This window comes from Podarcis tiliguerta, assembly GCF_965153285.1.
Source record: "Podarcis tiliguerta genome assembly, chromosome: 17".
Lineage (NCBI taxonomy): Eukaryota > Metazoa > Chordata > Lepidosauria > Squamata > Lacertidae > Podarcis > Podarcis tiliguerta.
The window spans coordinates 35,418,246-35,562,424 of record NC_139550.1 but is presented as its reverse complement, the minus strand read 5'-3'; the positions used below and the strand labels follow the sequence as shown (position 1 = coordinate 35,562,424).

Here is a 144,179-nt window from a genome sequence, read left to right as displayed (position 1 = left end):
ATTATATCCCCAGCTCCCAAGGGTGAGGGAACCTGGTGGGCCCAGCAGTCACACTCTGCTTCCACAGAAGCAGCTGAGCTTCTCTCCGCTCTCCAAAACCCAACCGGAAGAGTCCACCTTCCCACCACCCTATAAGCAAACTGCAACCCTCCCATTCAAAAGTGGGGAGGTCTCATTTAGGATTGGATCATATATATAGATATATTCAGTAATGAAGGAACGGCTGATGAAGGGGGAAGCCCAGCATGCCCCAGTTTGTGCGTGTTCCAGCTCCTTGCAGAGGAGGTCCAGTCCTTCTCTCGCTTCTCCCCCAAGCGCATTGGAGGTTGGATGCAAAGAGCCAAAAAATGACGGGGCAAAAGGGCAGCCGAAGGAGCTTTGATCAGCAGCAGCAGAGGAGGGGAGGGGTCCCAGTATTATCATCCTTCCTGCCAAAACATGCACCTAAGGGGTGTCAGGCGAACACAGGAGATGCAAACGAGTTATCAACTTTTGTCTGAGCCACTGTCTCTGTGCAGGGCACTCTTCTTCATGCTTTCCAAGTACTCCTGTTGTGACACCGCCAGCACCGAAGCCAAGATCTCGTCGTCATCCCAGTCGCTCAAGCCTGGCAGAAGACAAAGGGGTTGAAGCGGTCACAGGTGGAGTCATGCGTCACTCGGCCCCTGCCTCTAGCCATTCTCCCACCACCTCTCACACACAGCCAACCATGCGCAGTCGACTGCATCATAGTTCCATGTCCACCCCATCCTTTGCCACCACAGCCGCTGATGCTCCAGACTGGATGCTTTCACCTTAATGGCCACAATAAGACTCCACAAGGAGTGGCGAAATAATACTTCATTTCAATGCTCCAAGCATTCCTGTTTCAGAGTTAGCAGTTTTTAGTTTCTGGCACTCAACTTAGTCCATCTGAAAGCTCTCACCCCTTTTCATTTTTGTAAATCAAAATCTGAATTTTACACAATTTTGGAATTGCATTTTTTTTGGTTTTTGCTGTTCTCACAGGGCTCTATTATCCATGATTCTTTTTATAGCACTTATTTTCCTCCTCCCCACCCACCCTACTGCCCACCATTTCCATAGTGTGAAGTCAGGGAAGAATTAGGTGGGAAGACCACAAACGGGGGTATGTGATCTCCTCCTCCCAAAGAAACCAGCTGACTCCCAAGAGATTGTGCAAGGGCCAGGGAAAATGTGAGAGCTAGTTGCAGAATCTTGTGAAAATCCTGGTAGCTTTGCCCTGAATCTTAGGCAATTTCCAGGGTTTTACTTTGTGAAATATGGCAACCCTGCTGAAAACATCAAAATGAAAACAGATCTGAGGTGTGTTCCCAGCAGCCCAGAAATCCTCACTTAAAATAACTGCTCAAGCTGTCTGTCACCTTCCCCCAAGCCTGGCATTTTTAGATTTGCTCAAGCTTAGAACGACAAATTTTGACCTGTCTCCTCTCCATATACACACTAAGCAGTTATATATATATTGTGAAAAGCAGCCACTGAATGCAGGGTTCTGTACTGGAAAACTGAAGGAGTCTTCAGCTATGGCATCAGAACGCCTGAAAATAAGTTAAGGTTCTGAATAGCTAAAGAGCCACATCTCCTTAACGCCTGAATGCCTGGCTCAAGGGAGGGCACTTACCAAATGCTGTTGGTGACATCTGCTGCATTATTGCCCGACACTCCAGGGCTGGATACAACGATACTAAGGGAGGGGTTGCTCGGCCACCGCCTGCAGAAAGCTGGCTGCTTGTACCTGGGTAGGTGTGCAAATTGATGGTAAAATTATTTGCATGCAAAGGGGACATTCATCTCCTAAGGGCCAATTCTCCAACAATGCCCTGCCCCCTGGTATTCCTTTAAAGGCAATTTAAACTTAACAAGTTTGCAGGTGTTTTCCTGTGATGGATAAAAGAGTCTGAACTCTGACATGTATATTAGTCTGACCATATTCTGGCGTAATTTACCTATTCTCAGGTTGCCCCTTGATAGAAACCAGAGTATATATTGTGGGATGGCCAAAATCTCAGTGTTTTTTTATTTTATTTATTTTGTGTGGTTGTTGTTTTTTAAAAATTTATCTCTCCATCAAACTTTTTTGTATACAGCTGTATAGTAAAAATATCAGTGACTTACAATTATTAGCCTAATGAATATTAGACAGACATATGCACACACAGAGCCGAAAGATGAAGAAATCCACAGGCAGAACCTCTTGCATTCTTTATTGGTAACTATCCTGCCCCCTTTTTAGGGCTGTGTGGATTTTGTCTGGTATACTAGACATCAATTCAACACCCTGCAACTCTCTGCAATAAAATGATCCAGGGAGTCACCCGAGGCAGAGGTCATTATCCTGCATTAGTGAGTCCTCTAAGTGACTGTGCCACTATTTGGCCTCCTTTAGGCCTGAGAACAGAGGGGCCTGTGTGAGGACTCAAATCCCTCTCTGCTGTGAGGGAAATATTAATCCAGAATTGCAAGTCATTATGATGGAGGGCTACTAACCCCTTGCTCTGCTGGCCTCACCACTTTTCTGTTCTAATAGACCACCTCCCCATACCTTAAGATCTTCCAAATCCAAAACTGACAGGAGGTGAAATCTGTGGATGAATGAATGGGGACCCCCCCCCCGCATTCTCCTGTGGCACCTCAGCAGTAAAACAGCCTTTCCAGGTGGGCCTGTCTGACTTTCCAAGTTCACTACTAAGTGAAAACTTCCCTCTGCCTCTGGGATATTTAATTCTGTTGTGTTCAGCTGACTTTAAGGATTATCGCTTCCAGCCCTGCAGGCTCATTTATGGCTTCCAACCCATTTACAGCTAGATCTTATCGGTTGGAGAAACACTTTATGCCTGGCTTCTGCTGGATAGGACTGTTATGTATTTTTATTTTACTTACTTCATTTATTTTAAGGGTTGTTTTTAAACACGGTCAGTGTGAACCTTCCTCAAGCAATGCAACTGGAAAGGCGCTCCATTTTTTAAAAAAAATTAAGGTAAGGAAAGATAAATATCTTGTCCTTTCCCTCATTCCCCACTTTGGCTGCTGGATAGCTAATCTCCCCTCTCTCCTATCTCTTCGAAATGGCAGTGAGGAAGCAGCTGTGGAGAAATATACCACAGTAGTGCATAATGGCAACTGCACCACAGCCCTTCTGCTCCCCCTTCTAGACTTACAAAGGAGATGCAGCTTCTACAGGACCACAGTGTTTTGAAGCAGAACAGCACTATGAAGACTGGATCAAGACAGAACAGCACTATGGTGTCTACAGGTGTGGCGGAAGCGGCAAACTGCATGACCTTGTCCTGTCACCTGGACAACCAGAAGGAGCTCAGAGAGACCTATGTGGCTTGCAGGTGTTTCGTGTGCAAGAAGAATGTGCCTGACCCCTGGGGAAAAACTCGTTTGATCTGCACATGTCCCAAGTCACAACCAAGCTTGTCTCCCTGTGACATAGTGGCCACTTCATCCAGCCCCTGCCATAGCTTAAGCCCTCTTGCTCCCCACCCGGAGGAGTCATTCTGCTCCCTGCTCTGACCCATGGGGCACTTACCAGGAGCACACGGCGAGGGGGGCTTTGTAAGTGCTAGAGCTGCGGTGCTCCCAGGGGAAGGTGGCTTGGCAGCATTCAGCTCATTGTGCAAGTCGGGGTGCTCTGGGGAAGACGCCGAACTGCGCTGGCGTGGAGAGCGGCCGCTCCATTCTTCCAAACCGCTGGCTGCAGCCGCCGTGGCGGAGCTGCAGGTAGCGCTGGCTTTGCAGGGCTGTGGAGAAGGGGAAAGGTAGAGATGCTATTCAGGGCCAACCATCTTGTTGATCAGTTTCCCTGAGCCAGGCCAGTATTACAGCCAGTCTCAACAGAAGGAAAGACTCACTTCCCCATCTCTAGTGATCCCCGAGATGCCCCCAAACCCTCATTTCCCCTTCACACATGGAGGAAATAAACCAAACCTGTCTGGCCTGCTTTTCCTGGTCACGCAGCCACTGCAAATAAGACTCCCTGGCAACCTGCTCCTCAATGGCCTCGTTGGTTGCTTCCCAGTCAGTTGCTCGCTTCTTATCTTCTAACATTTGCTGCTCGATCCATGACTCCTCGGATGTCTTGATTGCGTTCTTCATCAAGGACTGCTCAGCATACTACAGAGAGTGGAAGGAGTTCAGCAAGCCCACTGGAGTCCCAGGCTCAAACCCGCTGCCCAAGTTTGGTTGCATGTTTTAAACAGCAAAAGGAGATAAGCCCTCTCCGTCAGGAAAACAACCACAGGGGCAACTATACTTTAGCACAGTGCTAAGTAAGTCGCCTGCCAGCGCAAGGATTTCCGCTTGCACAGCAGGACTCCTTCCACCCTTCCCCATTTGTTTCAGGAGGCACCTCCGAACCTTCCAAGCAGATATGGGAAAGGTGTGGGATACACGCAGGGGAGAAATCCTTGGGCTGACAGGCTGTGCTATGTGGATTCTGCCCACAATTGAAATAAAGAAATCTGGGTGAGAGTGGGAGGAACTTGCCCAAAGATTGTCTTGGAAGAGGACATATCTATTCAATTTTCCCCTAGTAGATAAAGGAAAGGATGAGATTAATTCATCTTAAATGCAGCTGGACAAGCTTTGTCAGATCTGGGGGAGGAAACAGGTGATAGTCTCTTAGCAGCCAGCAGATATCCTTCTCCAGCCTCTTTGACGTTGGCTTGGAAGTGCCTGGGGAAGGCATCCTACCGCTACTATTCTTTACATGCTTCTTCACCCTGCTCTGCCAGAATAGCCACATGGCCACATCAGAAATGCGATGGTGATTGGCAGGCCCAGCACTCTGGACAAAATGCCCCATCCTTCGGAAGGGTGGGTTGATTCAGCCCCACCTCATTCACCAGATGAAGCTGAGCAATATCTGAGGCCTGAGGGAGAGGACCTCTAGCGCCTCCATCTGCCCCATTTGCCAACAGAAAGAGCCACCTGGAGAGGAGAGCAGGAGGAGAAGCTGTGAGACGAGCGAGTGGTTGGTTGGGGGGCTGTACCTCCTGCTGCCTCCCTGCCAGCAGTGGCGCCACCACTCCCTCCCTGCACCATCATGCCTTCCCCCTCCCCACAGGAGAAGCCAGCACCCTTGCTGCCATCTCCTGCCCCTTGTGACTAGTACCCAGCACTAGCCATGACTTGGGCACTCACTGCTGCTGGAGGCTTGCCATTTCCTGTTCCTTGACCCTGGCAGCTGCAGCAGCACACTCCTCTTTGGGGCAACCGAGGGGTGAGTAGAGGGGTGTGCTGCCACAGGGGTTGAGGAGCAGGAGGCAGCAAGCAGCTGGTAATGGCGGACACCCAGCTGTGCTGAGTGCTGGGAACTAGGAGACGGTGAGGGGAAGGAGGTGGGGGGAGCTGCACTGGAGATTTTGTCTCTAGCAGCACAATGTCCTGGGCCACTCCTGGCACCATGGAATTTTCTTTTTTTAATTGATTTTTACATGAAATTTCCAAAAAAACCATCCAACATATTTTCTCATCTTATTCGGCATTTTGGACTTCCATCAACCACATCTGAAGATTTTTCAATCTTTATCAATCTGCATTTCATTAATTTCACTATTACTTTTAATAGTTCTTCACTAATAGTTCTCTTCATACTTTTCTCTGCAATATTTCACAGTTCTCCTTACAAAACCTCCTGCAATCCCACTAGCGTAATCTGTTGATTACAATTGCTTTTCAGATAGTTCACATATTTACTCCAGTCCTCTGAGAATCTCTGATCCCGCAGGTTTCAAATCCTTCCTGTCATCTTGTCTAATTCTGCATAGTCCAGGCACCATGGAATTTTCAAAGGGTAGCAGCTGAAACAGTCATTGTAGTAGCAGCAGCAACTGGGAACTTCTGACTCACTTGCCTGATTTGCTTTGCAAGGGCATTTTTAAAGCCATGCCCTACCTGCTCTACACCTGGCACCAAACATAACATTAGGGGTGGGGCAGGTAAAGATGCAGCTGGGCCAAAAGAGGGCTTGCAGGCAGCACCAACCAGCCAGTTGCCACACCTGAGAACAGCCCTGTGCAAAGCCCCATGCCCAACACATAATATTATTCTATTATGTATTAGTTTTTGCTTGTTCTCAGTAGCGTTGGAGCCCAGTTATTAGGCAGAAAGGCAGGATATAAACACAGGCTGGTCCCACTTTCTGAACACAATGCTTTCCCAGGAAATCATTCGTTAGGCGAGCATTTAAATTATTTCCTATGGGAACATTTCAAATTCATGATTTGTCCAATCTCCCTCCATGGTTTCTTCCTGAAACGGCTGCAACCAATTAACAAAAGCAAGCAAATTCGGAAAGCAAGATTTTCTATTTCAAATTCATGCAACACCACCAAGCTGAGTAGCTGATAACAGCAAGACAAGTTAGAAACCTTTTATAAAAATAAAAATACACAGATCATACTGCAAAGTTACACAATCAGGCACACATCTTAGTCAACTGATTTCTCCCTGCCCTCTCTTTATCCATCAAGCCTTACCTTGCCACATCCCAACTTTTCAACCCCCAGAAGACACCCTGGTAGTGAGGGATACTGAACTCCTCGGCTAAAGAGACCTCCCTTCCCCAGAACCCATCCAGGAAAGACTCACCCCTGGCTTGAAGGAGGGCAGCCCCAGTCCCACACCAATGGTAGCCTTGTTGGGGTTCACCACAGAGTTGTAATGTATGTTGCGGTGATAGCTCACTCGGATGGGCTCATCCTCATTCTGATGGATGCCATGGAAAGTGTTGATGGGCTCTGGAAGGGAAAGATGGCAGCTCAGTGCAGCATAATCCCTGCCCTTTGCCCAAACATGCTGGATGCCATCACCACGCTTTATAGGGGCAGCTGAGAGGCTGGCACCCCCAGCCCAGGGCTGGCATGGGCAAGGGTTAGGGGACAGGAAGTAGAAGCCATGCATACCTGTGCCATACTGGTAAACCTCCACAGGTCGATTGTACATCTCTGCCATGGCCTGCATCTCAATATGGTTGCCGTGACAGTTGTTTTTCCGCTTCCGGTTGATGTAAGTGGTGAAATCTTCTGTTACGTAATTGGAAAAGTAATCGGCATTCTTCATCTGCAATGTGAAAGGGCCTCAAGGTTAGAAGGACGGAGAAAGGCTCCCACTTGGGGCAAGAAACAGCATGGGGAGGTGGGAGAGCTTTTCCAGGAAAGGATTCTTGGCACAAACCCATTAGGAGAGCTGAACCTGCAGAGATCAAGGGGTCCCCATGCTGCATTAGAACTGTTTTGCTCAAGGCGGGTTCCACACATATGGGGCAGTGGTTGAACAACTTAATCATGTTGGGCCATTGGGCATAATGTGTAAAGTGCTCCAACCATGGAATTAGGACATTTAACATTATTACCCCGGTCACATGGAAGCTGTAAACACACGATACACACATGCAGCAGCAGCAGCTTCAGTATAGTTGGGGTAATGCTTAAGAGTCCCCTCAGTGCCAACAGGATTCCACAAGGGAAGGGCCTGCCAAACACCTTTCAAGCAGTTTATGGATGGCTCCCTGAACTGCAATTTTAAGAGACGCTGTGGAGATATACATATATATATGCGTGTGTATTTATCTGTATAATTTAGAGGTGGTCGGGAGAGGAGGAGAAAGAACAGTGGCTGTAGCATCACTTGTACCATTTCAAAGGAGGGAAGGTATAATATTTTCATAGGAAGAATGTCCTTAGTGCCCAGAAGTAACAGATGGAGAAGAAGCGAAAGCCAGGGATTTAGACGTGCAAGACTCGGTTCTTTATTGGCTGCCTGTGTTCACAGAATACAGAATGCCTGCTACACACAGTCCTGAAGGTCAGGCTTAGAGGTGGAGGCAGAAGCCCACCTCCTCTAGATTCCTGCCATCACTCACCAAGTAGTCCATACAGTGCTTCCTGACCACTTCATGCATGTCTTGGTCACCATATACCTGGTCAGCTGCAAAAAGAAATGAGAGATCATCACTGACCCAACCCAACAATCGCTTATCTCATAAGCAGAAAAGAGAGACAGGTTTGGAAGCACCTAGTTTTCCTTGCATGTAGCACAGCTTCATAACTGAAGTTGCTGATTTGCACCAAGTGAACCCCAGATCAGTTTCTTATTCCTCCAGTACTCAAAAACCCTGGGATGGTCCCACTGAGTGCTGTCTTCAGCATTCCAAGGGAGGCGTGTGTGGCTTTCCTCTCGTCTGCAAGCTGTGCATCATGGTTCTCTTCCCCCACAATACAACAAACCGAGCAGATGCAAGTGCTGAAGGTGGCCTTTCCCCCGACCCCCCAGCTCCAAACCCAAAGACAGCAATCAACATTTGGCTCCCAAGCTTGCAGACACTTCTTGGGCACCCTTAAATCTTCTAGCTGGGGTTAGCTTCTTTAGTATTTCTCATTGCCTATTCTGATTTCCAGCCACCAAATGTGCCAGATGTAGAGCTGGCGAGAGCACCCTTTAGTCCTCTTGCTTTGAAAGGCTTTCTTTTGGTCCTCCTTTTTTGTAGCCTTGTACCATTTTGCTTGCTGTTGATTTATGGCAGTTTATTGCACTCTACTGAATAATTTGTTCTTTTAATACTGCTGTTTACTGCTGTTTGGGGCCCTTTGGCTAAAAAGGACCATATAATTAAGAGGGACTTGACTGATCACATATTTAGGGTCAGGAAAGAAAAACCTCCCCACAGGACAGATTTTGGTTAGTAGCTGAGGCTAAGGCTTGTGGCTACAACACACCTACTCAGCCTGCAAGTACACTGTTACCTGAACTATGAGGACCTGTGCTCTTGACACTGAGAGGTCAGATGAGTTCTCAAGCAGAAACCAAAACAAGGACTTCTGCTGGGTCAACAGGGCTATTCACACCCTTGCCTGTTCTTGCACCCATACCCACACCCCTGGGGGCTTAGGAGAACCATCAGAACAGCACACCAGGGGGGGGGGGGAGGTGTATTGTTCCATGTGGGAAGCTGAAATGCTTTTGTTGATGGAACATTTGACATAGTGCTGCCTTAAATTCCTCCCAGAGTCATTTATTCCATTAGAAAAACATTTTAATGCTAGTTTATCTAGTTTACAGCTGGAAAAGTAGTGGGCCTATTTTTTCCTACTTTTTCTCTCTCCCCTGATTTTTTGTTTGGTGCTATTTCTGCACCACACACACACAGCTCGTTTCTGCACAGGCTGGGTCACCAAAAGCTTTAGTTGAGTAATCTAACAATTAAAACCGATTGAAACTGGGAGCCACAGTTCCATTATTTGTCAGCTAATCCACAACAAGGCAGCTAATGAAACTGATCAGAGCCAGTACTGAAACTGACAGATGCGCTGAAAAGTAAGATCTTACAGATTTTTCAACATCACAAAAACTCTTTGCAGATGTGGAACCATTTCCAGGGGCAAGTGTAGAAAAACAACCAGATGCCAGCTCTGGGAGCATCAGAGAAGCAAAGGTTGCAGCAAAGTGGATTACCTTGGAAGGCAAAGTAGCTGAGGGGTGGTCACAGATATCTGCAACCAATTACTGAAAAGTGCCAAAATCCCTTGCTATTTTGAGTTGCCTATATGGTCTCTACTTCAAAATACTGCTGTTAATGGGAAAGACGCTAGGATTCAATATGCAGCACCCACAGGGATCCCGAAGCAATACCATATTCAGACTCTACGAGATTCAAGCCTCAATTCTCATTATGGCATAACAAACGGAAATCAGTTAAGTTGGCTTCGCGTGGTTCAATCTTATCCATGGCTCTGGGGCAGTCAGATCAAAAGAAAATAACGTAAGGGGCAGGAAGAAGAGGAGAGAACAGTCTCCTGAGTTTGGAAAGGACTGGGATGGGCCAGTTCAGGAAGCAGCTGGGAGAGGGGTCACTGTGCAAGAAACGAGAAAACTTAGTGAAAAAGCAGTTTCAACACTATTTGTGGCAAGTATAGAGAATTCCAGTCATAATCAGGGGACTTGGTTTATAAAGCTCAGCAACAAAGAAATCTAAATGACTCTACTAAGCTACATGCCACGTCCTGAATCTCCCACCCAGCCCAATCAACTTACACTGAGGGAGGCGGAGAGAAGAAGCTATCCTGGGATGCTTGTCAGCAGCCCTTACCTGGGAATAGTGTTTTGGGGAGGCACATTCCCGATGTGGAGCCAGTGGTGGCAGAGACAGGAGAATGAGGCTCAGATCATCACCACACTCAAAGGTGAGAGTAGAAGAGAAATGCCAGGAAGAAAAGAGACCTGTGACAACCACACAGGACCACAAGGTCAAGAGATAGCATATGGGAAAAAGTTCCTAGCCCAAGAGTAGCAAGTGCTTTGTACACAGCGAAGCGTCTTGAGATGATGCCTCTGCTGCTTCTCCAAACACAGCAACTTTCTCCTGCTTCTCTTCTCTTCCACTTTCCAGCAATCATTTCACCTCCCTCTTCCCCTTGCTTCCCTTCCCATGCCTGCTTTTTCCCTACTTCTTCTTTCATATTCCGCCCTTTGAACCTTCCCTCCTGCCTCCACAGCCTGTTCGCAACCACTGCTACCACCTATGCTTCAGGAATTGGAAAGACGTTTTTGCACCCTCGGTGCATCAAACACTAGGGCTGCTCTTTTCTGGGCCAAACAGGAGCCACAAAGACTCCACAGGCCACCCATAAAACAAACAGCAACAATACCCCCAAGCCAAACTGGGGTCCGTATGAACTGCAGCCATAAAAGCTCCAGTGTGGGGAGTAATGGTGGCTGTTTTTGCATCACCATATCTTGGTGCCAGAGGTGACAAACTCCAGCAGCACCCTCCAAAACTATAATAAGACAACAGCACAAGCCCCATTCAAATCCTCTTGTGCCACTCCTATTCCTTCTGGGGATTGTGCACAGAGTACATTGTGCTCCAACAGTCAAATCCATTTGACTTGTGCCCAGCTGCCTTTAATGGCATCCCAATGCACCCGCTTCACCTTGCCTTGCAAGACATCCATATGATGGAACGGCAGTGGCCCTTAACCTTCTTAACCTTCCCAGTTAAGTAGTAGATTTGTAATACTGAAAGCCTCCACTGCATGAAGAGAAGATCGATGCCTGCCTCAAGGCACCATGGAATTAGCAGGTAAGAAGAAGGTGGCTTGCCTTGTATGGCAGCCCTTGTATGTGCCCATGAACAGCAGGATGTTGAAAATGGCACATGGGACGGTGTAAGGGTGGGGACCCCAGCATCACTCATCAAACACAAACAGATCACCTTCTAAACAGTGTGCTAGTAATTTCATGGCATTTCCTACAACAGTGCAAGGGGCTGAAGAGACAGTTCCCTATCTGTACGTGATAGCAATAGGACACTACCTTCTGAGGCTAATTTTCTAGGCCCCTCAAGGTAGCAGCAGGAAAGCAAGACAGACAGATGAGGACGGGTCAACAGCTTTTTGGCGGGCTGCGCAATGCATCAAGGGAGTATGTGACTCATCTCTAACCTCTATGTAAACAAGGATGTGGTTTCTGGTGTGGGGAAGTAGAGCTGGCAGTTCCAGCAAGTCACATGGGCATCGGCTTTTCTACGAAACTTCTGTTGTGGTCACCACCCCAAGCCCCATTTTTGTTGATGATCTGTGCACGTGCACAGAGGCCCGCTCAGTAAAGACACAAACAGAAACGAAAGCCCTGGTCCATGCTCCAAAACATGCCCCAGGAAGAATTAGGGCCATGATAAAACTTTGGTAGGAAATGGGAGGCTATAGTTGCATACAGTTTTTTTCTCCGTTGTGGAAGGTTTATGTTGCATGCTTATTGTGCTTGTTTTGTTTTAACTTGCATTTTCAGTTTTTAGTACTATAAAGTGGAACCTCGCGTTACGTACTGCCCTCTTTACGAATGCTTCAAGTTACGAGCTCTGCTAACCTGGAGGTAGATGCCCCTTGTTGCGAACTTTGCCCCGGGCGATGTGAGTGGAAGTTGTGCGCTGCCAGCGCAGCAGAAGCAGGAGGCGCCATTAGCGAAAGCGCACCTCATGTTAAGAACGGTTCCGGGTTACAAATGGACCTCTGGAACGAATTAAGTTTGTAACCGGAGGTACCACTGTACTCTGTTTTGTTTTTTGTGAGACACCTTGAGAATACCTGACTCCCAGCCTGTATTTCAGGCTGATCAATTGTTATTCTTAGAACAAAGCTATAAAACATACGATGGCTTTCCGCAGCCTCCTTCCTCAAGATCTGGAGGGAGGGTAAGGGTGCCAGGAAACTTTTTTTCTTTTTAGTGTAACTTTTCAGGGCCTGATGGTTACATCTTAAAAAGTAGGTAATAGCAAAATTGCTAAAGAGGAGAAACACAGAAACAAAAGCGATTCATTTCATTTCATTGTTCAGCTTTTACATGACTTCTAAGAACACCTACTGAAATTATTCAAAAGCTGACATAAGATTGGGTGTTTGAGGGCAAACTTTCTGAGTTCACATACTATGTGAGGCACAAGTGGAACACAACACCAAGCACAACTACAAAGACAGGCAAACAAGGCTCGCTGTATGTATCTAAAATGTCTCTCTGACCCAGGGACTTGCCAGTAAAGCAAGACATGAGCATTGCTGAAACTCCTGGGTGATTATGCCTCATACAGTTTCAATCTCAAAGCAGTTCAAATTCACAGAATTTCCGAGGTATCGCTGCTGGTTAATAACTCACATAAAAGTGTCAACAATAACCTCAAAGCGTTTCTGTGAAAAGTTCAAAACATGGTGCTTCTTTTCTGCTGCCTTTTTATAGGATGGGAAGTGGTTCTGCTGCAAATGACCCTCCTCACGCTTTTCACCTTTGGCAAGCCTGTAAGCCAGTGAATCTTGAACAGCTTATTCAGGACACCTGGCACCAGCAATGAGTTTTGCATGGTGGGTTTTTGCTCTCATGCAAAATCAGCTGTCTCATAGATAAGCCCTCTGCCATTGGCCTAGCTAACCTGATGTCACAGCCAGTGATAATGAGCAACTGCAAGTCTGGGCAATTTTGCTTCAACCATTGGCCCAAGTTAAATATATTTATGCCAAAAGATTTTGAAAGCTGGCTCACATCAGCGGAATGGTCTCTAAAAACAGCCAGCTTCCGTTTTGGAGGCATTACTACAATCACTTCCTCTGTATCTGCTGTTCAGAGGTGAGTTTCAGTTTTCTTGTAGCCAAAAAAGCACCACCGAGGCACAAGGCGCAGGTATCAGCCGGTCTGGGGAAACCCAAAGGCAAAACAGAATGATTTTACTGCAGGACTTGAATCACATTTGAAGATGGAAAGAGGCTGTAATATTTCCCCACATAATTTTAAAATATTTCCAGTATTTTAAGTGTGAGAGTGCATCTTTTAAATGTACGTAGGTGGGGTAAATCCCATCTAAGGTCCCGTGAACGGGGGGTGGGTGGGTTAAAATCTCATTATCTGAAGAGAAAGCTAAGAACTATGGGTGTATTTTTGCTGCTGCTACTTGGTAGCTTTACTGTTTGAGATTTTTTAAATGATGAATTATATTGTCTATCTGATATTCTTCTTAGTGCAGTGTTGTTACTATATATATACCTTCCTGGTAAAAGGTGGATTTAATAGATAAACACTTAATGAATAAATATATGCCTGGACAAAAAGGAAGCCACTACAGGTTAGGAATAACCTGTAACTATAAAACATTTCAAAACAATGCACATTGCAATGGAGTAGGGGATGCCTATCAGAATTAGAAAAGACCAGGAACTGGTCTGGAATAGTCACAATAAAGGAACGAGGCAATCCAAGCCAAGGTTGCTACTGGATTGTTAACAAGATGGAGATGGCCAAAAACTAAACCAAACCAAATGAGAAAAAGAAAAAGAAGAAAAAAAAGGGAAAGCGGTAGGTAAAGGCTGTGTGTCTGCAGTTTGGCACATAGATGTGCTGGTGGACAAACCCAGGACAGATTACTGAAGCAACTGGCTGCAATCATTCCTTTCCTGAAAATCCAGCTCTCTCTGAATGATTTTCAAAAACTACTTCAAGGACAAAGTTGCACTTTTCCAGATATTTCTGTTTATCCAAGCCCCTGCCAAACCCCCAAGTCAGATGGTCAAGTTCTTCACACATTCACGTATCTCCAGTCAAAGGGACTCAGGAAGCAGAGTTAGCACAGACCTTTGCCCCTGGCAACAAAGACACAGTTCTAGGCTAGATAAGGGGCTCACTCCATATAAAGCATCTTTGTTGCACACACACAAACCCTGGTGAAAACTCTATAATTGCGGCAGGAACCTTGCAATGGCAAAAGTGCTACAGGCTTTGACTGAACTGTCCAGTCATGCTTCCATACCTATCACACCACAGCGCCACCTGCGTCTAAACCACTGAGCCTCCTGGGCTTGCCAATCAGACGGTCGGCGGTTCAAATCTGCACTATAGGGTGAGCTCCTGTTGCTCTGTCCCAGCTCCTGCCAACCTAGCAGTTCGAAAGCACACCAGTGCAAGTAAATAAATAGTTACCACTGCAGTGGGAAGGTAAACAGCATTTCCATGCACTCTGACTTCCATCACGGTGTCCCGTTGCACCAGAAGCAGTTTAGTCATGCTGGCCACACGACCTGGAAAAGCTGTTTGTGGACAAATGCTGGTTCCCTCGGCCTGAAAGTGAGATGAGTACCGAATCCCATAGTCGCCTTTGACTGGACTTAACCGTCCAGGGGTCCTTTACCTTACCTACCTATCATAATCTTAATTAGTTCTTCATTTCCCCCAACCCACTACCCCATTTATCATTATTCCTTCCCTCTACCAAAACCAACACTCAACCCCTTTATCAGACCCAACACACTTACAGTAGCCTAGTAAACGCTTTGGGCATACCTGCAACAATGTTGGGAGCAAATCACTTCTGACATCTACAAGAGCCAGAAGATGCCACCCACACAAAGTAAGAAATTATGATGAAAAGAAAACAAGAGGCGAGTCAGAGCATTTTGAAGAATACTTTTAAAAAGAGTGGTATTAAGGTTAAATGGCAAGTGGGATAAGTCTATGAGCAGCAGTAGACAAGACAAAGGAATGGAAAAGGGAAATAATAAAGGGGAGAAGAAACATTAGGAGATTTAGCAAACTAAGAATATGAAATAGGATGCCAACAGAAGATAAGCTGGGAAGTCTATATAAAACTAAGCTAAGATATGAATGGATGTAATATGTAAAATGTAAAAATAAGAAGAAGATACCACCCCCACAAGTCCAACTCATGCCTTTTCATAACATATCCTCTGGTGTGGTGGTTGTTAATGCAGTGCCAGTGTGCCCTGCCCATCAGTAGGACACCTGCAAAAGGACTCAGTAAATGCACCCTCAAAAATTCACAATGAACAAGTGACTGTTTGCCCTTCTGTTTGGACTGGTTCGGCTTCTCTTATACAGTGGTTAAGTACTCAATTCATTCCGGAGGTCCGTTCTTAACCTGAAACTGTTCTTAACCTGAAGCACCACTTTAGCTAATGGGATCTCCTGCTGCTGCCGCGCCGCCAGGGCACGATTTCTGTTCTCATCCTGAAGCAAAGTTCTTAACCTGAGGTACTATTTCTGGTTCTGTAACCTGAAGCATATGTAACCTGAAGTGTATGTAACCCGAGGTACCACTGTACTGAACAAGTCCCCTTTAACATGCCCACATTTCGCTGGATGCCAGGACTGGATACCTGCCCTCCATTCTGTTCTGAACAAGAAGAGAAGTGCAAAGAGCTTCTTTATGCGAGCAAGGAGGCCCAAAAAGGTTGCCAATGGCAACCCCTGTGGCAGTATGTATCCATGGCTGGGGGAAGCAGCTACCACCTCCATCTGTATTAACCTCAAAACAGCAACAATGCTTTTTAATAAGTCTCCCTAAGGTAGTATATTGTAAGGGGCTGGACTAGACAAGCCTCACGGTCTCTTCCATTTCTGCATTTCTACGTAAGGTAAAGTAAAGGAACCCCTGCCCGTATGGGCCAGTCTTGACAGACTCTAGGGTTGTGCGCTCATCTCACTCTGTAGGCCGGGAGCCAGCGCTGTCCGCAGACACTTCCGGGTCACGTGGCCAGCGTGACAAGCTGCATCTGGCGAGCCAGCGCAGCACACGGAACGCCGTTTACCTTCCCGCTAGTAAGCGGTCCCTATTTGTCTACTTGCACCCGGGGGTGCTTTCGAACTGCTAGGTTGGCAGGCGCTGGGACCGAGCAACGGGCGCACCCTGCCGCGGGGATTCGAACCGCCGACCTTTTGATCGGCAAGTCCTAGGCGCTGAGGCTTTTACCCACAGCGCCACCCGCGTCCCTCATTTCTATGTAGGCATCCCCTTTTTCTTTAGCTCTGAGCTTCTGCGATATGATATAGCAATGTTACGATAGAATGAGGACAGCTAGTGGCAGAATTTGTAGCAAATTTATAGAAAATACGCTGACCATTTCCGTGAAAGTGTATAGAAAGACAACATAAGCGTTAACCACATTTTGTATCTTTTTCACACAGCAGAATTTCGCAATTCCCTTTCCTCCTCCCACAACCTTTACAGACCTATCCCCCCCCCTGTTTTTTGTCTGATTTCAAGGTTACAAATTTTGCAACACCCAGCTAAGAATGATGTCAAATCCAGCAGATTTCTGCCAGTTTGCCTAGCGCAGTGGTTTTCAAAACTTGTTCCAAGGAACCCTGGATTCCTTGGAAGCATATAAGCAGTTCCTCAGTGAGAAGATAGTAAGGGTGGACATGCTCTACAAAACAGCTTCATCACCATTTCAAATCCAATCACCCCTCTTTCAAAGTTTTAGCACCAAAACACTCAAAGCTAAGCAGACTTCAGACTTGCAGGCTCTACCTTGTTTTTTTTACTAGGCCCCCCAGATGGAGCCTGGTACAAAAGAGATGCCCTTAAAACTTAACAATTATGACCCCATGACCCACAGGAATCTTCCTTCTCCTAACCCCTTGCATTATACGTGGCCTAAGACTCAAAGACCTTGGTCATGCCCAATGGGATTTTTTGTTACACATTTTTCCTTGGTCAGCTAACTCCCATGCTATATACCACAATCTGCTTCTCAGAGACCCAACACATTTGTTCAAAAGTGGTTTGCCTTATTGGAGAGGGGGCAGTTTCACTTTGTTTCAAAAAACACAAACTTAAACAGCCTTGGACACACAGAACTCGCTGCATATTTCTTTGCATCCTGGCTCTTGAATTCTGTGCTAAAAACCCACCAAGTTGGACAAATGCAGAAGTCTGAGGGTTCCACACGTATCTTACACTGAAAACCTGAGTTGCAAGGAGTTTGTCAGAAGTTAATACTCAGCAGTAAGGATTTCCTGTTTTTGTCAAAAAGTCATTGATTAAAAAAAAAATCCATCATGCTTTCCACTTGCACCCTGCTCCACCCACCAGTTCTGGCAGCTCCTGTTGCATGTTTTCCTTTGTTCGTGTGTATTCTTAAGCAAAGCCGTGTTTCTGTTCCTCCTACAGCTGAGGAGAAAGGCCCATTCCAGAGAGAGTAAACGAAACCGAATCATGACAAGGAAACTGAAGAGCGGCCTTTGAAAAAAGAAATCAAAGGAAAATCATAGATTGTGCCCATGATCTCTTCCGCTACTGTAATGGTTTCAGGCCCATTTCCAGGACAAGAGGCCAGAGGTCATTATGTATGTGAAAGAAAAGTAGTTCCATGCTCTGGAAGACTCCAATCCATCACAGAAGATGGGGGTGGGAAATGGGGTGTGCATGTTGAGTTATAGCCAATAGTTTTACTCAGAGTAAACCTACTGAACTCTTGCCAACTTAGCAGTTCGAAAGCACGCCAAAGTGCAAGTAGATAAATAGGTACCACTCCAGCGGGAAGGTAAACGGCGTTTCTGTGCGCTGCTCCGGTTCGCCAGAAGCGGCTTACGGTAGTTATGCTGGCTACATGACCCGGAAGCTGTACGCCGGCTCCCCTGGCCAATAAAGCGAGATGAGCGCTGCAACCCCAGAGTCGGTCATGACTGGACCTAATGGTCAGGGGTCCCTTTACCTTTTTAAACCTACTGAAATTAATGGACCTAACTCAGCCATGTTTATTAATTTATTTGGTCTACTCTGAGTAAAAATGTAGTTGACTACCAGCCCCAGACAGCAAGTTTTAAAGTGACAAGGGTTTTGTTGAGATCTTCAGTAGAGCAGTGTCATGCATGAGTTGGGCTGAGCAGCTACAGCTATCCTCCTTCCCCCTCATTTCCCTACCAGCTTTCACCTTACAACTGTTTCCCCCCAGCATTTAGAAACTAACACCTTCTTGAGACTCTCTCTCCTTTTGAAAAACAAAGTGAGTCACCCAATTGAGTACGGAGGTCCTCAGACCCAGTCACGAAACGTTAGAATGGTGCCACACTGAAGAACAGTAGGGGGAAATCTGCACATATTTTGATAGAAACTGAAACTGTAGGTAACTTTTTAAAAAACCCAGTTCTTTAGAAAGTGGAATTCCCGGTGGTATTTCCCACGCTCAACTGCAAAATGGCATTAGCCTCTTATAAAGGACATTTATAAAAGCATTTATAAACCCTTTAATATTAAAAAAAACTATCTCTAAGTAATTCTACCTGTTTAAATGAACCTGCTGTTAGTCACCCTGAGCAACTCTGGAAGGGTGGGGCAGAACATTCTAGTAGGCAATGGGCTACGTTGCAACTAAGACTGGGGGGCAATCACACTCCCCAATGGGCACAGCGTAATGTGAACAGGTGGTCTTCTGCCCCACTACAAGAATTTGGGTAAAGATACAGGTGAGCTTTTACTAACAGTGAGGCGTTGGTGCTACTTTGACTATCATTATTTACAGCTAGTGCTGTGCAGCTTGAACCTCTGAGCTCAGCAGTGTAAGTCACTTTGGGTTGGACAAGATAAAGCCAATAGCAAATGTAATAAGTAACAACAACAACAACAACAACAAACCAACTCCAAAGCACACATACAAGTTGATTCCATGCTCTGGAATCAACCTTTTAAAGTTGTGCAGACTGTTGAATTGACTAAGCAGCTGAGTTATGGTTTTGGGTACATTGGCAATGTTGGCTTGCGTTTTTGCTTGGGGAAAAACCCCCCATGAGGAATATGTAACTAATACATACCTCATCTGTTTTGACAGCATAAATTTGGCCAAGCCCAAGCAGTAACCTTACAGCTCCTCTGTTCCTTGCATAAACCCCACAAACACAAGGAAGATGGGTTGGGATACATGCTAGGCAGCATATAATGGAGAAACAGACAAAGGCAGTAACAGGACAAGGAAAGCTTGCTAGCAGAGCCTGGCATCACCCACTCATGGCAACCGAGTATGAGAGATTGTGCAGATTCACTGAAAGAGAGCCTATACAGTTTAAAATTCCATTTTTCACAGTGGTCTGCCAGATGCCTCTGGGAAATCTGCAAGCAGGACAGGAGGGCAAATAGTCCTCCTCTCCTGCTGTTGTTCCCCTGCGACTGGTATTCAGTGACCAGTCTGAACCTGGAGGCAGAATATGGCCATCATGAATAGTAGCCACTGATAGTCTTAACCTGAAACAGTTCCTTGGCTTTAAACGTTTTCTTAAAGTCCAGAGTAAGTTTCCTGCCCTCGGTGTACCCCATCACTTGTTCCAGACAAGCTACTAAACTTGTTCCACGTATTTAGTATGATGGCTCTTCATACTTTACCTCGGTAAACCCCACAGCAGTCCTGTGACACTTACTGCTCCCACATTACATAGACTGGAGGTGGGGTGAGGGGAGGTGTGTCTAAGGAACCACCACAATTTTGTTACCGTGCCACAAACACAAAGGGTTGCAGTCTATGTGGAACTCTATTCGTGCAACAGGACTTCTCCTCCCCCTCCTGTGCACCCACAAAAAACTGAAGGGTCCCCCAACCCTCTAGGGCTGACTGAGGAGGGAAGAGTTTCATTCTGCAAGCAGAAGTCTCTTGTACGACTGGAACAGACACAGGAGCATACATGATCTCCCTCAACAGTGTCAACAATCTGAAGGACCACCTTGCCATTAGGAGAGTAGAAGAGAAACAGCTTAATGGGCTGCTACCCTTCAGCTGTCAGTGGTGGTCCCTCCTTCTGGGAGGGCCATCCTGCTTTGAGGGGAGTACAGTGGTACCTCGGGTTACATACGCTTCAGGTTACAGACTCCGCTAACCCAGAAATGGTACCTCGGGTTAAGAACTGTGCTTCAGGACGAGAACAGAAATCGTGCTCCGGTGGTGCGGCGGCAACAGGAGGCCCCATTAGCTAAAGTGGTCTTCAGGTTAAGAACAGACTTCCAGAACGAATTAAGTACTTAACCCAAGGTACCATTGTACTTAATTCGTTCCAGAGGTCCATTCTTAACCTGAAACTGTTCTTAACCGGAAGCACCACTTTAGCTAATGAGGCCTCCCGCTGCTGCTGCTGCGCTGCCGCTGCACGATTTTTGTTCTCATCCTGAAGCAAAGTTCCTGAGGTACTATTTCTGGGTTAGCGGAGTCTGTAACCTGAAGCGTATGTAACCCAAGGTACCACTGTAGAAGGGAAGGAAATGGCCTGCTGTTCACCTCCCAGTGGGACTCGCCTCCCTCCTCTCTCACCCCAGGGCTTCTATAGAACCATCTTATGATTACAGCTTTGTCTAAAGAAACATTACGTTTCCCCCCATTTTATTGCAACTTAAAATAACCAAAAAACCAATGAGTTGTAGTCAGCCAAGTCCTACTTAGAGTAGACCTACTGAAATCAATGAACTTGTGTCCATTAACTTCAGTGAATAGGGCGAGCATGGCATACCACCCAAAGCTTACTGGTGTAATCTTATGTAAATCGCTTTGAGGGGGTCTGCTTGAAAAGTGGCATAGAAATACCCTAAATAAATGGCCATAGTGAATCCACAACAGGGGTGAGGCTTCAGAGATCACTCTCTTAAATCACACTCGAACCTAGATCTCCCCAGCTCTCGGTTCTATGCCAGCACATCAACTTCCTCTTTTCATTTAATCTCATTTCCAAAGAAAGGACAAGAGAAACCACAGAGCCCGTTGCGAAGACTTTGCCTCTGGTTGGATGTTCCTTTTCGACAGGAAAAAAAGGCGAGTGCAAGAGAAGGGTGGAAGTGACGGCAAAACTGTCAATGGAAACAGTCAAGTTAAATGAGAACACTTTGTACCGCAGCAATGGATGGATGCAAGAATATGACGGCATGTCCCATCCTGTTACTTGTTTCCTGTTGGAGCATCAAGAATACCTCTAGCATAACACTGGTGGTGCTGGCTTTCCAATTGTCCATCCTACGGGAGACCTGAATGCCAAATGTAGAAGCCTCTCTTGTTATATTGTGAGATGCTCTGAGGACTCTTTAAGCAGGATATTATTTGCTTAATAAAATAAATAAGATTGAGAAGAGATTGTAGGAAGTATGGGGCTCAGGGATCCATCTTGGGACCATTCCACACACTGAATGGAGCCAAAACTGAATGATTTTTTTAAAAGAACATTTATAAACTACTCAGCACGCACACACACGCACAGAGTTTTTTTCTGGGGGAACTCAGGGGTACTCACTGTTGGCACCTTTTGTCCCACAAATATTACAAGTGCGGCACTTACTGTAACAACTCTATGTATGGTGAGTACTGGCACCTTATCTTCCTTAAAAAGCACTGCATATATGTGTGTGTGTGCAATAAATACACAAGGACAATGAACTGCAGCCCATCATGACTTCCCAATGATAGTGCTGGTATGATAAATTATTTTCAGCCATGCCACTGTGATCGTCATACTCTAAAGAGTACACTTAAAACAACTTAGGGTGCAATCCTCTGCACTCTCACATGAGAAGAGTCTCATTGTGCTCAGGTAGACATGTACAGATTTGCATTTCATTTATCCTTATATTTTGATTCTGCTTCTAAATCAGAAGTTTCACAAGACATACAGATATACACCTCAAAAAAATATGATGTGCAAAATGATCATAGGAGCACAGAAGTCCCCAGTTCTGAAGCAGTGTCAAAAACCCATTTGGGCTGCCATGTTTTCAAGCAGACACTGGTAAGTACATATTCCAAGATTTTGCTGAATGCCTAAAGACGAAGCATGCTAGAAAATAAAACCAAGGCCCGATCTAGACAGATCAAAGAAGCAAGTCTGTTAAATGTGTTGTCAACTTCATACAGGGAAATCCCATTGGTGATAAATGGGACTCCACAGTGCCATCTGGTGTCAGTGTTATAATGCATATCAAGCGCTTTATCTTTACGAATGTAGCTTGAGTCCCAAGATTCTCAGAAAGCCAACTACTGCGTCAGAATCCAGAATCTTTGTTAGTGTATGCTGATGATACGTTGAACATGAACAGTACAGAGCACATGAGGAGTAAACAGGCTCTGCCCAGATGAGCAGAGTGGACAGATAAGAAAGGGGAGAAGTAGCAAACACACTGACCTAAGCTATCCACCAGGGTTTTCTCAGAACAAAGTCCTAAACTCCACATCCAGGTTAATTCCTAACACATCCAAAGCAGAATTACATGGGACACAGTGGGAAGGCTAAGGGTGAGGGAAAAGCAAAGTTGAGGGGAACCAGAACTGAGAGTATGGGCATTGGCAAGAGTACAGACTCCAAGATATAGTGGCTAGTAATACAAAACAGATAACACTAATCTGGTGGGGGCAGAAAACACAATGGACTCAGAGGCTTCTGAGAATTCTGAACCCTCCTGTCCTTAGCACTGTGAAGATCGAACCGCACACCATACTAAGGTGGGACAGGGGCCATGAAAGGCTGTTGTTTTACAATACTAATTATGTGGAGTCCAATACAATACAGTGGTACCTCCGTTTAAGAACTTAATTCGTTCTGGAGGTCCATTCTTAACCTGAGGTACCATGTTAGCTAATGGGGCCTCCCGCTGCCGTGCAATTTCTGTTCTCATCCTGAAGTAAAGTTCTTAACCCAAGGTACTATTTCTGGGTTAGCGGAGTCTGTAACCTGAAGCATCTGTAACCCGAAGTACCACTGTACTATTTTTTTGTGGAGTTTACAATACTAATTTTGTGGGCTGAGGTACTACACAAGACACAAAAAACTTCCTTACAAATAAATAAATGAAAATTGCAGGTTCTTTGCAGGCTGAAGTCTCATCCAATATATTACATTTCATCCTCACATGATCCATTGACAGAACTGCAGGACCAAAAATATAGCTATCTCCATACATACAGGGTACAGGGTGCCATCTTTGTGCAAACTGCATTGGTGCAATACAGTCAAGCCCAACAAGTCAGCATGGATTTTCATCCCCAAGGTGAAACTTGTAAAGTGGAGCATAGCTGCCTAGTGCTAAGCTTAATGTGAACGAGTGACTGTGTGGTACACAGTGAGAAAATCACAACCACCTGGCTCTTCCTCTGAGTCACCAGGAGCCAAGCCACAGTCCAAAAATGGGTGTATGGCTTATCTTTCCCAAACAAACCACTAGGACAGTAAGACAGGAACAAACCTGGGCTTCAGCTCATGGGGCATGTTTGGAGAGAATGAGGTCCACTTGCACAATTAGATTTCCCTCCTATCCTCCTCCATGCCCCCTATACCTGTTCTAGGAGGTCCACCAAACACACTGAATAGTTTTAGGGGGTACAGTCATACCTCGGGTTGAAGTAGCTTCGGGATGAGTATTTCCGGTTGCGCGCTGCGGGGACCCTGAAGTAACGGAGTGCGTTACTTCTGCGTTTCGCCGCTCGTACATGCGCACACGGTCAAAATGATGTCACGCGCATGCGTGGAAGTGGCAAATCGCGACCTGCGCAGACACGGGTTGCGTTCACTTCAGGATACGAACGGGGCTCTGGAATGGATCCCGTTCACATCCAGAGGTACCACTGTATGGGGAAGAAGTCCCATTGCTCAGGCAGATCTTGTTCTGTGCATGCAACAACTTAGATGAATCCCACCCATAGCATGTTTGGAATGAGGCAACCCATGAGCCCAGGTTCAGAGGCAATACTAAATCGAAGCCATGGCTTAGTTCATAGTAGCACAGAAGTAGCAGTGGAGAAGTGAAGTGGCAATGCTTTTCTCTCTGTGCACCATCATATTTGCTCATCCACACTAAGTCATAATTTAAGCTCAGAATTACATGCAAAGCAGACCATTATTTATTCAGTATTTCGTAGTAATCAGAAACAAGAAGAGGTAAACAAGGAAGCATTACTGATGCAAATACAGATTTGGAAATTATGTAGAATGAACAGGATGACCTCAAGCACTACAAATAAGGAAACAAAGTTCAGTAGGACCAAGTGCATGGCGGCAGACTCAAGGGACTAAGGGCGAGTATTTTGTCTGGGGACAAAAAAAGGAGGAAGACAGATATTACAGGACCTTTGTAATTCATAAGACAAGGAAGAGCTGCATATAACAGCAAACACAATTCTCAGGTATACTAGGCAAAGTTTCCCTGGTAAATATAAGGTAATATTTAATTATAGTTTATGCCACACACTGGATTTTGCAATAGCATCCAGTATTGGTCATTTTGACTCACAAATTCATTCATTCATTCAAATCAGACCAAGTAGAAGGAAGGACAGCAAGAATGGTTGAAGAAAGAGAGAATTACTCGCACATGACCAGGTGGGAGAAAGCCTGATCTTTTTTAGTAAGAAAAGTAGATGGCAGGTCCCTCACACACCCTGCCCCCCCCATCCTAAATTGGTTTATGGCCAGAGTGCAACAACTCCCCATGTTTGGGATCTGAACGATTTATCATTATGATGCTGTGACTATCCAGGAAAAAATTCGGGTCATGGTGGAAAACTTGCTTAACATTAGCACTGTATGTAAGATCAATGAAAAAGGAAGATTACTATTGAAAATTATTACAAAAAAGATGGGAAGGTTAAACAACAAGTGCCAAGTTATTATAAAAAAATTAATCCTATTATATGCTCTCATTTGACACATTGCAATCCTCTGGTTACACCATTTACAAGACATCACTAGGCCACAGAGGTTACAGAAGATGACAATTAAAATCATTGAGTGAAAGGCGGTGGGTGGCAAAACTTTCCTATGAAGAAAGGCTTAAGAGTTATTTAAGTTTACAAAAGTCAATGACAAAGGCTTTGTAAAATTATGAATTGTGTGAAGAAGGAAGAAAAATAAATTACTTTCTTGATATATCAACATTCCCATGTCCTTGTTGAGAAGGCACTTTGAAGGTTGCTGAACAGCACAAGCCAAAAGGGTCTTATTGTGCTCATTGTCTGGTTTGTGGACTTCCCAGTGGCATCTTGTTGGTCACTGTGATAACAGCATGCTGGATTAGAGGGGCCTTCAGTATGATGTACCAAGGCTTTTATGATGTTCTATGTTCTGGCACAGGCTCTGCTTCATCCAGATGTGATGGGGTTGTGTGTAAATAATAATCACCATCATATTTATTACCTGTCCTTTACCAGAAGGCCCTGGGGCAGGTTACAAAAATCTAAAATACAGCATTAAAAACAATTTAAAACATGTGGCAGATGGGATGGGAAGCTATATGCAGCAGTATTGGCACACATGGATTAATCTGCTTTGGTGAAGACATCGAACTTGATTACTTTCAGATCTATTCCGGTGCTGTGATTCTATGGATATTGCTAAATCAACTGCGGCAAAACCCCACTGGCTTCACTGCAAACTTAGTGTGATGAATCATGGCAAACACCAAGCTCATTTACACCTTTAAAGTGGATGCTAAATGGGATTTATGGGTGTGTACACATTCTTTTTGTCATTATACCACATTATTTTGCACAGCTCTCCCACCACCAACACTCACTTCTTGCACACATACAATACTGTCAAAAGTCAGTGGACTTCAAGCCAGCTCCAGGCCATTTATCACACAGCTCTACTTCTCTTAAAAATGCTGTGTCACAGGACAATTTGCAGAGTCATGTTTTCTCCAAGAGCTGTGGCCTGCTGAGTCAGTAAAGCAGGGTGTGTTAACACAAGGTTTCTGTGCCAAAGAAATGGGGTGTCTTATCTGCATCGGCAGCTGGAGGTGGAAGGTAAACCGCAAAACTTATGCTGACCCCTGCAGGGCATAGCTGAGCATAACTACCTACTTAGAAAGCAAATCCTGAAAGAAAAATAGAAGAAAGTCTGAAGTAGAAACAAACTAGCTTAAAAGGCGTTTAAAAGTTAGAGCTCCTTAGGCTCACACAAAATGGTCTGTGCTATTCCTGACAATTCCCTAATCCCTCATGTTCCATTCACAAGCTTCTTTTAAAACTTCTGCCTTTTTCAAAAGCTACTTGCCATGAAAGCACAAGTGTGGTGGGGTATGGAAGAGATGTGCTGTCCAAACCTTCATTCTCTCTAAAGGCTATACAGGCAGCACAAGAGATACCAGAACAATCCAGGCATATTCAGCAACAATACCCACAATAGCATGATTTACTTCAGTGACCAAACTCGGATGGCTTTCTGGACTCCCAAACTTTTGGTCCAAAGATAATAATTTACTGCAAGTTTAGCTGTTTCTGGAGGAAAAGATGCTTTATATTTCCACCAGAACAGCTGTGCTGAGACACCACATCCCACTTAAGGTGCAGGAAGACATTGTGAAAGGAAGAACTGCAAACATCCGTAAGTTTTAATTTACAAAACAGCAGCAGCAACTGAAAACCTGAATGCACAAATGTAAACTATTTTATCTGTAACAGGAATATTTGTAAGGGAAGAATTCTAAGTAGTGCTAAGGAGACTGCTCTGTCAGTACAAGGATTTATGGTTGACTGATGAAAGGTGGAGACCTTCATGCGGTTCTGGGGGTTCTCTCAAAGTTCAATCCAGCCCCTAATCAGCAAGCTCCCTAGGAATACTTTTTGGATGCAAATCTTTCCCATATGGATTCCCCACTTCATTGTGAGATGGGCAGTTATGACCCTTTTTGTTTCTTGAAATGTCTTTGCTTCCACCTTCACAAATGTTAAGAATGCTTCGGTTTCAATTTGAAAATCAACAGAATACATTTTTTTTAAAAAAAATGCATCAGTTTCAAGATGACTCAAGCTCCTTTTAGACCTCATGTGAGTAGCAGAGGAGGTTTCACAAGTTCAACTGCAGTGCTGTAGTCAATGTGGGAGGGGTCCATTACATAGGACCTTAATGTTCCCACTGTGTTCTCCAGTGCTGGCTGGGTAATGAATATGTGGTCATGACCTGTACAGCCGGTCCTGGATTTTTTGGTTTGGGTCTAGAATTGTAGGGAAGATGGAGGTTCGGACAGTGGACCCTCTTCCCATCATTCCTAACCACTGGCCTTGTCAGCTGGTGACAATGGGAGTTGGGAGTCCCACAAGATCTGGAAGACCATACGCTTTTCATTCCTGTTTTACACATTACGGTAGCATAGTGTGTAAAAAGGGAAAGGACCCCTGGATGGTTAAGTCCAGTCAAATTCAAATACTGGGTGTGGCGCTCATCTCCACTTTCTGGCCGAGGGAGTCGGCGTTTGTCCGCAAGCAGCTTTTCCGGGTCATGTGGCCAGCATGACTAAACCACTTCTGGAGCACTGTGCACATAAACCAGTTTACCTGAGTGCACATAAACACTGTTTACCAGAGTGCCAGAGTGCACATAAACACTGTTTACCTTCCCGACACAGCTGTACCTACTTATCTACTCGCACTGGTATGCTTTCAGACTGCTAGGTTAGCAGGTGCTGGAATAGAGCAACAGGAGCTCACCCCGTTGCACAGATTTTAGCTGCCAACCTTTCGATCAGCAAGCCCAAGAGCTCAGCGGTTTAGACCACAGTGCCACCCACATCCCCTAGCACAGCAGGACAAACTTATGGGAAATGAAGTAGTGCTATAGTATCCACAGCGCACCCAGTAAGTATTATTAATGTTTGAAATATGACTACCCTTAAGACCAAGTAGGAATTAGCTCCCCCTCCCTGTCACACTAGTAATAGCTGGGGTGGTGGTGTTGTTGACCCTTCTTTTGCAATACCCAACTTGGCATACTTGCACAAATCACCTGGAGCTGTTTGGGGTTTTTGTTTTGCAGCCTGTCTCCATAACTCTAGGGCAGAGTGCATGTTCTGAATGGAAAGGTTCCAGGTTCAACCTGTGGCAGCTCCAATTATAAAGGATGTCAGGTAGCCGGAAGACCTCAGCTTGAGACTCTGGGAGCTGATTGACAGAGTAGGCAACACTGGCCAATGCAAACCAAACCAATGGCTTGATAGTAGAGAGTAGGTGGGTGAATGGGTGCCCTGGTCCTGTTTTGCGGCACAGCACTGAATTAATGGCCAGTTGACCCCCTTCTAACACCACAGCTATAATATACAAGTGTATGTCAACTGCCTGAAGGGTGCAACTGGTGTGGAACATGACAACTGACAAGTGCTCCTGAGCACCTGTTGCAGCAGCATCTGTTAAATCTGAATTTTCTAGCCTGGGGGTGGCTAACCTGCAGCCTGCCAGATGTTTTTGGACTACAACTCCCACAATCACTGCCCACAAGCTATGCTGGCTGCGCTGGAGAGCTGCTTCATACACAATACAATTAGGAGGGTGGCATGGAGTGAAATATTCTTGCTAGTTGCTCCCCAGCTTTGGGATTGCACTCCCTATAAAGCAGTCTTCTTCCCCAACATTATGTCCTCCAGAGGTTATGAACATCTTATTATTATGTTCCATAAACCATAAATACACTAATGATGCCATATGTTTTTCGAAAAAATGTAAGGAGCAGGGCTCCAATTACTTGACATATTTCTCCTTGCTATTCATGGCGACAGGCACAATCTCTTCTAGGTACAGATGAGGTTTTACTGAGAACACTCAGATCCATGAGCTGCAAAGTGGTCAGAGCCCTCACCACTGCTATCTAGCAGGAAATGTCTTCTGGAGTCTACTTCTTGTAAGAGAGGCCGGGTCAGCGTCGTTTCTCGAAAGTGCATGTCAGCTGCGGGGAAGACACTGAAGTGTTTCCTTTCCACCAAAGAGGAGTCCCCAGAATAGAAATTTCAAATTTCTGCAAGAGCTGTGCTATGAATTCCAAGAGGGTTGCTTCGGAATCCATTTCAGATCTGTCTTAAGAATAGGAGATTCAATAATCCCCTTTTTGTAAACAACACACTATCTGGGTATATGACCAATTATAGAGTAACACAGAACATGGGACACACTGCTGCCTGGATGAGCTTATTGTTTACATTGTTTACATTACAGTGGAGGGATGGAGAGACCAAAAAGAAAGATGACAAGAACAAAGCTGTTAGCAGAAGAATGTACCGTATTTTTCTGTGTATAAGACAATGTTTATGCTAATTTTTTTTTAGTAAAAAATTGGGGCTTGTCTTATACAGGGATGATTAACGCACAGGGGTTAGGGCGGCCTGGGCTCAGGTTCTGGCATAGATGGCTCGGGCTCAGGCCTGACGCAAGTGGCCCAGACAGCCTGGGCTTGGGGGTGGCAGATTGGAGGGGAAGCTTGTGATCACCGAAAAAAACCTCAACAACTTTGCCCAACTTCCCTGACGGCTGCCGATGTTTAAATATACGGTACAGTGGTACCTTGGGTTACAGATGCTTCAGGTTATGCAATTTTGGGTTGCGCACCGCGCCGAATCTGGAAGTACCGGAATGGGTTACTTCTGGGTTTCGGCGCTCATGCAGAAGCACTAAGACGCAGCACTGCGGGTTGCGAATGCTGCGGGTTGCAAACATGCCTCCTGCACGTATCACATTTGCCACCTGAGGTTCCACTCTACTAAATAAACCAGTTCTTTGAATATTTAAGAAAATACCAAAGTTAGATGGCAGACTATGCAGAACTTGATAGACTGACGGGAAGGACCCGAAATCGACGAGATCAGAGATTTATAGAAGATTGGAAAAAGTTTACAGAGTATATGCACAAACTAAGTGAAAATCAAACGCTTGTAAGCTTTAATGAAGCTCTGTAACAAGAAACATTAGAATATGAGTAAAATAAGATTTAATTTATAAAAATATTAGAAGTAAGGTTTTAGAAATGTGTAAGAAATTAAGAAGGGAAGGAGTATCAGCCAAGTTGAGGGAAGTCAAAAAAGGGAATGGATATATATAAAAAAAGATGTATGAATTGTATAAATTTTATATTGGAAAAATTGAATAAAAATTATTTACAAAAAAATAAATAAATACCAAAATTGTTCTGTTTGACATTTAAAATATTGATTTCTTAATTTTGGGTTAAAAAAAAATAGGGGTCGTCTTATACATGGGGGCATCTTATACATGGAAAAATATGGCATACAATGCAGTTGCATGTACTTAGGGTTAGTTTCTGAAGGGGGTGAGGATTAAGGGTAGAATTCAATGCTCTCTTCCAAAGATTCCATCTGTGCAAGGATTGCAGCTTGCCAGATGGAACACTTCCCATCTCCTCTGAACTCACACTGTTCTGGGGGTACTCCTGACATCCCCACAAGGCATTTTCAGGGGGTGAGGAGGGAGAAGAGGGAGGAAAGCACCATTACACAAACAGAAGTCCTTGTTCAGGGCTTTTGCTGATGGGGCTCGTTAGGTGAATCCCACTCTAAAGGTTTGAATGAATTGCTTTACAGAAAAGGTGGACTTTCAGGAGAGACCTGCAAGAGGAAGGTATTTTGTGATGGTGTTCCAGACACAAGGAACAACAAAAGGGAATAGTAGTAGCTTTGCTGAAAGGAGGCGGAGGCCTTCAGGCAATTGTGGGAGACAAGAGGTTATGGAAAAGAGCATATTGTCCAATAAGAGTGGTGAATTATTTTGGCAGCAGAAATCTGGACAGAGGCAAGAGGAATAGGCTAAGACACAGGAAGGCCAGAGAGAGGAAAGTTGCAAGCGCCAATAAGGAAGATGACCGGAGAATGAACTAGAGCTTTAGTCAAGAGGATGGAGATTGAGAAGTATAATTTTCACAATGCCGCCCCGGCAAAACTGATAAGGTTGGATGACAGATTGAATATGGGGTAGCAAATGTACATGGAGTAAGCTAATGCTTCTTGCCAAATCAACAGGATCAAGGGATAAAGAACAATCAATGAGTGGATAGCCTGGGAAGAAAGTTGAGATGCTTAGTTTTAAACATACTGAGTTTGAGAGAGAGGTAGAACAATCAGATAGGCAGGATCAGAGGGAACGGGAAAGCTCTCAAGTGGAGACGTAGACCGAGGGGTCATGTTTTAAATGAGCCTTCCCCAACCAGGTTCCTTCTAGATGCTGTGGCTAACTGTCAAGTAGGGCTGGGTTGTATATCGATATATTGTCCAAAACCAGTTTGAAGTCTCTATCATGGTATCAGTTTCATAATTTTTGACCTGGCAATATATCACAAATTGTGTGTGTGTGTGTGTGCGCGCGCGCGCAAAAATCACAATGTGGGGAAAACAATGAAGCCAGCTAATGCCTCTACATAGCTCCATCCTTAATTCAAACATTGTGATATATTGATATATTACAATTTTTAGCGGGTGATATACCACAGCGTTGAAAACCAGGTATCACCCAGCCCTACTCCCAAGGATGGTGGGAGGTGCAATCCAAACATCTGGAGGGCACCAACTTGGGAAAGGTTGCTTTAACAGGTGAATTTTTGATACTCTATTTCAGCTTACTTGCTTCCAAAATTATTATTATTATTATTTTGCTGATAAAGAGCGAGCTTCAACTCAAAAGGCACTGGGACTACTGCTTCTGTAATATATTCAGTTTTGTACCTTATAACCATTACAACAGGTTGCATCGAACTAAGTCATACTCAAGAGTAAACCCACTGAAATCAGTGGATGTAAAATTAATCAAGACCATAAATTTTAATGGACCACTAGTGCTAAGAGCTTCCAGCAAACTCCCCCTGCCCCAGGTCCTATGCTCACCCACAAAATCAGCTCTAAGGGGTTGGGACAGATTCTGCAGGCACATCAGGGGAAATGCCCCACTGTGCAAGTGGAAGTCTGCTTGCGTAATGGTGGATTCCCCAATGGGTCAACTCTGACTGTAACTTAGCTTGCTAGAACCCTACTTTTTATTTTCACTAATGGGCAACACCCTTTGATGTGCTATGCATGCAGTGAGAAGAGAGCTGCTTTCTCCTCTTTGCTCAGTACTCATGAGACAGCACAAAAAGGAGCAGGCAAGGAAAAATTATTATAATGACACCATTAACTCTGCCCTCACTGGTGTGTTCTTGGGTCTCAGTTCCACTTCCTGCCTCTGGCTGGTAGACTATCTCCTGCTCAGACTGAAAATACAGTAAACTGAGATGGGGGGAAAATGAAGCAGGGAAAAGGAGTGTAAAGGGAAGCAGCAACCAGGTCAAAGAAATGGTAGCATCCTTGGGAGGCGGAGCAGTCTGCTTCCTGCCATCTTCAGCAATGAAGGTGCCAGTGGGTCCCCATGCCTGATCATCTTATGCCTGCTGGGCGTTAGGATTTGTCCTCCCACTGCAGGCAACCCAATATTAGTCAACAAGTATTACAGCAACGTCAACGATCAAATCTAAATACTGGTATCTGGTGTCAGATGTAAAATACTATACCCAATATTCTGCAAATATGCAATCTTAACATTTGCAGGAGGAGAACTTTTGAGGACGGGGATTTGTTTCAGCTCTAGTGCCGCCTGCTGTCCAATCTCTAAAAGGAAGACCCGTCAGCAGGCAGGACTTACCCACAGCCCGGAACAAGCAGGCCCCATCTTCCTTCATCTGTTTTATGATGAACCCTTTCTTCTCTCTCAGCGCCTTCTCGAACCTGTGTTCCTGCTGGTGACAGGAGGGGCAGATGTCAGCAAGTTAGACGGCAACCCCATCCCCCAAACCAGAAAGGGTGACATATCCTACTCTTTCTCCAGTTCCCCATATGGCAACCCAAACATGGGGCACCAGGTTTAAAATCCACAATTGGAATAGAAAGGGTTACCCCCATGCATGGCTCCACTGTGCCCCCTAGAGGCTGACCCATGCAAAGAGACGGCCATTATTATAGCCCCTGGGCTTATCAATGGAGACACCACGGGATCCCAACAGTGATCCAACCATGGCAGTTTTAATGCGGGATGATACTGGACTTCCATGCCCACAACACAGTCATAGGAGAAGTCTCAGCAACTTCTGCAAGCTCATTTGGCACAAGGCTCTCATCCAGAGAAATATACATTTGGCAATATGTCTATAATATGTGCAGACGCTTTGTGTTTTTTAAGAGGAGCATTACAATATCATGCTTGGTTGCACAAATGCCCCTTCCACATTTCCATGCTCAAGATGCCCCACACACCTATAATCCAATCTCAGCGCTCTTCACCAAAAATGCATCGACTACAAGAGTAAGGAAAATATATTATTTTAATATCTCATCCCAGTTTTGTTACTGTTTGCTTTGAAAATTAATAAAAATCCATTTAAAATCCCAAAGAGGGTCTTCCTCACAGTGCCAGACAGGAAGCAGTATTTGTGCAAACTGCTTCATTACTGAATCAAGATTAAAGATATTTAATTCCTCACTACAAAGCTTTACAGACTTGGCCTTACAGTATGAAAGTTGCAACTTTTACGATTATGCCCCAAGGTGTGTTGAGCTGTGATAAATATTAAAAGGACTCTTTTCAGAACTAGTTTCTCTCTTTTTTGGCATTCTATTAGGTCAGATCTGACTGTATGTATGCAAGCAGCTGCATTTAGCCAGGAGGGAAAATCTAGAATTCTGCATTACGACCAATACTCCAAGGATGCTGGGCAAGAACTACTTATTTCAATGGGCTGGCTCAGGAGAAGACATCCCTGTGGACCACTGAATCTTAGAAGGCTTAATACTAATCCCCTTCAACAACTTACACTAGAACAGCTCAGAACTTGTCAGAACTTCCCAAAGAAAAGTACACTTGTGTTTTCTGGCTCAAATGATTGTGCTGCCATCTTCTGGCAACAAGTGGACACGCATGCCCATAGGCTGCCAAGCTGTTCTTCCAGAGCTCCCCTTCTTAGCAAAGCTCAGCCTTCCTTGTCCCTGTTATCACATTTTCTACACATAAATTGAATAACTGGTGTGAGGAGAACCATTAGTGGTATTTGGGGTTCTGGAAAAAGACAAGGAAGATGTGCTGTGTGGTGCTCTTTCCAAGCATTTTGTACAGGGCAGACAATATACTTGGTCATCTGGATCAACTTGACAGTATCCAGAAAATCAAAGAGCAAGGGAACAAAAAGAGCATCAAACACAACAAACTCCCCATGAATTTCACAGACAGGTAATGTAAAGCAGACAAGCATTTTCACCTCCTTATTACAATGGAGGCTGGAGACAGTGTTTTGACTGAGACTGCTTGTGAGGTTGTGGATGAGACTAATTTTGAGCTAAAATGTCCAAGCTCATAGCTTATTCTATTAACTGCTGCACTAGCAGACCAGGTCTAACCCCCCCCCAACTCTCCCCCCCCCACAACCTATACAATGCAAATCATAGAGAGCAGATTTATTAAATGATTCATAAAATATCTTTCAGGGCAACATCGTCTTGCATAAATAGAAAGCTGTCTAGATTGTCCCAGTACCCATAATACACTTTTGTATATTTGGGGGGGGGGGGGGCTACAACAGCTTTAGCTCATTTTTCATACCAACCACCACTCTGGAAATTTTCACAATGACACTTTTATAACCAAGTGTTCAAAATTCGCCAGGCGCCAAGTGCATTTTGTACCTTGCTTTCGATCACTTGCGACCAAGTGAAGAGGTCTGGGCACTAGGATAACGGCTGACGTCTCCATCTGGAGACACATGTCTGGGGATCCTTGGATCTTGCCTGTTTTCACATCCTAACAGCACATCCTTTAGAATTCTATTCGTGATATTTTATCTGCACAAGCAGAACAAATTTCAGGAACCAAAAAGTTGCATTGAAAAATACAACTTTCAAGCCATCTGCCCCCAAAATGGCAACTAGATGTTCCATTTTGGAGACTGTAACCCCGGTTTAAGGAGCCATTTGGTGCCTAGATTATATATCTAAGTTTCTAACACTGTTTACAACCTATGTTACTGCCTAGAAAACTGGGTTGAGCCATAAGCAGAACATCTTAATGTTATTTTAAATGCACACATGCAAACTACCCTGAGATCATTTATGAAGGCTTAAAAATTGAATAAATACATAAACCATCTCAGAGTTCTGACAAACGTTTAGGCTATTTCACAACAGCTGCACAGAGAAATGTTGCTACTTTCAGAAAGGGTAATGAAAGATGCAACTCAACAGGTTGCACACAGCATGCTCATTATGTGAGCATGAAAATCGCTGAAAATTTTCAAATTTAATTACCTCAATTACAGGAACTAAGGCATACTTTAAAAAAAAAACAAAGAAAAGAAAAATAAACTTCATTTAACAGAAACTAAATCTCTGTCTCTTCACAACTATGAGAGCTGAATGAGTTTTTTTTTCCCCTTCCAGTGAAAGTTCAGATTCTTAGGATTGTAGAAGATATTCTGACTTTGGTAATCCAGATCACAATCTCTTCCCCAGACCTTCACAAAACTTTTGCAGAAAACTGCTAGTGTACACAGACAACTGAATGATGAACTTCTTGCAACTTGGAAATATTTAGACAAGTATATATCTTTGAGACCTGAAAAGCATTCTACCATCAAAATCTAGCAGCACAGTAATAATAAATATGTTGAACTATGCAGAAAGAGAGACACAACCCCAAATTTTCCAGTACAGGGACTATTTTAGACTTCTCCATTCTGAATTTCACAACAGCACCTGCTCATTCACACCACACAGTGCATGTGTATTCCTCCCACGATCTATGTAAGGCACTGCATATTTACAGAATCAGGCAACAGCTGCTCCCTATTTCTTACTAAGCAGGTGGAACACACTTCTTTCATTGACTAACAGAAATAATATAAACATCATATGCGGCCCCAAAAGCTCTTCCATAAAAGCTTTTCTGAACAAAACAAACTCTCATTTTCTGTCCTTCCTTCCAGTGGTTGTTTTTCACTCTGGCTAAATTATGTTTGCTATTCTTTTAAAAAGCTCTCCTCACCCCACCTTTGCCTTTGCATGAGTTCACAGTTAAAATGGGTAGAGTATTTGATTTTCTGCTGGGACTATTTAGGAATGAATGCCTAGAGTATTTCAGATTCCTGAGCTCTCAGCCCTCACCTATGGATGATTCACTTCAGCTACCTGCCGTGTTTTGGAAGTGTGTGTATTAATCACCCACTTCCTCTGATGAACAACAGTCCCACATTGCTTCAACACACTAATAAATAAACCTGACTAACAAGTCCTCAACTTCAGAGTCCTTGCATATCCAATTATAGTTCCCAGGCATGTGGCTACTCCATGTTTTAAGGATATACAACTGCCTTTCACAATTATGTGGAACACTGGCAAAACTCAGCAACCACAGTCTGAGAATGAATTCTCAGAACAAAGCTAACACCTTGCCAGTCTCCCATTCATTTCAATTGATGCCATTTCTGTCCAGATACCACCCAAGCAAGTTCAAATTTCCTATGTGCTCTCTTCGATACAGCACTTTAAAGTGCATCCTATTATGTTAATGGACTACGGGCAGTGTTTTGCCATGTTGTTTGGCCTATATATTTCTTTTTAAAAAACATAGCTGGCCAAAGGGGCCAACCCAGATCAGGAATGGCATTGGGGAAGGGGAGGCTTTAGGTTTTTCCGTCTGCCACAGTTCCAGTCAGAAGAACTGGGCTACACCTTTCTGCTATTTGTCAAAAAAAGAAGCAAGCTTCTACACCAGTTATTTGAAAAAAAAACAACAAAACAAAAAACACCAAGGCAAAATCATGAGCCTTATGCCTACTTTGGCCCTGAATTCAGAACATTGGAGCAATGAGAGGAATTCAGTGATTACCATGGAACTTTATTTGTCTTGAAGACGTGTCAGAATCTGACCATCTTCATGTCACATATTCCCCCCACAGAAAGTATTTTCATGTAGGAAGAAACAATTATAAAACCCACTAACATATATTGCATGGTGATGGTAAACACATAAAACACACACACTGTGGCTACATTCACACATTGTGCCAAACCATGATTTTGTGAGGCATGAATGAGCCTAGCCTCCTCCTAAGCTCATACTCCCTCCCCTTTCCTTCTGTGTAGCCAGGAGGAGGTGTTGTAAAGCTGAACTCTTTCTCCTACATGCGGAAGAAAAGGGGATTGGGAGAGGCAAAGTGCAAAGTGCAAATCTGGGAGGAGCTAGGTTCATTCACATCTCATAGCTAAATAAATGCACATGCTACAATGCACCAATTAGCTCATAAAACAGACGCGTTCAGCTACCACACTTAATTATCTACTATACTCAAAGTCTTTATATCTAAAGACAAGTGATCTGTGGATTGAACCTAGAACCTTCTGCATGCAAAGAAGATGCTCTAGCACTGAGCTCTGGCTGTCCCCCAAGCATGCAAACTTCTCACACAGGCTTGCATTTGGAGGCTAGGATTCACCAAGCAGGGAATTATTTTCAAGTGACTATGACACACGGGCCAAACCCCACTCTTTAACCATTTTTCGCACCCTCCTCCTCAACAACATAGCATTCAAATAACTCTTTATCCACAGCTATTGTGCGCTCACTACACGACAGTCACATACTATGACAGCTTGGGGTGCTAGTGCCACATGTGCAAGCTGACCTTCAGAACCCTGCACACTGTAGAGAAAAAAACTCCCTGAACCTGTAGGTGTGAACATCTCTGGTGGACATGCAAGAGCAAGATAGTTGGGACAACTAGGTGAAGGCAAACACTTCTTTCTACACAGTGTTGTACTGTGTTAAGATGGAATCTGACTGAATACTACATAAGATTATAACTAGCTGGTAACAGCAGCAATTAAGCGTCCTGAGATGTTTAAGGCTCTATAGGTCAAAACAAGGCATAGGCAAACTCTGGCCCTCCAGATGTTTTGGAACTACAATTCCCAATGTCCCCAGCTAACAGAACCAGTGGTCAGGGATGATGGGAATTGTAGTCTCAAAACATCTGGAGGGCCAGAGTTTGCCTATGCCTGGTCAAAACCAACACTTTGAATTGGGCCCAGAAACTAATTGGCAGTCAATTAGTCAGGCCAGGATCAGACCTTGCCCTGGTGAGCCATTTGGCTGCAGCCACACATATAACACATTGCAGTAATCTAATCTAGAGGTTACCAAAGCATAGACAACAGAAGTTAGGCTACTCCTGTCCAGATAGGGGCACAGCTGGGCCATCAACCAAAGCTGATAGAAGACACTACACACCATTGAGGCCACCTGAGACTCAAGCAACAGCAATGGATTCAGACGTATGCCTTCAAGGTGGTCTTCAGTGCTACTAGGTAGGCTCGATGGTGAGCCCTCAACAGTGTTGGACTGCATTCATTTCCTCCATTCGTATTTGAGCAGTCTCTGAGCTTGTTTCCTTGCCCTAAGCTAGAGTATACCAGGGAGCCAAACAGGCTCCATGAACCAGGAGAAGGCACTCAGAGGCGATCGTGTCAATGTCCTAACCATTTGGCTGTTCTAGAGGTCAGCCAGGACTTCAACAGGACCACCAGTCATATCAGCTGGAAAATCTCCCAGAGCTGTTTGGAAACCCATTATATCCACCAGTCTCTAAGAGCAAACCATCCTAGTAAGTACCACATCTCTGTAGAGCGGAAAAGATGATCAAAGCCTAAATCTCAACAGGAAGTGATTTGACCATGACAAGGGACTGATGTCAATATCTCCTACTTTCAGATCACCATCTTCCTTCCTAGTTGAGAAAACAAGGTCCAGAGTGTGGCAGGCCACATGCGTTGGGCCGATGGCATTTTTAGACAGCCCCATGGTTCTCATGGCAGCCATGAAGTCCTAAGCCACCCCAGAGTTGCCTTGGCATGGATGTTGATGTCCCCCAGAACCAATAGTCTGGGCGTTCTCAACACTGCCACTGCCACTAGCTCTGTCAGGGAGACTGGAGTGCAGCAAGGCAGGCAGTAAACTAGCAGAATCCCTCATCTGTCACAATTGCTCAATGCCAGGAACACACATTCTAGATCCCTCCCCCAACTGGACAGAAACAGAGAGAATGAATTTCTACAGCAACTCCCTGACCCTTAAGTTTGGCCTGATACTGCACAGAGTATCCAGGTGGGCACAGCTGGGTGAGACCAACTCACCTACCCAGGTCTCAGTGATACAGAGCAGATCAGCCTCCTCATCCATAAGCAGATCATGAGAGGTCTTATTCAGAGCCAACTTGGTATTCAGCAACAGCAGCCACAGACTTGAGGGGTAGCTGATAGGACAACTGCAATTCCCAAGGTTGGAGGAGGGACTGGAAGATGCTGTCTGCTGAGCTTGGGCAGGTTGCAAAAACAGTGTATCAAGGAACTAATTGCAGTATATGGCCTCAAGAACTATGTGTGATGCAGGCCTCGCTCTGAGATTATCTCCTCTCGTGTGTCCCATCACAACTGCTGGCAAACCCACTGGGGAAATGTTAGGAGCAATACCTAATCAATACAGCAAAAGCACTGCCAAAAGCACTCACAGCGGCTGTTCTGTAGCATAGAACTCCCTTCCCTGGAGAGTCAGAATGAAAGTGTTTTCCAGAGCAAGGGTGAATTACTCACATATGCCCATTTATCATTTGATGTGAGGATCTACCACCACAGATCAATTGTCACAAAACTTAGCATTCTAACCCACTGAAGTAGCCTCAGACACACTTCAAATGAGGCAGTGCACACTGTGAGGTCATCAAGAGCAATCTGCATGTGATTCTACACTACTCACAGTTGTTGCTGACATCCCAGTCATAGGCATGCATCATAAGGAAATATGTTTCCTTATGATGACTGTGAGGTCATCAGGAGCAATCCCATGTGATTCCACCTCAGGCTTGCTATTTGATAGGTCTGCCCTGAAACCATTTTGCCCCTCCCCCACCCAACACTGCACATTTCTACACTACTCACAGTTGTTGCTGACATCCCAGTCATGGGCATGCATCATAAGGAAATATGATAACTAGGTTGGGGTTGTCAACATAAAGCAGCTGGTGTGAGGTGCCAAGCTGGCCCTTGTCATTGTTTAACTGAATCATATACATAGATTTTCTGTAAATATTTGTAATAGCTTTCGATTTGACATTTTTAATATAAATTACTTGCTCTGAGCATTTGGGTATGGCAACATAAACATTTACCAATAAAACAGAAAACATAATCTGGCTTCTTTTTCAGAACACAAAAATGTTGTACCTTTCTGAAGCAATTTGCTTAGCTGCCCTATTCTTAAATATAAGATTTTCCCCACTGCCCAGTATTCAGGCCAAATCCATCATGCTACAATTTAAAACAGCTGCATTCCTTTTTCCTCTATAGCAGTGGGAAATGGTTTTTCACTCACTTTATTGCCGCATCTGGCAGAATCTTAAGCTAAATTCCAAACCATCAAGAATTCTGTTTCAACCATTTGACATCTGGATTTTACATCACACCCCCCCCCCAAAAAAAAAACCAGGATGGTGGTGCTAGCTATTCCAAGTCTGCCTATGATCATTTGCCACGTTAATTGCAGACTCAACGTCCGCTTCTAGACTGGACTGCCAGGTCAAAATGTTTAGAAGACACTGAAAAGGCAATTTAAGAGTATGTCCCAGAATCCTCTGCAGCACACAAGGTTTTTGTGGCCAATATATAGATGTAGAAAGTGTTTTCTGAAGATAAGAAAACTTGAAGAGGTTTGCTGAAGAACCGGGGGGCGGGGGGCTGTGGCCCTCCTGATGTTGGGATTCCAAATCCCATCAGCGAGGCCAGAGGTGAGGAAAGATGGGAACTGTAGTTCAGCAGCATCTGGAAGGATCACAGGTTAGCTACCCCAGTAGTAACTATCTCAAGCTAGCTTACAAAAGCATTTTTCTGCAGGGGGCCTGAGAAATAATTCCCTTGTTTTCAGCTGCTCTTAAAGTCATCTGAAATATTTTCCTTCTTCCCTCCCTCCCTCCCTGCAAGCTTGGGATCATGACCTTGTGGGATACAGCAGTAGCTTAATATAAAGGACAATCTGCTTCTGAGTAGACCAAGAGGTTCCCTTTCCTATAATAGTTTACCAACAGGATCAGAACACCCAATATTAGCCATCAACAAATGACAGTTTGCTGCAGACAACAATGTCCTAAGCCATACTTAACAGTGAGACCAAACTAGGAGTGATCTAGGAACCTACCTGCATGGAATAGCCACAGACCTACATGGGGGTGGGGTGGGGGCTCAAACCTCCGTGATCATGCACCAAATCCAGCCTCCAATTTTCCAAATAAAGGTTCTCTGTAGGAAGTCCAGAAGTCAGTCCTGTGCTCAAGACCCTAGAGAGCCACTGCCAGTCCAAGGAAACAATACCGGGGCTGGATGGGCTGACTTAATACAAGTCAGTTTCATGTATCTGCATGCCACTCTTGCAGAAAACCTTATTTCTTCCAGCACACATATTTCCTCAGCCTGCCAGTTCTCAAAACAGACTCTTCTCCCCATAGTTATTCATCTCCCAAATGTCTTTACAAACAAAACTGTAATCAAGCATAGAGACCCCCCCCCAACCTTCTAAATTGGACCCTCTCCACACCTACTCTATAACTTTCGAGCTAAGCAAATCCAATTTCTTCACAGAAACAAGTTTCTCTCGAGCAAAGATCCCACCCCTTTCTGAATGTAATACTTCCATTTTTAGTATCAAAAGGTTGCCTGGAGTCACAGGATGGAAGATGCCATTTCTATACACACAAAGGCCCCATCAATCCTTCCTTCTCAAAGATGACCTCAGGTGTCACAACTACAAGCTAAAATGCAATGTAACCCAACAGAGAATAATTCTTTGGTTCCCTTTTGTATTCCATACCATACCCAGACCCTGTATTCATTCCAGTGTTTCTACCTACAACTATAAAACAAGGGTTCCTGTTTTAACTCACAGCACTGAACTGAAAGATTTCCTCTAACCTTTCCTCAAAGAGAGATCCCCATCTCTCTCTTGTCCCCTAAGGTAACTTCACATTCTATGTGGGGCTGATGTGCTATGTTATTTTCTTTTCAAACGATGTTCAAACCCTTCTGCATCAATCGGCACATATAAGCAAAATATTTCCCTTCACACCCATTCCCTTTATTTCTCCCACCTGGCTCCATGACATTGTCCCACCCTTAGTAATAGTTAAAAATCTTACAATTGCCAGAGCAAGCCTCCCCCTTTTTCAACCAAAGGGCGATCTTTTCTCTATTAAACAGCTAGGCACCAATAACGCCACATAAAAGGGATTCTGCTTTCTTCTGAGGGAGGCCTCACAATTTAATATGCCGTGTAAGTCACATTCCTGCCAACACAGTGAATCTGCACGCTTCTTCTTTTTTACAAAGGATACCAGAAACCAAACATTACTGGAGAGACACCTCCCCTCTTTTCAATGGGAGCCTTTCAGATTCTGCTTTCACCTGCTCCTAGGGATAACTTCAAACAAATCCAGCCCAAGTGATCCTGTAGGAACCCTCAACTGCGAACCACCCTGGGAACAGCATGGCTAGTTGACATACTACGCTTTGATGTGCACCCATTATATAGCTAAGACCTATTTCAGTGGGAGGGCGCAAAAGGCGTGCATCACGCGAGGTAAATTAAACAATTAAACCATGCACTCCCGATGCCCGGACATCTCCCGCTGTAGGGCAATAGGGAAGCGTTCAGCCCAGCATGAAACGAAGGTGTCAAGCAGCAAGCACCCCCCCCCCCAAAAGCGCGTGGGCTCCATAGGCCTCCGACAGGGTTAAGGACCCCGCCGTCCGCTCCCCACCCCCACGAAGTACCTGCTCCACGGTGGCCGGGTCCATGCTCTCGATGCGGGCCGCCGCTGTCTCGTACTCGTCCTCGCTGTTGTAGCCGGCGCCGGCCTCATCCTGCTCGGGGCTGTTGCCTCCCGCTCCCCCGGGCCCCGCGGCTCCTAGCCCGCCGCCGGACCCTCCGCGCCGCCGCCTCTTGCTGTGTCCGGGGCCGGAGCAGCAGCCGCCCCCGACCCCGCCCCGCGCCTCGGCCACTCCGGGGTCCAGCAGCCCGAGGCCGGGCCCGTCGCCGCCGGCTCCCACTCCGGGGTTGGGCGGCGGGGGGGAGCCGGCGGGGGGCAGCCCCCAGCGGGGCGGCGGAGGCGGCGGCGAGGCCCGGGGACGGGCGCCGCCGCGCCCCGAGTGCGGGTCGCCGGGGCCCACGCCTCCCCCGACGCCTCCGCCGGGGCCTCGCGGGTGCGAGTCGGAGCCCGAGCAGCCTCGCGGGTCCGGACCTCCCACGCCGCCGGGGCCCCCGGGACCCCCCGGGCCGCCCCCTCGGGAGCCAGGCTGGTCCCTATCGCCGTCCCCCGCGGCCGGGCAGGCCTTCTTCTTGGGCAGGATAGTCATGGCGAGGGCGGGAAGGGCCCGGAGACCGGCGGGGAGGGAGGTTCAAGGGGGCGAGGGGTGACAGTTGCCCCGGCGACGAGGGGGCGGGGGGCTCGGACAGGGCGAAGGTGGGTCAAGGGTCGGGGCGGGGAGGAGAAAGAGGAGCGCGTGAGGGGAGGCGGAGGGCCGCGCACCGGGGACGGCGAGGGCCAAGGGGGCCCCGCAGGTTACCCGGATGAGGAGGGCGAAGAAACAGGGTTACCCGGATGAAGAGGGCTCCGCGGGGGAGGTGGAGGGAGGGCAGCCGGCAGCGGGAAGCGGGGGGCTCTCTCTGAGGGAAGCGGGGAAGGCGGCGGCAAATGCCCGGATGGCCGGATCAACCGCAGCGCATCGCTTCCCCGCCGCCGCCGCCGCTCAGTAGGGAGCGCGCCCGTCAGTTCCCCGCCAGGCGCCGGAGCTTCTCCCGAGGAGCCCACACCAGCCGGGTCGGCCTCGTCCCCAATTTCTCCTCAGAGGCTTTCGGGCCTTTCGCGGTCTCCGGAAAGAGACGGCGGCGGCGGTGGCGGCTACTACTACTACGGCCCGTCTGTGGGCCCGGCCTAGTGTCAACATCAACACAGCCGGCCTCTGACCCCGGCGAGCTCGACTTCCGTTTCCACGCCCCCTGGCAACAGGTGAGGCGGGCCTTGGGCAGGCCGTAGCAACCGCGGCTAGCCGCGCGCTCGTTGGCCGGGAGTGACGGATGTCCGTCACTGAGTGGCTGGCGCCGCTGCCGGTCGGGGTGATGTCCCGCCTCTTTCCACTTTCCCTCCTCCCCGTCCCCTTTTTGCGAGAGCGAAGGAGGGAGGCGGGAGTATTGTTCCCCTTCTCAGCATAGCTTGTTCCGATAGGCTAGAGAAAGTAGTTGCCGTTTCTTCATTCGCCGGCGGACACAGACCTGAATCGTGATTGGCTGAAAGTGGCCGGTTACCTCCTATTGGCTTGGAGCATTCCCAGGATCGGAAATTGATAAATTGGACGCGAGTTCCTACAGCTGGTTGGCATATAGAATCTTCTAAAGCTGATTGGTTGATTGGTTCCTAATGTGCCTTATCCCATACAGTTAGGCAGGAATCTGCGTGCTCCAGAAAAGACTTATTTATTATAGCGATTAGATTTTTCTATATAAATTATTGCAATACAGTTGTTAAGATATCTGGCCTCTTTGGGCTCTTAAAAAGCCTTACCTATTGAGGCTGCGACCCCTTTGGGAACAAAAATGAATAATATACCTGTGGGCTTAGGGGGAATCTTCTGCAACGTTTTCTGAGCTCATGCATAGGACTAGAAAACCCATTAAACAAGCATATTATAGCCCAGGTAGCACCATTTGTGATTCTGCTTGTGGCTGGCGGCATTAAAGAGAGATTGATAAATTCGTGGAGAAAAGGACTACAGCTCATGATAGCAAAATGGAACACCCACGTTTAAGAAACAGTTGTACAACAGTTGCAGACAGTGGTAGGGGAGGGTGACAGTATTTGCTTCTTGTGTGCTTCTGGAAGGCATCTGGCCAAACGTTTTTTGTAATAGTAGTTGGAGCTTTGACCTTCTGATATAGCAAGGTGCTGTGTGTATGTGTCTGTCACACACTCTCTCTCTCACACACACACTCTTTCATTGATAACTAAAGGGCTGGGAGACTTTTATTGGACAACGGTGGGCAAACCTAGGGATGTTTTGTGTCGTTTATTGAAAACAGTCATAACTTTTCCATACTTTTATTTTAGCCCTCCATTCTAGCTCCGGATACCTCTGTTGCAAATTCCTTGGTGTGATGCGGCAGGCGGCCTTGACATACTTATTTAATTAGGTTTAATTTAATTAGATTTCTAAGATTCCACATCAACCAGGTTTACAGAAAACAACAGACTAATGTGTGATAGGACTCAGAGCTCACTTCTTGAACACTGAGATATTGATACCTGGAATTCATAAGCATCATTCTTCTCTGCATGTGCAGATTGATTGTCAGAGAGAGTGCTCCTTTGCAGCATATTTAAATATTTGTTACACTGTAACCATCTTAAAAATATATCATTTTTACTTTTTAAAGTTCCTGGGGTTTTTTCTTTAAAAAAATCAAAATCAAATGCTAGTGTTCCCAAATTCTACACTCATTAATATCAGTCTACAAATTTTACACAGATACTTTTCTTCATATGAGTGTAATCCCCAACACAGATGATTTATTAATTATCTTGGGCCCCATCTAAGCTATGCCTTCATAGTTTTAATAAATAGGAATTATGGTCCACTAGTTCCCCCCTCCAACTTGGGTAGAAAAATATTAAAGTAATATTTCTTATAATAACATGAAAATGATTTTTAAAAAACATGGAACTGGTCGGCTCAGGCCCCCAAAATGGTTACATCCATCTCCAAATCCTCATACGCCTCCAAATCTTAGAATAAGAATAGAGCACATGACTTTTGTTTGAGCTCTCATCCAATTTTCTTTATTGGCACAAAACTACAGTAGCATCAACCTTCTTCAAGCATCTCTTGTCTCCAGCACCTTCTCCCTCATTGCACCTCAGTGATGAACCCTCCAAGACCCCCAAACACCCCAGACTTTCTCCTGCATACACACATTTCTAAGATAAATCTCTCTTCAGGTCAGTTTTATTCTCCCCATTTGTACACAAAGAAGGAACCTGAGTTGAAGTGACTTGACCAAGGTCACACACAGCACATTTACAGATAACATGGGAACTAGAAGTCTTCATTTCCAGCCCTGACAACTCTGTCCATGGTAAGGGATCAAGTTCAGCCTAATTTCTACCACTAACAGAACTGAGTGGTAAAGCGTTTCTTGGACTGCAGCACTTTACACTGCAGATGACTTTGTTTTGTTTGCATATTTGAGTGCTTCCTTATAACAACAAAATCTGGCTTCATGCAGAAAATTAGCATGTCAGGGTCAAAGAATGGTACGGTTGGAAGGACCCCTGAGGGTCACCGAAACCCCTACAATGCAGGAATCTCAACTAAAGCATCTATGAGAGATGGCCACCCACCCTCTAGTGGAAAGCCTCCAGTGAAGGAGAGATCACCGCCTTCCAAGGGAACCCATTCCACTGTCAAACAGCTTGTACAATCAGAAAGTTCTTCCTGATGTTTAGTTGGAATCTCCTTTCTTTTAACTTGAAGACAATGGCCTGGTTCTACCCTCTGGAGCAGAGGAAAAAAAATTTGCTCCATCTTCCATGTGACAGTATTTGAAAATGGCTATCACATCTCCTCTCAGTGTCCTCTTTTCCAGGCTAAACATATCAACTCCCTCAACAGTTCCTCATAAGGCTTGGTTTCCAGACGCTTGATCATCTTGCTTGCCCTCCTCTGCACATGTTCCAGCTTGTCAACATCCTTCTTAAATTGTGGTGCCCAGAACTGGACACAGAGGTACTCCAGGTGTGGGTCTGACCATGGCAGAATAGAGTGGGACTATTACTTCCCTTGATCCAGCCACTATACTTCTGCTGATGCAGCCTAGAATAGCATGAGCTTTTTCTGATGCTGCATCAAAGGGTTCTGCCTAGTCTTCTCCCTCCCTAGACATTTTACTTCGTTAGATACAGGGAGGCCTTTTTTCATGGAGGAGCCTCCAGACACCACCCACTGTGCAGCATGAAGTTATACAGCTGGGATAAAGCTTTACCACTTGATTCTGCTGCAGTATTACCAGGCATGCTAGAATTCTCATACAGACACAACCCTCGAGGGCCTCCACTGGAGGGGCTATATTCTTTGCTCTCTTGTACATGACCATATGGAGTTGCTCAGTGCAGCACCAGCTGAAGGAAAGCAGTTCCTCGTATGGCCATCAAATCTCGAACAACAGCCAGTGATGGGTTCTAATCAGCTCCTTCCACTTCTCTCAAGCAGCACCCTTAAGATCAGAGCGGAGGGAAATGACATCCTACCCATTTTGTTTAAGTGGCTTGCAGGAGCTGCCTTTTCGATGGGAAAATCTGGCTCCCCCCCACTCCTTTCTGCAAGAAGGTAGAGGAGGTGAAGGATTGCTCTTATGTTTAAGTCTCTAACTGCAGGAGGGGTAAAAGTGGAGTCTATGCCTGGAGTTTCTCCATCACCCTCTCCCCTTCACGAGAGGGTGTTTTTTAAAAACAAAACAGAACAGAAAGTTGAGGTTTGAAATGAAGAAACACTATTTTGCTGGGCCTGTATTAGTGAACAAGTTGACATGTCGAGAAAGTCTACAGAGTGTGCAGAGCCAATAGTGATGCAGCTGTTGCAATTGTAAATAATTTGTTTATTTAGCCTTATTAACCCGGCTCATAAGTCATGTCATGTTTTCTTCGCCACAGTAAAACTGTTGAAAGAAGGCAGTGGACTCAGTGGGGAATCAGCTTTGGTCAAGTCCACAAATATTAGTTATGGTTAACTGTTGGCATAACATGGGCCCAAAAGGGGGGCTTTCCTGCCTGGTCACTTGGGAGAAGGTTCTGGCTTGCCACAGGTGAGTAGGGGTTTGAGCCATTCACAAAAGTGGTTCACCCCTTAATGAACTCTTGAGTGAATCCACTGGCCCAGCAAACTTTGGCAATCTGCTTGTATGAATTGGCTTCTTGAGTCTGGAATGGAACAAAAGGCATTTCCCCAAGTGTAAATAAGTGACTACAACAGAATTATGTATCTCTGATTGTGGGAGAGAGGTAAAGAGAGGGTAGAGTTGGGGACCCATTGGTCTACAGTAGCAGATCCGGTCTCAAATTTCAGCAGCACCCTGTGTGATGCCAAAATTCAGCAACCCCCCTGCCTCTTGTGCTCCTCTCCCAGATTATAGTTGCAGCATCCCCAGCGGCACCTGCAAGGGTCCATGCCCAGTGTGACCTTAAATCAACCTCTGCTGTCTACATTGACTGTCAGCAGTCTTCCAGGGCTGCAGGCCGGGGTCTCTCCCAGTCCTGGCCGCAGATGCCATGGGGATTGAACCGGACCTTCTGCACCCAAAGCAAATACTCTACCACTGGCTTGTGCCCACAGGGGTTAGTCCTACAGCTATTCTGTGAACAGGGACTGCTGACAATACATCCTACACACACACACACACACACCCCTTGTTTCTCAGGGAATATGTGGAAGATTGCAGTTACTTCTGTAACAAGCAGTCCTCCCAGAAGACCTGTTTATTGAGCAAGCATCCAGATTAAAGGTAAAGGTAAAGGTACCCCTGCCCGTACGGGCCAGTCTTGACAGACTCTAGGGTTGTGCGCCCATCTCACTCAAGAGGCCGGGAGCCAGCGCTGTCCGCAGACACTTCCGGGTCACGTGGCCAGCGTGACATCGCTGCTCTGGCGAGCCAGAGCCGCATACGGAAACGCCGTTTACCTTCCCGCTAGTAAGCGGTCCCTATTTATCTACTTGCACACGGGGGTGCTTTTGAACTGCTAGGTTGGCAGGCGCTGGGACCGAACAGCGGGAGCGCACCCCGCCGCGGGGATTCGAACCGCCGACCTTTCGATCGGCAAGCCCTAGGCACTGAGGCTTTAACCCACAGCGCCACCCGCGTCCCAATAAGCATCCAGATTAGACAGCTGCTTAATGAGCATCCATCCTGATTTGTCTGCAGGGAGGTTAGATGCCACTTTCTTTATCACAAAATGTAGTGTCTTCTGGGGAAGTGGGTTTGCTGTGCAAGATCTCCCATTCAACTCTCATTGTGCTGCCCGAATTTGCCAGAGTATGTTTGAATCCTATTGGAAGTGGGCAGGGTGGATAATGCATCTTGTGATTCTGCTCCTGGTCACCAAATCAGCCACAGCAGTGTTCCACATGTGGCCCGCTTCAGACGTTAGCAGTGCTCACGCAGGTATGACCGTGGCATGGAGTTAGCCAGCTGCAACAAAGCCTGCATTGCCTCTAAATGGCACTCAGAATACCTTGGGCAGCTTGCCTTGTGGCAGAACTCCCTTTCCCAACAACATCTCACACCTCCAGATGTTAGGACAACGACTCTCATCAGCCCCTGACTACAACTCCCACTGGCTGGGGCTGATGGGAGTCATAGTCCAAAACATCTGGAAGGCACCAGATTGACAATGGTTGGGATGGCACAGTGCTGCCCACCCTACACTGGGAAATTTGGAAGCAAGAGAAGGCAAATGGAGCTTCTTTTGGTGGGGGCATTGAATCTAGCAATGATTCAAGCCTCCATAAGGAGGCCTACACTTAGAGGAGCTTAGCCATGGGCATGGACACACACACACACCCAAGCTAGGGTTGCCACTTGCCCCCTGAAAGTTGGTCTGAACGCTGAACAGGTTTTTTTGGGGTGGGGTGAGGGAGGAAACACCAGGTGAAAGTTTCCCCCACATAAATATGTGGTGCAGCTGAAATGTCACCTATTAGATTTCTGCCTGTGAAAACTACAGAGCATTTGTCAAGGATGCAACAACTCTACCTGTGCTAGAACCCAGAAAGTCTGGGGACCTAATCTATTCCACTGAGCAATTTAGGTGTGTGACTGGGATGGAAGAACAACAGCTCCAAAGGCACACACACACAAACACACATACACTCACCCCGCTCTTGACTTGGGTTACCCTAAATGGAAGAAGGCTGTTTGCCCTTTGCATATGTCAAACCCTGGGAATATTGCTATCTGTTTCAAGAGGGTGGAATATTCTTGTTTGGTATTGCGGAAGTTAAACATTGGGAATTTGGGACACAGCAGGGAAAATGGAGCAGCATTTATGTTCAAGAGAAATGAAATAGTTATGCTCTGCTCCAAATCTGCCCATGTTGTCTCTCTCAAGCACCCCAGTCTGAGCAGAGAGGACAGGAACTGTAAACTACAGATTGATCATCCAATAATTATCTCATCTCACACTGGGGGGGGGGGGCAAGAGTGACCCCTGCGGTGTTTGGGGACACATTCAATGTGGTTCCAGGTGTAAAAGAGTGGCGAACAGCCAGAACAAATGCATCCTCCTGTCTTTGCTTAAAAGGAAAGTGGTTGGAGGAGAGAGTTCATTCACAGTTACGTAACTGGAAGCCAGCCTGATTCTATGCAAATTTGCTTGGAAAAAAGTTCCACTTTCTTCAGTGTATCTTGACCCCAGCTGAGTGTGCATAGTAGACATTTAACCTCTGTTAGGGTATAAGGATCCCCCCCCCACTTTTTTGCAGTAGAGAAATAGACCCTGGAATGTTTGATTCAGCTCAAGGAACCTTGTTCTGATTCTTCTCACTTCCTCTCTACACTTCTGTGCCTTTGCGGCAGCCCTTAAATCCACTTATGAGACATTTCCACCTCTTCTCATGTCATTCATTCATCGCTCCCACTAGCAGACACTATGATTCTGTTCAAAGTGCATTTGAGTTAACTGATCAGCATTAAAGTGCCCTGAAATAACTAACTGTCATTTCTTTAACCATCCAACAGGGGGAGATGTTGATTTACAGGTACTTAATAATAGTTGGAAACGAAAACTCTGGTTAGAAAATGAATGTGGGGTCTGGGGCGAGAGACAGCCCAAGTACGCTCCGTGTTTCACGTGGTCCTATTGAAGGATGCTAACTTCAACACACCCACTTGGATCGCCCTACTTTGCTAGAGTTGGAGACTGACCAGAGGAATTCCATCCCCCAGGCATCCTCACGCTCCATTCTTCCTCATTCATTTGCTGCTGCTTCCCCCAACAAGGCCTATGTCATAAGCCACCAGACCTTATTCCTCTCTGAACTTAACCCACAGGTGACTCCTGGCTACCCAAGGCCAGGAGAGAGAAAGCCAAGACACTGAGCAAAATAAAGAGTGGCCAGCAGATCGAAACAAAAATGGCTGATCCTGTTGAGAGAGCAACCTTTGCTGGATGCTGAGAGCCAGCCAGCTTGATGCATGCGACGGGACTTGTGGCTCACTTGATACCTAGAACGGTATCCGCCATCCCACCCAAGTTCCTTTTCTTTGATTTTCTGCCAGGTTTGGTTCCTTCTCCGGTGAGCACACGGAATGGTGCAAGGTTTTCAGGATCAAGTCTCTCCTTCTCTCTCTTGCTCATAACCTAAAGAATGTCCAGAGGCGGAGGACCACAGACCACAGCCCTGCTCTACAGGTCTGCTTCAGTTCTTCACAGCATATCTTCCGTCCGGGTAGGCGGGTGGGGTAGGAATGGGGGACACGGCTGCACATGCCATGTGGTGCTCTGTAGCCGTGGGCGTTGGATCCCACTCTTCGGAGGTATAATACACATGCACAGTCTCGATGCTACGCAGTGGGGTGCAGGGCTGTGTGGGGTGTCGGGAGAATGATACATGAGATTCCCATGAGGTGTCGTGTTTTGGTGCAATAGACTTTTTTCTTTTCTTTTTTTTAAAGTGCAGTTTCCAAGTTACAGAACAGGTATCGGGAGGAGGGCAGAGAGAAAAAAAGGCAGGGAGATAGACAGGGAGACAGGGGCTTCTAAGGCTCCGTCTGTCCCAGAAATGGCTCAGCCAGGAGAGGGAGAAGATTGGGGGGCGGCGGGGGGGGGAAACTGGTTGGAAGCTTAGCCGGTTCTATTTCAATCCCTTTCCCCCAAAGGCTTTCTCATCTTTAGCTGGAACAAACTCCAGAATCCCTTGCTCTAACCACTAGGCAATAAACCGCCCCCCCACTCTGATCATGCTTAGGACCAGAATCAAAGAGCCTCGATCCTCAGAGCTCGCCTTTCCATCTGCAGACGGGCATCAACGGCGCACCCCCCACTCTTGACCTCCCTCACCCAACAATCTTGCGGTCCCACAATTCAGACCCCTGCCCTCCACAGCCAAAGGAGCCCCTGCTCCCTCTCCCTGCTGCTGTAATGCCCCCAAACCCCCTCTCAGTCAAACCAGGGATTTTGACTCAGCCTGATCCCAACCCAAGGTGTAATAGGTTTGGTATAGTGTGGAAAAAGTCTTCCGGATATGTTCCCACTGTTGGGATATGTTCCCTATTACCACTGAGGCCCACCTGTCGGAACCCAGTTCCCCCCGCATCGCTCCACCCCTTTGCGGTTGCATAGCATCGGGGACCCACCTCCCCTCCTATATGGCTTTGATTGTAGAGGGGGAGCTGGGCGGGCACCGGAACCCCCCTCGTGAGCCAGCTCCCCCTGTTGGTGGCCAACGATATCGCCTCTGAGGAAGGGACTGCGCGACACACACGCCCCCTGCTGGCCTCCTCCAGCTTGCAGTTCGACGGGCGGGGTGGGGGGCACGGGCAGAGGACCCCGTCCCCGGCTCGTAAGCAGGACCCAGGCAGCCAGCAGCGACTCTGGGCGGAGGAAGGAGTCGGGACAAGCACCCCGCCCCGCCCCAGTCTCCCCTTACAAGGAGGAGATCTTGACCGTCTCGTGCAGTATGTAGGGGGTGGACAGGCTGGAGTTGCGCAGGGGTCCGCCAGGGCCTCCGGGAGACGGGGGCTGGCTCTCATCCGGCGTGTTGGCAGGAGGGGTGGGGATGCAGATGATGGCTGCTGTGAAGTCTGTGGTGTCACAGTTCAGCTTCAAGTTGTCATGGGTCTTGGCGTTCAGGTTGGAGCGGCTGGAAGAAGGGGAGACATCGGGAGAAAGAAAGGTTAGGAAGGGGCTTTGGGGGGTGTCTGTAGTCACCTGCACCTTCCCCAGGCTCCGTTCTAGCACATAGTCTGGAAAAAACAGGAGGTGGTTAACTTAAGAGTACTTTGGATAATTCGCAGAAGCAGGAGAGGGCAATGTTGCTGGTCTGCATCGCCCCATCAGCCCTGACCTTTGACCTTACCAGCCAGGGCTGATAGGAAATGCAGTCCTACAGCATCTGGAGGGAACATGCAATTTTGCTGGGAGGTCTGAAGCCCAGCACTGCTTTTACAGTGGTGCCCCGCAAGACGAATGCCTCGCAAGACGGAAAACCCGCTGGACGAAAGGGTTTTCCGTTTTGGAGGTGCTTCGCAGGACGAATTTCTCTATGGGCTTGCTTCGCAAGACGAAAATGTCTTGCGATTCCTGGGGTTTTTTTCCACTCCCCACCCCCTTTTTCTAAGGCACTAAGCTGCTAATAGCCTTTTAGCAGCTAATCCGCTAATCCCTTAAGCCTTTAATAGCCGCTAATAGCCGCTAATCCGTTAATAGCGCTAATCCGCTAATCCGCTAATCCGCTAATGGGCTTGCTTCGCAAGACGAAAAAACCGCTAGACAAAGAGACTCACGGAACGGATTCTTTTCGTCTTGCGAGGCACCACTGTATTTTAAAAGGAATCGTCCCATCCGTTTCCAGTGTGGTGTAGTGGTTAAGAGCGGTAGTCTCATAATCTGGTGAACTGGGTTCGCTTCCCTGCTCGTCCACATGCAGCTGCTGGGTGACCTTGGGCTAGTCACACTTCTTTGAAGTCTCTCAGCCCCACTCACCTTACAGAGTGTTTGTTGTGGGAGAGGAAGGGAAAGGAGAATGTTAGCCGCTTTGAGACTCCTTCGGGTAGTGATAAAGCAGGATATAAAATCCAAACTCTTCTTCTTCTTCTTCTATGACAATTTCCACCGGGGCAGTTTCATCCATTTCCACTAAATACATTGAGCACATATTTGCTGATCTGCGTATACATATTTTGCATGCAAAAGTCAAACTGTTCTTGGGCCAGCATGTTTCATAACCCATCATTGTTCTCGGAAACAATGCCTTGGAGAACAGGGTTTAGAGTAGGGACTGGCAACTGCAGTCCCCAGCCAAGTTCAACCCTAGAGTGTGGTTATAACCATTACTACTACTACCATTTTTATGATGACGACTACTACTAATTAAATGTATATACTACTCTTTATCTGAAGATCACAAGGCAGTTTACAGTAAAATATTTACCGTATTTTTCACTCTATAAGACGCACCAGAACATAAGATGCACCTAGTTTTTGGAGGAGGAAAACAAGAAAAAAAATATTCTGAATCTCAGAAGCCAGAACAGCAAGAGGGATCGCTGCGCAGCGAAAGCAGCGATCCCTCTTGCTGTTCTGGCTTCTGGGATAGCTGTGCAGCCTGCATTCGCTCCATAAGATGCACACACATTTCCCCTTACTTTTTAGGAGGGAAAAAGTGAGTCTTATACAGCAAAAAATACAGTAAATAAACATAAGCAAACAAACCATCTTCGGTGACATGCATAGTTATAAGGAGCAGCTGGAAGTTGCAAACAGCAGAGCCAGAGGGGAATGAAACGCAAAGAAATAAAAAAATAAAAAAATTCCTTCCAGTAGCACCTTAGAGACCAACTAAGTTTGTTATTGGTATGAGCTTTCATGTGCATGCACACTTCTTCAGATACACGAAAGCTCATACCAATAACAAACTTAGTTGGTCTCTAAGGTGCTACTGGAAGGAATTTTTTTATTTTGTTTTGACTACGGCAGACCAACATGGCTAGCTACCTGTAAAGAAATAACAGATAGCTGGGAGGATAAGGTTTAAATGGATTAAGATAAATAAGTGAGTAAAGAGTGAAAGATGGAAAGAATTTGCTGATTTAATTAATAATTGGAATACAAAAAGGGAGGTGGGAGGAGGTTGAGGAAATAAGTTACAGAAGGATGGAATTTTGAAAAATGGAAGTGTTTTCTTTTTTAAATGTCTTTGTTTGTTTTTTTGCTTTTTTCTTGTTGGTGAGGTGGGGGGGAGGTTTTCTATGTATTCTTTTTAATTTTTATTTTTGTTTTTTTGTTTTTCCCCTCTTTATTCCATTGTACTTTGTCTTTTTCAATTTTGTTTGTATTTGTGAAAAATGAAATAAATATTATTATTTTTTTAAAAAGAAAGAAATAACAGATAGCAACAGTTTGGTTCCAGCTAGAAAGTATGCAAGGGATTACAACAGCAGCGAAGGGTGATAAAAAGCAATCAGTTTGGCAATGCTGAGTTAGCAGATAGCTGTGCTGGAAAAAAAGAAAGCCTTTGTCTCTATTCAGACCCAAATGAGCATGTGCAGAGTGCTGGTCCATCATCAGTCATCACCCCGCTATAGCCAGATGCCACACATCTGAGGTTAGGGGAAACAGTTTCAAAGATCAAAGAATGCAGCTTGCAGGTGGGTTTGAGCCCAAGCAGGGAGGGTGGGGACACTAGTCGCTCCTTCACATGACCAGTGTCTGGCTAGAGTATAGGAGGCAGCAACCAAAGTTGATTCTCTCCACTTAGCCACTGACCACTGTTTGTGTGGCACTGCAGCTCTTCCGCCAGCAGGTGGCAGCAGATTCCACACTTCGGGAAAAGGCCCTCTAAAATATGCCACAGAAAAAGCAAGATAGTTCGGCTCAGCAATATAGTACTGGAGACTTGTAGCTGAAAAGCTGCTTAATCCCCCATTTTCAACACTGGAACAGACTCCCTTGGAAGGTAGTGGATGCTCCTTCCTTGCAGGTTTTTTTCAGCAGAGGCTGGTTGGTCACCTATCATGGATGCTTTAGTTAAGATTCCTGCATTGCAGGGGGTTGGACTAGATCACGGGTGTCAAACACAAGGCCCGCGGGCCAAATCCGGCCCTCCAGACCTCGTCATGTGGCCCGTGTAGCCGCCGCCGGCTGCCAGCCTTCACCTTTTATTCTCGCTTTTTTTTTTTTTTTACACAAGAAAGCCGCCTCTTCCGCGCATGCGCGGCAGCCTACAAGCCAGAGAACGTCTGCCCTCTAGCGGCACCGGCCGTTCTACACAGGAAACCTCCACTTGTTTTTATATTGAGCGAATGCCATCCTGTGATGTGACCAGTGGCGTAGCGTGGGTTGTCAGCACCCAGGGCAAGGCAAGTAATTTGCGCCCCCTAACCCGGGGCAAGGCAAGTAATTTGCCCCCCCCCCCGCTGCACTGTCCCTCCCTCAGATAGTCCCTCGCTCTCTCTCCGCACCGCACCGCATGCCTGGCACCCTCCCCTCCACAGTGGGCGGCGACCCGGCGGCTCGGATCGGATTCGCACAGCCAGCACTGCAGTGAGAGAGAGTGAGTGAGCCAGGTGGGGGCAGAGAGCTGCGAGTGCGAGCACCCCCCCCCAGATGTTGCGCCCGGTGCGGCCGGCCCCCCCCTGCACCCCCCACGCTACGCCACTGGATGTGACAGATCCAACGGCTGCCTGAATTCTTCTCTCCTGTACTGTAAGTCCTACAGATACAACTGGCCCTTTGAGGGTGACCAAACTCCTGATGCGGCCCCCAATGAATTTGAGTTTGACACCCCTGGACTAGATGATCGCCAGGGTCCCTTTCCAACCCTATGGCTCCATTGCTTCCTGGGTCTCGGACTCATTACCTTTGCCTGCCTGCGTCTCTTGCACAGCTACTAGATACAGTACTAAGTGGCTTTTCCCCACTCTCATCCGCTCCCTCTTTTCCTTGACTCTCTATCTTGTCTAGCCATCTTTATTCCAGTTTGCCAGTCCCTCTTCACCCAGCCATCCTTGTCCTCTGTGCAGCCTTGCTCTGGTTCTTACCCCTCTCTCCTCGGCCTCCTTATGATGCCTTATGAGGAACGGCTAAGGGAGCTGGGCATGTTTAGCCTGGAGAAGAGGAGGTTAAGGGGTGATATGATAGCCATGTTCAAATATATAAAAGGATGTCACATAGAGGAGGGAGAAAGGTTGTTTTCTGCTGCTCCAGAGAAGCGGACACGGAGCAATGGATCCAAACTACAAGAAAGAAGATTCCACCTAAACATTAGGAAGAACTTCCTGACAGTAAGAGCTGTTCGACAGTGGAATTTGCTGCCAAGGAGTGTGGTGGAGTCTCCTTCTTTGGAGGTCTTTAAGCAGAGGCTTGACAACCATATGTCAGGAGTGCTCTGATGGTGTTTCCTGCTTGGCAGGGGGTTGGACTCGATGGCCCTTGTGGTCTCTTCCAACTCTATGATTCTATGATTCCTCTTCCAGCTGATGCACAGAGTCCTTCCATAGATTCCACACGAGGTGTTTGTCCATCAGCCACTGACTGCTCTGTTCCTTTCCAGCAGCAGCAGCAGCTCAGCTGGATACTCAGAGGGAGCAGAGGAGGTTTTTAACAGTCAAAGGTTGTCCAGTGCAAATCACAAAGCTCCTCAGACTTAATCTACCCCAGTTCTGCAGCTTGTTCCGTCACCCATAGGTTCTTGCAACCAGGAAACATTTTCAGAGATCCAAGCCACGCCTGCCTTTGCTGCGAACAGTCCTTATCCTTTCCCGACGGGGCGCTGATAAGCAGTCAGTCATTCTCTCTCTTCATGACATCTCTCTTAGATATTTGAAGCCACTTTCATGAGTTTCCCCTTAATCTTCTTTTCCCTGAGCTATTCATGTCCAGCTCCTTTGGCAGTTCTTCATTCATCATTCATTTGAAACCCTACGCCGTCTCACCACTTCTCTGAATCATTCTTGAAAGTGTGGGCACAAATTTAAACTTGCACGATAGCGGTGCCAGTGGCCCCTGCCCCATATCACCACAATCTTGCTATTGTCAATCCAAAATCCAAAAAAGAAAAAAGCCTTTGCCTTCTCTCCACTCCAATGCAATAGCACCACATTGCTGACTCATTTAGATCACAATTCGCTATAACCTTAGATCTGTGGTCCTTGAAATAGGAGGTGGGACTCCCCAAGGAGGTGAAAGCAGTGTTGTGATGAGGTCCAGCCCACTTATCAGCAGACTGTATGTATGGAGTGGCACTCAGGCAGTGAACTTGGGGCGCATCCAGACTGCTGCTGTTTTCAAGTGGGATTCAATCACATAATCAGCAAATTCAGGTTGCACCATTCTACTTGATAGGGACTCTTACACGACAAGCCTGCTTTCCCAGGAGATCAGAGGCTTTGTGATAAGGAAGAAAAAAGGAGAGAATGCACTGGAAAGTGTAGGACATGGGTAGGCAACCTAAGGCCCACGGGCAGGATCCGGCCCAATCGCCTTCTCAATCCGGCCCACGGACGGTCCGGGAATCAGTGTGTTTTCACATGAGTAGAATGTGTCCTTTTATTTGAAATGCATCTCTGGGTTATTTGTGGGGCATAGGAATTTGTTCATTATTTTTGTTCAAAATATAGTCCGGCCCCCCACAAGGTCTGAGGGACAGTGGACCGGCCCCCTGCTGAAAAAGTTTGCTGACCCCTGGTGTAGGATAATACAGTGGTATACCTCTGGCTAAGAATTTAATTCGTTCCGGAGGTCCGTTCTTAACCTGAAACTGTTCTTAACCTGAGGTACCACTTTAGCTAATGGGGCCTCCTGCTGCCGCCGCGCTGCCGCCGCACAATTTCTGTTCTCATCCTGAAGTAAAGTTCTTAACCCGAGGTACTACTTTCAGGTTAGCAGAGTCTGTAACCTGAAGCGTTTGTAACCCGAGGTACCACTGTACTTGCTTTGATATACTCAAATAAACAGGTCATCTGAAAGCACCCTATACAGTAGTACCTTGGGTTACAGATACAGTGGTGCCTTGCAAGACGAAATTAATTCGTTCTGCGAGTTTTTTCGTCTTGTGAATTTTTCATCTTGCGAAGCACGGATATGCATTGACGGTTTCCCATAGGAATGCATTGGCGGTTTTAAAAAAAAGGCGAAAGACGTTCCGTCTTGCGAAGCAAGCCCATAGGGAAATCCGTCTTGCGAAGCAACTCAAAAAACGAAAAACTCTTTCGTCTTGTGAGTTTTTCGTCTTCCGAGGCATTCGTCTTGCGAGGTACCACTGTACTTCAGGTTACAGATGCTTCAGGTTACAGACTCCGCTAACCCAGAAACAGTACCTTGGGTTAAGAACTTTGCTTCAGGATGAGAACAGAAATTGTGCAGCGGCAGCGGGAGGCCCCATTAGCTAAAGTGGTGCTTCAGGTTAAGAACAGTTTCAGGTTAAGAACAGACCTCCAGAACGAATTAAGTTCTTAACCCGAGGTACCACTGTACATGATGCTAGCAGTGTGATCCTATACATCTACTCAGAAATAAGTTCCCTTGTTCAATGGTTTCAGTCCAGGATACCCAGTGGGGCTTACTTCCCAGTAAACATGCCCAGAATTGGGCTGTGCAGCTGCAAGCACCCAAACTATATATAAGGGTTCATAGAATCATAGAACTGTAAGGTTGTAAGGAACCTAAAGGGTCATCCAGTCAAACTCCCTGAAATGCAGGAATGACAGCTCAAGACTCCCTGACAGGTGGCCGTTCAGCCTCTGCGGGGAAACTTCCAGGGAAGGAGAGTTTGCCACCTTTGGGAGTCTGTTCCATTGTTAAGCAGCTCTTGCTGTCAAAAAGTTCTTCCTGATATTTGGTCAATCTCCTTTCTTGTAACTTGAATCCATTGGTTTGGATCCTACCCTCCAGAGCAAAAAAAAGCCACAAGCATGTTCCCTCTTCCATGTGACAGTCCTGCAGATATTTGAAGATGCCTATCTCCTCTCAGGGACATGGGTGGCGCTGTGGTCTAAACCACTGAGCCTAGGGCTTGCAGATCAGAAGATCGGTGGTTCAAATCCGCGTGATGGGGTGAGCTCCCATTGCTCAGTCCCAGTTCTTGCCCATCTAGCAGTTCAAAAGCACGTCAAAGTGCAAGTAGATAAATAGGTACCGCTCCGGTGGGAAGATGAACGGTGTTTCCATGCGCTGCCCTGGTTTGCCAGAAGCGGCTTAGTCATGCTGGCCACATGACCTGGAAAAACTGTCTGCGGACAAACGCCGGCTCCCTCGGCCTATAGAGCAAGATGAGCACCACAACCCCAGAGTCGTCCGCAACTGGACCTAACAATCAGGGGTACCTTTACCTTTACTTCCTCTCAGTCTCCTCTTTTCCTAGCTGAACATACCCAACTCCCTCAACTGTTCCTCATAAGGCTTGGTTTCTAAAACCCTTTTTCATCTTGGTCTCCCTCCTCCTTACATGCTTCTGTTTCTGGATTTCCTTCATCCCTAATCACTGAAGGGAGTCCAATAATATCTGGTGGGCTGCAGGCTCCCCCATCCCTGCTGAAGGGGAAGGGGGGAAAACCTCCTAGTTTACTAGGGAATCTGTTGGGATAGTCCTGAAAGCAGTGGCGTAGCGTGGGGGGTGCAGGGGGGGCCGGCCGCACCGGGCGCAACATCTGGGGGGGGGCGCTCGCACTCGCAGCTCTCTGCCCCTACCTGGCTCACTCACTCTTTCTCACTGCAGTGCTGGCTGTGCGAATCTGATCCGAGCCGCCGGGTCGCCGCCCACTGTGGAGGGGAGGGTGCCAGGCGTGCGGCGCGGTGCGGAGAGAGAGCGAGGGACTATCTGGGGGAGGGACAGTGCAGTGGGGGGGGGCAAATTACTTGCCTTGCCCCGGGTTAGGGGGTGCAAATTACTTGCCTTGCCCCGGGTGCTGACAACCCACGCTACGCCACTGCCTGAAAGGACTCCTCCATTTAGTGGAGTAAACCCACAAGTAGAGGATATGGTTCTCCAATGGTTTTCCTACCGTTGCTGGAGATTGCATGAGGAAGTCATATTTACCAACATTTCAGAGATGAAAGATGAGACACTTCTTATGTAACATAACATCCCTTTGCTCGCACACCTGAGTCTTGCAGCGCTACTATTACATGTTGCCAATGACTTTTCCTGGGCCACCGTATGTTATTTTCATTTACTCTGAAATCACCAGTCCTGCTGCTGCAGAGCTGCTGCAGGTTTTGTTAGTAAATTGGCCATAAAATTTCCGCCAAAAGAAGAAGAAGAAGAAAGCCTAGGAATACTCTCACTGCACAGTTGAGCTGGTTATAATTTCTGTGCGGTCGCCCTGTAAGTGCCACTAGTTCAGTTCTGCAGTTGAACAAATGCTGCAAGATCTTATTAGCTAGATAAGCAATTACGGAACTGCTTGCATATATTGTTTTCAAGCAATTTGTGGAGGGAGTGTGACAAAAGAAACATCCCCTCCAGAAACACAGCAGATATTTCATAAGAGGCTACATATACCTTATGTTAGATGAAATGGCCCAGGATATGTTTCTACTCCACCCCTTTTTAAACTTTAAAAAGAAGCCTTGCTGCTGCACAGGGCAATAACAAAGCTCTAGAACAAAGGAGGGACGTGGGTGGTGCTGTGGGTTAAAGCACAGAGCCTAGGACTTGCCGATCAGAAGGTCGGCGGTTTGAATCCCCGTGACGGGGTGAGCTCCCGTTGCTCGGTCCCTGCTCCTGCCAACCTAGCAGTTTGAAAGCACGTCAAAGTGCAAGTAGATGAATAGGTACTGCTCTGGCGGGAAGGTAAACGGCATTTCTGTGCACTGCTCTGGTTCGCCAGAAGCGGCTTAGTCATGCTGGTCACATGACCCGGAAGCTGTACGCCGGCTCCCTCGGCCAATAAAGCGAGATGAGCACCGCAACCCCAGAGTTGGTCATGACTGGACCTAATGGTCAGGGGTCCCTTTACCCTTTACAGAACAAAGGAACATCCCATGTTGTCTTCAACTGAGCCACACCATTGGTCCATCTAGCCCAGTATTGTCTACACTGATTGCCTGCAGCTCTCTGGGGTTGAGGCAAGAGTCATTTCCAGCCCTGCCTGGAAATATCAGGGATTGAACCTTGGACCTTTGGAATGCAAAATGCATGTTGTTATCCTGAGCTATGGCCCTTTGCCTCTGCAGCCTCGGCCTCATGCGCATTCGCAGCCGCATTCCCAGGAACAATTTGCCTAAGGAAATGCAGTCAGTAGGCTGTGGAGTGCCTTGCCACTGCTAAGGCTGGCAATCAGCCTTTTTTTTTTACTTATAAAACAGGGGGAAACAAACCTTTGAGCATCTTGTCTAAGAAAAGCCAACTGCTCTCCCCCCAATGTAAAAGAAACTTGAACCTCCCTTACCATTGCTTTCTTGGGGGCACAAAATCTTGCAAAAATGGGAAGGGTGGTGGAAAGAGAATTTCAGCCTAGTATTAGTTCGGACTTGCTGCTGGGTCCCATCACACAGATGACGGGGTTTTAAAGAAGAAATTAAGAGGGGCCCCAAATGCTGAGGCAACGAAGGCTCGGGAATCTGTTGGAAGCCACAACGGCAGGGCTTTTAGGGGACAGGGAATGCCAGAACAGAGCAGGCCCAGCGCTCTCTCTCTCTCTGGAGGGGAATTATGAGGCAGACTTCCCACAAAAGGAAATAATAGTTATAAGGTTGAGATCTTTGCCCTGAAAGCCACAAAAGCCAGTCAGTGAGTCGTGGGCATGAGGACCACCTGAAGTCACAGGACAGGTAACAAACACAAAATTTTTGTATTGCCACTTAGTCTGCTACGTGTTTTCAGCTGCTGCCTCATATTCTTGTTAATATTATTGGTTCATTGTATATTTCAGTGTTTTATGTTGTTCGCCGCCCTGGCGCCACTGGATTCCTCCTGGGGCTGGCTACTGGGTGCTGTGGGTGGCAGGAGGATGGCAGGACAGTTGCCTTGCTTCCTTCGCAGTTAATGGACCAACAGACATTATATCGACAGCTCCCTGGTCTCTGCCACCCCCACCAGCAGCCTGGACCTAGACGCAGCCAGAGGATATACTGTGGGAACTGGTGGCTTCAAACTATGCAGGCTCATCACGACGGCACCCTCTGTTGGTGCCAGTGAGAGCTCATGGCATGCTGCGTGGGGAAACAGGAATTGCATCTTCATCTTCCAGATTCCCTGGGTATGCTGACCTATCAGGCAGGGTGACCCACTAAAAATTAGCCTGCATTTGACAGATGGGCCAGAGTCAGAGTTTTGCCCCCTCTGAACCAGTGGTCTCTCCTTTTCCGCCCCATCATTCATCCCGGACACTGAGGTCCAGCGCCGAGGGCCTTCTGGCGGTTCCCTCACTTCGAGAAGTGAGGTTACAGGGAACCAGGCAGAGGGCCTTCTCGGTAGTGGCGCCTGCCCTGTGGAACACCCCCCCCCCCGCAGATGTCAAGGCAATAAACAACTATTTTACTTTTAAAAGACACCTGAAGGCAGCCCTGTTTAGGGAAGTTTTTAATGTCTGACGCTGTATTATTTTTAATATTCGGTTGGAAGCCACCCAGAGTGGCTGGTGAAACCTAGCCAGATGGGCAGGGTATGAATGAATGAATAAATTATTATTATTATTATTATTATTATTATTATTATTTTCTGTTTTCATGCATTAACATTCGCCTGTTCCCAATCCTCGAGCCCAGGAGGACTCTTCACTTGAACTGATGCAGCTCCTTCCTCTGAGGTCAGTGACCTGTTTGATGTAGGAAGTGAGGAATTGGTTCCTGACCAGCAAAACTTAAAAGTTTGTGTACTACCATGACATTTGATGGGGCAGGGGAAACCCTTCTGGACCCATATGCAAAAAGAAAAATAAGTGTCTTAAATTTATCCAACTGGCAATGTTCCTTGATCCAGCAATATTTCTAAGATATCTTAACTTGCCTTTGCTAAAGACCAGATTGTAGTAGATACACAGCCTCCTTTTATGTGACTCCTTAATCTCCTATAAAATATCCCCCTGCAGTTAAGCTACAGAGCCAAAGCTCATTCTCGCACGTGGGAAAGGAACTGCTCAGATGCAACATAGAGCTTATTCACACTTATTGTCCTGCTGCTTCCCCCGCACACCCTGGGAAAACTGCTCTTTAGTGCTCAATTGGAACAAATGGCAATTTGGGTTTTCTCCAGAGAGACATTTGCTCCAATTGAGCACTAAAGAGTGGGTTTGCCCTGGGAAATGAGAGGTGCAAGGGGGAAACCACCTGAACCCATGATATCTAGGCACAGCACAAGCAGAAGTGTGGATGAGCTCAGAGCTGATCTCTTGTTCCCACGGCGAGGTGTGACGTCATGCAAATATTACCCTTACCTCTGGGGGGCAGCACTTTTCTGGCTGTTTAGCGTATCGAGCTCCTGAGCGCTGGTGCGGCTCACTGACATGGTGGAGTTGGTTAGGCGGGTGGTGCGGCGCTTGGTCCGGCGGGGGCAGCATGAGGTGCTTAGGCCCCCTTTGCCGCCTTGCTGGGAGGAGAGGGAGGTGCTGCGGCTGGTGCGGTAGCCCAGGGGTTCCGTCAGGCAAAACTCGCTGTAGGAGTGCTCATCCGTAAACTCGTGACTCTGTTGGGGGGTGAGGGAGAGAGAAAATAATGTCAGGGGGTTGGTGTGCGGGCATTCACTCTTACAGCTGGGCCCCACATCATGTACGTTCCTGCTTGCGTCACGACATAGATAAGGGCGCCATCGCGACTGCGCCTATTCTGTGGGTCTGCTACGCGGTATTATGCAAACTAGGAACTTCGAGTCAGAGGCAGAATTCATCATCCCAAGAGTCTCAGCTGATTTTCTTATGGCTGCAGAGATGCACTTGAAGCCATGTAGGGAAATCCACTGCCTGAAGGGTGTTCGGTGAACAAGGATCGGGGTGTAATCCTTGTTCCGAGGAGAAAAGATGATGCAGAACAGCCATTCGTATAACTTATTCGGATTGGAGAATCTGGTTGGTTTTTGAATCGGTACAGAATTTGTGTGTAGAATGTTGGAGTTGTAAAGGATACTCAATAAGATGATCATTTTTTAAAACAACAACAACAACAACCCCCCAAAAACCTTGACAGAGATGGAGAACTTGTGGCCCCCCAGACATGATTCAACCACAACTCCTGTCATCCATAACCCAGATTGCGGCAGCTAGACTGGTGACTGGGAGCGGCCGCCGAGACCATATAACACTGGTCTTGAAAGACCTACACTGGCTCCCAGTACGTTTCCGAGCACAATTCGAAGTGTTGGTGCTGACCTTGAAAGCCCTGAACGGCCTCGGCCCAGTATACCTGAAGGAGCGTCTCCACCCCCATCATTCTGCCCGGACACTGAGGTCCAGCACCGAAGACCTTCTGGCAGTTCCCTCGCTGCGAGAAGCCAAGTTACAGGGAACCAGGCAGAGGGCCTTCTTGGTAGTGGCAGCCGCCCTGTGGAACACCCTCCCACCAGATGTCAAAGAGAAAAACAACTACCAAACTTTTAGAAGACATCTGAAGGCAGCCCTGTTTAGGGAAGCTTTTAATGTTTAATAGGTTATTGTATTTTAGTGTTTTGTCAGAAGCCGCCCAGAGTGGCTGGGGAAACCCAGGCAGATGGGCGGGGTATAAATAATAAATTATTATTATTACTAAGGCATGCTGGACTGCGGGGGAGGGGGAGGTTGAGGGGGGGGTGGAGTTCAACAACATTTGGAGGGTCACTGGTTCCTTGTGTCAGATCTAGGCAATCCTGGATCGAAATCAGATTCCATTGGCCGTCCAAAAAGCTCCTCACAGTGACTAAGTCTAGCTTCTCCCACTTGTGTTGTCTGAACCCCTTTCCTTCATTTGCACCCTCTCCTGCTACTCACAGTAGTTTTCTCCAGGCAATGCAACAAATGATGGTGTTGCATTTCAAAGGCTGATCGGTTTCGCACAGCCAAGACGTGAGCATCAGGGTCTCTGTCCTGTAGAGGAAAAGAGAGGAGCGCCAATTAATTGAAGCAGACCGTCTGAAGGCGCAGGAGGCCAGCGCCACCTTGCTGAAGGGAAGCAGGTCTGGCTCAACGCCTGGATGGGTGTTTGCCCAGGAACATAAAGGCAGGAATACATATGTATGCAAATAAATAGGATAAATACATACATACACATTTGATTTCAACAATTGGCAGCACTGGTGCTATCCAACAAAGTAAAACACTGAGTAAAACAGCGCATAGTTAAGCGATGAAATTCGCTCCTGCAAGAGGCAGGGAGGTTCCACCAGCCTTGCTGACTTTAAAAGAATTAGACAAATTCATGAAGGAGAGGGCTATCAGTGGCTACTAGCCGTGTTGACTATATTCCGCCTCCAATGTCAGAGGAAGGATGCTTCTGAATACGACATCCTGGGTATCGTAAATGGGGAGAGCGCTGGCGCACTCAGGTCCTGCTGGTGTGCTTTCCACTGGCATGTGATTCCCCACTGTGATGGTAGACCAGATGGGCCTTGGGCGTGATCCAGGAGGGCTCTGCTTAGAGCAGACCTATTGAAATCAGAGTCACGTCCATACATTTCAACAGATCTGTTCTGAGGGAAGCTATGGCTTGAATACCAACATACAGGTAGAGGAGGAGGAGTTTGGATTTGATATCCCGCTTTATCACTACCCTAAGGAGTCTCAAGTGGGACGTGGGTGGCGCAGTGGGTTAAACCACAGAGCCTAGGGCTTGCTGATCAGAAGGGCGGCGGTTCGAATCCCGGCAACAAGGTGAGCTCCCATTGCTCAGTCCCTGCTCCTGCCAAACTAGCAGTTCGAAAGCATGTCAAAGTGCAAGTAGATAAATAGGTACCGCTCCGGCAGGAAGGTAAACAGCGTTTCCGTGCACTGCTCTGGTTCGCCAGAAGCGGCTTAGTCATGCTGGCCACATGACCCAGAAGCTGTATGCTGGCTCCCTTGGCCAATAAAGCGAGATAAGCACCACAACCCCAGAGTCGTCCGCGACTGGACCTAACGGTAAGGGGTCCCTTTACCTTTTTAAGGAGTCTCAAAGCGGCTAACAATCTCCTTTCCCTTCCTCCTCCCCCACAACAAACACTCTGTGAGGTGAGTGAGGCTGAGAGACTTCAAAGAAGTGTGACTAGCCCAAGGCCACCCAGCAGCTGCATGTGGAGGAGCGGGGAATTGAACCCGGTTCACCAGATTACAAGTCCACTGCTCTTAACCACTCCACCACACTGGCTTTCATAGGTGACAAGTGCCTATGCATCGGGGCACACTTTGGGTATAGGCGCATGTGCATACATGCCTACATTAGAGCCAATCAGCACATTCAGAAAAATCACTTGGGAAACAAGTACTTTGGGCTATAGCTGGGTGATGCAAGTTTGACTGTTTTCGCATTTAAAAGGGATTCCCCTGCGCAGAGAAAACTAGGGCATTGTGGCTAGGACTCGGCTAGGACTTGTAGGCAGAGCCTGTGGCCAACCAATTCTAGCTCTGCCCCCACCCATCTCCCTGCTGAGCTCTATAAGGACAACTAAGACTGAGTTGGAGGCCAACACAGCCTTGATGTAAGCAAGAAAGCAGGTGGGGGTTGGCTGAGGGCAGACCTCCGGTTGGTGGGCCAATGCCTAATGGAGCCACCTGATGGAGCCACCTCTATTTCTACGTCCCGCTTTTCCTTTCCAAGAAAAGCCCAAAGCAGCCGAGAAAACCAGTGTTGAGCGTACAACTGCGTGGTCCATACCTCGAGGCCCCCGTTCTGCTTGTACTGAAGGAAAGCGTTGGTGGTGCCGCTCTTGGCGAGGCGGATCCGGGCCAGGCGAACCTTCTGCAAGGGGGAGAGATGGAGGACTGTGTATGGAATGAGAGGCAGGTGTGGTCCTCCCCTCCCTCCCTCCCTCCCCCCTCCTCCCATCGCCCTTCCGCCTTCTCTCTTCCGCCTGGCCGCACAGCTACCTGTTGAGCTCGCCGCTTATCTGCCCGCTGGTTCTGGTGGTAGATGCGGCTGAAGTTGGAGACGATGACAGGTACAGGGAGGGCGATGACCAGCACCCCACTCAGAGAGCAGATGGAACCAAAGATCTTCCCTGCAATGGTGCTCGGGACCATATCACCGTAGCTGGAAGGGAGATGGTAGTTAGTGAAGCTCTTGGGGTCTTGCTTGACCTTGCCCCGTCGCACATGCGCATGACTAACCCCCTTTCCTCCTGCAGCGCATGGAGCTGCGCACCTTCCTAGGACGATACCGCGTGTGGGTTGTGGAGGGATTGGCTGGCAACTCAGAGGGAAAAGGAAGGAGGTTAGAGTTAGCTTTTTCCTGTTTGCTGGCTGTTGATTATCTTGGGGCATATTCTTGATGCTGCTTTTAGCAAGTTATACAATGATTAGGCTGTGATAATGGAGAGTGGCAATGTTTGTGTGTGTGTGTAATTCTGGTAGGGATGCCAGGTTCTCACCCCCCCAACACACACACACTGAGCTGCCTCCTATATGTTTAGCAGCAGTTTGACACAAAGAAATCCAGCAAAGTAGAGCTTTCCTGATTTGCAAACAGAAATGCATCACTCCTTCAGAGTTCGCACATCACTGAATTTTGCAATGCAGTTCTTCAACCACATAATGTGAATACTGCATATTAGGGAGAAGAGCACATAAAATATATATGTACCGGTGCAAATAACATTAAAAATGCATTACATCTGGAGAAATTTCTCACCAAAATATGTCTATGAGACAAAAATGCATGCAAAAATGTGAATATTGGAGAAAAGGCACACAAAAATGCTGGTGGATTTTCATGAGGATTCTTCTTCTTTTATTTTACATAAAACAAATTTCACAAAGATGAAGAAATTTGTAGAACTGAGCTTAAAGCCTGGGAAACTGAGAAACTGAAACTGACAGATTTGTCCCTCCATCGTGGCACCCCTCCCACATGGTCCTTATTTTACGTCTTGCATAAAGGTTGCATAAGCATGGAATTTTACTGAGCATAGCACTGAGCTCCTTCTTCCTCAAACAAGCTTGAAACCATGTGAGCGATGCCTGGTTAAATCGTAGAAACTGGAAGAGGACCATGCAGGGTTTCCCGTACTTGGGAGAGCGCTGCATTGCTCCGCATCTCTCTCGAAGGCGAGTGAGAACAGCATAAATTATGCAAAGCATGCATTTGCAAATCACATTTGCAGAATTTATTCAGGTCACAGAATCTGGTATTTCAGGTCACAAAATTGGTATTGCTTTAGCACCGAATTTTAAATTTGTTGTAAACCGCAAAGAGTACACAGCCAGCCACAGACCTTGCATTAGGGTACAAGGTCTGAATAAGATGACCTACAAGCCTTTTCTAGGCTTTCCCACCAGCCACTCTAGCTGAACTTTAAACAGAAGCTTGTTGTGCAAACATTAATAGGTGACAATGTGGTCATGCTCGTCTCTGTGCTGTGAAACTTTCTCATTTCTGCACATTGCACTGTGTTACAAGGCCCAAGAGCAGACCAGGAGAAGATTCTTGTCAGTTGGCATCACTAGTTTGCTGAAGGGCATATGAATTGAGAAAGCTTATCTCAGCATCTCCATCTATGCAGGAAAGGGAAGTGTGTTCCTTGCCCGCCCACCCACCTTTGGGTAACTACAATCTCAAATAAGAATAGGGTCTCAACCTATAAAGCATGCCTGCCTGAATCAGTCAGCAGTCTAATTCAATGCCTAAGAGAAATCTGGAGGAAAAGTTCTCTGAAGAAGATCAAAATCAGATAACTGCATAGCCTCATAAGAACAAAATTCACACAGGCAGTAAAATGATTAGGACCAGGCTGCGTTCAAAATGCAAGTTCGTAAGGTTTCAAGTTAAATTTTATCGATTTCCAGCCTGAGAAGGAACTCTATGCAACTCAAAAGGTCACATACTGCATTGTGAACATTGCTTGGTCCTGGTAAAGATATTATTTTTTACTAATTCTATGAGTTCCCTCACCCAACTCCCCCTGCGAAACAAAGGAAGAGTCAAAGCCTGAGCCTAGCGCTTGAAAATAGCAATTAATTTCTATTTGAAGATTGCCCAACTCATTTTGAAAATGTTCATTCTCAAGGGCAAAGGGCCTTCGTTTGTCCTAGTCTGGCACATCAGCCCAAAGAGAGTTTACTCCCTGCTGTGCTGGGATAAGACTCTTGGTCCCTGAGAAAGATAAGTTTTGAAACACGTCAAACAAATTTCAAAGCATAAGAATAATAATTGCTGTTTTGCAAGCACCAGGCAAAGGTTTTGCCTCTCCCTGTGCCCCTACCTCCCCTAGCCTGTGAATGACCCCAAAGTATGCAACGGGTGACCAAATACTGTTGGACTCCAACTCCCATCAGCCCCTGCCAGTATGGCCCATGGCCAATGATCATGGGAATTGTAGTCCATCAACATGTGAGTGGCCAAAGGCTCCCCACCCCCTGTCCTAAAATATACCCATCACCTACCTGAACATTGCAGAGAGAGACCTCTAAATGTTCTTCCCTTGGAAGATGGCAAGCTCACCTTCCTTGGAGGTTTCTAAGGTAGGTGGGATGGCCATCTGTCATGGATGCTTTAATTGAGATTCCTGCATTACTGGACTAGATGGCCTTTGGGGTCCCTTCCAACTCTACAATTCTATGATTCTTTGGGTGCATGGCTTCACAAGAGGGAGGGCTACAGCCACAGATTCCCTGGGCATAGTAAGCTTGTGCCCACAGTGGCTGATTCTCCTTCCCTTGGACAACTTCCAGAAGATTGTCACCCCTCCAGTATACAGCTTGGAGCAGCGCTCCACAAACCAAGTAGTTGAGTTATGGGCCAGGGATCTACAGCTCTGTCAGAAAACAGCAGGTTCTGAGAATTACAGCCTTAATAAGTCCTCGGTTCTCTCTGATGGACGGGCCCTTGGGAGATCATTAATGGGAGCAATACTGGGCAAGGGAGTAGGGGAAGCAGGTAATTGAATATTAAGACGCAGCAGGCTTCTGGGATGAATGAATGAATGAATGCTAGAGAGCTCATCCAATCCAGTCTTGTTCTCCAAGTTATTTCAGGAGTTTGTACAAATGTACACACACATTCCTTCCGGCGGGGAGGAGGCGGGGTATGGGTTGTTTCCCCCCCTGAATTTCTTTTTTACAGCCTGGATTTAATTGCCTTTTCTTACAAGGCGCTCTGTACTTAAGTACAAAGTACAAAATATGCACACATTACACGGAGCATGATGTGTCTCCATAATAAATACTGACTTGCTAGATCTGATCAATGGTGCATCGATCTTGCCCAGTAATTTGTTTGTAGCCAGCCATGTGCCTCTTTCTTCTGAGCAGTGGTACTTCACAGATAGACTACCACTGAATACAGAGGTTCTATTTTGCTATGTATCGCAGCTAATGTCCACTGAAAGTGTACACAAACGTATCTAGACCTTTTCAAAAACTTTTCTATTTGTGCCTTGCCACATCAGAGTGCTCCCAACTGGTGACCCAGTCTTTTTCTGACTCCTATTAGGGAGTATCCCCCCCATAATATTCTTTATTGGTTTTCATTTGCACACTCCACATACACATATTGTATTACATTTCACATTTACACCTGCTCCCCAGAGCTGACTTCCCTCCTTCCCTCTTCTGGCCTTTTATATCACATCTAACTTTTTCGCATTGTCTTCATCCGTTTCATATATTATTGTTCTGCTTTTGTATTTGTCCATAGAGTGCCTATCGTCAAATAAATCCTCCTGTATATACAGTTCTTATTGTCTGTCTATATTCATTTGCAACTACATTGATCACATTGTACATTTTACTTTTTACTTATCCAGAAATTTTCTTTGCATTTCACATTATGAGGTTTATTTCAGTTCTACTGGTTTCACTCTTTCACCTTATCCTTCCTATATATGACATAAATTTTCCCCATTCTTTTTTAAATGTTTCATCGCCCTGTTGTCGAATTTCCCCCATTAATCTAGCTATTTCTTCATATTCCATTACCATTAGGGAGTATTTTCAAAGAGAAAGCGCCACCAGAGACACAAATGCGCCCTTCAGGCTTTCTGCGGTGCTTGTATCTGGTATGCTCTAGTGCCAGTGTATGAGTGCAAAATAAGTTTAAGCAACATTTAATTGACAGTCCCTGGCCACAGCAAGTCTCAGCTCACTCTCGGCGTGGTTCCTTATCATATTGTCCTTGAACAAACAGGCACCGTATTATCATAGGAAAGGATAGTTTCTAGGGCCCCATTTGCACAACACATTTAAAGCACTATTAAAACACATTAACAGTCATGGCTCCCCCCTCAAAGAATCCTGGGAACTGTAGTTTGTTAAGGGGGCTGAGAGTTGCAGGAGGCCTCACAGAGCTGCTGCTCCCAGAGTTTCCTGGGAAGAGGGATTGATCATTAAAGCACTCTGGAAGTTGTAGCCCAGGGGCAGGCAACCTAAGGCCCGGGGGCCGGATGTGGTCCAATTGCCTTCTCAATCCGGCCCACGGATGGTCCGGAAATCAGCGTGTTTTTATATGAGTAGAATGTGTCCTTTTATTTAAAATGCATCTCTGGCTTATTTGTGGGGCATAGGAATTCATCCCCCCCCTCCATGGTCCGGTCCCCCATTTCAGCCCATGGCTGAAAAAGGTTGCTGACCCCTGTTGTAGTGCCTGAATAGGGGTCTCCTAACAAGTCTCACTACCCTTAACAAGCAACAATACCCAAGATTCTTTGATGGGGGAGCCATGCCTATTAAAGTGGAATAATAGGGTGGTATTCAACTAAATGGGACGTGGGTGGCGCTGTGGGTTAAACCACAGAACCTAGGGCTTGCTGATCAGAAGGTCGGCGGTTTGAATCCCCGTGATGGGGTGAGCTCCCGTTGTTTGGTCCCTGCTCCTGCCAACCTAGCAGTTCGAAAGCACCTCAAAGTGCAAGTAGATAAATAGGTACCATTCTGTCAGGAAGGTAAACGGCGTTTCCGTGCGCTGCTGTGGTTCGCCAGAAGCGGCTTAGTCATGCTGGCCACATGACCCAGAAGCTGTCTGTGGACAAACGCCGGCTCCTTCAGCCGGTAAAGTGAGATGAGCTCTGCAACCCCAGAGTCAGTCACGACTGGACCTAATGGTCAGGGGTCCCTTTACCTTTACCTCATTCAACTAAATATTTGCACACTTACTGTAAGGATTAGCACAAGGTCAACAGGACCCCCCCCCCCGTCTCCTCTGCCAGGCATGTGCCCTGTGCTATCCCTAAATCTGCTCTGGAAGGATGGGGGGGGGGGCAAAATCAGACTTAGGGGGCACTTTGGGGAAAGAGATAACTCTTCATTGTAGAAAGAGAAAATACTGCACCGAGGGAATATTCTCCTCAGCACCACATGGAGTACAACCCACAAGACTTTAAATGTATGGCCAGGAACTGAGGTCAGTGGCAGCCACAATAGTACCCAATCATTTCATTACATAATGTTGCCCCCAAGAGCTGCATTCTCCCTTCATCTTGATAGGAAGGAAAAGATATTCTGCGCACGGTCAGAATCACTGTTGTCTCTGTGTATAAAATATTTATCCCACCCTTCTTCCCAAAGGAGCCCAGGATCAAACATCAAAGCAATAAAACAATACAATTAAAAATAAATTAGATAATGTATTTAAAACACTTTAAAGCAATTAAGAACATCTGATTCTTTTTTTTAAAAAAAACACCCGTTAAGAATATCTGAAACCATTCTGAAACAACCACACACCCTCACATACAATAATTCCAAGGTTACTGCAAACAGTATCTTTCATCCATCCAACGCCAAGGTGAACAGGTATGTTTAAAAATTCTTCATGCACGTTAATAACAAGGGAGACAGAGGCACCTCACCAGGGAAAGTATTTCACAAACAAGGGGCTGCAACCAAGAAGGCCCTGTCGCGAACTGATGCCAACCGGGCAGTTCTTGGCAGCAGCAGCACCAGCACCAACAGGGCCTCACCTGCCAATTGCAGGGCCCAAAATGGTTGATATAATTACTTGGCATGCTCTAGGTCAGGGGTCAGCAAACATACCACGCCTCGGGCCAGTGTCTCCAGCGCCGATGGTGTGGTGGGCCAGAGGGTAGGGGAGTGCCCATATGTGTGCGCACATGCTATTTCCAGCGCACTTCCAGGCCGGAGGAGCACTGGAAGTAGTTTGTGCGCATGTGCACAGGCCTCTTCCGACCCGGATGTGCACCAGAAATAATGCTTGCACATGTGCACACTTGCACATGCACACAAGCTATTTCTGGTGCTCCTCTGACCCAGAAGTGGGCAGCCACGCAGCGCAGCGCCAGTAAGAGCGGGTGGCAGGGGTCACTGCAGGCCGGATAAACGAGTCCCGCGGGCCGGGGGACCCCTGCTCTAGGTTTCAGCCTTGAAAACAAATTCAAGGGTAACACCCCTGAAAGTTCTGGCTCACAATAAGCCCTGCGCTGATCAGAAAACACCAAACCCAGAACCCTTTTGTGGTTTTTATACTCTCTCCCCACTACCCCACAAGAGAGTGCAGTCCGGCCTTGGCAGCTGCCCCTGGTCATCTATGACGCAGACCTAAATCTTGCCTCTTTATGCCTTTTTGTGCACTGGAAAACAATTAGAGGCTTTCGTGCTCTTTGCCTCCTTGCCTCATTGCTAAACAAGGACTGTTTCTTTCATCCTTCTCCCATGAGTGCTGCTTTCTAAATCCTTTAACATCTCCGTGGCTTTCCTCTGATCTTTGGTTCATTTACATCTTTCTTTCAATTGGGCTCACACCACGGCACAAGCTGCTAACCTGAAATCTAGCATGCGCTCAGCTGATACAGACCTGGTTCTCCCCAGCGGATACAGATGGGGAAACATTGTGGAGATGCGTTGAGGTAAAGAGCTGTGTAGCTGCTCCAGCCACTACTACCACCACCTCCTCTGCTCACGCAGCTCCTATCCTTGCCGCTTTGACTGGGAGATTTAGGCAAAGGATATTCAGAAAAAGATGGGTCTTAAGGAAGGAATCTAAAGCTGAGATAGGGGCACTTGTGGAAATGGTCGTGTTCTTCAGGTGCCTATTGCGTAGCGAATTCCCGACCCCCACAGGTAGAAATAATGACACATGAGACAATTATTAAGGTTAATGGGCTCAAAGAGGCCACAACTTTATTGGTTGCAGGTGATGAGCGGTATTGGCTTAGGCATTGGACCTAACTGACTATATCTGACACCAGCCCGTGTGCTGGAAGTCTGGGAAGGGTTAACCACCAGTAGGGGGAGTCCTGCTAGGAGCTCCCCGGGGTCACCGATAGGGGGCGTGCCTTAGGCCCTAAGCTCCCTAGGTTTCAGAGAGGGCCACACACCCCGGAATCCTTTAACGGACTACCCTTCGATATGTGGGGCAGGTGCTAGCTCCCCTCTTTCCATCTACAGAACTATTCCAATGCCTAACCGCCAATACCCAGAAAGTTGTGACGATTTGCTACAAGGTAGGTGAAAACCAAGTGGCTGAAGCCGATTTTCCAAGTGGAGAAATTCTTACCAGGCCCCTCAACGGCGACCAACCAAAGTCCATAGCAAGGTCAAAGAAAGAAAACCTTAAAGGGCAGGAGGGTGGGGAAACTGGGCGGCAAAGAGGGAGATCCCCGGCTGCGTCCTGCCTTTATGGGGCAGGCCACACCCCCGGACCAACCCGATTGGCTGGCTAGAGGTGTGACGCAGCTGGGAATCACCCAGTCACACAGGGCTGGCCTCCCACCCCCCTGCGCACGTGGGAGGGTCGTGAACCCCGCAACTCCATCTCCTCCTCAAGGCGGAAGTGGCTTTTCTTGAGGGTGACATGGACTCAGATAAAAGGGGTGTTGCTTGGTTCAGACAGCTATTTAAGTCTCTCTCCATTATGTGGAGATAGGATTAGTAGGATATTTCTCTGAATACTTTGACAACAGAATATCGGCACCCCACCCCCTGTATTATAGGGAGGAGGAACCTCCAGAAATTGTTGGGCTCCAGCTCCCATCAGCTCAAACCAGCATGGCCAATGGACAAGGATGATGGGAACTGTAATCCATCAATATCTGGAGGGCCACAGGTTCCCCGCTCTGCCGCAGTGGTTCAGTATAGAAGAGTGTGAGCTTTTAGGACAAGGACCAATGGCCTCAGTGCAGCTAGAGTTCAATATGTCTGAGGTCTAGTTCTGACACATGATGGAAAGCCACTTCAGGCTGTAACTGGTGGCAGCTACCCCTAAGGTTCTTCCTCTGTTCCTTCTTCAGTTCTGAGGGCTGACATAACTGGACATTTCACTGTTCAAAGGCAAGGGGAACCTTCACATGGAAAACTGGTATGTCACAGAGAAGACTGTCAGGCGGCAGAGGAAACAAGCCCCACGGCAGGTTGCCAGGAACGGATAAGACAAAGGAAAGTCCTTACCATCTGCTTTTTATTCAATATTTACAGAGAGAGGCTTGGAACGCAGCCTCTTCGAATAATGGTGTTGTCCCGAATGACTCTCCACTGCCTTTTTTCTCCCACTTCCTCATTCATCATCATCTCCTCTACGGGTGGCGCTGAGGGCCCTTTGCTGTGCTACTTTCAAGGCTCGCTGGGCTCAGGGGGGTGGTGGTCTGGAATGCTTTCTAAAAACACTGTGTCCATCAGCTGTTGCCCTACTGGTGGTTTCTTTTCCTCCTCACCCATGATTTCCCAGCTTTCCCCCTCATCTGCCTCTGAGATGTGACCTGCCTCAAACCCCTGTTGTAAATCTTAACTGTCTTCTTCTTCTCTGAAAGAGTCAAGCTGGGGAGGTGGTCTCCACCATTCCTCCAGTGTGGTGTAGTGGTTAAGAGCGGTAGACTCGTAATCTGGTGAACCGGGTTTGCGTCTCCGCTCCTCCACATGCAGCTGCTGGGTGACCTTGGGCTGGTCATGCTTCTCTGAAGTCTCTCAGCCTCACTCACCTCACAGAGTGTTTGTTGTGGGGGAGGAAGGGAAAGGAGAATATTAGCCGCTTTGAGACTCCTTCGGGTAGTAATAAAGCGGGATATCAAATCCAAACTCCTCCTCCTCCTCCTCCTCCTCTTCTTCTCTTCTTCTTCTCCTCTGCCCAGTCCCTGACAACAACTTTCTTCCTGACTTCAAGTTTTCTGGTACTGGCATTGTGTGTGCATAGCGGCATTTGACTACATGAGAGCAGGGGCATAACGCCGTCTGCCAGCGCCTGGGGCGGGTGCGTACAGATACACATGGAGGGGCAGAGCACGCTTGCTCAGCCCTCGCCCCTAACAAGCAGGTGTTTGTGTGCTTGGTGGGGGTGCACAGGGTGAAAAGCACCCTCCATGCTCTCCAGTCGTCGTTGCCAGGGCAACAGCCCCCTCGCAGCCCCCATGCTACATCACCGCATGAGAGCCAGCCTTTGGTCTGAAGCATCACAGACCAGACACAGGTTGCCTACCTCATCTGCTGTTTACAAGACCTCCCTCCACCTATGTCCCACTGAAGCCAGTCAGACAACTCAGCCATCATTTGCTCCTGTTGCTATCAATTAGTTATGATTATGGTTACGTGGGTTGCGGCCCATCTATGTCGTTTATAATTATGTCACACTGCTGTTTATTTGTTTAGGAATTTTTACGCCACCCTTACAATGCACGTAGATGATACAAAGCAGCTTACAGTAATTAATACTTGTTCCGATCCTCTCGTGCTAAGGCAGATTACCAATCAAAATACTTAATTACATCTAATTACATCAGATGCATGCTTATATCTCTTTTGAATCCATGAGGTCCTACAAAAGTCATTTGCTCCCTAATTTGGCTAATACTGTATGTATTTATTTATTACATTTATTCATCACTTTTCACATATAGAAGTATGTCCCAAAGCAACTTTCAGGACAAAAGACACTAAAACTCAGTGTAGAACAATAATAACACACAGAATCCCCCTCCCCCGCACAGCCAAGAATATTTCTACAAAGACATATCCTAACCACCCCACTAACAGATGAGCAGTAGAAAGGCACAACTCATGGCACTTCTAATTAACAATTCAAGGCCTAGGTAAACAGATTTTTTGGGCCTGGTGTCTAATAGCAAACAATGATGGCACCAGTACGTACATCTCTGGGGACAGCATTCCACAAAAGTGGGGCCACCTCTGAGGAGGCCCTTTCCTGTTTTGCCACCCTCTGTACTTCTCTAGCAGGATGCATATAAAGAAGGGCTTTGAAGAGCAACACAGTGTCTGGCTAGGTTCATATTGAAAGTTGAAGCTCTTAAGGTACTGCGGCCCTGAGCTGCATGAGCAAAAATTGGTCAAAACCAAAAGCACTTCAAATTGAACCTGGAAACTAACTGGTAGCTGGTGCATTTATGCCAGAATTGGTGTTATATGTTCCGATCGCCTTGTCCCAGTCAGCAATCCGGCCTCCAAATTCTGCACCACCTGCAGTTCCCACACAGTCTTCAAAGGCAGCCCCACATATGACTCGCTGCAGCAATCTAACCTAGAGGTTAACAAAGCATAGACCACAATAACAGCAGGGACAAAATCCCTGGGTCAGTCATTGTTTCTCAGACGCACCTACCTCACAGGGTTCCTGTGAGGATAAAATGTCTGTCAGAATTGTGTGCTGCCCTTGGACATAAATAAATGACATAAATAAATACATAAATAAAATAACAATGGAGAAATATGCCTGTTAACGCCTGCAGAATACCCTTCCCTCACCACACAATGTTCTTATACTTAGTAACATTTGCGGTTTTTATCAATTCATCCTAAGAACATAACAAGAACCCAGCTGGATCAGACCAAAAACCTACCTAGCACAGCATCTTGTTCCCACAAGGGAAGCTGCTGGCGCTGTGGTCTAAACCACTGAGCTCCTTATGTTTGCTGATCAGAAGGCTGGCGGTTCAAATCCCCGTGATGGGGTGAGCTCCCGTTGCTCTGTCCCACCTTCTGCCAACCTAGCTGTTTGAAAGCACACTAGTGCAAGTAGATAAATAGGTACCACTGCGGTGGGGAGGTAAAGGCGTTTCCGTGCGCTCTGGCTTCCATCATGGTGTCCCATTGTGCTGGAAGTGGTTTAGTCATGCTGGCCACATGACCCAGAAAGCTGTCTGTGGACAAACGCCGGCTCCCTCGGCCTGAAAGCAAGATGATCACCACACCCCATAGAGGGGTCCAGGGGTCCTTTATCTTTGCCTTACCCTGTTCCCACAGTGGCCAACCAGATATCTGTGGGAAGCATATTATTATTATTATTATTATTATTATTATTATTATTATTATTAAAGTACAGCATGGGAGCAGCAGTATTCTAACCACTTGTGACTCCCAGCAACTGTCATTCAGACATATGCAACCTCCGACAGTGGAGATAGAATATAACCATCACAGCTATTAGTCCCTGATAGCTGGTAACTTTAAAAGAGGATTAGGAATAAGGCTATCACACCACACAATCATATTCATAGCTCGCCCTTCTGCCAAGCGGCTAGCATGCATAGTTCTTCCTCTCAATTTTATCCTCACAATAACTCTGTCAAGGAGGCTGGGCTGACAGATAATGACAGAACTCAAGTCTCTCAGTGAAACTGATGTCTGAGGGGGAATTTGCACCCAGGTCTCTTCGTCGAAGTCTGTAGTTTAACCACAACACCACAGTGGCTGTCTGGGTTTGAAAGTTCGGCCTTCTACCAAGCAGTGCAGATCCCTCATTCCCACTGTCAATTCCATTTTCAACACGTCTCGTTCTTTTTCAGCACGTCTTTTGGCTTTGCTTTCCACACAGCACTTTATATTAATCTCGCCCTGAATTTCATCTTCTTGATGACAAGGCTGACTCGTCAATCCACCCAAACTCATTCTGGATTCTAATCCTGACCTCCAAAATGTAATGCAGTGCAATCAGTGCCAGCTTTGCTACGGCTGGGCGTTTGATAAGGCTCTTCTGTGCTCCTTCCTCTGAGTCCTGCACGAAAGTACTGAACCGTTCCACACCACAATGAACCTCTGTGCAGGAGCTGGCAACCTCATTTGGTTACTGCCCTACTAATACTTACTCTCCAGTATCCTACCTCCCACCTCCAGTTCCCACCTCCTATTCGCAGGGAGTTGTTGTTGTTGTTTTAATGATAAATAATAATAATAATTTATTATTTATACCCTGCCCATCTGGCTGGGTTTCCCCAGCCACTCTGGGTGGCTTCCAACCGAATATTAAAAACAATACAGCGTCAGACATTAAAAACTTCCCTAAACAGGGCCGCCTTCAGTTGTCTTTTAATAGTAAAATAGTTGTTTATTGCCTTGACATCTGCTGGGAGGGCGTTCCACAGGGCAGGTGCCACTACTGAGAAGGCCCTCTGCCTGGTTCCCTGTAGCCTCACTTCTTGCAACGAGGGAAGTTTTACACAAAAGAACATTAAAAATAAAAAAATTAAATCTTCTGCCCACAGTCTGAAGTGGCACAATCCCTTTGTCATGGCCCCTGACTGCAGGGGTCGCAATATCTTGAGGAACACTCAAAGGAAAGGGGCGCACAGGTTGCTCCACCTGAGGAGGAACCTTTGGTATCTGCCCTCTCTGCAGAAGGATGTGGCCTGACCATCGTTCCTCAGACTCAGAAGATGAATTGTCAACAGCACCTTCCCCTTCCCCGACTTTGCAGAAGGTAACATATACAAAATGAGGCAAAAGACCTCTGAAAAAACACAGCCAGATCCTCCAGGGGGAACAGGGCCAGGTCACCTATAGTAGATGCCTTGTACTATGGCTCCAGCTCACCATGGAGATGATATCCCTCTGTAACCACAACAGAAGGGGAGAGGTCAGAGCAGCAAGGACTGCTGGGAGCTGTCCTTCTTCTTCTTTTTTGGCGATCCCTCGTAGCCGAGTAAGATTGTCTTCCATAAACACGGTTTTAACAATGAGTCCTTAAGTGACTGTGGAGGCCAATTCTGGATCCACACGTCCTTCTACAGTGGGGACATTGGTTTCCGGGTGGGAGTTGATCACGGTGTGGATTTGCCAAGTGTGCCTTCCTCTTAGCACATTTCTCCCTTGCGTCCTGAGTTCGAGTGTCTTCAAAGCCCATGACACCTTTGGTAAAGGCTGTTCTCCAACTGAAGCGCTTGCAGGCCAGTGTTTCCCAGTTGTCAGTGTGTATACTACATTTTTTTAGATTTGCCTTGAGACAGACTGTAAACCTCTTGTTGACCACCAGCATTACGCTGTCCATGGTTCTGATGTCTGCTTAAAAAGACTTGACCTGACTCTGTCTGACTATGTAACTTTTAGAAGACATCTGAAGACAGCCCTGTACTGGGAAGTTTTTAATGTTTGATGTTTTATTATGGTTTTTTATATGCTGCAAGCAGCCCAGAGTGGCTGGGGAAACCCAGCCAGATGTGTGGGACATATTACTATTACTACTACTACTAGGCCCACCCTAGTAGTACTATAAAGAACCATAAAGTACCCTAGCCAGACCATAAAGAAGGCTGATTGCCGAAGAATTGATGCTTTTGAATCATGGTGTTGGAGGAGACTCTTGAGAGTCCCATGGTCTGCAAGAAGATCAAACCTATCCATTCTGAAGGAAATCAGCCCTGAGTGCTCACTGGAAGGACAGATCGTGAAGCTGAGGCTCCAAGACTTTGGCCATCTCATGAGAAGAGAAGACTCCCTGGAAAAGACCCTGATGTTGGGAAAGATGGAGGGCACAAGGAGAAGGGGACGACAGAGGACGAGATGGTTGGATGGTGTTCTTGAAGCTACCAGCATGAGTTTGACCAAACTGCGGGAGGCAGTGGAAGACAGGAGGGCCTGGCGTGCTCTGGTCCAGGGGGTCACGAAGAGGCAGCCACGACTAAACAACTAAACAACAAGTAGGCCCACCCAGAAGAGACTCAACTTGACCACATCCACTTCCACCATGAGTCTCAAGCCCCAACAGAACAGGATAGTTTTCCCCCACCGTGACATGCTGCTAGGTGATTCCTACCTTATCCCTTCTGCATGTGCAGTTCCTGTCTCTAGCACACATTGCAGGGCGGCAGGGAGGAGTTCACACTAAGCTCAGCAACCCATCCCCAACCCTACCATTAGGGTAGATGGAGGTGGCTTCTGTAGAATAAATTGAAAGGGGAGTGCCAAGTTGTCCCTTGACTCAGGCAGCAACACCTCTTGGGCCAGGACCACGTTCAGCAGGAAGGCCAGCCTCATGCTTTAGAGAAAAACAGAGCCCTGGATATTTGGGGCATGGGGCGTGGAGGAGACTGGCTTGACATGAAATGAAGCTGTGACACTTGGGAATAACAGATATCTGAATATAAAAGGATGTCTGGCAGCTTTAAAGATAAGACAGCTCCTTGTTATCATCCAGTGATGTTGAATGCTTGTGGGACAGGCTTGTATTAGACCTCAACTATGATTTCAAGAATTGGTGTCTGAATTTGCTTGCTCTCCTTTTCCCTTTCCTCTCCATTCAATTTTCTTTCTGCATCATGTTAGGAACTGTCTCTGTACAGCACTAAGACAAATTTAGGTGCTTCATCAGTAACAATAAGTAGAGACAACAACAACAACAACTGGATTCTGCACACACAGGCCTAGGGTTGCCAATGTGCATTCTGGTTGGCTTTCACCCAAATTAGTTCTCATTTCACACATATACCCAGAATGCCAGGGCAGAGAACAAGGCCGTTCATGGTGCGCCGGTGAGCTTCTGGAGAATTTCTGTTTGTCTATTTATGGCCTACTGGCTGTGCGGGATTCTCATAAAAAATAGTGGACAAGGGGAACCTCAGTCTGAGCCATCAAGGTACTTCTTATGCTCTTAAGTAAGAAGGGAAGGCCATTTTCAACCCACTTAATATAGATTCAATTAAGTCTTAATTGTTAAAATATCCTGCAAATGCATTCATGCTTAGCAAATTCAAGAGTGCACTGATGGATCACTGGGATCTCACAGCTTCCCTATCTTCTTATATGTGATCTGCTTTTTAAAAGTGCTCTGTGATTGCTTTTTGTGGTTTGTTTCATTTGTTTTGTTCTTAGGTTGCAATTTTATCTCATTTAAGGTTGTACATTTCTCTTATTTTGCACTGTGTTGATTTTGTGCACCTTTTGTAGAAAGGTGGGGTATAAAAGTGGCAGTAAACTAAAGTCAAAGAATGAAATAATGAAGTCAACACATCCCTGCAGCTTCATTTGTATGAAACTGCTCTTTATCCATTTTTTTTGGCAGCATTCAAAACAACAACACATGTGGAGGCAGCTTTCATGGGCAAATCATTTCACCCTGTCCCATCAGCCCTGAGTGTTGTGTGTTGTGGTGGTAAAACACTGACTGGAGGCCTTGCCCCATGGAAATCACCACCACACATTGGACTACAGAGGTGACAATAACAGCATCTTGGTTAATCTCAAATTGCCTTGTTTTCCTTACTTTTTTGTTCCTGTTTTCACTGCAAATGCCTGCACATAAATGAGCAATGCAAATTATGCAAGTCATTACAGCAGCAGCAAAAGACATTATCTAACTAATGTGCTTTGCATTTCAGAGATACGTTATGGATTCATATAACTGCAGTCATATTTCATGTCCAAAATGTTTCTCAATTAAAGCATTTGTATTCCATTCTTTTAATTAATCATAGATTGTATTTAGCTGCTGAGAAGGCTCTGATTCCCGGTTCCACCTAGTTCCTTCCCAGCCTCATTCCATGAGACACCCTGCAATGGTCTTCCCAGATGCACTTACACAAAGGATGTAAGGCCAAAGGAAGGGCCCTGCTGGATCTGACCTAAGGCTTATCTAGTCCAGTATCCTGCATCCTACAGAAGCCAACCAGATACCCTTGGCAAGCCCACAACAGGACATGAGAGCAAAGATCCTGCTGGAAGAAGCATAGAGCTATCATGACTCAATTAAAAACAACAATAATAGTAAATTTTATTTATACCCTGCCCTCCCCATCCAAGACCGGGCTCAGGGCGGCTAACACCAGGTATAAAAACAATTGATTAAAATACAGTGGTACCTCGGGTTAAGTACTTAATTCGTTCCGGAGGTCCGTTCTTAACCTGAAACTGTTCTTAACCTGAAGCATCACTTTAGCTAATGAGGCCTCCTGCTGCTGCTGTGCCACCGGAGCACGATTTCTGTTCTCATCCTGAAGCAAAGTTCTTAACCTGAGGTAATATTTCTGGGTTAGCGGAGTCTGTAACCTGAAGCATATGTAACCCAAGGTACCACTGTACAACTTAAAAAAAAAGATTAAAATACAACATTAAAATGCAGCCTCATTTCAGTAGAAACTCTAATCAAAAACTTTTTGGGGATGAAAACGTCAAATCTTCACCAAGGCCAGCTATCCAGACTGGTCCTACATGGGCCAGAAAAAAGCCAGGGAAGTCCCCATATAGGAGTTCCATCACAGAAGGAGAAAGGAAAAAGGAAAGAGGGGGAGGGGATCTAGTTGATTCCAAGCCAAAGGCCAGGCGGAACAACTCTGTCTTACAGGCCCTGCAAAAAGAAATCAGATCCTGCAGGGCCCTGGTCTCATGAGGCAGAGCGTTCCACCAGGCCAGAGCATCCATGACAGATGGCCATCCAATCTCTGCTTAAAATCCTTCCCAAAAAAGAGAGTATACAATCTCCTGAGGGAGACCGTCCCATTGCTGAACAGCTCTTATTGTCCTAAGGTTCTTCCTGATGTTTAGTCAGAATCTCATTTCTTGTAAGTTGAAGCCATTGGTTTGGGTCCCAGCCTTCAGAACAGGAGAAAACAAGCTTGCTCCATCCTCTATGTCAGTTCTTAAGATATTTGAAGATAACTTATCAGTCGCCTCTTTTTCAAGCTACCGCAACACAACCAGTTCCCTCAACTATTTCTCATCAGGCTTAGTTTCCAGACCGTTTATCATCTTGGTCACCTTCCTCTGCACATGTTCCAGTTTGTCAATATCCTTTAACTGTGGTGCCCAGAACTGGACACAGTATTCCAGCTAGGGTCTGAACAAGGCAGAACAGAGCGGGAATATTATTTCTCTTGATCTGGACATTATTTTGTTGGACTTCAACTCCCATCATGCCTGAGAACCAACCATGCTGGCTGAGGCTGGTGAGAGTTGGAATCCAACAACATTTGGAGGGTCAGAGGCTACCAACCCTTGAAATAAGAGAAATCTGGGACTCAAAGAGGAATGTGGGAATGTGGGGGCCTGCCTTATACCAAATCAGACTATTGGCATTGCCTACTCTGACTGGCAACAGCAGCATGTTTACTGTGAACAAAGCCCCACTTATTCAGATAGGTTTACCTCCAGGTAAGTGTGCAGAGAACTGCAATTTAAACATATATATATGTACATTTGCTTACTTTGCAAAACAGAAATCACAGAATCTGGTTTTAGTTGACAAAGGAGCTGGCTTTAACACAATCAGTATATTCCATTTATTCTTCTTCTACACAGCCCTGCCTGTAGCTCACCCAGATGGCAGAATCGGAAGCCGGGTACGCTGAGCCATCCAGACAGTCATGTTTGATGATCGAAGCAGTCCCTTGAAATCTATTAATCGCTAATGCTCAAAGCACTTTTACAGCCATGAGTCAGGCACTATATCAATTCTGAACACTAGTGCCGATATTATTTTAGGTCAAAAAGGATTAGACAGGGGAGAACCATGGATGGCCCTTAGCCAGGAATTGTCACAGAATCTAAACATCAGGATATTGGGGAGGGAAGGGGGGTACACAGGCAGGGGAAGAGCACAGCCCTGGAAATCTGTCAATTCATCTGCAGTCCTGGGACCAAGAAAATATGATTGCCAGAAGGCAAGCAAGTATTCCTGACTAACGGGAGAAGGAGGAGTCTGTAAAACTAAGGAGGGCAGAAGGAGGGGTCTCAAACCCACCTATGCCTATATTTCAAACCATGTCGTGGTGATTATTCCTTGGCGACTTTGGGTTTAAATTCAATTATTGGTTCCGCATAATAATATGTTATTTTTGTTGCAAACAGTTAAGCGGTCCTATGTACCAAAGGTATGCAAGTCTTTTCCTTCAGGAAAGGGTGACTTTGGTTGACCAAACTGCTACGGTTCTTAGGTTCATCATTTCAACGTGACCGCAATAAATGCTGTTTAAAAATACACAAGTTTTTTCCTTCTTCTTCTTCTTCTTCTTCTTCTTCTTCTTCTTCTTCTTCTTCTTCTTTTTTTTTTTTTTGCATCTCCTCATCTTTTTAGAATAACTGAGAGAGAGCTTTTAAACCCTGGCGAGAATGTTGACCCCTATACCCCCATCAACTCCCTATGACTGGTTTCCAATCAGAAGGGTAGGCAATGAGAAGAATTACTGACGAAAGAAGAACGGTGGACGAAATTAATGGACTATGCAGAGTTAGATAAATTAACAGGAAGGATTCAAAACCTACGGGACCAGAGATTCTTAGAAGACTGGAGTAAATATATGAACTATTTGAAAAGCGACTGTAATGAACAGATTACGCTAGTAGGACTGCGTAATCCTTATTGAGTAATCCTTATTGCAAGAAAGACTATGGGGAGAATTATTAGTTAATGATAACTAAGAGTAATAGAGAAATTAAGAAATGCAAAATAAGTGATAAAAAACGGAAAATCATCAGAGGTTGTTGACGGAAGTCTAAAATGTTGTATAAGATAAGAAGTTATGTTAAATGACTGTTGGAAATGATATGTTAAAAAATCAATAAAAATGTATATAAAAAGCCAACAACAGAAGGTTAGGCAATGGCCCATGCAAGGGGGAGATTCAGTAATCCCAGGGCTCCAGACAGAAAGGAAGGCAAGATCAGCACCCTGGAGAGAGGCCAAAGGGTCAGTCCTGAGGCAAAACATACAATTTGCCTCATAGTGTCCTGGAGCAACTGGCAGATCTTTATAGCCTGGGCTAGGTACTCATTGACTAGAAACCCCAAACCCCGAATACTGCATCTGATCAGTTAAAGAACTGGTGCCTTTGCCTGCACCAGTTGGCTTCTTCTATGCCCTGGTGATGTATGGAAGTGAGAGCTGGACCACAAAGAAGGCTGGTCGCCGAAGAATGGATGCTTTTGAGTTATGGTGCTGGAGGAGACTCTTGAGAGTCCCATGGACTGCAAGAAGATCAAACCTCTCCATTCTGAAGGAAATCAGCCCTGAGTGCTCACTGGAAGGACAGATCCTGAAGCTGAGGCTCCAAGACTTTGGCCACCTCATGAGAAGAGAAGACTCCCTGGAAAAGACCCTGATGTTGGGAAAGATGGAGGGCACAAGGAGAAGGGGACGACAGAGGACGAGATGGTTGGACAGTGTTCTCTTTTTTAATTTTTTTTTTAAATTTTCCAACATACATTTATAGTATCCAATCTAAATTTATCACATATTTTCTCTTTTAGACTTCCTTCAACCTCTCTGACAATCATCCATTATTCAAATTTTTAAATACGCATTTCCTAATTTTATATTGCATTTTATAAACCTTCACACACTTAGTTTTCATCAATACAATAGTCCTCTATCATTTACAGAACTTCTTGAAATCCCACTAGCGTTATTTGCTCATCACATACACATTTCAGATAGTCTGAAAAATTTCAATGAACTTTTGATCTCGTATATATCTGATCTTTCCTGTTAGTTTGTCCAGTTCAGCATACTCCATCAGTTTCATTCTCCATTCTTCAAGCGTCAGCAGTTGTTCCTGTTTCCATTTTGGGGCCAATAATATTCTCGCTGCTGTTACTGCATATTGGAAAAATTTACAGTCCATTCTATTTATTTCATTTCCTACTATTCCCAGAAAAAAAGCCTCTGGTTTCTTAACAAACGTATATTTCAACATCTTTTTCATCTCATTATATATCATTTCCCAGAAGCCCTTCACCTTCTTACGATGGTTGGACAGTGTTCTCGAAGCTACCAGCATGAGTTTGACCAAACTGCGGGAGGCAGTGGAAGACAGGAGTGCCAGGCGTGCTCTGGTCCAGGGGGTCACGAAGAGTCGGACACGACTAAACGACTAAACAACAACAACAATGCCCTGGGGTATCAAGCTGTAGGGATACCACCTTGGCAGAGTCCTGAAAGACCTGCTCCCTGCCTTGCAGGCCCTTTCCCACCTGGAGATGTGGCATGCAGATAAAATGATGGACTGATCCTCGGAGGAGTCTGGTGGCAGGAGTGTTTCCTTGGGCTTGGGGTGGGGGGAGAAGCCATCCCCATTGCCTGTAGATCTGCATTGGACAGACCAGGGAGTGGCTCTAACTCCTCCTTAGGGCTGCCATTGCTGGAGGACTTTGCCTCCAAGGTTTCCTGGTCTGGGGCCATCACACCCTGCTGCCAAATCTGAAATGGCCCCCTTGGCAGATGTACAATAGGGAACGAGATCATCAACAGAGCAGTGGAGCAGAAGCATTATAAACAAAAAGGCAAGACAGTTTTGGCTAAGTACAAGGACTTACTACAGGCTGACCTGGCTCAGGAGGAAACTAACCTGAGGCTGTCTAGCAAATCAGAACTTCTAGTATTTTTTCTCACTGTCCCTCCTTATAAAAGGCTTGTCCATGCACTGACGGACACAGCCACCCCCTCGATGGCTTTCCCACCCGCTCTGTTAACAGAACTGTCTGACTACAGAAGCAAAAAATGCAACAGCAATATTGCTAGGGATTGTAAGGGATGACGGGGGCTCCCTGGTGTAGCATCCGATCTGGGAGAGCCAAGCCAGGGTCCCAAACTGTCCAGCACCTGCATTGTAGCCTCCGCAGCAATATTGCCAATGAATGCAGCTTCTGGGAGCGACAAAATGTCTCGGGATCAGGGACAGCTCTCCCATTAGCCAGAGTGAGGCAGCCGCCTCGGGCAACAGATTTTGAGTCGCGAAAAGGCAGCAAATTGCTCAGTTTTTAATTTGTAGCTGCCAGGGAAAGACGCTTGTGAGATTTTCAGCCTCGGGCGCCCAGATAACTTGACTGGCCTTGGGGTCCTTCTATATCTGCAGCTCAGGTGCTCAGAAGAGACACAGTATACGTGGGGCCTGAAATGGAGCCCCTTTATCTTTTCCTCAGATGTTTCACTTCTTATTGTTAAAATAAACCCTGTGGCTTTCCCAGCTTTGACCACCTGCTTGCATTCTGCTGTCCTGTGCTGGCTCCAGTCCTGACAGTCTGCCTCTCCACTCACCCACGGTTCCAATTCATATTCATTTCTATATTCTGCTGCTGAACTCTGTCGACTGCAATCTTATCTATCCATCCCAGCTGAACTTTCACAAACAAACCTACAGGTCAATGCTGAATATCTCCACCACCCTTAAGATCAATGGTGTCCTTATTTTTTCACTCGCTTCTTTTCGATAGCACATATTCCCCCTCTTTCTTCAATTCCTTGTATATATTGTTGCCTACCCCTCCCCAAGGCCTCTCCTTTTGTCCCTTCAAGTATCCTGCACCTGGCATCCCTACCTGCTTCCTACCTTAGCCTCCCTGAATGCCTTTGCCTCAGTTTCCTGTCCTGATAAGAGCATAGGGCAACAGCTGCATAATTATACACTTATTTATAAAACCCACCACCCACCCTCTACTTCCCTCCACAGCAATTCGACTTCTTTATATTTCTTTCTAACTTTCCCCCCTTGCATTCTATAATAAATTATGTTTGTTAAATTCTGACTTTTCCTTCTTTCTTTATGGGTTTTGTTATTGCTTACATTTTTTATTCTAAGCCTATTAGCGTGTCATTTTTAGAACGATATTTTGACATATAATCTTCGAAATACTTCCACTCCATTCTTAACTTTTGATTTTATTGATATAATTCAAGCTAATTTTGCCAATGCTATATACTCACTTAATTTACAAATCCACTCCTCCTGTGTTGGTGTGTCCTGAGATTTCCATATAGTGGCAATCACTACCCTGGCAGCTGTTGTTACATATATCCATTCCACAGGCTCTTTGTGAGTTTCCCCCACCCCTTTTACCTGCCAGCTCCATATATATACACACCTGTACTGCCTACACTCCTGCTCACCTAGCAGTTCGAAAGCACGTCAAAGTGCAAGTAGATAAATAGGTACCACTCTGGCGGGAAGGTAAACGGCATTTCTGTGCGCTGCTCTGGTTCGCCAGAAGCGGCTCAGTCATGCTGGCCACATGACCCGAAAGCTGTACGCCGGCTCCCTCGGCCTATAGAGCGAGATGAGTGCCGCAATCCCGGAGTCGGTCACGACTGGACCTAATGGTCAGGGGTCCCTTTACCTTTACCTACTGCCTACACACACACACACACACACACACACACACGTGTACTGCCAACATTCTGTTATCCCTTTCTCAGTTTTCCTGCTCATGGACCCCATAACTCTGCATCTTGAAGTTCCAAACGACCTTTCCTGTTCAACTGCCTGCATGCTCACATCTCTGCTGAGAGGTGCTGGGGTCGCAACTGCCAGGCTATCTCTACTGTGCCATGCTCTTAGGATTCCTTTCGCTTATGGCTTGGGGAGTGGGGCCAGCAGACAGGATTCGAAGTAAGGCTTGAAGTGGGTACGGGAGAAAGCAGAAACCGGGAACAACATGACAGGTAGGCAAAGACAGCTGTAATGTTGGCACTGCCAGTACCCCACAACTGCTTTTATCTTGTTAGCAGGAAATCCTTGGCTTCCCCTTTGACATGATCTTTGATTCCATGCCCCTAATTCCACAGTGGGGTCCCACAGCAGGACCCCGTTCCTGCCAGGCTGTGAGCAAATCCTGGAGGGAACTAACAGGGAATGGGAGCCAGGGAGCCAGGCAGCTGTTGCAGAAGCAGGCACAAGACTAACAGATATCTGCAGGCAGGCTCTGCAGGATATGTAGGAGGGCTCCTTGCATCTCCTGTTTGGGGGGGGGGGTGGCCAGCTCCTATCAGTCCCCACTGGCAAGGGCAATGGTCAAGGTTGATGGGAATTGTAGCAATCCTGGGCTAGAACGACCAGGACATTTCAGATCTGTGCTCTGCTGCCAGCCATGCAAGGCTGCATATCAAAGAACTCCCAGGGTGACACTGCCCACCCAGGGACTCCATGTGCCTCTCCTATCCTGGAAGGGCAATGAAATATTTCCCTAGGCTCTAGGCAGTCAGATTGCTCTTATTCCCTTGCCTCGGGGACCTGCGTTACACAGGAAGCTGCCTTTTACTAGGGACTCATCTACACAGCTGCAAATAATTCATTTTAAATGTAAAGTGCAGTATACAAATGTGACACTAGATGGCAACAGTGAGCTATGCAAAATTTAATTTATTTTTTCAAAACTTTTTTTATTATAAAAAAGCATTTTCACAGTGTTTTTTATATGTGTGTAGATTCCACTTAGGTCAGACCATGGATCCCTCTAGCCCTGGGGTGGCTAACATGGCATCACCCAGATGTTCCTGGCCAACAGCTCCCATTATTCCAGATCATAGGTAGCTGAGCTAGGCTTGATGGTGGTTGAAATCCAATGGCATCTGGAAGGAGCCACATTTGCTATCCTGCCCAGCCCAATATTGTCCACATTGACTGCAGCAAATCAACAGAGACTCACGCAAAAGACTCTCTCATCCTCTACTCTCTGACCCTCTTACTTAGGGATAATAATAATAATAATAATAATAATAATAAATTTTATTTATATCCCGCCCTCCCCAGCTGAAGCCAGGCTCAGAGGCTAACAACTGTAAAATGGTAAAACATTCTAAAATCATTTCATTATAAAATTAATTCCAATCAAATTAATGGCAGCCATTTGGGCTAGAAGTTCTGTGAGGATTGCCAAAGGAGGGAGTCAGGCTGTGTCCTGGCCAAAGGCCTGGTGGAACAGCTCTGTCTTGCAGGCCCTGTGGAAAGATGTCAAGTCCCGCAGGGCCCTAGTCTCCTGTGACAGAGCGTTCCATCAGATCCACCAGATACCAGGGACTGATCCTGAGACCTTCATCAGGCAGAGCATGTGCTCTGTCACTGAGCTATGGCTCACTCCCAGTGCTTTCTGCTCCCCGTCCTGCAAGTTCCCCCTGAGGCTGCATAGCAACACAGTTAAGGGTCCCTGCATCAAGAGTGTTCAGAGCTCAACATGGAGCAATGAAACAGGCCTGCTGGCCTGCTAGTTGCCCAGCGCCTGGCCCTTGGCTAAGAAGAGAAAATTTTAACAGCTCAGCCCTAGATTGGAGCCATGCACTCTTGCCCTGGGCACTTTTCTCTGCTGAGAGCCTCCTACCCTACCTCACTAGCTCTCGATAACTTCCAGCAAAGGAGGTTCCACAAACATCAGGGTCTTTTGATGAAGCACTCTTATGGTTAATCCTAATATTGTTTCCTCTTAGGTCTACCTTTTTGTAATTAAGACCCCATAAAGCAGTATCATTCCACTTTGCTCAAAGAATCCTGAGAAGTTTAAGGGTGCTGAGAGTTGTTTGAGACCCCCTATGGCACTGTGGGTTAAACCACAGAGCCTAGGACTTGCCGATCAGAAGGTCGGCGGTTCGAATCCCTGCGACGGGGTGAGCTCCCGTTGCTCGGTCCCTGCTCCTGCCAACCTAGCAGTTCGAAAGCACGTCAAAGTGCAAGTAGATAAATAGGTATCGCTCCGGCGGGAAGGCAAACTGTGTTTCCGTACGCTGCTCAGGTTCGCCAGAAGCGGCTTAGTCATGCTGGCCACATGACCTGGAAGCTGTACGCTGGCTTCCTCGGCCAATAAAGCGAGATGAGCGCCGCAACTCCAGAGTCGGCCACAAATGGAGCTAACAGTCAGGGGTACCTTTACCCTTTACCTATTACATTCACAGAGCTGCAATTCTCAGTGTTCCCTCCTGGAAAATGGGACTGACTGTTGAATTAAACTTGGAATTCAAGTGGTATGATAGTGCTTTAAATGTACGGTGCAGATTTGACCTCATTGCTTCTTCGCCTGCTTTATTTATATCCCATCTTGCCTTTCAGGAGCTCAAGGTTGGCAAAACTAAACAAGACTTCAAACACAAGCTGCTACCAACAGAGGCTGGGGTGGGGACTGATCTGTGCTCCTCAGGATGGGCCGAAGACATCTCACTGCCTCAGATAAATAAGAAGACGGCGCTGACTCCTTCCAATTACAGAAGCTGACTGGATGGGCAGCTGAATCTAATTTCAACACCGGCAAGAGGATAGTGCCCACTACCACACCTGAGGGCAGAACGACAGCTGAGAGGGCAATCTAAGACTCCATTGCCACTCACCCTGCCTAATGGTGGAGTTGGCCCTCCCCTCAGCCTGTTGAGACTCCTGCTGTGTACGGATTCGAAACCTGCGGGATCAGAGATTCTCAGAGGACTGGAGTAAATATGTGAACTCTCTGAAAAGCAATTGTAATCAACAGATTATGCTAGTAGGATTCCAAGACTTTTTGTAAGGAGGAATATGTGAAATATTGCAGAGAAAAGTATGAAGAGAACTATTAGTGAAGGTCTATTAGTAAAGGGACACGGGTGGCGCTGTGGGTTAAACCACAGAGCCTAGGACTTGCTGATCAGAAGGTCAGCGGTTTGAATCCACACGACGGGGTGAGCTCCTGTTGCTCGGTCCCTGCTCCTGCCAACCTAGCAGTTCCCCAGTGGGAAGGTAAACGGTGTTTCCGTGAGCTGCTCTGGTTTGCCAGAAGCAGCTTAGTCATGCTGGCCACATGACCCAGAAGCTGTACGCCGACTCCCTCGGCCGATAAAGTGAGATGAGCGCTGAAATCCCAGAGTCAGTCATGACTGGGCCTAATGGTCAGTGGTCCCTTTACCTTTACCTATTAAAAGTAATAGTGAAATTAATGAAATGCAGATTAAGTGATAAAGATTGAAAAATCTTCAGTTGTGGTTGATGGAAGTCCAAAACACTGAATAAGATGAGAAAATATGTTGTATGGTGGGGTTTTTTTGAAATTTCATGTAAAAATTAATAAAAATATATTTTTTAGAAAAAGAGACTCCTGCTGTGTACACATTTAAAGCACAGGACTTCCCTCAAAGAATCATGGGGACCGTGGCTCGCTAAAGGTGCTGGGATCTGCAGCTCTGTGAGAGCTAAACTACAGTTCCCATGATCTTTGGGGGGAAACGATGTGCGTTCATTGTATGGTCTGCATGCAGTCTCTTCCTCCGCTGACAAGACTGTTTTCCTCCTAGCTGAACCTATTCTCAGGCTTCAAGTCTGGCTAGGAGAAAAGAGGGTGGGAGAGAAGGGCTTTTGAAGCAGTGGGTTGGGGGGGAAAGCCCCCCACGACTCTACTGTGTAACATCTTGGCAGGCCAGGTCTGCTTCTGGCACGTCAAGTTCTGTCCTCCGTAACAGGACACTGACCTGAGAGAGGATTGATCTGACCGAGGTTGGCAGTCCTTTTTGTTCTCTGATGAGCCGGCACCTTCTCTTGGGACGGGGACTGGTGCTAGAAGATTGCAGAAAGCTAAATAGCTTATATAGCAACATCATTAATCTAACTAAAGTGATCTGCTATTATGTAATAAAATACGCTCAGAGATGACATTACTAATTTAATGGGAGCGGGGATAAATCAAATGGCTCGTAAGGAGAAAAAGAGACCCGGCAAAGAGGAACCCTGCAAGGATAAGCCTGGCTTTTATTAAAAATACCCAAGGCCAATTCAAGACGCAGGCATTTCTCTGGAGGAGCCAGGCAGCAGGGAAGAGCTAGGAGGGAAGGGGCTGGTTTGCCCCTCGAAGCAGGAGGGCTGCCATCTTTACAAGCACACGATCTCCACACTACAAAAAAACCCCTCTTCACCTGCTTATTTCTGCACATTTAAACTGCTGTGAAAAGCACAAGAGCATTCTAGGCTTCTCCCCCTTCCCCTTCCAGGCAGTTGGCAAACCTATACTCAATCACTTTTGGATGAAGCAGTTGGGAAATAGATGCCATGGAACATAATATTGATTCTGTTACTTGGCATTCATATTGTGCTTTAGGTGTATGGCGTACCTCGTCTCAGTAATCTGCACAACAGTTCTGTAAGGCAGGCCAGTAATATTATGATTATGATTATATAAATTTTTATTAATTTTCAGCATATCATTTTCAAAAGTAATTAAACATATTTTAACATCTTATGCAATTTTTTTGACTTCCATCAATCTCGTCTGAGAATTTTCCAATCTAATCTCTAAATACACATTTCCCACTTGTCAGTTACATTTAATTCATAACTAATATCCCTATTCTTTCTCTAATTTGCAATGTTTCATACATTTTTCCTTACACAGCTTCTTGTAGTCCTACTAGCATAATTTGTTGGTTACGGTTGCTCTTCAAATAATTTGTATATTTCTTCCAATCTTCTGTGAATCTCTGGTCCCGCAGGTTTTGAATCCTTCCTGTCATTTTGTCCAATTCTGCATAGTCCATTAAGGCCAGTAATATTATTAATGCTCACATTTCAGATGGCAGGCTATGTTGAGAGAGGGTAGCTAACCCTAAGACCACCTAGCAAGTTCATGGCTGAGGTGAGAGATGAACTGGGAGCTTCCCAGTTTGCCCTCTTAGCTACTATGCAATACTGTCGTTCTTAAACATCCCGTGTCTAAAAATTCTGTGCTAAGATTCTAGAAGAGCTCTCAGATTGGATGCACGAAACCTTAAAATCAATGATACAAATCAATAATATATGCACAGCGTGTACATTTTAATATAATTTTGGAATGGTCTAGGCTGGGATTTGTTTGCAAACTCTGCCTTTGCCACAAATTCATTCCCTGAGCAGTTAAAAACATAGGGAGCGCTGTGCTGGATCAAACCAAAGGTGTCTGAAATTCTGTTCCCAAAGTGGTCAAACAGACGACGATGGGAAGCCCCCAGTTAGGACTGGGGGACTCTCCTGCTAGCGATTTTAAATAGTTGAATTTTAAATTGTTGTGACTTGCCTTGAGACTTTAATAATAATAAATAATTATTATTTATTTATACCCTGCCCTCCCCAGCCAGAGCCGGGCTCAGGGTGGCTAACACCAGTAAAATTACAATAAAAACATAATGGGGGGGGCACAATTTAAAATACAGGTTAAAAATACAATTTTAAATGTAGCCTCATTTTAATAATAGCCCACAGATCAAGGGAGAAGGGAGGGGAATAAATCAAATTAAATCACAATAATGATGATCCCCATCAACTGGTATTCAGGGGCACACTCTGATAATGAGGGTGATATACAGCCATCATGACTCATATTCTTTTCCATGGATTTCTAGCCCCCATTTAAAGCCAGCTGGAGGAGGATGAGAGGACAGAGGGTGGAGAAAGAGCTGTGAGCGGAGGGGGGGCCTTTCCCCATCTTTTGGACCCCCTGGGAAACTCGACAAACCTGCTGTACCTGGAACTGGGGGTGGACTGTTAAGTTGTGGGTGAACATATCAGACAACACAGCGATTCTTCAAACAGCTCTTGTTTATTCACAGGCCAGAACAGAACTGAACTGAAGGGTTCAGCCAACCTGCTTTTATAGAGCTCCACTACAACGCAACAGTAACCACTTTCTGTAACTAGCCAATCACTGAACGTCACTTTCAATCCCTTATTTGCATATGTGGACCTGAGTGAAAACTATCTACAGTGTCCCCCTGCTGGCCCAGGGTGAGAACTTCAGTACATAACATGGAGAGTGCAGATGAATGGCGCCTGCCCATAAAAAGCAAGACTAGAGTGAGAGACTAGGGTGAGGTCTGAAAATGATTTGATATGATTTATAGGCATTAGTAACTTTGCATTAATGTAACCTTCTTATATGTAACTGTGTACTCTTGCCATACTTTGTTTTAAGTTGTCTGTCACTGCCTCAGTTTTCTGTACACCACTTAAAGGTAAAGGGACCCCTGACCGTTAGGTCCAGTCGCAGACGACTCTGGGGTTCATCTCGCTTTACTGGCCGAGGGAGCCAGCGTACAGCTTCCGGGTCATGTGGCCAGCATGACTAAGCCGCTTCTGGCGAACCAGAGCAGTGCACGGAAACGCCGTTTACCTTCCCGCTGGAGCTGTACCTATTTATCTACCTGCACTTTGACGTGCTTTCGAACTGCTAGGTTGGCAGGAGCAGGGACCGAGCAACAGGAGCTCACCCTGTTGCGGGGATTCGAACCGCCGACCTTATGATCAGCAAGCCCTAGGCTCTGTGGTTTAGACTACAGCGCCACCCACGTCCCAGGTCCACCACTTAGAGATATTTTTAATATATTAAGTGGTATAGAAATTAAATGATCAATAATCAATTCAAGTTGATAGCAGTCCCTATATCTTGCGGCAGAGAGTTCCATCATTTTAAACTATGTGCCATGTGGAGAAGTAAGCCCTTTGTTTTGTTTGCCTGAATTCAGCTTCGTTGGATGAGAGAGGCCTACTTTCTCTGCATCCTAATTTCACATCCTTCACTCCCAACTCAAACCAGATATGTTGTAACCCTCCCTAAAGGGGAGTTATTCTAGCATCTTGGTTGTTTTGGTTACCTTTTTCTGCATTCTAAACACACACACACACCCCTCAGTTATTAAACTGCCTATTTTCTGTGAAGCCTTTGGCTTAATCACTTAATCCTACACCCAAAGCAAAACATGGGCTAAGTACATGTAACTACATTTCCTCACATTCATCCCTTGTTAACCCTTGCACTGCCTTTTCTTTTGTTCCCCTTTGCAGTCTCCCTTAACTGCTGAAATTTGTGCTGTAGTCTCCTCAGGGCAGAGACCTAGCCTCTGTTTGTTTGTTTGTCTGTCTGTCTGTCTGTCTGTCTGTTTGTTTGTTTGTACGTACAGTGAAGGAGACAGCAGAAAGGAGCAAAAGAAAGTGGGAAAACATTAACGAGGAAGGACTGTGAAACAATGAGTGACGGCTAGGTACATATAAAGTTACTATGCAAATAAATAAAACAGAGTCATTATTTAACAATTGCAGAATCCAAAAGATGGAGTCCAGTCCTCATCCCAACAGCCTGTCATTCCACATATGGGCCTAAACCAGATGTGAGGAACCTTTGGTCCTCCAGATGTTGCAATACTACAACTCCCATCACCTATAGCAAGCACTGTGAATAGTTAGGCATGGTGGGTGTTTGTGGTAAGGTTAGATACTTTCCAGTGCATCTCCCTGTCACTTTCCTCATTGCAAAAAGCCCAGTCCTTTGGAGAAGGGAGCTTGTGTTGCAAGACCTCCCAATCCGCTATAATTCTGCAAACGGAATTGTGGTTGAATCCCAGTCAGAAAAAACAATGGTCAACTCTAGAATACCCCTTTGCCCTTTCCCTAAGGCTCCATCTGCATGACGTATTTAAAGCAGTACTATATCACATTAAGGGACGCGGGTGGCGCTGTGGGTTAAACCACAGAGCCTAGGATTTGCTGATCAGAAGGTTGGCGGTTCGAATCCCCGCGACGGGGTGAGCTCCCGTTGCTCGGTCCCTGCTCCTGCCAACCTAGCAGTTCGAAAGCATGTCAAAGTGCAAGTAGATAAATAGGTACCACTCTGGCGGGAAGGTAAATGGCGTTTCCGTGCGCTGCTCTGGTTCGCCAGAAGCGGCTTAGTCATGCTGGCCACATGACCCGGAAGCTGTATGCCGGCTCCCTCGGCCAATAAAGAGAGATGAGTGCCGCAGCCTCAGAGTCGGTCACGACTGGACCTAATGGTCAGGGGTCCCTTTACCTTTACCTCTATCACATTAAACAGTCATTACACCCCCCCCCAAAGAATCCTGGGAATTGTAGTTTGTTAAGGGTGCTGAGTGTTGCAAGCAGACTCCCCCCTTCCTATCAAGAGACGTACAGTGGTTTAACAGTTAGTCCATCTTTCCAGGGAACTGTACCTCTGTGAGGGCAACTGGGGTCTCCTAACAACTCCCTTACGAAACTACAGTTCCCTTGATTCTTTGTAGGGAAACCATGGCTGTTTAAAGTGATATGATTCTGCTTCACGTGTATAGTGAAGATGGGCCCTAGGTGACAGCCCTTCAAATATTTGAAGAGTGCTAACGTACCCTGTTATTTCAATCTTTCCTCACAGGATTTGTTTCCTAACCCCTGGCCATCTCCGGCGCTCTCCTCTGAATACATTCTAATTTGTCTATAGCCTTCTGAAAGTGCTGTGTGCTGCTCAGGGCACCGGAATCCAGATGAGCAGTGACTTGTGCATAATAAAGTGGGAACTATTACTTCCCACGATTTGGAAACTGTGGTTCTATTAATGTAACTTACAACCTCATTAGACTTTAATGTCCAAGAAGGAGAAGGCAGGAAGGGGTGGTCGGAGTGGGGGCAGGCGGGAAGAGACAGAGACCTATTTCCTGAACTTAAAGGTTGACCCACCACCCTAAACATCAAAATATATCCTTTCCTAAACATATTTATATCTCTTGAAGCTGCGAGATTCTTTGTTCTAGGGAGACCAATCTCTCCAACAATTAAAAACAACAACAACCTTTCTGTTGCATTAAAAGCTAAATCTGCAAGTGCTCAATAGACGCGGTGAGCATCCTTGCTCTGCTCGCTAATTTGTTTACACAATTATGAGAGGCTTTTCACAGAAGGCGCAGCGAGTCGAGAGAGTGAAGAAAAGAGTCTTGAGGAAACGAAGGGCCCTTGAATCACTTTCATTGGGAATCATGAGTAATGTGGCCTTAAAGGACTTTTTCCCAGCCGGAACTCACTGGAACTGAGTCCTGGCACCTCTCAGTTGGGCGCCATTGCCATTACAGTGGTACCTCGGGTTAAGAACTTAATTCGTTCTGGAGGTCCGTTCTTAACCTGAAACTGTTCTTAACCTGAAGCACCACTTTAGCTAACGGGGCCTCCCGCTGCCATCGCGCTGCCGCCGCCCGATTTCTGTTCTCATCCTGAAGCAAATTTCTTAACCTGAGGTACTATTTCTGGGTTAGCAGAGTCTGTAACCTGAAGTGTCTGTAACCTGAAGCGTATGTAACCCGAAGTACCACTGTATAAGAGAACAAAAGAGTCCCAGCAACTCTTTTTCTAGGAAGATAGCACTGAGGCCTTTGATGCTGTAGCACCATGGACAGAGCAGAGGCCTTGCTTAGGCCTAGCAGAGCCTTAGAGCTGACCCACAGTCCCGCTTGTCCATCTAGTCCATGGGTAGGCAAACTAAGGCCCAGGGGCCGGATCTGCCCCAATTGCCTTCTCAATCCGGCCTACGGACGGTCTGGGAATCAGTGTGTTTTTACATGAGTAGAATGTGTGCTTTTATTTAAAATGCATCTCTGGGTTATTTGAGGGGCATAGGAATTTGTTCATTTATTTTCTCCAAAATATAGTCCGGCCCCCAGCAAGGTCTGAGGGACAGTGGACCAGCCCCCTGCTGAAAAAGGTTGCTGACCCCTAGTCTAGTCCAGCGTCCAGTTCTTACAAGAGCCAGCCAGATGCAACAACAGGCAGGGAATCGCAGGGTAATTGTCCTCTCAGGCTTCTGCCTCTTACCCTGTGTGTTTGCCATCTACCCCGACTGCACTTATGTCTCCCACTCCATGACTCTGGCGCTGGGCAGTAAAAGGTCTTGGGTCAACTTTAAGCCCTTATTACCAAGCAGTGTCCAGACCCAACCTCCAGAGTGACAGCCTTTGTCTTTCCCCACTGTTCAGTCTTTCGCTTCTGCCCACCCAGATGGGGGGGGGGGGAATCAAAGCAAAGGCAAATTGGCAATTAGAGACTAATTACCTAACTTGCTCTATTTCACCTCTACAGGCGCCAAGGCGAAGAGAGTTTGCAAAGGGTAGGAAATGGGAGTGACAATAGGGCTGTAAAATAAACACCAAGGATCCCTCCTCTCCGCATTGGAGAAGGATATATTTTGCTGGCACAGATTATAAATACGGATGGCATGAAATATTCATATAATCCCCAGGTACCAGCTCACAGCATTTCCGCTCCAGTGGAAAGAGGATGCAGTAACCTTGTGTTGCAGATTGCCACAGTACAGAGGGGTGAGAAGCAGCGGGCAGGGGCTGCCGGTTCTGCACGGATGGGATCCGCTGGCTCGGTGCAGGGAGGGGATTTCAAAGCATGCAAGCTGGTAGGCCCTGGGTTAAGTCAGAGAGCCAGGAAAGTCAGCAGCCAAAGTCTGCAGCCGCCACAACCCACCCATTGCATTTGTAGTGGCAGCATCTGCCACTAGGAGCCAAGATTTGGGGTCTGGGATGCGGTGTGTGTTTGTGTGTCTGGAGATGATTTGGTTTGTCAGTGAGTGTTTCCCTTGCGGTGGATGCACCAGTTCACATGTTTCGGAAAGAGTCAGCCTCCCTGCATTTTTCTGAAGGAGAAGGATGAGTCAGAAACATGCAGGCTGCCCAGGACGCAGCGGTGGTGTGTGGCAAGGCACTCTTCTGACATCCTGCCTTGGCAAGCAGGGAGGGCTGCAGACCTTTAAACCCGCAGATCAATCCACTAAGATCCTGAGTTGATTAACCAGCTAAACCCAGTTTGAACAGTTTGCGCAGTGTCGAGAGCTGTTTTGGCGCCGTTGTGTTAGTGTAATATAGGAAGTGTACAGGGCACAGTTCGACAAAGGTGACTGGAGAGTGCAAAATGTGGTAATAAGAGCAGAACACAGCTTCCTGAGAACTGCCGCTCTGACTTAACAGTGGGGTGGGGCCAGGGGGAAACCAACTTTCAATGGTCCAGCAGGAGCAGCCGAAATATCAGAACCCAGAGGGATGGCCGAGGAAGTGTTCCAGTGCGTAGTGGGTAGGATGACTTGCAAAGCTCCCTGTTCCTCCCCATGACTAGCAAATCTGGAGTCAGTTATACAAAATAATAGAAATTATGCAGATAGGCTCAATGTGTACAGGCTTAATGTGCTCATCTGAAAGGTACTACAAGACTCTTTGTTGGTTTTGCTGCAACAGACTAACATAGCTGTCCGCCCCCCAACTCCTATCTCCTTTTCCACACCCTTAAGGGCACAGTTGTTCTTCATCATAAGCCCTCTGGCATTTCTTCAGGTCCCTGTTTCCTCTGCCCATTTCCCCAGGCCTTCTTCTCCATCATCTATGCTCCCCTCAAGTTCTTCTTTCTCTGGTCTCTTCTGACCCCTGCCTTGCTCCTCAACTACCTGCTCCCTCCCCCATAATGAGCATGCCATGCCATCACACCAGTTCAGCCAATCAGCTTTGGAAGCTTCACCCTATGCACCATGCAATATTGATATGATATGGGGCGGGGTGCTACCAGGGGCTCCCAGTAATTTTATTGATTGATTGATATATTTGTATCACACCTTTCCTTGAAGGAGCTCAAGATGGTGTATACACATCTTTTCCCCACTCCCATTTTATCACACCGGAAACCTGGGACTTAGGTTAGGCTGTGGATGGTTCTGTTCCTTATTCCAGCACATCCCTTAGAATGGAAGAGGATCAGGAGAGAAAGAGTAAGGGGACGGGAAAAAGTTGCAGCCCTATCCACACTTAATCTGGGCATGTCTACTCAGAGAAGTCCCATTGAATGGAATGGAGTTTACTCTTTATGTCATTTCCAATAGCAGGCTACCGTACTGCCTGCTTGGCTCTTTCATGGCATTTGGCTAGATCTTTATGTGCAACTTGAAAAAACTATTCTGGGGGCCCAGGTAAGCCCCACCCCGCATAATTGATCACATGATGAAGTGCACACACACCATTTGAATGGCAGTGCCCATCAATTTTGGGGGGCAAAGCCCCCTCAGCCCCAAGGAGTTGGCTCGTATGATGTCCTTGGTTGATAAGGTCTAAGAACCTCCAGTTCACTCTGTGGTCCATGAACAGCAAAGAGTCTTCTAGTCATCTCTGAAGTATGTTAAGAGATTCAGGCCATCCTACTCTGATAAGGGTGTAGGCATGGCTTCTTGAAGGTCTTGATCTCCTTGAGTAGCATTGGGTTGTGACTGGGTTTATTTTCAGATGCTAGTAGAGAACCATGCACAGCCCAGACAAAAATCTTTACATCCTCTTCTAATTCCCACTTACATCACTGAGCTTCATGGCAAGGTATTTGCTATGGCCAACTTTTTTTCCAGAAACATGCCAAGTCACTGGGTTGAATCTCAATTCTTATTATTCTTATTAATTGAATTTTTATACCGTCCTATACCCAGGGGCCTCAGGACGGTTCACAGATGTTGGCATTGCCATGGTGCTTGATCAAAATCTTTTCCTTTTATCAAGGTCACCAAAGATGTCAGGAGTCTGAGGGACACCCCGGGGTCCTTTGTTATTGTGCATTTATGATTATTTGTGATCATGATGGTATCAGGGGTGGTTATCTGCAAACCAACATTCAGTACTGTTTGCACCTGTGAACATGCTGTTTCATTTCCAGTCACTGTGTGTCCTGCAGTTTCCTGCTGAAATCCTGCAACTGAACTTCTGTAATCCCTAAAAGAAGGTAGGCTAAATAGGTATCTGTAAAAGATTTCACATGCCCTAACGCTAGCAAGGCACTGTTTGTTAAATATTTGTGAAGAGCATTTTTCTGCTTTGGTAGAAGTTCTGGATCAGAATGCAAGTGGCGTCTGTTCTAAAATGTGGAATTATTCCACTGACTCCCTAGCTGCTTGCATCAGTGCAGAACATGGTAGGCTTCCTGGCATCATAAAACCGTAAGGCTGGAACATTAGCTCTTATATTTTTTATATATGTAAAGGCTGATCATTTCCCCCAAACCAGGAAGTTGTGGATTTCAGTAGTAGATTCTGTAGTAGGTTTCAGTAGTGTCTCTGTTGAGATGCCTAGCAAATAATGGCATTGATAATGCCTCACCCTTCTCAGAAGGCATCTCAGTTCCGTAATGTTAATTGGTGCTTTCAGTTCTCTGATGAGCATAGCTTTGTTCTGTGTAATGCAATTATCTTTCCCAAGAATTTGGTTTCACTTTGATGCAAAATACACTTGTTTGTTTGTTTGTTTGTTTGTTTGTTTAGGTGAAGCCCAGATTAAAAAATCAAATTGAAGGTAATGCGTGCATTTGTCATGGCCTTCCACTGACGTGCCATTCATTAAGGCTAAGTTGGGTTAGAATTAAAAATGTGAAATGCTTCTAATTGTTGTAGGAAAATTATGTACATAGCTTTAATCCACTGTAAATATATAAAAATGTAGTCAAAAGAGATAAAACCACAAAGCTGATACAATAACAAATTGACTTCTCTTTTCAGGTCAAAACCTGATTAAAAGTTCTCATGGGGCCAATAAATAACAATGACATTTGTCAAAGACCAGTAGTCAACATGGATAAAATTGCAAGATGATATAGTAACAACCTGACTTGTCTATTTAGGTCAAAGCCTGATCAAAATCCTTATATGTCCAAAGACGGCAACAAGATTTGTCAAAGTCCATATGTATTTCAACCCAATTGATCTTCTTCAGCAGTCAGAATAAAATTATTATCTGCAACCGGGTCACAGAGTTCATCCACTAGGTTAGTCTGTCTAAACACTGTTGTGAAACGGCCAGCAATATAACTCACAACCCTAAGATTATTATGCGTAAGTGGTATTAGCTAACACAAGAAGTTTTATTGTTTTGGTAACTGTTCCCAGTCTTTTGGGCATCTCCCAAAACTTAATCATCCGACTGTCAGATCCCTACAACTGGAATCCTGTCATCATCCTTTGAAAAATCTCTGGAGCCCTTGTACTGGTGTGAATTTTCCCATTTTTCTTGATAGCCAGGATTTCCCTAATTGTTCCTTCATCCTTTCCAGAGCCACGTTGCGGAGAGTAAGACACTGTATGGTTCAACTGTATGGTTCAATGTTGGATCTTAATCAATGTCCACAGCATCATCTTTTGGTAGACCAATGTCTTCAAACACTCCCATTCCTCCCAGCATTTTCAGTAGCCCAATTCAGGCAGCTTCTCCACAATTCAGGTGATGATCCAGGTTATGAACTTATATGTATCACATATGCAGTGAACAGAAACTGCTCCCTCTTTTAGCTTGTTTATATGAGAAAGTGTCTAAGACCATGCAGGATACTCCCTGGGAACCAGTTTATGCCTTTCTTCTTCTTTCTTCTTTCTTTGGCGATCACTCTTAGCTGAGTAAGAGTGTTTTCCATAAACACAGTTTTAACAATGAGTCCATAAGTGACTGTGGAGGCCAATTCTGGATCCACACATCCTTCCACAGTGGGGACATTGGTTTCTGAGCGGGTGTTGATTACGGTGTGGATTTGCCAAGCGTGCCTTCCTCTTAGCATGTTTCTCCCTTGCGTCCTGAGTCTGAGTGTCTTCAAAGCCCATGACACCTTTGGTAAAGGCTGTTTTCCAACTGGAGTGCCCGCAGGCCAGTGTTTCCCAGTTGTCAGTGTTTATACTACATTTTTAAAGATTTGCCTCGAGACAGTCTTTAAACCTATTTTGTTGACCACCAGCATTACGCTTTAAGTTCGGAATAGAGTAGTTGCTTTGGAAGATGATAATCAGGCATCCGAACAACATGACCAGTCCAACGAAGTTGATGTTGAAGAATCATTGCTTCGACACTGGTGATCTTTGCTTCATCCAGTACACAGATATTAGTTTGCCTGTTTTCCCAAGTGATGTGTAAAATTTTTTGGAGACACTGTTGATGGAATCTTTCAAGGAGTTGGAGATGGCATTTATAAGTGGTCCATGTTTCACAAGCATATAGTAAGGTTGGTAGTACAATAGCTTTGTAAACAAGCATTTTGGTTTCCCTGCGAATGTCCCGGTTGTCAAACACTCTGCACTTCAATGGGGAGAAAGCAGCACTTGCAGAGCTCAGGTGATGCTGGATTTTGGCATCAGTGTTGGCCCTTGTGGAAAGATAAATGCCTAGGTAGGAGAAGTGATCAACATTTTTCAACGTTACACCATTGAGTTGGATTTGTGGTGCTGCAGAGGGGTTATCTTGTACTTGTTGGTGCAGCACTTTGGTTTTTTGGATGTTGAGTGATAGGTCAAACTTTTGGTAAGCTTCTGCAAAGATATTTAGGATGTTTTGGAGGTCATCTTCTGAGCGTGCAAACACTACATTGTCATCAGCATACTGAAGCTCTATGACGGAAGTTACAGTAATCTTACTCTTTGCTTTCAGCCTGCTCAGATTGAAGAGCTTTCCATCTATTCGATATATGATTTCTACTCCGGTGGGGAGTTTTCCTTCAACAAAGTGTAGGATCATGGCAATGAAAATAATGAATAGAGTTGGGGCAATAACACAACCCTGTTTAACACCAGATCCCACTGTGAATGGTTCACTTTGAGAGCCATTGTTATCTGCGATTGTTGCTGTCACATTATCATGGAGAGGCCAAATGATGTTTACAAATTTATTTGGACAGCCAATTTTCAGAAGGACAGTCCACAGGGCATTACGATTTACAGCGTCAAAAGCCTTAGTCAGGTCACTAAACGCCATATACAGGGGTTGGTTTTGCTCTCTGCATTTTTCTTGAAGCTGTCGAGCGGTGAAAATCATGTCCACTGTCCCTCTAGAAGGCAGAAAACCATTTTGGGATTCAGGAAGGGTCACCTCGGATATTGTTAAGAGACGGTTTGCTAAGATCCTTGCAATAATTTTGCCGGCTGCAGCTAATAGAGAGATGCCTCGATAGTTTCCGCAATCAGTTCTGTCACCTTTTTTAAAGAGATTAATAATTTTGACATCCCTAAAGTCTGCTGGGATCTCTTCTCTTTCCCAGATTTTTTCGATGAGCTTGTGAAGTTCTTGTGTAAGTTCAATTCCACCCACTTTGAAGATTTCGGCAGGTGGGATGGTTCCACCATCCTCTATACGTCACCTCTGAAATAACTGCAACATCAGCTGCTGAACGTGTTTTGAAATTAATGGCTGTCCCACAAATAGGCTTGTTCCCCAGCTATGGAGGCTGTGAAACTTGGCTGTGATCACTTCTTGCACCATCTGGGGAGTGGGCTACGTTTTCTAGGCTTCCTTTTGTCCTTCTTTTGCAGAGATCTGAGGAGGAAGTGACTTTTTACCCTTTCCAAAACGGCTTCTTTAAGTGCTTGCCTCCTCCAAGTCACTCTCCAGTTGTCTTTGCTCCCTGATCAGGATTTCAATGAACTCAGATTGCCTTGCCCATCTCAATGGCTTTGTGAAAGGTTAAGACCTCTATTAGCTTGCAATTCTTTGCCTAGAATTCCAAGCACCAATTTATCTCTCAGGCACTCACCATGTTTATCTGCAAACCCACGGGTCTTTCCACTGTCAAACAGCTCTTACAGTCAGAAAGTTCTTCCTGATGCTTAGATGGAATCTAGTCCAACCCCTGCAACGCAGGAATCTCAACTAGATCATACATGACAGGTGGCCATCCAAACTCTGCTTAAAAGAAGAGTCCAGCACCTCCCAAGGGAGTTAATTCCACTGTTCAACAGCTCTTACTGCCCAAAAGTTCTTCCTGGAGCTTAGTAGGAATCTACATTCTTGTAACTTGAATCTATTGGTTCCACCCTCCAGAGCAGGAGAAAACATCACCACCATCAAATAGAAGGGGAAGAAATGGAGGCAGTGAGAGATTTTACTTTCTTGGGCTCAATGATCACTGCAGATGGTGACAGCAGCCATGAAATTAAAAGATGCCTGCTTCTGGGGAGAAAAGCAATGACAAACCTAGACAGCATTTTAAAAAGCACAGACATCACCTTGCCAACAAAGGTCTGTATAGTTAAAGCTATGGTTTTCCTACTAGTGATGTATGGAAGTGAGAGCTGGACCATAACAAAGGCTGATTGCCGAAGAATTGGTGCTTGTGAATTATGGTGCTGGAGGAGACTCTTGAGAGTCCCATGGACTGCAAGAAAATCAAAAACATCCATTCTTAAGTAAATCAGCCCTAAGTGCTCACTGGAAGGACAGATCGTGAAGCTGAGGCTCCAATACTTTGGCCACCTCATGAGAAGAGAAGACCCTGATGTTGGGAAAGATTGAGGGCACAAGGAGAAGGGAATGACAGAGGACGAGATGGTTGGACAGTGTTCTTGAAGCTACCAGCATGAGTTTGACCAAACTGCAGGAGGCAGTGGAAGACAGGAGTGCCTGGCGTGCTCTGGTCCATGGGGTCACAAAGGGTTGGACACGACTAAACGCCTAAACAACAACAACTTTCTTGTAACTTGAATCCATTGGTTCCACCCTCCAGAGCAGGAGAAAACAAACTTGCTCCATCTATGTGGCAGCCCTTGAGATATTGGAAAGTGGCTATCATATCTCCTCTCAATCTCTTTTCCAGGTTAAACATACCCAGGTCCTGCAATCTTTGCTCATAAGGCTTGGTTTCCAGACCCTTGATCATCTTGGTTGGCCTCCTCTGCACACCTTCCAGCTTGTCATTACCCTTCTTATATTGTGGTACCCAGAACTGGACACAGTATTCCAGGTGAGGTCTGATCAAGGCAGAATACAGTGCGACTATTATTTCCCTTGATCTGGTCACTATACTTCTGTTGTTGCAGCCTAGAACAGCATTAGCTTTCTTTTGCTGCTGTATCACACTGTTGACTCATGTTAAGCTTGTGGTCCACCAAGACCCCTAGATTCATTTCACATGTACTGCTAGTAAGCCAGGTGTCCCTCTTCTTACATTTGTGCATCTGGTTCTTCCTGCCTAAGTGCAGAATATTACATTTGTCCCTATTGCAATTCATTTTGTTAGCTTGGTCCCTGTTTGCCAATCTGTTAAAGTCATTTTGAATCCCGATTCTGTTTTCTGTGGCATTAGCTACCCCTCCCAGTTTGGTGTCATCTGCAAATTTGATGAACATCGCCTCAATTCCTTAATCCAAGTCATTTATAAAGACATTGAACAACAAGGCGCCCAGGACCTTGTGGCACCCCACTTGTCACTTTCCCCCAGGATGATGAGTAACCATCAATGAATACTCTTTGGGTTCGGGAAGTCAACCAGCTACAAATCCACCTAACAGTTACCTCGTTCAACCCACAATTCACCAGCTCCCTTCCAAGAGTATCATGGGGGTCTCTGTCAAAAGCCTTCCTGAAATCAAGATATAGCATCCTGATCTCACGGTGGCCAACCAGATCCCTACAGGAAGCCTGCAAGCACAACTTGAGTGCAACAGCACTTTCCTCATTTGCAGTCCCCAGCAGCCATTACTCAGGGGTATACTGTCTCCAACTATGGAGACAACATAGACATCATGGTTCTTAGCCATCGATAGCGCTCTCCTCCTTGAATTTCTCCAGTCATCTCTTAAAGCCAGTCAAGTTGGTGACCAACACTATTTCTTGTGGGAGTGAATTCTGTAGTTTTGCTGTGCACCATGCAAAGAAGGACTTCATTTTGCCCATCTGGAATCTCTCAACATCCAGAGTACTTTTGTTCGGCAAAGTGGTAGCAGAGAGATGGGGACGCACCCATTGTTGGCATTCTTATGTTCCCAGACACCATTCGCTACACTGAGTCCATATAGACTAGCCTTTCCTCAATCTGTGGGTCACCAGATGTTGTTGAACTACAACTCCCATCAGCCCTAGCTAGCAAAGCCAGAGCTCAGGGATGATGGGAGTTGTAGTCCAACAACATCTGGGGACCCACAGATTAAGAACGGCTGATAAAGACAATGGGTAGGCAAACTAAGGCCCAGGGGCCAGATCGGGCCCAATCGCCTTTTAAATCCGGCCCACAGACTGTCCGGGAATCCGTGTGTTTTTACATGAGTGGAATGTGCGTTTTTATTTAAAATGCATCTCTGGGTTATTTGTGGGGCATAGGAATTCGTTCATTCCCCCCCCCCAAAAAAAAATACAGTATAGTCTGGCCCCCCACAAGGTCTGAGGGACAGTGGACCGGCCCCCTGCTGAAAAAGTTTGCTGATCCCTGATATAGACTCTGCTTAACCCAAGCCCCTGCCCATAGTGCAGTGATAAAATACATGTATGACAGCATGTCAAGGGGCACCAGAAAATCCCAGTATTTGCAGTCCCGGTGTCAACGCCAAGAAATATTTCTGCCCGAGGAGCCCCAAGAGAGCTGGGTTGAGACCTGAGAGTACTGGATCATGATGAACTACCGGTTTGGCTCACTGTAAGGCGGCAAGTTATGCAAAACTGGAGAGTCCTGCCTTGATTCTTGGTGCCTCCACAACCTGGCAGCTAGCACAGCATTCCCAAGATGACAGGGTTAATGATTCAGCAAATCCCATCAGGCCTCAGGGTAGCCAAAGGGCAGGGTAAAGGGAACTGAACTCTTTCTACTAGGTCTGCTGCTGCTACCTTCCCCTCACTCCCAAACCACAAACCCCATTGATTTCTGCTCAGAGAGTAAGAATTCCCTCCTTCATACGTGCCCATGCCTCTTCACAATTAGACAACAGCACTCTCTTGACCTTAATATTTGTCTTCATACATCAAAAAGCACATATTCCCAATAGCAGCGCATCAATTAGCAAGGCTATTAAATTCACTGCTATCCACCCGCCTCCAAAGATGGCGTACGAAACATAACAAAAACAGCTGAAAATGTACGTAATAGTTAAATAATAAAAATAGCAGAAGACAAGCTTATAATACAATACGAAATAGACCCCCATGGCAGAGATCCATTATGAAATCCTATTGGATTAATTTCTAAACAGGGCTCAGATCTGCCCCAGAGTCAGAGCTGTATGTGCCATGATTCTGCTTGAGTTCAGAAAAGCCACAAAATGTGGCTCTAGGCACACAGTTCAGTTTCCTGAATCTCAGAAGCCAAACAGGTGCCTGGATAAAATGCGTTAGTGCTTCACATTGCTCCAAGTTTCCCATGACTAGCTGGAGAAGAAGATATTATACGCAAACAAAGAATTTATTTTTTTTGCAAATGTACTTAGTGTGAATAATTTTAATGTTTGTTTTGAATAATTTTTATTAGGGTTTATAGATAAAAAGACAAAACTTAATATCAAATAAATTTTCTTTTTTTGTCAAAACTAAAACTTTGATCTAAATACAATAAAAACATAAAGAGAAGGGGTGGGGAGAAAGGAATAAAGAAAGAGAAAGAGAGAAATGAAGAAAAAGAAAAGAGGTTAAAAGAGAGGGAAAAAATAAAATTCAGAAGGTAAGGGACTTCCAGTTCTTCATCTGTCGCTATTATATATATAATTATATATGTTGCTTTCGTAGATTTTCACGGGTACAGGAATGCAGGTTTTGGTGTCCTCGGGTGTCTTCCCGTGTAAAAGTTGGGGTGTCTAGGCGACGTTTCGACGAGGTCTCACTCGTCATCTTCAGGCTGGTGCTTTCGGCTTCTTGTTACTGGAACAGAGCAGGATCTCAGTGTTTGAGTTCCTATAAATACTGTCCGTGCCCAGCCACGTACATTGGACAAACAAACAGACGAATAAATGCACGTATCGCAGAACACAAGAATGCCGTCAAAAAAGAAGAAAAAACTTCCTCTCTTTTCCAACACATGAAAGAAACAGGACACGAAATTAATTTTGCAGATTCCAAATTGCTCTTTAACATGGAACACCAAATTGCTCTTTAACATGGAACATCACCACAAGAGAATAATCATGGAAGCCATCGAGATAGAGAAACACCCTCACAACATGAACAAGCGTGACGACACATCCCGCTTGCCAGACATCTGGAAATTAGCCCTCCCCACAAAATCTGACACCAGATCCAGAGGCACACAGAACGCCATCACCAATCAACCACACCAGACCCAAACCCAGACCCTCTCCACAGATAAACTACAGACACCATCCAGTAGCCAAACCAGGGTGGCACCTCCGGATGCTGCACTCCCCTGCAATCCCTACACAGATCTGGCTGGCACAAGCCACAAAACCACAGCTCGCCCCTATACACGAAGCCAAGCCAGAGCACAACCAAGTGCAGTACAGCCATCTTCTCAGAAAAACTCTTCACAAAGTTCAAGAGTTCAAGACACGAAGGCTTTAGCAACTAATCCACACCTAATGACCCACCTAAGTGGGATTCAGGAAATCACTCAAGAAATCACTCAAGATATCCCTCAAGTAATTAAGGAACAAAAGAAGAAAAGGCACACTAGCCTGGGAACCTCCTCTCTGCCCAGAACATTGGAGGCTATACACCACACCTCCTCAACAGTATTTATAGGAACTCAAACACTGAGATCCTGCTCTGTTCCAGTAACAAGAAGCCGAAAGCACCAGCCTGAAGATGACGAGTGAGACCTCGTCGAAACGTCGCCTAGACACCCCAACTTTTACACGGGAAGACACCCGAGGACACCAAAACCTGCAATTATATATGTTGCATATATATATATATATATATATATATATATATATATATATATAAAATTTGTGTGTGTATATATATAATTTGTATGTGTGTACACACACACACAGAGAGAGAAAGAGGGACAGAGACACATTCACTTCACTTACTCCAATATAACACCCACAAAGCCACTTTCTATAAACAAACATTATCTTCAATCTTCAAATCCAAATGTCATTATTTCTTTTTCTTTTCCACGCAAAAAGTCTATGAGACATTTCCAATCTTTAACCAATGTTAATCCTGACTTTCCTCTGATTAAACATGTCAGTTTTGCCATCTCAGCTAAGTCTTCTGTTGTTGGCAATAATGGGCCCTTCCATCTTTGTGCATATCAAAGTCTCGCAGCCGTAATCATATATTGTAACAAAGTTCCATAGTCCTTTTCTAACTGTATATCCATAAGTCCCAGCAGGAAGAGTAGCGTGAATAATTTTACACAGAACACAGATTCCTGCTTTCTCTGGCGCACAATTTGGATTATCCTGCTACAGAATATTTATTTCTTTAGTGTGGCTTACACACAGTCTGGAAAACAGTAAGATCTTCAAATCTGGAAGCCTTTCACAATAGACAAGATTGGCTGTAGTATGGGGTACTGAAGGGAATGTACCCTGAACCTCAGCTGAAATATTCCCTGCCTCATTTTTCGTTTGTGTCCTAGCAGTGGAAAGAGATTCTGGGGTTGATGAACCCCATTTCAAACTGGATTCTGTCTTTACAAGAGATTTCACCAAGGCCAAACCTCGACATTTTGAAGAATGGATTTGGTGTTTAGGAGCATGTCTTATCCTGATAGCTCTGTCTCAGGCCCGCTGACTTATTTTCTTTCTTTCTTTCTTTCTTTCTTTCTTTCTTTCTTTCCACATGGGCTTTTGTGGCATTTTGGTATGTGTTGCATTTTATAGTTTTAATGCATTCTCAGGCCTACGTTCCACTCAAATGCTGGGAAACGCACTTCTATCAGCGGGCAGTTGCCAACTTTTGATTTGGAAATTGCTGCCTCCCTAACCAGAGCCAGTGCAGGCTAGGTCCTGGCAGGATGTAGCTATGGAAGAATCTGTAGGGTTGAGGTGGAACCCAAGACAAAACCCAGGGCTTCTGGGCACAATTCTGCCAGAGGCAGTATGCCTTTGAATGCCAGTTGCTCTTGCACTCGGGTCCTGTCCGCTGGTTTCCTATGGACATTTGGTGAGCCACTGTGAGAGCAAGATGCTGTATGGGCCTTTTGTGGGCTGTGAAACACAAGAGCAGTCAAGTACAACATTCCTAGAGTGAACATGTTTACACATGGGGAGGAATGTTTGTCCAGCCAGCAGGTAAATTTCTGTTTCCTTCTGGGCTGGGACAGACTTCTTCTGCATGTGACTAGAGGTGGGTGTGGCCTCACCTGTGCAGGTAACGACAAAAGCACAGGGCAGGGCAGCCATCTCTCTCTCTTTGACTACATGCATTGAAGAAGCTATATCTGCTTAGTCAAAGATGCCCTCTTGGCTTCCAGCCAAGAGAGGACAAAGGGACTGTCTTCTTATGAGATAGTTTCCAGGTATTTGTTACTTTTCTAAGCTAAGTCTGCCTTCTGGGATCCTATTGTGAACAGATGTGTGAGTAAACCTTTTTATACTTTTATAGAAGACTGTGTCATGTCTTATCTTTTATGAGTGACTAAGGGGGAAATGCCAGAACAGTTATTATAGAGGCTTTAGCGAGCCTGAGCAAACGCATCCACGGCAAGTTTAAAAAGGGGAATGTTACTCTGCTAAACTGTGAACTTGCTAACACAAGTTGGAAAGGCTATTATCAGACAATATATCCTCTCCTGCATCCCTGAACATTCCCACACCTTTGACCAGATCCAGCAGGCCTATTATTATGTTCTTATTTTCTTAAAAACTAGGCTTGTTATGGGCGAGAAAAGTCTCCTAGCTTCTAAAGGCCACTACTACCCCCTCCCCAAACCTGGTTACCTGTCTGAACACAGATTTGATCAATAGAGTTCTTCCTGGACTCCATCTCTGCCCCCTACCACCTGCCCCATCACATAGCCTCCCTGCCTCCAGCCATTCGCACCCCACTTCGGTCTTCTCCTTGCCCCCCACGCTCTCGCAGCCGACACCCTGCTCTCCGGCAGAGTCTTCTTTTTTTTTTTACATTGCAAGTGTTTGATCAGAATTCCAGTTTCAGTGGCAGCCAGTTCTCTCCTCTCTCCCCAGCTGACCATAAATAATTCAATTCCTACGGACGCTCCTTCACTGCCTGGAAATTTATTTATTTCATTCTCCTCCCTTTGGTTACACATTAAGTGACTTAGCCCATAAAAAGAAATTACTCAGCAACAACAATAAAAGCTTGAAATTGCTGACCTGGCTCCATCGGGGTTGGGGGAAGCCCAGGGCTGGAATCACCCCCAGCACAAGAGGCCAAGCGGGCAGTTCCCCTTGAAATCCTCCAGTGAAAATGAAGAATCAAAGGGGTAGGGTTTCCGCCCCTAGAGTACAGCAGTTGGGGCTGAGGTGCAGCTGTATCTGGAGTGGTGTGGAGGTGCAGGAAGAGACACTTGCATGTTCCTGAATGCCTCTCCTAGAGCTTATGCTCAGGATGCCTGTTTGCACAGGACTGCTGCACCAGAGCTGCATTTAATTCATACTGCCATGCGTGGAGAGATTTTGCTAAGTCCTTGGAACCAGTTAGCTGGGCGAGTGTGAGGACGAGAAAACTGAGTGAATGCTGGTCTACTAGGTGCTAAAGCAAGGGGAGGGAAGCTTTGGTCCTCCAGTTGCTGAACTACCGTATTTTTTGCTCTATAGGACGCACCAGACCACAAGACGCACCTAGTTTTTGGAGGAGGAAAACAAGAAAAAAAATATTCTGAATCTCAGAAGCCAGAACAGCAAGAGGGATCGCTGCACAGTGAAATCAGCAATCCCTCTTGCTGTTCTGGCATCTGGGATAGCTATGCAGCCTGCATTCGTCCATAAGACGCACACACATTTCCCCTTACTTTTTAGGAAGGAAAAAGTGAGTCTTATAGAGCAAAAAATACGGTACATCTCCCATCAGCTACTGGGGCCAATAGTCTAGGCTGATGGGAGTTGTAGTCCACCCCTCCACCATCTGGAGGGTGAAAGAAGCAACATAGCAAGGGGGGCAAAGGACACAGTGAAGGGGAAGTGGAATGAGGCAGGAAATTGAGAAGGCGCCAATGAAGGGAGGGTGCCTTTAAAGCAGGATGAGGAACCAGTTGACATTGGGCTGCAGCTCCCATCATCCCTGACTATTGGCAGTGCTGGCTGGGGCTGATGGGAGCTGGAGTCCAACAATATGTGGGTGGGCCACAGGTTTCAAAACTCTAGGGCTTATCATCCCAGGGACAAGAGAGGCCCTATGCTGGTGGCAGGATGGTGCAGAGGCAGCAGAGATGCTGTATGGTTAAGGAATGCGGTCCAGGAGTCAGTAAAGTGAAGGCAGGGTACTGAAAAGCAGAGATCTGTCTGTAGAAGCTACCTGTAATGGAGGCAGAAGGCATGGAGAAAGTAAAGACTTGGGCAGGTCTGGGGAACGCTGGACCCTCCAGATGTTGTTGAACTACAAGCCCCACAATTCCTGCCTATTGGCCATGCTTGCATGAAGGGCCTAGGGATTTTAAAAATAAAAATAAAAAGGCTCTCTGCTATTGGTGTGAAGGAATTGGACAGCCTGCGGCTCTTGCAAACTTAGGAGACAAAGAGTTGCCTCTTTAGATCCTGAGAGGAGTTCTGTCCATTTAAGAGGCAAGTAGAAAGGAAGAATTCTGCTCTGTGAGGCTTCTCCCTACAACAGCACTGTGACCTGATAACTAGTTCGACAGCGAGGCCGAGAGATAGCGGGTAAGTTTTACGTATTGATTTGAATGAACCAGCCAACTGCAGCCAACATGCGTGCTTGGTTTTTTCTGTTACATTTATACCCTACTTTTCCTTCAAGGAGCTCAAGGTGGCAGGCATGGTTGTCCCCATCTCCATTTTATCCTCACAACAACCCTGTGAGGTAGGTTAGGCTGAGAAATGGTGATTGGCCCAAGGTCACCTAGTAAACTTCACAGATTTGAATCTCGTCTCCCAGGTACCAGTCCAACCCTCTGACCACTACTCCACACTGCTGTGCGCGCGCACACACACACACACACACACAATTTGTATTAAAATGTGAGGTAATTCACTGTTACAGATGGAGGGAGTTCAGTTGTATTACAGATGGAGGCAATGAAATTGGACTTGCCCAAGACTTTTCTACCAGTCATGGCTTCCTCCAAAGCATCCTGCGAGCTGCCATTTGTTCAGGGTGCTAACCTCAAAGACCCATAACAAAGAACAGCACCTGGGATTCTCCATGACTTTTAAGGTGATACCAGAGTGCTTTGAACACACAACTTCATGACTGCGTTGGCTTTTGACTCAGATCTTTGGGTTTTTGTGAGGTGCAACAACCAGCGCCCTAGGCCGTGCCAGCCTTACTGCAAGGCACTCCACGGGAGGCAGAACTGAGATGGGGCTGGTCGCCATTAGGAGCTTCCTGTGAAGCAAAGGGTACAGAAGGGGAAGGGCACGTGGTTGCCTCACGGATGAGGAATCGGGAATTTCCACTGTTAGGCCAAAGGAGCTGCAGGGCCCATGGTGGTTGTTGTGGCGATAGTGAGCCAATGTTAATATTCTGACCGCTTGAGGTAAAGGTAAAGGGACCTCTGACCATTAGGTCCAGTCGTGACTGACTCTGGGGTTGCAGCGCTCATCTCGCTTTATTGGCCGAGGGAGCCGGCATACAGCTTCCGGGTCATGTGGCCAGCATGACTAAGCCGCGAACCAGAGCAACACACAGAAATGCCGTTTACCTTCCCGCTGGAGCGGTACCTATTTATCTACTTGCACTTTGTGCTCTCAAACTGCTAGATTGACATGAGCAGGGACCGAGCAATGGGAGCTCACCCCATTGCGGGGATTCGAACTGCCGACCTTCTGATCAGCAAGTCCTAGGCTCTGTGGTTTAACCACAGCGCCAAGGTATCAGACTGCTAGAGGCCAGTCTGCACTCACCCAGCATAAAGGGGAAGCGATGCAGGAGGGCAAGATGGAGAAGAGCCAGCAAAGATTGCAGTGAGACACAAAAGAGACTTTATTCAGAGCGGAGGGGGGTGGGCTGTGGAAGAGGATGCCCAGGACATCTACCTTTGTGGCTCAGTTCCAGTGCGGGGTGTTAGGGGGGGTTGAAAGTGGCCAGGGCACCTTTAGGCCCCTCTTTTTTGTGGAAAAGGGACATCAGCAGAAGCAGAAGCCGCCGTTCGTTAATGCGCTTCAGGGTGTATTGCACAGGCAGCTCATCAATGCTGGGAACTGGGGTGGTGGTTTGCAGACAGCGGGTGCCTCGCTGGCACACGCACAGGCGAGTTATTAAAACTTAATTGAGCGGATGGGAACAAGGCAGCTAATTAAAGCTTCCCAATAATGGGAACTGCTGGGTTTCAGGAGAGGAGAGGAACCAGGGCTCCCAAGGTTCGATATACCTCAGCTCTGAGGGCTGGGCGAGGGTGAGGAAGGGCTCGGGAATTGTGGCTTGGATTTATTGAGGATTGTAGTTCTCAGCAGAGGCCTAGTGGGGGCTGGGAAGGGGGGAGCCAAGAGTTCTTGCTAGCTCAGCTGCTGACACTGGGGAAATGTTATAGCAACCAGTGGATTCTCATTAAGTTTGGACAGGGCAATGTGTAAAAGAAAGATGATTCCTTTTCCCATCCTAACCGGTTGCCACCTGTTTATCGCCTGCTCCTCTGCCGTCAGCTCCCATCAATCCTGACCCAGAGCCCCAGCCTTTCATCTGGATTTCCAAACCAAGCCTCGGTTTGTCCCAGCTCTGCAGGAACTGGTTTCCCTTCGCTGGCTTGAAATGTGCAGAAAATGCCACTGCAGAGGAATGCTGGTTCATTGGGGAGGGGAGCATACTCCGGAGCGTCTCTGAACAAGCGCGCTCCTTCTGCCCTATAGCCCTATAGCCTTATTACTGGCTGTCCTATTGCCTCGCTGAACCGCAGCCTCCCCTTTGGGGTGCAGAAGATCGGAAGTCACCTCCAATGGCTTCCTCAGCTCATCCATCATCCAGACTCTCTCAGCCTCAAGCAGAGCAGCAGTTCCAATTGGTAGGATAATAAATAGCCCCCTCCCACCCGTCCAGCGATCTGGGAAATTGCTCATTCATTCATTTATTCATTCATTCCCTGATCGGAAGCAGGCCAGAAAACATTCACAGAGGCCAGCTGGTACCCCGCAAATTCCTTATCTTGTCGCTTCCCTCCCTGCGACGATGAATTCTAAGCCATAACCTAGCTTGGTCCTTGCATCTGTTTGGAACAGCAGAGCACGTGCGAAAAGTATCTCTGAGCATGTGCAAAGTGCCTGGGAAAGCAGGGGTTGCATCTAGATGGGGGGGGGCAGCAAGGCCGGAGGAGGCTGCGACTTGCACCTAGTGGGATGGGTGGCAGGATCTGGCCCTGTGTGGCATGTCTGGTTGGCAGTTGATGGACAGGGAAGTGGGATCTAGCCGCCAGCAAGAGCTCAGGCCAGGCAGTACCATCTGCTGCATTATAACTTTATAGCACTTTTGGTAAAGCAGCGGCACCCCACTTAATTTTTTCATATGGGATGGGCACTGAGAGAAATTGCATTTTACTCCTTTGCCTGGAAACTCTGAGTAAGAGGTCAAAACCCAAGACACAACACTCGCAGACCCAGGAACCCTAGATAGGCAAGCATTATGTCTCAGCTGCCAGCACCTGTCTATCTGTTCAGATCCCATTCCTCTCTGATTTGTAGACAGGACCCTGCTGCCCTCCAAATGTGGGGGGCTTCAGCTCCCACCCACCCCCCAGTTGGCACGTCCAGTGGTCAGGGATAGTTCAGCATCACCTGGAGGTTCCCCAGTTCTGCCTTACGGATTCCTTTTTCTCACAGTCAAGATCCACCTCTACTCCTTCCTTCAAGCAGCACTGAGATGCTCCCAAGGCAGTAGGGCATAGTGGTTAGAGTGTCGCCATCAAGCTCACTCTGGGCCAGGGGCACTTCCCTCAGTGAAAACCTACCTCACAGGGCTGTTGTAAAGATAAAATGGTGGAGCGGGTAACCCCGTGTTCCCCTCTCTTGGAGTTTCTCAAAGGAAGGGTGAGAAGGGAAACAAATTGCCAGGCCTCCTGCAGTCTCAGTGCACTGTTATAATCTCTCCCAGATGGAAGCTGATGGGTTTTAAATCTCACCAACTTTGATTCAACACTGAACCCCCGACACCTCCCAATAACAATAAAACATCCTCGTTCAGTTGGGAATCCACTTGCGGGCCATGCAGAAATAGACGGCGCCAGTGATGGATGCTTCATTAATATATGGGGTACAAGGAAGCCCTTTGTTAATCATCCTTGGTTGCAGAGCCTCCAAAAACACTGTCTGCAAATCTAGCACACAAAACATTCCAAATAATTCCCCCCACAGAAACACACATTGCATTCATCACTTGCTGCTTCCTCCTGTCCTTCTGCTGCCCCTTCAGGCTCTCTAAATTGGTACTGTAAACTCTTTGGGGCAGGGACTTGTCTTTTACTGAAGGTACACTGATGGCACGATATTAATAGTCCTCATACTATCTTATGGTAGCCTCGGGGAGGAGGGTAATGCAGCCCCAACAGAGCCCTGAAATAAACTGGAAAGTGAAACATTATGTAGAAATCTGATGAGACACCAGATTTTCTACTCTTGTTCTGATGTCATGGAAGATATCCAGCAGAGTCCAGACAAAAAGTGAGGCAGTCAATTGGCCCAGGAAAGCAAATCCCTGGAGGCAGCCAACATTCTGAAAAGCCAGAATTCCAATACTGTACCAGTTTCTGAGGATCAGACATGCACCACGCACACAACTACAAACACCCAAATCAGTATTTGATTTTTCCGCAGGAAGGGAACCATGCTAAAATGAATATATCCAAATTCAGGATTCCAGCGTGAAATCTGAACAGGGAATACCAGTGCTACAAAACAGCACAGCAACTGCTTGCAGTCCAAGCATGCCAGAAAGCCGTAGGGGAAAGGGAGGGTATGAACATTGCACTGAGGGAAATGTTATTTTGGGAGGGGCATGATAAAGTTCTCACCCATAGTAGACGCAAACGTGCTTCTCTTTCCTTGGAAAACGCTCCCTAGTCCCTGCCTTCCCAGCCCTTTCCCGCAATCTGACTCTTCTTCCCACCCCCACCCATATTTCTCTTCGCTGCTCCTGCTTCCTTGGCACCAGCAGACCACCCCACCCCTTGCTGGTTCCCTTCTGGGCACCTCCCCATCTTGCACAACACTTTTTGAAGGGCTCCTTGCAAGACAGTGCCACACAGCTACCTAGACCATTCAGGTATGAGGGGCCATGTTCTTTTCCCCACTTGGGGACTGTCAGAAATCTGGACCGGTTTTCTGTTTTGGTGGCTGAGAGAAAGCTAGGCAGACCCATTTCACAGAATGCTTGACTTTAATGTCAAAACATTAAAGGAAAGAGAGGTGGCCCACTCCCAGCTGAGCAGAACCCTGCTTTCCCAGCATAGCTCTGTGTATGGTCTCCATGCTTATCCACCTCCTAAGCACTTGGAACTTATTTCCAACTTGGAACAAGGGAGAGGCCGTCTATGCTGGTGCCACCAGAGCAGGACTTCAGGGCAGAGGTCCAGGGCTCCACTCAGCAGGATGAGCAGGAGGCCCTCTGAATGCAGCAAGGCTGGTTTACCACATGTCGAGGTAAGGTAAGTAATGCACATCACCATCTCAAGAGGGGCTTTTCCATAAGGCCAAGAGTCTAAAGTGACTTTAGTGCACCAATGGATTCAGTTGTCTCATTGAGCTAACATACCTCTATGGGAAAGCCCTCAAATCCCATTGTCTGGGACCAGTCTGGGTCAGAGGTCCTTTTGGACAAAGCAAGGGTGCTAGTGGGTGGCACAGCCATCAAGAGGTCCACGTGGGGATTCTGGAAATGAGGTTTCCAGGAGTGCAGGGGAATAATGTTGCGTTGGTGGGGAACCAAGGCCAGGCCTCTGGGGATTATGTCAAGGATGTGCACAACTCACCCAAGTGTGGTCATGGTGACGATGGTGTACCAGAAGGCAGCAGGGATGCTGGTGAAGTTGGTGGACGCAGTGCCCTTCTCAGCATAGAACATAACGGTGGCAAAGATTATGATGGCCATGGTGAGCGAAAAGAGCAGGAAGCCCAGCTCAGAGGCACAGCTCTTGAGGGTGTATCCCAAGATCCTCAGCCCTTGCGAGTGGCGTGAGAACTTGAAGATACGGAAGACGCGGAACACCCTCAGCGTCACGAAGGCCCCGCTGACATTCTCGTTTTCTGGCATCACCAGCCCAATGTAATAGGGCATGATGGCAACCACGTCAATGATGCTCATCACGCTCTTCATGAACTTGAATCGGCTTGGGGCGGCAAAGAGGCGCATGAGATACTCAAAGGTGAAGATGAGGACGCAAGCTGTGTCCATGCAGAAGAAAGCCTTGGGGAACCGATCTCCACAGGGCAAGTTCTTCTTCTTCCCAGGAGAGGGCCGGCATGGGATGGTCTCCACCACATTGGCAATGACTGACACGGCAATGAAGAACCCAGTCACATAATAGAAGACCAAAGCCATGGTGCTGGTGTGGGGGTTCTCGAACGCTCTCCAGAGCCGCTGGCGGAAGGTGCTGTCCGGTGGCAGGCCAGTGTCATTGGTCATTTCTGCTTCTTCATCCTCAGCGAGGCGCTCAGCATTCTCCTTCTTGCGGTCGCGGTATTCCTCCAGGCAGCAGTCGCCGATGAGCTCTGGGATGATGCCGTAGAATGACAGCTCTTCGTCGAAGGCCTGTATGCACTCCTGGCGGGGGTAATGGAGTCTGCCAGTGCGGTAGAAGTTGAGGATATGGCGGAACATCTCTGGGTCCCGGTCAAAGAAGTACTCCTTGCTGTCTTCATCAAAGAAGAATTCCTTCTCTGAGCTGCCCAGCAGGGTATCCGGATAACGGTCCAAGGTGTTCTTCCAAGTCTGGAAGCGTTTCCCGCTGACGTTGACTACCAAGATCTCATCATTGCGGCGTTTCTTGTCAGCAGGAGGCTTGGGCATGGGCTTCTTGGCCAGTGGGAGCCAGCCCACAGCTGCTGCCCGAGCAAAGGGCAGCCACGTTGCCACCCCAGCGGCCATGTTGTACACAGTTAGTAGATAACAGAACCTTTGCTAAAATGTCTCACCATCCAAACTCAACTGTGCTCTAAGTATCGTCCCAGGAAAAGCTTTTGATAAAGAGGCTTTCTCTGAAAGCCTTATTGAAAACGTTTCTTTGCTCAATTATCGCCAAGAATCAATGGAGCAGAGGGCCCCGTCATCCAGTCTAGTTCTTGTCTCAGACATAAAAATCCAGGTCCCCCCAAGAATGAAGGATGTTATTCTCCCCAGCCAAGGTCTTTTCAATGGATGTTAGGAAGCCCCATGGACCTAGACGCCTCCCAGTCAAACAGCATCCAGGGTTTTTCCAGGCAAGATGCCTCCTTAATGTCAGTGCTGATAACTTTAGGAGTTGTGGGCAGTGGTCAAAGGAAGGCAATGCAGGTAAGTGTGATCATGCTGCCCACGGTCTCTCTGATGTTCAGCCCATGTGGCTCTGTGCATTGTGAACAACAGCGGAAACTCCCCTCTGAAAATCTGCAATGTACGAGTGCTGTGTTCCTCTGCTGCTGCTGCCGCTGCTCCACTAATTCTTTCTTCCTGGCAGGAGAGAGAATGTATAGGAAGAGAGAAAGTATTCCTGGTGTGGGAGCAGAGTCAGAGAAGGGGTCTCAGTTGATATGGTCACAGGGGTAGATTACACAATGCTGTGATAATGGAAAAAAAGAGAGAGACAGGGAAGAGAGAAGTAAAACTATGCGAGAGAAATAATAGTGTGCAAGGCTGCAATTTTTGGACTGAATGCGGCAGTTCTGAAGTTATAAACTAGCCAAGTTTCAAAAGCTGAAAACAAGAAAGGTTTTATGTGAAATATCCATCACAGTAGCTGTTAGGGGATGAGCAACTTGAGACCCAGAACCCCTCCTCTGTTTGGGGGCAAGAAATGGGGATCCACGGACTGGGCAGGATGACGGGATCCAGGATGATGGGATCATAAACAGGGTGGTTACTTGAGATCAGCTACTTCTAAGTAATCTCCCTCCAGTTCTAAGCTGCTTTGACTTGGAGGTTGGGTGGCTGGAGGAGCCAGGGCTAGTTTCATATTGGGAAAGGAGTTTGAAGGGACATTTAAGGAAGAGAGTATGAGAGCACTTAATAATACTGTGTCAAGGAAGAGAGCAAAGGTTTTGTCAAGAAGGAGTTTGGCAGAGCAGGAATTTGGCAACACAACAAGGAGTTTGGCAACGCAAGCTGCAAGGGTGCCTGGAGCGTGAGCAGGGGCTGTCCCTGTGAGCAAGCAGGCAGCCCCAGAGAAAGAGGACGGAGAGGAAGGGGTTCAGGGTCCGAACAAACTTTCCCATTAACCCTTTGTCTCCTGAAATCTCCGACCCTCAAACCCTTTTCTCCTCAATTTGGGTTGGCGAGGGCGGTAGTGAATCTACATAGCTTTGTAGACAGGAGTAAACAACGTGAAATTAAAAAAAAAAAGACCAACCCCCCCTTCCCCAAGATTTGGGGAGCGTGGGATGGAAATTAAGAAAGGGGCAGGCAAATCTCTAGCACAGGGCGTGGAGGGGGGAGAGAGGGGGGGAGAAATGGGGAGAAGCAGGCAATCAAGGGGTGGGGAAGGGCAAATCTGTGGTGGGAAAGGGCCACATTCGGGGGAAAGAGGTGTCCCCGTGGGGGGGGGGGGACCCATGGGGCAAGGAGGGCAGAGGGGCACATCCGTGGGGCGACGTGCCGCGGGTCGCTGATCTCCATCCTCTTACCCCCTGGGTGCTGGCTCTGTCCCGGTAGCAGGCAGCGGCGGAGCGTCCGCAAACCCCGGTGCGGGGCCAGGGGTGTCCGGCTGTGGGGTGCCGGGCTGCCCCCCGTGCGTGGGCGAGAGGGCTCCCGTTGCCCCCGACGGCGCCGATCCTCATCGCTCCCCTTGGCTCGCCCGTCTGACTGTGCCGCGCTGCCTCCCTCCCTCCCGGCGCCGCGTGTGTGTGTGCGTGTGAGTGAGGGTGTGCGCGTGTGTGTGTACGAGCTGCATTCGGCAGGGAGGGGGCACGAGCGAGCGGTTGGCAGCGGCGAGTGGCTGCATCGCAGGCGGCGGAGGCGCGCACCCCAGGCAGCGAGCGCACCGACCGACTGGGGACCAGCAGCAGACGGAGGCGAAGGAGGGGACGGGAGACGCAGCCGGGGAAGGGGGCTGGGGGGCGGCGGGGGCGGGAGGAGAGGAAATGGGTGGACCGGCGGGCAGGCAGGTCGAAGTAGGCAGACAGGCAGAAGTTCAACTGGAGAACGCAGAGAGGAAGGCGAGGAAAGGGGGTTGGGCGGGAGAGAATCACAAGGGGCAGGAGGATGCAGAAAGGATGGAGATGGAGAGAGAGAGATCTCAGCAGGATCACGAAGACATTCAAGGCTGCAGCCTGGTAGTCGCTGGGCGAGCCAAGGAACAGCTCGGAGAAACGGAATGGCCGGAGAAGCAGAGAGGGCGCGAGAAACCCCGGCCAGGAGGATCGAGAGAGACTTGGGTGGAAAAGCAGATCCGCAGCCAGAGCTGGAAACGTGCAGAAAGGGGAGATGGAGATGCGGAAGACGAATGGAGAAAAGGGGGCGCGGGGAGGGCGGAGGAAAGAAGGAGAGCGCAAAAGAACCGCAGGAGAACTAACTTGGGGTCTTGGAGACTCCAGGCGCGAAGGAGAGGAGGCGGCCTCTCCAAGGCGCAAGGCAGCGATGGAGGGACCCAGGCGGCGCCCTCCTCTTCCTCCACCCCTGGATGCCTCTGCGCCCCTCGCCTGGCCAGACAACCGCCAGCTCTCCCCTCGGCGCGCCCGGGCAGCCGGGGTTTCCCCGTGCGCAGCCCAGGCGACTTTTGATCGCGCTCCCGCCGCGCGTCGCCTTTAGGAGCCTCGGCAGGAATTTCAAATTTGGTGCCACTCAGGATTGGGGCGTGGGGGGGGGAGGAGGAGGGGGGTGTCATCCGCACGCCATGGGGAGGGGGTCAGCTCCTCGTAAGGAGCAGCGCCAAGCCGCCCCTTGGGCTACCCCCCACCCAGCCCCACCTGCCGGCCCCTCCTGCGTCCTTTTCTGCACGGCTTCTCACTTTAGGAGCAGCCTCCCGGGATCGACCCGGGAGCGCCTCCTGTGGAAGCCGTGGGTACCGCTGCCCTGCGGTACAGAGCCCAGCTCCCTTCTCCTGCAGAGCGGCGGCGTCCCGTCCTAAAAGAAAAGGCCGCCCGTGGAACGGTCTATAATAATAAAATAATAATAATAATAATAATAATAATAATAATAATAATAATAATAATAATAATAATGCTTTTATTTATACCCCGCCCTCCCCAGCCAACACCGGGCTCAGGGCGGCTAACACCCAATATAAAACAATTGATCGAAATACAACTTTAAAAACAAGATTAAAATTAAAAATTAAAACATTAAAATGCAGCCTCCTTTCAGTGGAAACTCAAATCAAAAACTTTTGGGGGGATAAAAACATCAAGTCTTCACCAAGGCTGGTCCTACGTGGGTCAGGAAAAAGCCATGGAAGTCCCCAAATAGGAGTTCCATCACAGAAAGAGAAAGGAAAAAAGAAAGAGGGGGAGGGAATCAAGTTGATTCCAACCCAAAGGCCAGGCGGAACAATTCTGTCTTACAGGCCCTGCGGAAAGAAATCAGATCCTGCAGGGCCCTGGTCTCATGAGGCAGAGCGTTCCACCAGACTGGAGCCAGAGTTGAAAGGAGAGGCTCTGGTTGAGGCTAATCTGACTTCCTTAGGGCCCGGGACCTCTAGATTCAGCCGGGAAATGTGGTAACTCACTGGTGCCCGCTGGAACCCCCCAGTAGGTGGAGCAGAGCCAAGGAGAGGCAGAGCCCTCTATCCTTCTCACTTCCGAGTTGCCCCGTGGCTGTATCCCCAAGAAAAAACTGCAGCGGTTGTAATGCCTGCCCCACAGCTCTGGGGAGTAGGCGACTGGCAGGCAGTGCCACCCTCTGGATCAGGCCTCCCTGGGGGCCTCCCCTGGACAATAACACTTCTTGAGGTGGGCAGGGGGGGGGTTCCATGTTCCTTAAAAAGGTAAAGGTACCCCTGCCCGTACGGGCCAGTCTTGCCAGACTCTAGGGTTGTGCGCTCATCTCACTCTGTAGGCCGGGAGCCAGCGCTGTCCACAGACACTTCCGGGTCACGTGGCCAGCGTGACAAGCTGCATCTGGCGAGCCAGCGCAGCACATGGAACGCCGTTTACCTTCCCGCTAGTAAGTGGTCCCTATTTATCTACTTGCACCCGAAGGTGCTTTCGAACTGCTAGGTTGGCAGGCGCTGGGACCGAACAACGGGAGCGCACCCCGCTGCGGGGATTCGAACCGCCAACCTTTCGATCGGCAAGCCCTAGGCGCTGAGGCTTTTACCCACAGCGCCACCCGCGTCCCCCATGTTCCTTATCACCGCCCTAAAATCCCCTCCCTGCTCATCGAAAAATAACATACTAGGGAGAAAGGCTAGCCAGGGGTCAGCAAACTTTTTCAGCAGAGGGCCGGTCCACTGTCCCTCAGACCTTGTGGGGGGCCAGACTATATTTTTTTTGGGGGGGGGATGAATGAATTCCTTTGCCCCACAAATAACCCAGAGGTGCATTTTAAATACAGTGGTACCTCGGGTTAAGAACTTAATTCGTTCCGGAGGTCCGATCTTAACCTGAAACTGTTCTTAACCTGAGGTACTATTGGGGCCTCCCATTGCCGCCATGAGATTTCTGTTCTCATCCTGAAGCAAAGTTCTTAACCTGAGGTACTATTTCTAGGTTAGTGAAGTCTGTAACCTGAAGGATCTGTAACCTGAAATTTCTGTAACCCGAGGTAACACTGTAAAAGGACACATTCTACTCATGGAAAAACACGCTGATTCCCGGACCGTCCGTGGGCCGGATTGAGAAGGCGATTGGGCTGCATCCGCCCCCCCCCCCCCCCCGGCTATAGTTTGCCTACCCATGGGCTAGGCAGAACTTCACCCTCTGGGACTCTAGGTTTCGTTTTTGTTTTTTACGTGCAGTGAGTTTTTATTGCCATGTGAGAGCATCCAGAACATGCAACTTATTCTCTGCCGTCTGAACTGGTACAATCGCGGGAAGAGCCTGGAAATGTTGTCATTTGCTTCTGCTTAGCGGCCTGAGGTCATGCCCTTTCTCAACTGGAATTAATAAAGAACCTGAATTAACAATAACTAATGCCGAGAGGAATGATGTTCTCTTGCTTATTTGCCCACTGGTTTTGTGGCTATTGTGGTGTGGGGGTGATTTTAAAGTTTTGCTATATTATTGGCTTTATGTTTTTATAATTGATGTGTATTTCTATGAGTGCCTTCTGGCAGAAACAGCTACTCACAAAAAACAATCAATCGATAATATATCACCATTTATGTACACCAACATCAAGGTGGGGTGGGGAGTGAGACAAGTCCCTTCCCTGAGAAGGTTACAGATGAACTAATTAGTGCCCCTCCCCCCCCCCCCCGCCGGCTCTCTGGGCTCTCAATCACTAGCAAGAATTCTCACGCCAGCCTTACACCCACAACCCACCCCTGGTACTGGGGCTACCATATTTTTCCTGGTAAGGTGCTTGTTCCTTCGATGGGGGAAAAGCAGGCAATACATACTTTCAGAACATAGTAAGAGCTCTACTGCATCAAGCCAAAGGTCCACATTAACTGGCGTCCTTTTTTTCAAAGTGGTTGACCAAATGTTTCTGGTAAGCCCGCAAGCAGGACATAAGTGGAAGAACAGGCTCCCCATCTGTGAGTCCCACTAACTGGTTTTCAGAGGCATGCAGCAGAGGAAAACATAGCCATAATGGGTAGTTGCCGTTGACTGGCAACCCAGTCAAATGGGCGGCATGCAAATATAATAATAATAATAATAATAATAATAGCCACCATGAATTTGTCTAATCCTTTTGGAAAGTCAGCCATGTTGGTGCCCATCACTACTTACTGTGGGAGGGAGTTCCACAGTTTAACTATGTGCTATGTGAAGTAGTAGGGACACGGGTGATGCTGTGGGTTAAACCACAGATCCTAGGACTTGCCGATTGGAAGGTCGGCGGTTCGAATCCCCGTGACGGGGTGAGCTCCCGTTGCTCGGTCCCTGCTCCTGCCAACCTAGCAGTTCAAAAGCACCACAAAGTGCAAGTAGATACAGTGGTGCCTCGCAAGACGAAAAGAATCCGTTCCGCGAGTCTTTTCGTCTTGCAGTTTTTTCGTCTTGCGAAGCAAGCCCATTAGCAGATTAGCGCTATTGGCAGTTTAAGGGCTATTAACGGCTATTAAAGGCTTAAGGGATTAGCGGTTTAGCTGCTAAAAGGCTATTAGCAGCTTAGCGCTTCAGAAAAAGGGGTTGGGGAGCGGGGGAAAAAACCTCAAAAATTTTCGTCATTTTCGTCTTGCGAAGCAAGCCCATAGGGAAATTCATCTTGCGAAGCGCCTCTGAAAACGGAAAACCCTTTCGTCTTGCGGGTTTTCCGTCTTGCGAGGCATTCGTCTTGCGGGGCACCACTGTAAATAGGTACCACTCTGACGGGAAGGTAAATGGAGTTTCCATGTGCTGCTCTGGTTTGCCAGAAGCGGCTTAATCACGCTGGCCACATGACTCGGAAGCTGTACGCCGGCTCCCTCGGCCTATACAGCGAGATGAGCACCGCAACCCCAGAGTCGGCCACGACTGGACCTAATGGTCAGGGGTCCCGTTACCTTTTTTGGGGTTACAGACGCTTCAGGTTACAGATGCTTCAGGTTACAGACTCCGCTAACCCAGAAATAGTACCTCGGGTTAAGAACTTTGCTTCAGGATGAGAACAGAAATTGTGCTGCAGCGGTGCGGCAGCAGTGGGAGGCCCCATTAGCTAAAGTGGTACCTCAGGTTAAGAACAGTTTCAGGTTAAGAACGGACCTCCAGAAGGAATTAAGTCCTTAACCCGAGGTACCACTGTATTTCCTTTTGCCTGCCCCGAACCTTCCTACGTTCAGCTTCACTGGTTGCCTCCATCACCCCAGTTGTGTCATTGGCAGGGAAAGCTCCCTAGTTCCTGTGGACTGAGTCATTCCACTTCCTTCTTTACCTGAGAGAACCCTTTCTGGACCTTGCCAGTGAGGGCATATATATCCAAAGGCAAAGATAATGGCTCATTTGGTTTCCTTCAGCAGAGAGCTAAAATGTGAATTGGCTGGAGGAAGACAAGGAGAAGGTGGGTGCTGGGTGATGCTGGACAGATCAGCAGAAATATAGGATGGAGGCAAGGACAAAGAACCACACTGCCAACCTCAGAAACAAGGTGGAGGTCTGATTTTAAAAGCAAAGGTATTGGGAGAGGGGGTGTGAGAAGAGGGAAGGATTTTGTCAGCAGAATTTGATGCACAGATGGGTATACTTAAGAGACAGCGCTCCATCAATATTTTATTTAGTTATTACACAAATCACCCCCAAACCAGAGTTCTTTGAGCAATAAACAAGCTAAACAACTTGAAAATAAAAGTCAGATAAATCACCAAATATAGTAACAACATATGAATCATATGTCAAAAGCATGCTAAATATTATTTTAAGTTTTTTTAGAGGTTAGGTCAGAATTGCGGTAGGATTTGAACTGGGAACTTCAATCATTGTAAGTCATTTCCAGAAGAGTAGCTGTGTTAGTCTTTTGTAGGAAAAACAACTAACAGTCTTGTGGCACCTTTAAGACTAACAAATTGATTACAGCAAAATCTTGGGTGAACTGTCCACTGTGGGTCCACTGTGTCCATGTTCTGCCTTCACAGTTGAAGGCAGTAAGTCTCTGAATACCAGTTAGTGGGAATCACAATTCAAGAGAAGGCACTGGCTTGTAGCCTTCCTGCAGGTGTCTTGTTGGCCACTGTGAGAAGAGTTAGATGGGTCACTAGCCTGAATCAGTAAGTGTTGGTCACTTCACCCCCAAAAAGGGTATTTTAGAGCCGGGAAAAGTTCACAAAAGTTCACAAAAACGCAAGGGCAACCAAAATGATCAAGGGGGCAGAGCAACCCACCTATGAGGAAAGGTCACAACATTTTGGCGGAGTGTTAGTTTAGCGAAAAGGTGAATTAGAGGTGGTATGAAAGAGATCTATAAAATTATACAAAGTGTGGAGAAACTGCATAGTGAAAAGCTTTTCTCCATTTCTCATGATATTATCAGAATTTGGGGGCGTCCAATGAAGCTGAATGTTGGAAGATTCAGGACAGAGACAAAAAGTACTTATTTCCACAGCACATGGTTAAACTAAGGAACTTGCTACCACAATATATAGTGAATTGAATGGATTTAAAAGAGGATTAGGCAAATTGATGAAGGATAAGGTTTTCAGTAGCTAGTAGCCATGATGCTTCCGTTCCATCTGGGCTGCTGGAGGCAGTATGTCTCTGGGTACCACTTGGTGGGAACTGCTGTTGCTGTGCTCAGGGTCTGCTTGTGGACTTCCTATGAGCATCAGTTTGACCCCTGTGAAAACAGAGGGCTGGGCTAGCTGGGGTCTGGGCTGGATCCAACAGGGCTCTTCTTATGTTCATCAGATGCGTGGAATGTTATCCTGAGTTGAAGGCAAAACATTTTGCTGCCCGAGGTGAAAGATGTGGAATGTAATCCATTGGGAGCAGTCAAGTACAACATTACCTGTTTTGCTAGAGCGGTCATGCAGGGGACGTTGGTCCAGCCAGTCGAAACTTCCTGTTCCTCCTGGCCTGGAGCATCCTTCCTTGCATGTGACTAGTGGGTGGGCGTGACCTTTCCAGACCTGGTAAAAGGCCAAGGAAGGCTGCCAGTCTCTCTCTTTTACATCTTCTTTTCGTCCTGCGAACTTCCTGGAATGAACTACTGGCTGCCAGCCAAGCAGTTCCCCCAGGTCATTTCCCTTATGGGATAAACCTGTTAGTATATATAAGTTTGGGATGTGGGTGGCGCTGTGGGTTAAACCACAAAGCCTAGGACTTGCCAATCAGAAGGTTGGTGGTTCGAATCCCCGCAATGGGGTGACCTAGCAGTTCGAAAGCACGTCAAAGTGCAAGTAGATAAATAGGTACCGCTCTGGCGGGAAGGTAAACGGCGTTTCCATGCGCTGCTCTGGTTCACCAGAAGCGGCTTAGGCATGCTGGCCACTTGACCTGGAAGCTGTACATCGACTCCCTTGGCCAATAAAGTGAGATGAGCGCTGCAACCCCAGAGTTGGTCACGACTGGACCTAATGGTCAGGGTCCCTTTACCTTTTATCCTCTCCTGCCACCCTGAACATTCCCACAATAGACAAGACAGTGCCTTCTCCTTGTGGGATGTGAAACACAAGAGCAGTCAAGTACAGCATTCCTAGAGTGAACATGTTTACACATGGGGAGGAATGTTTGTCCAGTTGGCAGGTAAACTTCCTGTTTCCTTCTGGGCTGGGACAGACTTCCGCTGCATGTGACTAGAGGTGGGTGTGGCCTCACCTGTGCAGGTAACGACAAAAGCACAGGGCAGGGCAGCCATCTCTCTCTCTTTGACTACATGCATCGAAGAAGCAACATCTGTTTAGCCAAAGATGCCCTCTTGGCTTCCAGCCAAGAGAGGACAAAGGGACTGTCTTCTTATGAGATAGTTTCCAGGTATATGTTACTTTTCTAAGCTAAGTCTGCCTTCTGGGATCCTATTGTGAACAGAATGATGTGAAAGTAAACCTTTTTATACTTTTATAGAAGACTGTGTGCTGACTTATCTTTTATGAGGGAATAAGGGGAAAATGCCAGAACAGTTATTATAGAGGCTTTAGCAAGCCTGAGCAAATGCATCTGCTGCAGGTTTAAAAAGGGGAATGTTACTCTGCTAAATTGTGGAACTTGTTAACACAAGTTGGAAAAGGATAGTATCAGACAATATATCCTCTCCTGCATCCCTGAACATTCCCACACTCCTAAGGAACATACAGAAGCCAAATGGACTGGCAGTGAAACCTTGCTCCAATATGGGTGGGAGGGCAGTGCCTTCTAATGCACTCAAGGGCAGCAGGCTAGCATAGTTGGTGCAGGTTCAGGCCACATGGCACCCTCAGCTCTGGCCACTCCCTGTACCTCAACATCTGCCACCTGAGGCAGCTGCCTCACTCTGCCTCAACATTGGGCCGGCCTATACCTATACAGCCATACCTTGGAAGTCAAACAGAATCCATTCCGGAAGTCTGTTTGACTTCCAAAACATTCAAAAACCAAAGCACAGTTTCTGATTGGAGCTTCCTGCAGCCAATTGGAAGCCGCAGAAGCCCCGTCGGATGTTTGGCTTCCAAAAATACATAGTTCACAAACTGGAACACTCACTTCCTGGTTTACGGCATTTCGGAGCCAAAACGTTTAACTATGCTGTTAGAAAACCAAGGTATGACTGTATATATCATAGGTGTGTGTGTATGTGTGGGCAAGTGAGATAAGAGAGAAATGAAATGAAGAAAAGTACAGGGAATAACTTGCCTCAGCTGGGCCTAGAAGCTCTGGCTGCACCTGCCAATGGGCTCCTAAGATCTCCAAGGCCCTCCAGTCAGCACTGCATTTGGCCCATGCGAGATATGGCCACAACTATGGCACACATGCCACAATATAATAGGTGGCACATAAGTAATCCATTGGTGATTTTTGCAAACAGACGCTAAATGAAAAAAGAAGACCCTGTGCATGTGCAGAAGAAAGGTACAATAAAGATTAAAGCTCACCTTTCCTATGATTCATGTGGGGAAGTCTTGGTTTCTCCCCAAAGGCCGGAGGCCAAATGGCCAACAGAATGTATTAAACTCTGGGAGGTTGGTCGCTTATATATAGTGTATTTTAAGGGAGCATTCTGAAATACAGAATGTCCCAGATCCCCACTACTCTGAGGGCCAGTTTATTATACCACTGGCAGCATTAAGTAGTAAAACATTTCTTGGACTGCTGCACCACTTTGTGCTGCAGCCGGGCTTGGCATGGCTGGTGGGGGAACCTCTTTGCACAGAGAGCCCTTTTCCCAGGAGCTGCAAGTTTTTCTTGGAGCACACAGAGGACTTCTTCCCTCTCCCATGAGGACATGCAGTCCCTCTCCTCGCCACTACCTCGCTTGACCAGGGCTGGATTTAGATTTGATGAGGCCCTAAGCTACTGAAGGTAATGGAGCCCTTTATGTCCAGCTGTCCTTAGTCAACAACAAATTGTTGCTGTTTTTTGTGTTGAATATATGCTATAGTGTCATACCTCATGTTACGTTTGCTTCATGTTACGTTCTTTCAGGTTACGTCCTGCAGCGACCCAGAAGTACCGGAAAGGGTTACTTCCGGGTTTCGCCGCTCACGCATGCACAGAAGCGTAAAATGACATCATGCACATGTGCAGAAGCGGCGAATGGCAACCTGCATGTGCGCAGACGCACTGCTGCGGGTTGTGCACTTTTCATGTTGCGAACGGGCCTCCGGAACGGATCCTGTTCACAGAGGTACCGCTGTACAGTGGTACCTTGGGTTACATACGCTTCAGGTTACAGACTCCACTAACCCAGAAAAAGTGCTTCAGGTTAAGAACTTTGCTTCAGGATAAGAACAGATATCATGCTCCGACGGCGCAGCAGCAGCAGGAGGCCCCATTAGCTAAAGTGGTGCTTCAGGTTAAGAACAGTTTCAGGTTAAGAACGGACCTCCGGAACAAATTAAGTACTTAACCCAAGGTACCACTGTATTGTAATTTATGGACCTAATAGGTATCTAAAGCCATTTACACATAACAAAATATGTATTTTATCAAAGTAATTGTTGAACTGAATTACAATTAAGAAGAAGTATATTGGGGGGGCAAGAGAGTGGGGCCCTAATCTATAGCTTGTTTAGCTTATAAGTACTGTATTTTTCGCTCTATAAGACGCACCAGACCACAAGACGCACCTAGTTTTTGGAGGAGGAAATCAAGAAAAAAAATATTCTGAATCTCAGAACCCAGAACAACAAGAGGGACCGCTGCGCAGTGAAAGCAGCGAACCCTCTTGCTGTTCTGGCTTCTGGGATAGCTGCGCAGCCTGCATTCGCTCCATAAGACGCACACACATTTCCCCTTACTTTTTAGGAGGGAAAAAGTGAGTCTTATAGAGCAAAAAATATGGTATATCCCGCACTGCACGTGACGCAGCTTAGAGTGCTATGTGTAGGCCAGAAAAAGCTTTCTTCCTGGTCCGCCCAAGGATGCTTCTGCTGAAACGGGGTGATGCCCAAAGTCCACCTGGCCACCTTCTTATGTCCCTGCTGCAGATCCTCCAGCCCCTGCGTAGCAGCCATGGGCCTGGGGCCTGGGTACTTTTGCAGACCCCCCCCTCCCGCTCCCCACAGAGGAGGGGGCGATGGGGGTGGCACAGGCCGGGCACCCGTGGGTGCGAGTAAGCGTGCGCGCTGCTGTCCTGGGAAGCCTCTCCGGGCGCTGCCTTTCGCCTTCCCCTAGCCAGGCTAGCCAGCCATGGGGCCGGAGCCGACGCCGCGTCTCCACCCCACAGCTCTCCCTCCTAGAAACGGGGCGCCGAAGGAGGAGTCCGGCTCTTTCCACGCGGCCTGGGGGGACCCCTCGGAGACCCGCTTGGCACGAGATGGGGTCCCTTCCCACTTGGCCGCCGGGATCTGTTAAGGGGCGCCGCGCGTCGGTAAGGCTGAGTCCCATTGCTCTTTACAGTGAAATGCTGTATTGCTAGCATACACATGAGCTTTTATTATTCATACCCGGGGCTGCCATGCTTCTGGAATTTTCCGGACGCACAGCCGTATTCGGGGAAATAGCCTGTGTGTCCGGGGGAGTCCAGATGCTTGGCATCCCATGTCAGAAGTGTAGATTTGGGCGGATTTCCTTAAAAATAGCTTAACAACTTTCGCAAAAAGAAGAAAAAAGCTCAACAACGTTTGTGTCCAGATTTTCACTTTCTCATATATATATATATATGTGTGTGTGTGTGTGAATGAAATGCTCAATTTCAAGATTGCTTTTTAAAATATGCATGATCCCTGTGGGAGGCGCGTTCACAACCCGCAGTGTTCGCAACCCGCAGCATCGCGTCTGCACACACACGGGTTGCGATTCGGCGCTTCTGCGCATGCGCGAGCACCAAAACCCGGAAGTAACCTGTTCCGGTACTTCCGGGTTTGGCGTGGTGCGCAACCTGAAAACAAGCAACCCAAAGTGTCTGTAACCTGAGGTATGACTGTACTGTACTTATACCCTGCCTTCTTCCCTGACAGGGACTCATGGCAGCTTATAAATAAGAATAAGAACAGCTAAAAACATGGGGGGGCGCCCCAATATTTAAAAACAATTAAACATTGATAGAATTAAAAGTGTGTGTGTATGTGTATCTATATAGATATATATAGATATAATTACAAATAATTTACAATAAAAATAGCACCTCACCAGCTCTTTCATTAAAAGCTGTCAGTTCCCAAAAGTCTTCAGCTGCTGACAGAAGGACAGTCCACCTTCTTGAGTTAGGGAGTTCCAAAATGTGTCTGTGTCCACCTTTCTGCCCCGCCCTGCAAATGGTACGGTCAATATCTGGAATTTGTGTGTCAGGCTTGATTCTCACGTTAGGCCTTGTTTCATTTTTTTTTTTTTTAAAATAATATTTATTAGAAATTCAACAGTTACAAAAAGAAAAAAAGAAAAAACAATAAAGAATTTAACAAACAATACATCAAAGCTAAAAAGAAAAAACAAAAAAAATACATCAAAACAACGAGAAAAACAAAAACATTTAAAAAGACACATCCAATTTCCATTTCTTTGCCTTTCATTTACTTGTTTCATCGACCTCCTCACACCTCCCTTTTTTGTATTCTAGTTCAATTTAGCTATTTCAGCAAATCCTTTCCATCTTTCTCAATCCTTTTTTTTGTTGTTGTTCTATAATTTGTCTAACACAATCTAACTTTAAATTTTCCACTTTAGCCCATTAACAATCAGTTTTTACTTAATTCTTTATAACATTTCTGCTAAAACCATATAACTTCATTCCAGCATTCTTCTAACATTCATTAATTTTGCAGTATTTCTGTAAACATACTTTAAAATTTTCCCAATCCTCTTCCACCGACTCTTCTCCCTGGTCTCGGATTCTGCCAGTCATTTCCGCCATTTCCATGTAGTCCATCAGCTTCATCTGCCATTCTTCCCGGATGGGAAGACGTTGGGCCTTGTTTCAGTTCCCATGCCCTGGTGGTCGAGGACATGCTCTGCAGTTGCAGAAGGTGCAAGGTTCGATTCCTGCTTTATCTCCAGTTAAAAGGATTGGGCAGCTGGTGATCAGAAAGTCTTCCCAAGTGAGAGCTGCTAGAGAGCTGCTGCCGGTCAGAGTGGACAACACTAAACTAGATGGACAAACCAGTGATCTGACTCAGTACCAAGCAGCTTCCTCTATGCTGTGGGATGCAGGTAACGTGTAGCAGCCCCAGCCTGCTGCCCTCCATCATCTGCAGCTTGTGCCCTCGCTGGGGCTGATGGGATCGGTGGTCTGAAATCGCTGGAGAGCAGTAGCTTAGAGAAGACTGGTGTATGCCTGGCTCTTGTTGCCTTTAGATAGCTGCACGACAAGCAGAATTCAACAGGTAAAGCTGCTCACTAAGGAAAACATTTCCTGTTGGTTTCTGCCTGTTATGCTGCAGCAAAGTTGCCTTCTCAGCAAAGTCTGAGAACATGCCTCCTCGTAACACAGGCAGAAGGCCAGGGCTGCTTCGTTGAACCAGCCTTCTTTGTAAAGTTGCCTCCTTTTGATCAGCCCAAAATTCTCCCCCAAGAAACCTCAATTCAGCGGGAGCACTGCTACTTTATGCTTTTCAAGACGCTTAGTAGCTACATGGCAGGCGTAAATTCAGCAGGTGAGGCTTCTCCTGGCATGGAGATCAAGGCTTCAGGGGGACAGGCTTTCGCTGCATGATTTCATTTCTGCATTTTAGGCTGAGCTGGTAAAAAAAAGCTTCTACAGTGGTACCTCGGGTTAAGTACTTAATTCGTTCTGGAGGTCTGTTCTAAATCTGAAACTGTTCTTAACCTGAAGCACCACTTTAGCTAATGGGGCCTCCCGCTGCCGCCTTGCCCCCGGAGCACGATTTCTGTTCTCATCCTGAAGCAAAGTTCTTAACCCGAGGTTACTATTTCTGGGTTAGCGGAGTCTGTAACCTGAAGCGTATGTAACCCGAAGCGTCTGTAACCCGAGGTACCACTGTACTTTGTCGCTCTGGTAATTACTGCTTGTTGTTGCCCTTTCACCTAACCTGGAAAGCTGGATCACTCGAATTCCATCTACTAAACAAAGACACGGCTGTCTAGATTTCAACATCTACCTACAAGCCACGAGATTTCCCCTGCACCCCACCCCAGCCACTCTCAAATCCTGCAGCACTGCCATCTTTTGCATCAGATAAATGCTAGAGGGGCTGCCTTTCATTCTCAGAGATCTGCTGTGCAACTTGACACATGTGAATTGAACCGGTGAAATTTTCCTGGCTCAGACATTAACTGATAGTGGAGAAAGTTTCCCGTGCTTAATTTTTGCATGATGGGTTAAAGGCACAGATGGCACCTCCCTCCCCTCCCCAAAAATGCATAACTGCTGAATCATTCTTGTGCAACTTTACGATCACAGTGTAGCACCGAACGATCTAGGCAGGTGTGATAAAAAGCTGTTATTGATGCTTTAAGACTACAAAATCCATCATGCAGCAGGACCGTGAGCATTGTAACACAAGCCTAACAATGCAATGGAGGGTGCTAATTGAACAATTGAAAAAGCAGGAAACGAATGGAGATGCATATTGAATTTTGATTTGGTCAATTGATTTGCCATTAAAAAATCATTACCTGAGACGGGGAAACAGAACTGGCAATGTTATCCTCTCCCCCACCCCCGCTGTAATTTTGCACAGGGTGGTGTTTTGGTAGCTCCCCAATCCAGATCATGTCCACACCTATCTGCTCCAGAGGCTTAGGTCTTGATACAAGAGGAATGGCCAATATCCGGACTGGGACACCTACGTAGCAGTAGAGGCCCCATGCAGCATGTGTGAAATTTGCAGGAGGGAGACCCCTGGAAACCCCCTCCTCTTCAACTCAGCATTTCCTGCTGGAATCAAGTGATTCACCAGCTTCCACTTGAGCTGGGAATCTCCTCACCGGCCAATGTAATGGACAACATCACTGGGCGCTCCAATAATCCCCTCCGTTGGAGTTTTCCTTCCCCCACCTCCTCTGAACTGGACGCTCCAGCATGAATCAACCTCTGAATCAGCAATGAGGGAACAACCAGCACTTAGCAGCGATCAATACAGGCTCTGGCTAAGAGCTGTTCATTACATTGGCCAAAAGCCAACCTCTCCCTCCCCATTCGAAGGCTGGCATGCGAGCAATGGCACCCCTTCCTCCTCCCCATAAAAGCCCCCTGGCTCTCAGATGTTGGCAGAGCCAGGAAAAGTGGCTTCGCTAGGCCCAGAGAGGAGCTAGTTCAGAATGCAAGATAACAGCTCTATTCTATATGTATGATTCTATACGTATTACTAAGTTGAGATTCCAGCATTGCAGGAGGTTGGACTAGATGACCCTCAGGGTCCCTTCCGACTCTACCATTCTGATTCCAGGAAGAGATGTTAAAAGTCCAAACCCAACCAGGAACACTAGGCCTGGGGCTCATCCATACTGCCATTTAAGGTGGATCATAAGCTTCCTGTACCTCCATTAACTCTCTGTTGGCCCCATACTTTCCCCCCCTCCCTCGATTTGGATTTTGGAGTATTTGGGAAAGTGTGGGAAAGCCATTCCTTGGGGGGAGAATGTCATATGGAAAGCAGAGAAGTAATGGAGGAACAGGAAGTCTGCAATCCACATTAAGCAACAGTAATGGATAAGAGGTGCTGGAGGAGACTCTTGAGAGTCCCATGGACTGCAAGAAGATCAAACCTATCCATTCTGAAGGAAATCAGCCCTGAGTGCTCACTGGAAGGAAAGATCCTGAAGCTGAGACTCCAATACTTTGGCCACCTCATGCGAAGAGAAGACCCCCTGGAAAAGACCCTGATGTTGGGAAAGATGGAGGGCACAAGGAGAAGGGGACGACAGAGGACGAGATGGTTGGATAGTGTTCTTGAAGCTACTCTCTGGTCCATGGGGTCACGAAGAGTCGGACATGACTAAACGACTAAACATCAAATGGATAAGAGGCAGGTGTTTGAGAGCAGGGACCCTGTGATTTGGGGCTGAAGAGAGGGGATTTGGTTCCTCCATGCCCAGTGCACGGGGTTGCTTACAATGTTCACATTCACTATGGCACTGTTTTGAACAGCCACAGCTTCCTCCAAGGCATAACTGAAGTGGTATCAGAGTGCTTTAAGTGTGTGGCCAGGAAGTGGTGATGGAGCCTTAAGATGAAATATCAAAAAGTCATTCTCTCCAGCTCCTCAACTCCACCCTACCAAAAACCTATCTGCACTGAAGAAAATAGCACAGCAAGAGCTGGCTGCATCCCTGAAGTGTTTGTAGTGGCACGTTAAAAAAAATAAATCCCAGGAGTTTTTACAGGAAAGCCAAAAAGCTATTTTCTCTGCAGCCTGAAGTCGTACAGTCCACAACTCCACCTCCGACTTTTACCTCAGAATTCTACTGCATGTCTAGACTAGGTCTTGGGCACTTTTAAAAAAGATTACAGAAAACTCCTGGAGGAGGAGCCTGCTTGTGGTTAAGTTTTAGCCCTGACAAGTAAACAGAAAAAAATCTATGTTCAGAATAATGGTGTTGCCACAGCAAGACCTACTTCACAGGATGGCTGTGAGGATAAAATGGGGAGTGGAAGAACCATGTATAGCACCCTAGGCTCTTGGGATATAGATATTATAAGTAAATAATAAAGTGCCCCCTCAGGCTCAGAGCCATCTCTCTCCGGACCAAATAAACATTTGCTCTGATCCAGCATAGGCTGTGGTGTAGGAATTCACTTCAGCTCCCTATGTTCTTGGATTCAGCCCAGTTGCCGAAAAGCAGAGTCTCGCACTGGTGAAATCCTGGATCGATCACCTTCATATTGGTGAGGGGCTCAACAGCGCAACTGCAAAATGGTGTAACTCCTGCAGTTACAACTTCCCCATCATGCTTGAGGATAAATTCCTCTAAATCAGTGGTTCCCAATGACCTAAGTGCTGTGGACCCCCTGTTTTTCAGAAGCCAAGCCATGGACCCCTTAATATATTTTTTAATGGTAGTTTTTGCCAGTGCTATTTTTCTAGAAAAGTAGGTGCTGGAACTCACCGTGAACACCTCTCTCATTCTCTTATTGGCGATGGCGCCCACCTGAGAGGTGCCGGAACTGAGTTCCGGTGAGTTCCGGCTGAAAAAAGCCCGGGTTTTTGCTATGTGAATGGTGCCACAGACCACCACCAATTGGGAACCACTGCTCTAAATACTGATTACAGACCAATAGCACCAGCAAGGTTCCAAAAGGCAGGTCTGGAGAGAATACATATGTTTCTTTCTTTGCAATTACTTTTATTGATAGAGCCTGGGAAAGGATGCGTATTGTGGGACACATGGACCACCAAAGGGGAGCAAGGAGCAAGGGAGCAACCAGCAAAGTATTATGGGAGGTGAAGCTTGTCATGCTGTTAAAATTCCCTCTTAAAGGCACAGGAACCCTTTCGCCCTTTGCTTGTGGTCACCACCACAGAATCTCTTTCCATTCCACCAATAAGTCAACCTTGCATTCATGTAGGGTTGCCAACAACTGACCAGAAAACAAATAGGCTTGGTCTGCTCTTTATGCCTTCAGCAGCAGCCCGGTGCGCAAAAAACAAGGAGCAAAGTCTTTCACAGCAGAGTTGAGGAACTTCCAGACTGTCACTATTTTTGGGTGGGATTCAGTCACATACCAGCAAATTGAGGCTGAGCAATTAAAGCTGACTTGGAGCTCTTGTGCAACCAACACGCTTCCACAAAAGATCAGTCTTTTGTGAAAAGGACAGGGATGGGGGAACACACTGGAGAATGTGGGATAATGCTGGCTTTGACGCAAGAGCTGTCTAACATCTCCGCAAACAAATCAGAGTGAATGCAGCTCATTAAAGAGTTGTCATCTAATCTCCCGGCATGAGTACTCAACAAACAGGGTGTCTGGGAGCACTCCTAAATCTTTCCCCACACCCCACAGATGAAGTTGTTTATTTAAAAAAAGAAAACAGTGACTGTGGCCAGTAGGAAAAGTTGGCAATCTTGCATTTTATGTAGAACTTGGCAGCACCTGCCAGCTTGCTTGAATGGGAGAAGCTCTATTTCAGCGTTTATGCTCCCTAAATCAAGCTGTCTTACAAAATGCAAATATTTACTTTTTAATAAAATGCTTTCCGTAATAAAATGGTATAAAGCACCTGCTTAAGAGTAATCAGACAAGCCTCCCTTGAGAGGCCATTTAATATCATTTTGCCACAGCCCCAAAGGCATTTGATCCCTTCATCCTCTCCAGCCACACCTTGACAAAGGGATGTCAACCGAGCTTGAAAACTGAATGCAGATCTTAAGCTAGTTGCGGGGTGGGCCACTGAGCAATAATGCCTGATATTTATTTTATTTTATTTATTGAGCTTTATACCCCACCCTTCCTCCTGAAGGAGCCCAAAGCTGGTCCCAGGTGGCTTAGGGCTTTTAAAAGCCACAGGCAGCACCTTGAATTGAGCCCAGAAACAAATTGGTAGCCAGAACGACCGTCAGTGGTGCAGACCCCAGATGAAAGCCTGGCCACAGCATTCTGAACCAGTTGAACTTCCTGGACTTCCTTCAGAGACACCTCAACACAGATTGTATTTCAGTAATCCACCGTGAACGTGGGCATGAGTGACCAAGCCTAGGTCTGACTTTTGTCTAGCAAAGAGTATAGCTGGAGAACCCAGTAGAGTTAGCAAAGGGCACTTACTGGTTCCACTGTCACCAGAAACAGAAATGGGTTCAAGAGCACCCCCTACAATCCATGCCTGTTGCTTTAGGGTGAATGAAACTCCACCTAACACATGGGTAGGCAAACCAAGGCCTGGGGGCTGGATCCGGCTCAATCACCTTCTAAATCCGGCCTGTGGTCCAGGAATCAGCATGCTTTTACATGAGCAGAATGTGTGCTTTTATTTAAAATGCATCTCTGGGTTGTTTGTGGGGTATAGGAATTTGTTCATTCCCCCCCAAAAAATATAGTCTGGCCCCCCACAAGGTCTGAGGGACAGTAGACCGGCCCCCTGCTGAAAAAGTTTGCTGACCCCTGGATTCTAACATAACCGAAATACCTCTTCCCAGATCTTCAGTACTTCCACAATAGTGCCTCTGTTGTGTCTGGATTACATTTCAGTTTGTTCAATGCCCTCTCCTCCAAAACTGTGGTGTTTAGAACTTTCATTGCCTCCCCAGAATCAAGAAATGGAAACGAGACACAAAATTGGGTATCGCCAGCATACCCACTTGAATCCCAGTCCACATCTGTGAACGACTTCTCTCAGTGGTTTTGCCTAGATCAGGAGTGAGGGACCTGTGGCCTTCAATATGTTGCTGGACTACAACTCCTATCATTCCTAACTACTGAGGATGATGGGAGTTGTAGTTCAAAACATATGGAGGGCATCAGTTTGAGGAAGGCTGATTGAGATGTTAAGAAGCATGAGGGGGCATGGCAACTGTGGGTAACTTTTGGTCCTCCAGTTGTTGCTGACCTGCAACTCCAATCAGTCCCTGCAAGCATGGCCAATAGTTGGGAGTTGTAGCACAGCAACATCTTGAAGGCCAAAGGTTCCCCATCACTGAGCTACAGGGTGAGGCAGTAGTTCATCATACCAAGAAGGAGCAAAGCCACTGCAAAAGTGTGCCACTTCTCCTAGAAAGCCTATCTAGGCAAGGCAGCCCAGAAAGATAATGTGGTCAATACTATCAAAAGCTGTGTCAATGTCCAGGAGAATCAACAGGTTTGTACCCAACCCTGTTCTCCCTCATCTCTCTCAGCACAGGTCATTCATCAAGGGGCAAGTTTCAGTCCCAGAGCTATGCTAAAAACTAGATAGGAAGGGAGCAAAATAATCAGTTTCATATACAAAAACCTGGAGCCAACTGGTCACAGCACATTCTAGGACCTTCGCCCATGAAAGGTAGAGTGATTTCTTTGTAGTGGAGAGATTCAGCAACAGGAGGGTTTTTGCTACGGTCTCCTTAGGTGAGATCATGGCTCCTTTGATCCCCTCCTTGACCCAGTCACACGCTGTCCTGACATTTATTAAGAGACCATGAGCACAGATCCTAAGCACACACAGCAAGGGGCCACATCATTCCGCATCCTCGTCTTGCGCAAACTGAAAAGTATCCATCACAAATGGACTGTCACTATATGGAGTCTCCGTGACTCTTGGAATGGAAACCATCATGACTAATGAACAATAATAGTAATAATAATAATTTATTATTTGTACCCCACCCATCTGGCTGGGTTTCCCAAGCCACTCTGGGCGGCTTCCAAAAAGATTAAAAATACATTAAAATGTCACACATTAAAAACTTCCCTGAACAGGGCTGCCTTCAGATGTCTTCTAAATGTCAGGTAGTTGTTTATCTCTTTGACATCTGATGGGAGGGCGTTCCACAGGGCGGGTGCCACTACCGAGAAGGCCCTCTGCCTGGTTCCCTGTGGCTTTGCTTCTCGCAGTGAGGGAACCACCAGAAGGCCCTCGGTGCTGGACCTCAGCATTT

At 46.8% G+C, this 144,179-nt stretch overlaps 2 protein-coding genes across 4 annotated transcripts in view; both read right to left on the bottom strand.

Moving 5' to 3' along the window:
• Nucleotides 1-44,087, bottom strand: part of OTUD5 (OTU deubiquitinase 5) — a 45,614-nt gene extending 1,527 nt beyond the window's left edge. The window contains exons 1-9 of one of the 2 annotated variants that reach the window (XM_083420122.1): nt 42,914-44,087; nt 32,703-32,796; nt 7,892-7,956; nt 6,933-7,089; nt 6,619-6,767; nt 3,955-4,140; nt 3,557-3,767; nt 1,643-1,756; nt 1-607 (exon numbers count right to left, since the gene is read on the bottom strand). The exon at nt 1-607 is cut by the window's left edge and continues 1,527 nt beyond it. In XM_083420122.1, coding sequence (XP_083276248.1) covers nt 486-607; nt 1,643-1,756; nt 3,557-3,767; nt 3,955-4,140; nt 6,619-6,767; nt 6,933-7,089; nt 7,892-7,956; nt 32,703-32,796; nt 42,914-43,495 — 1,680 coding nt within the window. In that variant the 5' untranslated portion in view covers nt 43,496-44,087 and the 3' untranslated portion in view covers nt 1-485. The remainder of the gene's footprint in view (nt 608-1,642; nt 1,757-3,556; nt 3,768-3,954; nt 4,141-6,618; nt 6,768-6,932; nt 7,090-7,891; nt 7,957-32,702; nt 32,797-42,913) is intronic. The other variant, XM_083420123.1, reaches the window with a different exon arrangement.
• Nucleotides 44,088-51,533: 7,446 nt separating this feature from the next.
• Nucleotides 51,534-125,335, bottom strand: KCND1 (potassium voltage-gated channel subfamily D member 1). 2 transcript variants are annotated; one of them, XM_083419980.1, is made up of 7 exons: nt 125,082-125,335; nt 121,349-123,131; nt 67,869-68,031; nt 67,657-67,740; nt 65,799-65,894; nt 64,278-64,525; nt 51,534-53,044 (listed from the first exon to the last, which is right to left on the bottom strand). In XM_083419980.1, the coding sequence occupies exons 2-7, from the start codon at nt 122,461-122,463 to the stop codon at nt 52,828-52,830; spliced, it is 1,923 nt and encodes a 640-aa protein (XP_083276106.1). In that variant the 5' UTR covers nt 122,464-123,131; nt 125,082-125,335; the 3' UTR covers nt 51,534-52,827. The 2 variants fall into 2 exon arrangements, with proteins under 2 accessions (XP_083276106.1, XP_083276105.1); XM_083419979.1 differs by lacking the exon at nt 125,082-125,335 and adding an exon at nt 124,194-124,937.
• Nucleotides 125,336-144,179: the final 18,844 nt, after the last annotated feature.

What these genes read in the sequence shown, in the direction of transcription:
- KCND1 (XM_083419980.1), bottom strand. Translation starts at nt 122,463, where the DNA reads ATGGCCGCTGGGGTGGCAACGTGGCTGCCCTTTGCTCGGGCAGCAGCT. An exon ending in GTCACCATGACCACACTTGG is followed by an intron (nt 68,032 to 121,348) that starts GTGAGTTGTGCA and finishes TCTCCCTTCCAG; the next exon opens with CTACGGTGATATGGTCCCGA. An exon ending in ATAAGCGGCGAGCTCAACAG is followed by an intron (nt 67,741 to 67,868) that starts GTAGCTGTGCGG and finishes TCCCCCTTGCAG; the next exon opens with AAGGTTCGCCTGGCCCGGAT.